This window comes from Mobula hypostoma, chromosome 10 (assembly GCF_963921235.1).
Source record: "Mobula hypostoma chromosome 10, sMobHyp1.1, whole genome shotgun sequence".
In the NCBI taxonomy this organism is placed as follows: domain Eukaryota; kingdom Metazoa; phylum Chordata; class Chondrichthyes; order Myliobatiformes; family Myliobatidae; genus Mobula; species Mobula hypostoma.
The window spans coordinates 64,743,717-64,887,895 of record NC_086106.1 but is presented as its reverse complement, the minus strand read 5'-3'; the positions used below and the strand labels follow the sequence as shown (position 1 = coordinate 64,887,895).

The window sequence follows — 144,179 nt, the reverse complement described above, 5'->3', positions numbered from 1 at the left end:
TCTTCAAACTCCTAATGAAATATAGCCATGGTCTTGCTTTCTTTCTAGCAGCATGGATATGTTGATTTCAAGTTAGAACTTCAGAGATATTAACACCCAGGAACTTGAAAGTGCTCATGCTCTCCATTTCTGATTCCTCTATCAGAATTGGTTCGTGTTTCCTTTTCTTAACCTACCTGAAGACCACAATCAGTTCCTTTGGTCTTACTGACATTGAATGTGAGGTTGTTGCAGTGAGACTACTCAACTAGGTGGTATATCTTGCTCCTGCATACCCTTTCATCTCCATCTGAGTTTCTACCAACAACGGTTGTGTCATCAGCAAATTTATAGATGTCATTGAGCTATACCTAGCCATAAAGTCAAGGGCATAGAGGGAGTAGAGCAGAGGGCTAAGCACACTCCCAGGAGATGCGCCACTGTTGATCGTCAGCGAGAAAGAGGTATTGTTACTAACCTGCATAGATTGTGGTTTTCCAGTTAGGAAGTCAAGGATCCAATTGCAGAGGGAGGTATAGAAGCCCAGGTTCCATAGCTTATTGATCAGGACTGCAGGAATTGTGGCATTAAACGCTGAGCTATATTCAATGAACAGCATCTTGATGTAGGTGTCTGTATTGCAGATGATCTAAGGCCGTGTGAAGAGCCATTGAGATTGCGTCTGTTGTAGGCCTATTGTGGCGATAGGCAAATTGCAGTGGTTTCAGGTCCTTGAGGAGGCAGGAGCTGATTCTAGCCATGACCAACCTCTCAAAGCATTTCATGACCGTAGCTATTAGTGCTACTGGGCAATAGTCATTAAGGCAGCTCACACTACTCGTCTTAGGCACTAGTATAATTGTTGCCTTTTCGAAGCAGGTGGTAACTTCTGACCATAGCAGTGAGAAGTTAAAAATGTCCTTAAATACTCCTGCCAGTTCAGTGCCACAAGTTTTTAGAGCCTTACCAGGTATTCCATTGGGGCCTGCCGCCCTGCGAAGGTTCACGCTCCTGAAAGACGGCCTAACATCAACCTCCGAGACAAAGGTTACAGGGCCACCGTGTGCAGCAGGCATCTTCACAGCTGGAATTATATTCTCCTTTTCAAAGAGGCATAGAAGGCATTGTGCTCATCTGGTAGTGCAGCATCACTGCCATTCATGCTATTGGGCTTCGCTTTGAGAAGGTAAGTCCTGCAAAACACTGGCAGAGTTGGCATACATCTGATGTCGCCTCTAACCTGACTTGGAATTATTTCTTTGCTTTTGAAACAGACCTCTGCAAGTCATACCTGGTTTTCTTGGACAGATCTGGGTCACCAGACTTAAGTGTCACAAATCTAGTGCTCAGCAGACTACAAACCACCTGGTTCAACCATGAGTTTTGATTTTGGAATGTACAGCAAGTTTTCATAGGCACACAGGTTTCAGTGAAGTTAGTGTTAATAATGTACTTTGGTAGAAGGAATAAAAGCATAGACTAATTTCTAATTGGGGAGTGAATACAAAAGCTGGAGGTACAAAGGGACTTGGAAGTCCTAGTACTGTATTCCATAAAAGTTAACTTGCAAACTGAGTTGCTAAATGCAACCTTATCATTCACTTTGAGTGGACTAGAATATAAAAGCAAGGATGTAATGTTAACGATTTATAAAACAGTGTTCAGACCACATTTGGAGTATTGTGAGCAGTTGTGGACTCAACATCTAAGAAAAGATATGTGGACATTGGACAAATTCCAGAGGAAGTTCATGTGAATGATACTGTGTATGATAGGGCTAGTGTACAAAGAGAACTTGATTGCTCTGCGCCCATAATCACTGGAGTTTAAAAGAATATGAGGGATGGGTTCTCACTGAAACATACTGAATATCGAAGGCCTAGAGAGAGTGGATGTGAGATAATGTTTCCAATATTGGGAGAGTCTAGGACTTGAGGACACATCCTCAGAATAGAAGAACGTTCCTTTAGAACAAAGATGAGGTGAAATTTCTTTAGCCAGAGTCTAGTGAATTCATTGTCACAAACTGCTCTTGAGGCCAGGTCATTGGGTATATTTAAAGCAGAGATTGATAGGTTCTTGATTAGTAAACATGTCAAAGGTTGTGGGGAAATCGTAGGAGAATTGGGTTGAGAACAAAAATAAATCGGCCATGATTAGCTGAGCTGAATGGCCTAATTCTGCTCCTAAGTTTTATGGTCTTATGCTGTATTTCGTTAACTGTGTTTGTTCTATTGCTATAGGGATAGTAAAATCGCGTGGCGTATCTGATTCTCAAGTAAGATAGTTGTTTCTGGTAATTGTTTCATGGAGAAATTCGAACAATCATTTTGCACTGAGAGCATAAAGGTCTCAACATGCAAGTAGTTGGTGTGGTATTAGTAAAAATACTTCTGGTTTTTGTGTTTTTTTTGCTTTGCCTTGATGCCTTCATGAAGACGGCGCAAAATAATAATTAGGGTATTCATTCTCATAACCTGCTGAGAAAGATGCTCTCACATAGGTGGGAGTTAGGAACAAGATACGTTTGGTTGTAATGAGTGACAGAATCTAAGCTGCTGGGAATGAGCCAAGTGAGGAATGTGAACCATTTGATCAGGAAGCTGTGTCTGGGTTGGATCCAGTGCAGACTTCAGGAGGTGAAGGACCAAATTAAATTGGGCAGAGAAACAGAATTTTCTAAGAGCAGAGATCCAAAATTTGTTTCAACATGAACAAAGGAAGATTCCAAGAGCCAACTATCAGAATACACTTTTCATTGTTCATTAAATGTGTATTTTGAAGGAATACTTGCATTTTACTGTTGCATTAATATAAAATGGGCAGCAGAGTAATATATCGTAAAGCAAAAGATATGCTGTTTCTTCTTTACCTATATGTATGTTCATTTATTTGATACTGTTGGATAACAGCCATCTCATGCACCTGCTTTTCAAACAATCCACCAATTTCATAGGCAGTCTGGAACTTCAATTTGCACCAAGCTCTAAATAATTTGTCTCCTCTCTTGGAAATAAAACATCACTCTTTGGAGTTATATTATTTACGTACCAATGCATAAGTAATGAGATATGCATATGCATAAGCATATTGGTAAACAATAAAGAGTGAAAAATATGTACTCAGAGGATCTATCCTGGGCACAACATATTGATGCAAGCATGAAGCAGACATGCTAGAAGCTCTACTTTGTTATGATTTTGAGGAAATTCAGTATGTCATCAAATAAAATTATAATTTTTTATGGATGTACAGTGGAGAACATTGATTGGTTGCATCACAGTTTGGTATGGAACCTTCAATGTACAGGACCACAAGAAGCTGCAGAGGCTTGTAGAATCAGCTAGTTCCATCATGGACACAATGACAGAGGACATATTTAAGGCATAGTGCCTCAAGAAGGCAGCATCAACACTTAAAACCCCTACCCCTCTTCTCAGTGGAGGTACAGGAGCCTGAAAACCCACACTGAACATTTTTGGAATGGATTCGCTACTCTGCCATTGGATTTCTGAATGATCCATGGACCCACGAACACTACCTCATTACTCCTTTTTTCTGCACTGGTTATTTTGTAGTTTATAGTAATTTGTTTTAGTTTTGCACTTTACCGTTGCTGCGAAACAGCAGATCACCTTACTTACTGGAAGGCAGTGATAATAAACCTCATTCTAATATAAAAATTATGTTTAGTTGAAAACACCATACAGTCAATCTGATTGCATATTTGTTTTACTGTACTTTGGAGTGGATTACAAGCCATGTATACTAATGTATCACAGTGGTGATGTATATTTCTGCTAGAAGATCACTACCTTTAAAAATAAAGTTGAATCAGCCATTTCTGAACAGAAGATGAGGTTCCAATCATTTCATTGTAACTTCACCATTTGTGAGTTAAACGGAAACAATATGTTTCTGACAGAACTAAGTGATCTCATCATCAACAGATAAGATTGAAGATCTGCAGTGCTGCCTCATTTAGTTGTGAAAGGTGCTGGACACGTAAACAGCTAATGGAAGGACAATGCTCCAAGGTCATCTCCATCCTCAGTGATGGTAATGCCCAGCATGTGAGTGCTAAACCACATGTTGAGAATTCATAGCCATGTTCATCTTGAAGTGCTGACTAGATCATTAACCTCTACTTTATCCTAAAATTATAGCCAACCCTATTCAATCCAAGTGATATTAAGAAATGGCTGAGAGCAGTGCATATAGGAGTGAGACCATTAGGCCATAATACAGAGGAGAAGAATTGGGCCATTCAACCCATCAAGTCTGCTCTGCCATTCCATCATGGCTGATTTAATATCCCTCTCAACCCTATTCTCCTGCCTTCTCCCTTTAACCTTTGATGTCTTCTACAGATTCACCACCCTCCAGTTTAAAAAATTCTTCCTCATCTCTGTTCTAAAGGGACAGCGTTCTATTCTGAGCCTGAGCTCTCTGATCCTGGACTCCTCCACCATAGGAAACATCCTCTCCACATCCACTTTATGTAGTCCTGTCAATATTTGATAGATTTCAATGAGATCCCCACTCATTCTTTTAAACTCCAGTGAGCACAGGCCTAAAGCCATCAGACGCTCCTCATATGTTGACCTTTCATTCCCGGGATCATTTTCATGAGCCTGTTCTGGACCTTCTGCGATGCCAGCACATCTTTTGTTGGATAAGGGGCTCAAAAATGCTCATGGTATTCCAAGTACAGTCTGGCCAATGCCTTATAAAGCCTGGGCATTACATCATTGCCTTTATATTCTAGTCCTCTCAAAATGAATTTGCCTCCCTTACCATTAATTCAACCTGCAATTTAGTCTTTAGGGAATCCTGCACTAGGACTCCCAAGCCCCTTTGTACCTCCAATTTCTGAATTTGCTCCCCATTTATAAAACAGTCTACCAAAGTGCATCTTATACTGCATTCCATCTGCCACTTCATTGCCCAATCTTCTAATCTGTCCAAGTCCTTCTGCAGACTCACTACTTCCTCAGCACTACCTGTGCTTCCAATTATCTGTACACAACCTTGGCCACAAAGCCATCAATTCCGTCATCACAGTCATTAACATATAATGTGTAAAGAAGCGGAGCTAAAACTGATCCCTTTGTAACACCACTAGTCACTGGTAGCTGACCAGGAAAGGTGGCCTTTATTCCCACTCTGCCTCCAGCCACTCAGCCAATCTATCCATGCTAGTATAATTCCTGTAATACCATGGGCTCTTATCTTGTTTAGTAGAATCGTGTGTGGCACCTTGTCAAAGGCCTTCTTCAGATCCACTGACTCTCCTTTGTCTATTGGACTAAACAATTCCCAGTTATAGTACTGAAGACCTGTACTGTAGAATTAGCTGGACGTTGGGCAAGTGTGACGTCGGACCTCCGTTAACTATTTTAATGGAGACAGATTCATTTTCCTGTGCATGAAAACATTTCTCTTACTTCTGCATATAAGCTTTCAGTGACAGTTGTACAAGAAAACCCAGATCCCTTTCTGTGCCAGCATTTAAAAGGATACAAGAACTCTCCATTGTTCAAATATGTTATGCTCTTGAAGCCCATAATATATCGATTTGTTTGCCAATTGGATATGTTCTCTTGTCAGAGTATGTTCAGGGACCATGTTCTTTCCATGACCATTGTGTTTCAAGAGGACTCAGTTTATTACTTGGAGAAGTGGGCAGGAATAAAACACTGAGGACTTAATCTGTGGCTATTTACAGGAAGGGTGTGGGTAGCTGGAAGATGCTTGAAAAAACATCAGCATCATTTTAAAATGTATTCCATATGTTTTCACTTTAGAGATATTATCATGATGATTTACTGTCCTAGGCCAGGGGGTCTTTCTTTTTTGCCAAGCTCAGCTTTCTAAACAGAAAAGTTGTTACTTCTCATGATTGGAGTGTTGTTTTTGAGTAAGTTAAACTTCCAACCAATTTTCTTTGTTTAGCTGCTTGTCTAAATGGGAGCGAGTCTTCCATTCTTAATGTAAATAGCAGGCAATAATCAATTTGAAGTTAAAATGACAGCTTTGCAGACAAACACTGCCTATAGGGCAGACTTTCTGGCCCAAAGCAACTAGGCTTATTGCTCAAGGGGTGCATTGTAAGACAATGAGATATGTTAATTGGAATTGTTTGAAACTAGACAACACTGGCTAAGCTATTTAGTTCAAGGATGCTTGCAGACTAAATTGATATTATCATTTAATATATCAAGTAGCTGATCGGTTAATAGTTGGAAGGTTTATGTACGCGAGTATTCAGCTTCACAGTATTAATTGTGGATACCTGGGATCTCTGTATTCAGAAACTTTAGATCACTTGTCCTAAAAGGTATCTGAAAAAAATATTGCATGTGTGTATAGTCCACCAAACAGCAAAGAAACAGAATAAATCACAAACACGAGAAAAGCTGTAGATACTGGAAATCCAGAGCAACACACACAAAATGCTGGAATAATTCGGCAGGTCAGGCAGAATCTATGGAAAAGATGTAAGCAGTTGATATTTTTGGCCAATATCCTTCTTCAGAACTGAGAAGGCGGGGTGGGGGGGGTGTGTGGAGATACCTGAATTAAACGGTGTGGGGGAGGCAAAAGAGGCTACCTGGAAGGTGATAGGTGAAACCAGGTAGGTGAGGCAGGTCAGGGGTTGGAGAAGAAATAATCTGATAGTAGACAATAGTAAAAAGGAAATGTTGAGGGGAACAAAGGGAAGTAGTAGGCATGTGAGAAGAGGTAAAAAGTAAGAGTGGGATACTGGGTCTGCTGACTGCGAAGTTCTAAACACAAATCCTCTCACTAAAGGGAGATAATACTGTAACTATACAGTATACAGTGTAAGTGTAGAGAGCAATCCAGTCTTTTTAGGAATGATCCAGGAACATCAGGAAGAATGACAGAAACTAGAATCTAGTGTGAACTAGAATCTATTCCTCTACCTTTGATTCCTGCGATGGATGACTGGCTCATCTGCAACTCATGGGTATGTATTTTGGCTCATAGTAATTGTACCTGTGTTTTGGAAATTATTATGTTTTAGAAATGGTCTGTAATTTGGAAATCTTTTATAAGGTAGAAATCCTTTGAAGAGTTTTAATTGTGTTTTAAGAATGTTATTTGGATGTAAATGCGTATCACTGAAAATACTTTGTTAGCTGGAAGCATCTACTTCTTGATAAGCGGGGAGACATAGAGGGCATTGGCAGATAAACTCACTGTGGAGGATAAACAGTGAAGTCTTGGAAGACTGAAGAGTTGAAATATAATCAGAAACAAGAAAAAATCTGCAGATGCTGGGTATCCAAGCAACACACACAAAATGCTGGAGGAACTCAGCAGGCCAGGCAACATCTATGGAAAAAAGTCCTGCCGAAGGGTCTCGGCCTGAATCGTCGACAGTACTTTCTTCCATAGATGATGCCTGGCCTGCTGAGTTCCTCCAGCATTTTGTTTGAGTTATGATATTATATATATAGAACATAGAATAATAGAGCACAGTTACAGGCCCTTTGGCCCACAATGTTGTGCCGACCCTTAAACCCTGCCTTCCATATAACCCCCCACCTTAAATTCCTCCATATACCTGTCTAGTAGTCTCTTAAACTTCACCAGTGTATCTGCCTCCACCACTGACTCAGGCAGTGCATTCCACGCACCAACTACTCTCTGAGTAAAAAACCTTCCTCCAATATCCCCCTTGAACCTCCCACCCCTTACCTTAAAGCCATGTCCTCTTGTATTGAGCACTGGTGCCCTGGGGAAGAGGCACTCACTGTCCACTCTATCTATTCCTCTTAATATCTTGTATACCTCTATCATGTCTCCTCCCATCCTCCTTCTCTCCAAAGGGTAAAGCCCTAGTTCCCTTAATCTCTGATCATAACGCATACTCTCTAAACCAGGGAACATCCTGGTAAATCTCCTCTGTACCCTTTCCAATGCTTTCACATCCTTCCTATAGTGAGAGGACCAGAACTGGACACAGTACTCCAAGTGTGGCCTAACCAGAGTTTTATAGAGCTGCATCATTACATCGCGACTCTTAAACACTATCCCTCGACTTATGAAAGCTAACACTCCATAAGCTTTCTTAACTACCCTATCCACCTGTGAGGCAACTTTCAGGGATCTGTACGTGTACCCCCAGATCCCTCTGCTCCTCCACACTACCAAGTATCCTGCCATTTACTTTGTACTTTGCCTTGGAGTTTGTCCTTCCAAAGTGTACCACCTCACACTTCTCTGGGTTGAACTCCATCTGCCACATCTCAGCCCACTCCTGCATCCTATCAATGTCTCTCTGCAATCTTTGACAATGTTCTACACTATCCACAACACCACCAACCTTTCTGTCATCTGCAAACTTGCCAACCCACCCTTCTACCCCCACATCCAGGTCGTTAATAAAAATCACGAAAAGTAGAGGTCCCAGAACAGATCCTTGTGGGACACCACTAGTCACAACCCTCCAATCCGAATGTACTCCCTCCACCACGACCCTCTGCTTTCTGCAGGGAAGACAATTCTGAATCCACCTGGCCAAACTTCCCTGGATCACATGCCTTCTGACTTTCTGAATAAGCCTATCGTGTAGAAACTTGTCAAATGCCTTACTAAAACCCATGTAGATCACATCCACTACACTACCCTCATCTATATGCCTGGTCACCTCCTCAAAGAACTTTATCAGGCTTGTTAGACACGATCTGCCCTTCACAAAGCCATGCTGGGTGTTCCTGATCAGACCATGATTCTCTAAATGCCCATAGATCCTATCTCTAAGAATCTTTTCCAACAGCTTTCCCACCACAGACATAAGGCTCACTGGTCTATAATTATCCGGACTATCCCTACTACCTCTTTTGAACAAGGGGACAACATTCGCCTCCCTTCAATCCTCCAGTACCATTCTCGTGGACAACAAGGACATAAAGATCCTAGCCAGAGGCTCAGCAATCTCTTCTCTTCCCTCGTAGAGTAGCCTGGGGAATATGCCGTCAGGCCGCGGGGACTTATCCGTCCTAATGTATTTTAACAACTCCAACACCTCCTCTCCCTTAATATCAACATGCTCCAGAACATCAACCTCACTTATATTGTCCTCACTATCATCAAGTTCCTTCTCATTGGTGAATACCGAAGAGAAGTATTCATTGAGAACCTTGCTCATTTCCACAGCCTCCAAGCACATCTTCCCACCTTTATCTCTAATTGGTCCTACCTTCACTCCTGTCATCCTTTTTTTCTTCACATAATTGAAGAATGCCTTGGGGTTTTCCTTTACCCTACTTGCCAAGGCCTTCTCATGCCCCCTTCTTGCTCTCCTCAGCCCTTTCTTAAGCTCCTTTCTTGCTTCCCTATATTCCTCAATAGACCCATCTGATCCTTGCTTCCTAAACCTCATGTATGCTGCCTTCTTCCACCTGACTAGATTTTCCACCTCACTTGTCACCCATGGTTCCTTCACCCTACCATCCTTTATCTTCCTCACCGGGACAAATTTATCCCTAACATCCTGCAAGAGATCCCTAAACATCGACCACATGTTCATAGTACATTTCCCTGCAAAAACATCATCTCAATTCACATCCACAAGTTCTAGCCTTATAATCTCATAACCTGCCCTTCCCCAATTAAAAATTTTCCAGTCCTCTCTGATTCTATCCTTTTCCATGGTAATGCTAAAGGCCAGGGAGTGGTGGTCACTGTCCCCCAGATGCTCACCCACTGAGAGATCTGTGACCTGACCTGGTTCTTTACCTAATACTAGATCTAGTATGGCATTCCCCCTAGTCGACCTGTCAACATACTGTGACAGGAATCTGTCCTGGACACACTTGACAAACTCTGCCCCGTCTAAACCATTGGAACTAATCAGGTGCCAATCAATATGAGGGAAGTTAAAGTCACCCATGATAACAACCCTGTTATTTTGGCACCTTTCGAAATTCTGCCTCCTAATCTCCTCCTCAGTATCTCTGCTGCTACCAGGGGGCCTACAGAATACCCCCAATAAAGTAACTGCTCCCTTCCTGTTCCTGACTTCCACCCATACTGACTCAAAAGAGGATCCTGCAACATTACCCACCCTTTCTGTAGCTGTAGTAGTATCCCTGACCAGTAATGCCACCCCTCCTCCCCTTTTCCCACCTCTCTATCCCCTTTAAAGCACTGAAAAATCTAGGAATATTGAGAATTCATTCCTGCCCTGGTGCCAGCCAAGTCTCTGTAATGACCACTACATCATAATTCCATGTATGTATCCAAGCTCTCAGTTCATCACCTTTGTTCCTGATGCTTCTTGCATTTAAGTACACACACATCAGCCATTCTGCCTTACTACCTTTACACCATTTATTCTGCTTCTCTTTCCTCAAAGCCTCTCTATATGTTAGATCTGGCTTTACTCCATGCACTTCTTCCACTGCTCTACCACTCCAGGTCCCATCCCCCTTGCAAATTAGTTTAATCCCTCCTGAACCTTCCTAGCAAATCTACCTGCAAGGATATTGCTCCTCCTCGAGTTCAGGTGCAACCCTTCCAATCTGTACTGGTCTCACCTTCCCCAGAAGAGATCCCAATGATCCAAAAATCTAAAACCCTGCCCCCTGCACCAACTCCTCAGCCACGCATTCAACTGCCATCTCCTACAATTCTTAACATCACTATCACGTAGCACTGGCAGCAATCCTGAGAACGCCACCCTTGAGGTCCTGTTCTTCAGCCTTCTGCCTAGTTCTTGGAACTCATACTTCAGGACCTCATCCGTCTTCCTGCCTATGTCTTTGGTACCAACATGTATCACGACTTCTGGTTGCATTCTCTCTCGTACCAGGATGTCGTGCAACCGGTCAGAGACATCCCGGACCCTCGCACCCAGGAGGCAACAAAACATGTGGGTGTCCTTCTCACATCCACAAAATCTTCTGTCTGCTCCCCTGACCTTAGAGTCCCCAATGGTGACAGTTCTCCTCTTCTCCGTCCCACCCTTCTGCACCACCGGGTCAGACTCAGTGCCGAAGGCCCTGCCACTGTCGATCACACCTGGTCGGTCATCCCCGCCAACAATATCTAGGACGGTATACTTATTATTCAGGGGAATGGCCACAGGGGTGCTCTGCACTACCCGTCTGCTCACCTTCGCTTTCCCCCCTCTGACTGTCACTCAACATCCTGCTTCAGGCAGTCTAGGTGTGACTACCTCCCTGTAGCTCTCATTCTCCCTTATGAGTCGAAGATCATCCAGCTGCTGCTCCAAATTCCTTACACAGTCTTCGATATCGCCCAGCCGTATGCACTTCTGGCAGATGTGACTCTATGGGAGAGGGGCGTTCCCCCAAGACTGCCACATCTCACATGACAGGCACATCATTGTCTCAGGAGTCATTGTAAAGCCTAACTGGGAGCAAGCTGGTCATCCGCCTCTTCTAGTTGAAGCCTCTCGAGTCAAAGCTACAAAGCACCACTCCTTCACTGGCCCACTCACTCACTCACTGGCCGCTTCGCTTGAGCTATCCCTCTATTTATTTGTTTGAGCTTTTCAAACTGCTTGATCACCTGACCTCGATTGCCCAATCAGCTGCTTTCTGCTGACTCTGAGCTATTCAAATCTTGGTTGTCTAATCAACTGCTTTCTACTGAGCTATTCAATTCTCGATCAATTGCCAAAGCTGCCAGAATCTCTTGAGTCAAAGCCTCAAAGCTTCACTCCTTCGCTGGCCCACACACTCACTGGCCGCTTTCTATTTAAGGGTTTAAGTTCTTCGTTTGAGTTTAGAACTTTGTGGACAACAAACCCTACACCATCACAATTTTCAACTTAAATTATTCAGTTTGCAGATGTTGCAGCAGATAACAATATTTAGTGTTTAAGCTGTTTTCAATTTCACCTTTAACTCAGGAAAGGGTTTAATTATAACTATTATTGCAAATGTTTATCTTTGGAACTCCTTGTCAATAGATAATCATTCAAAAGCCAGACCATCATGTGCTGAACAATATATGTGCTCTGTAATTCTGTTTTTAGTACCAAGGTGGATAACTTCACGTTTATCCACATTATACTGCATCTCCTATATATTTTTCACTTACACAACTTGCCTAAATCATCTTGAAGTTGCATTGTATTCTTCACGGCATCATTCTGTTGGCAATCTTTGAAATATCACATTCAGGAAGCTGAAGCACTGCATCCTGCAGTATTTTTCTAGTTAGTGCCTGCCATCCCCAAAGAAGACCCATTTGTTCTTACTTTCTGTTTCCGATTTGTCAACAAATATGTTACCTTGCACTTTAATTTTGTCCTCTTGACTTTCTCAAAGACTTCAGAAAATCCAAAGATGCCATGTCCAGTAGTTCTCCCTTATCTTTGCTACCAGTTACATCTTCAAAAAAACTCCAGGGGTTTATCAAACACCATTTCTCTTTTGTAGATTTCTTTCTGCATTTGCCTAATCCCACTGATATTTTCCAAGTGTCCCATTATCACATCTTTTATAATGCACTCCAGTATCTTTCTTACTCAAAGTATTTAACTGATCATTATGTATTTCTACATTTTCTCTCCCTTTCTTTTTAAGTATGAGGTTAGTTAATTTAGTGTTCTTCAATTTGCAACCTAAGAAGCAACCAGAAAGATTTGCTGGAAAGCAGTGTCTTAAATTGCAAGAATAGAAATAAACATCGATGCTGGAGCCCCTGGACAATTTTAACCCTGTTCATCACACAAAATGCATCCACTGTCTCTGTCTACACTTCCTGCAGCTATAGGAAAGTAGTGAACATAACTAAGGACCCCTCCTACACCAGTCATTCTCTCTTCTCTCCTCTTCCTTTGGACAGAAGTTACAAAAACTTGAGAACACATCGCAGCAGGCTTAAGAACAGCTTCTATCCTGCTATTATCAGATTTTTGAATAGTCTTCTCATACAGCAAAAGACGAACTCTTGTCCTCCCAATCTACCTCACTGTGAGCCTTGCACTTCATTTGTCTGCCTGCACGGCACTTACTCTGTAATTGTAATAGTATATTCTGCATTTTGCTATGCTTTTTACTACCTCAAAGTACATGTGTGGAACGATCTGTCAGCATAGCATATAAAGAAAAGCTTTCACTGTACCTTGGTTCAAGTGACAAACGGTAAACCAGTACCTAAAGCAAATGCCTAGATTCATTTCTGTCAGACAGGTAAAGATAGAATACTGTCTTCTGTGCTTTTTGGATGTTGAGATAACTGGCTATAAATGTGAACCGATTTACAAAAAACATGAGAAAGTTTGCAGATGCTGGAAGTCCAAAGCAACACACACAAAATACTGGAGGAACTCAGCAGGTCAAGCAGCATCTATGGTAATTAATAGGCAGTCGACGTTTCAAACTGTGACAGTCCTGAAAAGGGTCTTGGCCTGAAACTTCGACTACCTATTCATTTTCATAGATACTGCCTGACCTGCTGAGTTCCTCCAGCATTTTGTATACCCTGATTCAAAGTTCAAAAACTTCTCAAAAAGTACAGTGTTGAGTAGAAAGGAGGTATAGCTATATTTGTTAAAGAAAACCTAAGTATTTAAGAGCAGTAATTTAAAAAGGGCCTGCTGAAAAGCTATTTGTTTATGGGTAGATCAAGCCAGTGACTTAAAATAGATCTTTGACACCTGTCAAGACTTTCAGGTCAAGGCACCGTTATGATAATTTATTCGGAGCAGAAATTACAAAAGAAACTGGGAAACATTCCCAGTACCAAATAGTCCAATGACGATCTAATTAGTATTGAAGCAGGACAGCTAAAGACTTGCCACTATTTAATCATATGTCTTTGCAGAAGCTAGTATAATTCTAGTGCTGGGTTTGTTTTTATTGGATCCTGTGGTGACTTATCAGACTTCCACCGAGTGGACAGATTTCTGGGCAACTATAATTATTTTAGCTAAGTCAAAACTGCTATGAATTTGCTGATGGTACCAGCCATTAAGTGGGCAAAATCTCAAAAGATTGCAGTGCCTTGAACAACACACTTTGGTTGTATACTACTCAAATGTGTCACTGAAACAAATTCTAGTATGTTCAAAACCACCCTTAAATAGAAATAAGAATGAGTTGAAAGAACAGCATATGATAAAGCAAAACCAAATTAGCCAGTAACTTATCTGGCACATGCCAAGTAAATTACTGTGAAACAGAGATAATTTTTCAAAGTACATAAATAAATCATTTTCAGGCCAAACAAAAATTGTCTATGAAGCTGACCCAGAGGCAACAGAAAATGCTACAGGATCACTTCAGGTGAATTCATTCAATGTAGCAGGTGTTTTATAGTCACCTGTAATAGAGCTGGCAATTTTGCTGGCACTAATTATGAGAAAAGCTGGCCAGTGGTGTAGTGGCATCTGCACCAGACTTCGAGGTGAGTGGTCCTGGATTTGAATCCGGCCGGCGCCTTGCTTGCTTTCCATCCGTGCTGGGTTGAGATTTGAGCTCGCAATTGTGCCTCATAAAAAAAAAGACAAATGCCAAAGAAACAGCAAAGGTGCACTATAAGATGCAGTGAAGAACAACAAATATGGGACAGTAACAAACTTTACCACCATCACCAGCTTGGACAACATTGCCTGTATTACATGTTGGTTTGTTAATACAGCTGTGTGAAAAATTGTGATTTGTAAAGAATGACTGTTAGCTCTTCTGGTTCATTATATAGTTTTGGCTAGCCTTAGCTTTCATTTCTATTTTAGAAAATATTAGAAGACATGTATGTTAGAGATACTGTTTTTCACTTTGCAATCATTCCCAAGATCATTAGCATTTATTTTACATTAGAATAAAAACACAATTTTTGTTTCCAGAAAGACTGCTGTGAAAAGATGTGATGTTAAGTGTGTACACCTGCTTCTACCTTTTGACAACAATACATATCCTAGAACAGGGACAGAATGATAAAAAAGAACTGGATATTAAAATATTAAAATAAACGGTTTTCTTTTCAAAAATCATAGCTAAGAGGCATGAAAATACATACATTTACATCTATTTTCAGAATGTAATGAGGGATCATTCAATTTTTCATGCAGTGCTGGCCTACTATATTATTAACTTATTCTGAATGAATTGAGGTGCTTTAAGAACATACACAAAACACAGTTAGATACTCACTACATACATTAACAAAGAATTGAAATCCTGAATCTAGTTATTGAATTTGAATTAGAACTCAGGTCCAGTAAGATTATCAGTCTATAATGGTGTAGGCAATGATTTCTGTAATACCAAAGGTAAAAAAAAAATCACAAAGCATTTTTCTTTTCAAAATTACAGTTGTTAAGCAGTTGCTACATTTAAGTAAAATTAATTCTATCTTCCTTGCCAAGTATCTATCAAGTTTACTGGAAATACACTGTACAATTAAACTAAACTGAGATTGTAACTCCAGATGTTCGACCATTCCCACTTTTCCCCATAGAGCTTATGTTTCCATACGTATAGCTTTCTTTAGCAGGAAAGCAGGCAAGAATCAAAATACTCCTTGAGGCTTTCAGTATCTGAGCTGTTCATGTTCAGCCAACAGGGGATAACATGGTAAATTGGGACACTGCAATGGTTTGATAACTCTACAAGTATACTGGCTTGCACATGCAGCCTTCTACAATTTCAAGGTTTCCTAAGCTACTTAGAAAACAATGCAGTACTCTGGTGCATAATCAGAGTTATGATGCAGGATGTAAAGTGGACAGTTTTCAATCCACAATATCCTACGCAAAACATCATGGGATAAGTGTCCTGAGTCCAGCACATACTGTATCTGCAATCACGAAGATGGTCTATTAGGGTCCTTACTTTCTTAGAACTTTAAAGATGTTCAGCATGTCATCAAACACTCAAGATTCAAAGAACATTTATTATCAAAGAATCTATGCAGTATACAACCCTGAGATCCATCTTTCCACAGACAGCCACAAAATAATGAAATCTAAGGAACCCATTCAAAGAAAAACATCAAACCTCCAATGGGCAAAAAAAAAGGAACAAATCACACAAAAGGCAAAAAACAAAAACAAATGAAAAACATAGAGGATAAAAAATCGAAACGGTCCAGGCATATTCATTTCAGCCATGTTCAGTTCAATCTAGCTCTGTGTCATTCGTCGACTGCAGGCAGCAGAGCCAGCCCATCCCAATCAAAATTGCATAAAATAGCAATGAAAAAGGAGCAACCAAAAACCAGAAACACATCATAATGTCAACTACAGATCCCAATCCACAAACTGGGTAGATTAAACCTTTTCCAACATCTAGGACACTGGGCAGCATCGAGCGAGAGGGAGAGAGAAACCATTCGAATGCAGGCACATTCCTCTGGGAGCATTGGCGAGAGGGAGACTGGTCAGACACAGGTAGGTGGTGTCGAACACCTGCTTGCCTTTCATTGTCAGCCTCATTTCAATCTTCCACGATGCTTTAGTTGGCAAGATTGGCAAGAAATGGAGCCAATCATGGGCTCGCACTCTGTCTTCAGGCTGCAAGTTTAGCTTGAAATTTCACCGAACCCCCTCCGAGGCAACAAAGTGCCATATTGCTCAATCAGCCAGGCAACACACCATCAAAATGTAGACCACAGACTCCAATATTAGCAGAATCATATTTGAAAGAAAAAGAAAGAATAAAATAAGTGAAAGAAGGAGATCCATGAACTGTCTGAAGGATGTTGTCTTTGGTTGCTGGCAACATCTAACAAACTTCTACAGATGTACTGTTGCAAGTATCCTAACTGGTTGCGTCATAGACTGACATGGCAATTTGAATGCACAAGCACGTGAATAGGCCACAGAGAGCATTGGATGTAGCCTAATGCATCACTGGCACATCCCTCCCCACCAGGAAGACACAGATCTAGGAAGATCTACCATCGCAGATCCCCATGATTTGGGCCATGCTACCTTCTTACAGCTACCATTAGGCAGGAGGTACAGAAGCCTGAAGTCCCATGCCACCAGGTACAAGAATAGCTACTATTTTTCAAACATTCAGTTCCTGATTCAACCTGAACAACTCCAATCACTAGCTCAGTATACTAATCTTATGGCCACTTTGACCACTTGGCACTACAATGGGATTTATTTAGTTTTGATCTAATTGTGTCTTCTCCTGAAAATTGTGTATATTTTAAGTTTAGTTAATGTTCTTTCTTATGAATATTTTGTATGTGTTGTTAAATATGTGTGATGTTGCTGCAAGTAAGATTTCAATTACAACTGTGCTTACATGTATGTGTGCATTTGACAATAAACTTGACTTTGACTTTGGAAGATGATATATCATAGGGAAATAAGATCAGGTCAAGCAGCGTTGGTTGAGAGGGAACCAGTTAATGTTTTAGGCCAGTAAGTTTTCATCTGAATCCGTCGCTTGAAAGATGAGTATCAATAAGGATAATCTTCACTGAAAGATTGTGAGGGCTGTCACCAAGCAACACTTAACACTAAGAAGGCAACAAAACTGGAAATCATGGGTCCTGACGTAAAGTTACTGCATACAGGGGAAGAGGAGCGATTAGTAAAAGAATAGCTCTATGGTGTGCATAAATCCTCCAAAGAATATTGCATCCACAGGGACTTCTAATTCTGGCTATCTCAATACAATACTTATTTATTTTCTTTCATCTAATCTCCCTCATGAAATCGTTGGAATTAAATTGCCTGATTTCAGCTAATGAATTTAAAGGGAGCACCTCAAATTGCAAGTACTATAGCTAGGTATTGGCAAGTGCTAACATTGCAAGATGGGGCGCAGTGACATGTGGTCTTATGTTACTTATTTTCCCTCAATGTCCTTCAGTGATTAGGTACATCATAAGGATGTTAAATCCTCAGAGAAATTCAGTCCTTTGAGTATGCATAATCACAGGTTTCAAATAGCCCTTCCATAAGTTCAGACCCTGATATCTCGGTAAGGTTTATCGTTTGTCAATTACCTGGGTGAATCATACCTTATAATTAAGCAAGAACTGATAGAAGTGGCAAGAACAACAGCAGTTGGTATTGCATGGTACTACCCATTCTAAGGTCTGAAGGTCGAGTACCTCAGGGTTTACTTACCTAGAGGAGAATAACCCTCTGATATGGAATATAAAAGTAATAAAGTATTGACTCAATTTTACAGGGTGCTGGTGACACTCCACCAGGATCGCTCTGGATAGTCAGTCTCCATATTTAAGCAAGGATATATATTGGAGACATTGCAGGGAAAATTCGCTCAGTTACTTTCTGGGATTAAGGGTTTGAAATATGAAAGCAAATGAATAGGTTGGGATTATCCACATTGGAATTTAGAAGAGATGTGATATTATTGAATTCAGTGAGATTTTATTTGGAAGTGACAGGATAAATACTGAGAACATTTTCCCAGTGTGTTTGTCTGGAATCAGGAGGGCACCTTGTTGCTCTCGGTGTCGGATGTGGAAGGACCTGGAGTCTCCCAGCCTCCTGGACGTCCACATCTGCGCCAGGTGCGCCGAGCTGCAGCTCCTAAGGGACCGCGTTAAGGAACTGGAGCTGCAGCTCAATGACCTTCGTCTGGTCGGGGAGAGTGAAGAGTTGATAGAGAGGAGTTACAGGCAGGTGGTCACACCGGGGCCACGGGAGGCAGACAAGTGGGTCACGGTTAGGAGGGGGAAGGGGAGGTTTCAGGTACTAGAGAGTACCCCAGTGGCTGTGCCTCTTGAAAATAAGTACTTCTGTTTGAGTACTGTTGGGGGGGGGACTGCTTACCTGGGGGAAGCAACAGTGGCCGTGCCTCTGGCACAGAGTCCGGCCCTGTAGCTCAAAGGGCAGGGAAAGGAAGAGGAGGGCAGTAGTAAAAGGGGACTCAATAGTTAAGGGGTCAGATAGGCGATTCTGTGGACGCAGTCAGGAGACCTGGATGGTAGTTTGCCTCCCTGGTGCCAGGGCCCGGGTTGTTTCTGATCGCATCCAAGATATCCTGAAGTAGGAGGGAGAGGAGCCAGAGGTCGTGGTATATATAGGTACCAATGACATAGGTAGGAAAAGGGAAGAGGTCCTGAATGGAGAATATAGGGAGTTAGGAAAGGAGTTGAGAAGAAGGACCGCAAAGGTAGTAATCTCGGGATTACTGCCTGTGCACGCGACAGTGAGAGTAGGAATGCAATGAGGTGGAGGATAAATGCGTGGCTGAGGGATTAGAGCAGGGGGCAGGGAGTCAAGTTTTTGGATCATTGGGACCTCTTTTGGCGCAGGAGTGACCTGTACAAACAGGACGGTTGCACTTGAATCCTAGGGGGACCAATATCCTGGCGGGGAGATTTGCAAAGGCTACTGAGGAGACTTTAATCTAGAATAGTTAGGGGGTGGGAATCAAACTGAAGAGACTAGGAGAGAGGAGGTTAGTTCACAAATAGAGAAAGCTAGTAGACAGTGTGTGAGGGAGGATAGGCAGGGGACAGAGATCGGGAGCACTCAGACCGAAGATGTAGGGGAGAAGGAAGAAAAAGATAACAAAGTTGTTTGCTCTATTAAGGATAAACAGAGAGTAAGAGGTGGAGACTTTCTTAAATGCATCTATTTTAATGCTAGGAGCATTGTAAGAAAGGTGGATGAGCTTAGAGCATGGATTGATACCTGGAAATATGATGTTGTAGCTATTAGTGAAACATGGTTGCAGGAGGGGTGTGATTGGCAACTAGATATTCCTGGATTTCGTTGCTTCTGGTATGATAGAATCCGAGGGGCAAGAGGGGGAGGTGTTGCATTGCTTGTCAGAGAAAATATAACAGTGGTGCTCTGGCAGGATAGATTAGTAGACTCATCTAGGGAGGCTATTTGGGTGGAATTGAGGAATGGGAAAGGTGTAGTGACGCTTATAGGGGTGTATTACAGACCACCTAATGGAGACCGAGAACTGGAGGAGAAAATTTGTAAGGAAATAGCAGATATTTGTAGTAAGCACAAGGTTGTGATTGTGGGAGATTTTAAATTTCCACACATTGACTCGGAAGCCCATTCTGTAAAAGGGCTGGATGGTTTGGAGTTTGTAAAATGTGTGCAAGATAGTTTTTTGGAGCAATACATAGAGGTACCAACTAGAGAAGGGGCAGTGTTGGATCTCCTGTTAGGGAATGAGATAGGGCAGGTGACGGAGGTATGTGTTGGGGAGCACTTCAGGTCCAGTGATCACAATGCCATTAGTTTCAATATAATTATAGAAAAGGATAGGACTGGACCGAGGGTTGAGATTTTTGATTGGAGAAAGGCTAACTTTGAGGAGATGCAAAAGGATTTAGAAGGAGTGGATTGGGACAATTTGTTTTATGGGAAGGATGTAATAGAGAAATGGAGGTCAGTTAAAGGTGAAATTTTGAGGGTACAGGTTCTTTATGTCCCTGTTAGGTTGAAAGGAAAGGTTAAAAGTTTGAGAGAGCCATGGTTTTCAAGGGATATTAGAAACTTGGTTCGGAAAAAGAAAGGAATCTACAATAAATATAGGCGGCTTGGAGTAAATGCGGTGCTCGAGGAATATAAAGAATGTAAAAAGAATCTTAAGAAGAAAATTAGAAAAGCTAAAAGAAGATATGAGACTGCTTGGCAAGTAAGGTGAAAATAAATCCAAAGGGTTTCTACAGTTATATTAATAGCAAAAGGATAGTGAGGGATAAAATTGCTCCCTTAGAAAATCAGAGTGGACGGCTATGTGTGGAGCCAAAAGAGCTGGGGAAGATTTTGAACAATTTCTTTTCTTCGGTATTCACTAAGGAGAAGGATATTGAATTGTGTAAGGCAAAGGAAACAAGAAGGGTAGTTATGGAAAGTATGATGATTAAAGAAGAGGAAGTACTGGCGCTTTTAAGGAATATAAAAGTGGATAAGTCTCCAGGTCCGGACAGGATATTCCCTAGGACCTTGAGGGAAGTTAGTGTGGAAATAGCAGGGGCTCTGACAGAAATATTTCAAATGTCATTAGAAACAGGGATGGTGCCGGAGGATTGGCGTATTGCTCATGTTGTTCCATTGTTTAAAAAGGGTTCTAAGAGTAAACCTAGCAATTATCGGCCTGTGAGTTTGACGTCAGTGATGGGTAAATTGATGGAAAGTATTCTTAGGGATGGTATATATAATTATCTGGATAGACAGGGTCCGATTAGGAATAGTCAACATGGATTCGTGCGTGGAAGGTCATGTTTGACAAACCTTATTGAGTTTTTTGATGAGGTTACTAGGAAAGTTGACAAGGGTAAAGCGGTGGATGTTGTCTATATGGACTTCAGTAAGGCCTTTGACAAGATTCCATACGGAAGGTTAGTTAGAAAGATTCAATCATTAGGCATTAATATCGAAGTAGTAAAATGGATTCAGCAGTGGCTGGATGGGAGACGCCAGAGAGTAGTGGTGGATAACTGTGTGTCAGATTGGAGGACAGTGTCCAGTGGTGTGCCTCAGGGATCTGTACTGGGTCCAATGTTGTTTGTCATATATATTAATGATCTGGATGATGGGGTTGTAAATTGGATTAGTAAGTATGCAGATGATACTAAGATAAGTGGAGTTGTGGATAATGAAGTAGGTTTTCAAAGCTTGCAGAGAGATTTAGACCAGTTAGAAGAGTGGGCTGAAAGTCAGCAGATGGAGTTTAATGCTGATAAATGTGAGGTGCTACATTTTGGTAGGACTAATCAAAATAGGATATACATGGTAAATGATAGGGCATTGAAGAATGCAGTAGAACAGAGGGAGCTAGGAATAATGGTGCACGGTTCCCTGAAGGTGGAATCTCATGTGGATAGGGTGGTGAAGAAAGCTTTTGGTATGCTGGCCTTTATAAATCAGAGCATTGAGTATAGGAGTTGGGATGTAATGTTGAAATTGTAGAAGGCATTGGTAAGGCCAAATTTGGAGTATTGTGTACAGTTCTGGTCATCGAATTATAGGAAAGATGTCAATAAAATTGAGAGAGTACAGAGGAGATTTACTAAAATGTTGCCTGGGTTTCATCACCTAAGTTACAGAGAAAGGTTGAATAAGTTAGGTCTTTATTCTTTAGAGCGTAGAAGGTTGAGAAGGGACTTGATAGAGGTTTTCAAAATTATGAGGGGGATGGATAGAGTTTTCGTGGATAGGCTTTTTCTATTAAGAGTGGGGGAGATTCAAACAAAAGGACATGAATTGAGAGATAAAGGGCAAAAGTTTAGGGCTAACATGAGGGGTAACTTCCTTACTCAGAGAGTGGTAGCTGTGTGGAACGAACTTCCAGCAGAAGTGGTTGAGGCAAGTTCGATGTTGTTGTTTAAAGTTAAATTGGATAGCTATATGGACAGGAAAGGAATGGAGGGTTATGGGTTGAGTGCAGGTCGGTGGGACTAAATGAGAGTAAGAGTTCGGCATGGACTAGAAGCACCGAGGTGGTCTGTTTCCTTATTATAATTGTTATATGGTTATATATTATATAGTTATAGGATATGGGCAAACCAATTTTAGGCAAACAAACTTCTTTGCTCATAGGGCAGTGACTCTTTTAAAAACACTCTCCTTGTGAACAATGGAAATGGAGTCATTGAATACATTTAAAGTAGACATTGACAGATATTTGAACTTAAATGAAGTTAAAGGGTATAAGGAAAGAGTGGTAAAGTGGTGTTGAAGGCAAGACAGAATCAATTGGGAACCTATTAAGTGGAAGAGCCTGCTCAAAGGGCCAAATACCTACCCTGCTCATGTTCCTTATTTCTTATGTTTCTTACCTAATAGTAGACAAAACACACTGCAGTGACAAGCCTTCAATGTAGAACCATCATGACTGTAATGAGATTGGAGAAGTTTAGCTCAGGGATGAGAAGATTAAATTCACAGGAACTAAGATGATGTCTTCTTCCATGGATGGATGGCTAATGTCATTATCAACTTTTGTAACGCTGTGATGATACAAAATTAGATTGGATTGTGAGTAGGGAAAGAAGCATTAAGGGATATAACCTAGTTTAGTCATAGTCATAGTCATACTTTACTGATCCCGGGGGAAACTGGTTTTCATTACAGTCGCGCCATAAATAATTAACTCTGCCATAGTTGGATGCATCAGCAGGGGAGATGAGGCTGAGTACAGGGCTACGGTAGGAAACTTTGTCACATGGTGTGAGCAGAATTATCTGCAGCTTAATGTGAAAAAGGCTAAGGAGCTGGTGGTAGACCTGAGGAGAGCTAAAGTACTGGTGACCCCTGTTTCCATCCAGGGGGTCAGTGTGGACATGGTGGAGGATTACAAATACCTGGGGATACGAATTGACAATAAACTGGACTGGTCAAAGAACACTGAGGCTGTCTACAAGAAGGGTCAGAGCCGTCTCTATTTCCTGAGGAGACTGAGGTCCTTTAACATCTGCCGGACGATGCTGAGGATGTTCTACGAGTCTGTGGTGGCCAGTGCGATCATGTTTGCTGTTGTGTGCTGGGGTAGCAGGCTGAGGTTGAATTAATGAGTGGCCAAGAAGATGTCAGATGCATTATAATGTGGAAAGATATGAAGTTATCAACTTTGGGACTCAAAGGAGTGAAAAAAATAAAATATGGAGTATTTTTAAATGGTTATCGGTCGGGTAATTTTGATGTTAGAAATAATCAAACTGTCCTTGTATACAAGTCACTGAAAGCCATCATGCAGGTTTACAAGTTATTAAGGTGGCAAATAGTAAATTGGCATTTATTAAGAAAGGATTTGAGTGTAGGAGTAAAGATGTCTTACTGTAGTTATCAAGAGTCTTAGTAGGATTGTAGCAGGAGTACATGTATAATTTTAGTCTTTATAGTTAAAACAATGATAGATTTGCCAGTGGAAAGAGTGCAGCAAAGATTCACTGGGCAGATTCTAATGATGACACTTCTGCCACTTGAGGAGAGATTAGGTTGAATGAGCTTGCATTCCCTAGTGTTTAGAAGACTAGAGGGAAGTGTTTCAATAATAAAAATTTCAGCTTCCTCAGCAATAAATGGGATCATCATAGTGTGTATGGTTGGAGAGAGTGCAGTTTTTAAAGAGTACCCTGGAGACTTTTTCAGCTAGTACATAGACAGACCTATTAATGAAGGGACAATACTGAACCTAATCTTAGGGAATGTAGTTGTGCAAATGAGAGCATTTTTGAGATAGTGACAACAACTGTGTAAGCTTCAAGGTATTAATGGAAATTAAAGGCCAGCCCTTAATCAGGGAAAGGCTTGTTTCAATATTATAAGACAGGATTTGGAAAAATTGAACAGGGAGCTGCCACTTGCAGGTGGGTCTACATTCTGTGAGTGGGATCATTTAAAAGTGGAATAGTGTGAGTTAAGAGCTAAGAGGCTCCCTTAAATTGAAGAGTAACACTGCAGATCCATGCAAGGGAAATACTGCTAGATATAGAATGCGTTAAGGCTATTGAACAAATATTAGAAGTATATGATTGAGGAAAATGCCAAAGCATTTAATGCGTACATTATGGTCAAATGAGTAACAAGAGGAAGAGTAGAGCCTATTAGAAACATAGACCGCAATCTCTGTAATGAACCAGAGAATGTGGCTGAGCTCCTAAATGAATACTTCCTGTCTGTATTCACAGAGAATAACATCTCAGTTGGAGAATCTAGGGAGGGGTAAGTATAATTCCAGAATATGTTGTCATTAATAAGGAGAAGATGTTAGGTATTTTAATGTACTTCAAAATGTACAAACTCCAGGGACTGATGTGACACTTCTTTGGCTACTTATTGAAGGTAAGATTTCTGAGGCCCTGACAGAGACGTTTAAGCCTTCACTGTCCACAGGTGAGATGCCAGATGAATGGAGAACAGCAAACCTCTTGTATGGGAAATTAACAAAATGCATTGATGAGGACAATGTGGTTGACATAGTCTACATGCACCTCATTAAGAATTTTAAAAGGTCTTGCATGGGACTTCGATCACAAAGTTTACACTGCCAAGAATCCAGAGTAAGTTCTCAAATTGGATAAAAGATGGCTTGATGATAGGAAGCAGAAGATGATGATAGGGATTGTTTTAAAATTGGAATGAGATAAGGTAGTTTGAATATTTCATACCAGGTTTTGGCAGATATCTGCAGCTTTTTGAGAAAGCTTGATGCATCCCGGATCCAGTAGCCACATGTTGTCAACTGCTGAGAAAATATCCACCACCTTAAATAAATTTTCCTCCAGATATTTTGGGAATTGTCACATAAAAATTAGCATCACCCAACAGGCTGCCCATAAATGCATAGGAAAGGGAACTGATAGCTACATTGACATGGAAGCTGAATAGTATTATTCCCTGTCTTTATTATTCTCTGCCCTACCTAATGAATGTAAATATCCCACCTCTGTATCTGTGTTGCTGACTTCTAGGATCTTTGAATCTGTACAGCCAGGTCCTTCTGTTCCTCAACACTACAAACACCCTACAATTCATTGTGTCTGTCCTACTCTTATTTGTCCATCCAAAGCGCACATCACCCTGGATTTATCAGGATTAAATTCCATCTGCGATTGCTGTGCCAATTTTACCAACTGATGAAAATCATCCTGCAGCTTTAAGCTACGCCTCTCACTATCAACAAACCTTCCAATTTACATATTATCTACAAGTCTTCTGATCATATCTTCTCCATTCTTATCATTTTCAGTACTTGGCCCTATGGTGCATTGCTATTTACAGGCTTACCAACATAAAAAATCCTCCACTGTCACCCTCTGCCTCCTATCACCAAACCAGTATTGGATCCAGTTTGCCAACTGGCTCTAGATTCCACGGAGTCTAACCTTTTTGAATCAGTCTCCCATGTGGGATCTTTGAAGGCCTCCTAAGGCACTGGTATTCTGAGATTTAATCCTAGTTCCTGGATACCATCACTGGTCGGCTTATTCATTGTCAACTCATCAAAGACTTCTTTCTGATGCAGTTCTCTTTCTTGGTCCCTTCTCTGCAATATGGAACTTTAAACTGCAGATTGACCTGAGTGCCACCATTTTGGTTTGCTTTTCATCTTGGTACTCATCTAAAGCCAAACCAAATCCTGCATAAATAATGCCCATCCTCTTCTGACCAAGGTAATCTCCAGGTCACCCTCTCAGTTCAAGCCAATCTCTCAGTAAAGGGATATGAACAAACCCCTTCTCCTAACAGGTCAGAATATGGTTGTAAGTTAATTCATATTGATTGCCATCTTATTTCTGCTTTGTCCAGAAGTCATTGAGCAAACTTAATGTGAGTAGTTCATCAGTATAGCTCTACTTGATTGATTAGCATGTAGACAATGCCAAACTCAAAGTTATCAGACATGCTATTTATGGGTTGAAGGTGAAGTATGAGAGATTAGGGAGGGAAGCATTCTGTAAACAATACTAGAGTTATTCCATTCAGCAAGTGTTGCAATTTGTATGGAAACCAGGACTGAAATATAAAGAATGGAAAGTTCATTGTTTTGCTGGTCCATTCTGAATGATTAATTTGTGTCTGCCAAGTTGTGCAATCAAGGTGAATAAATAATTTGTAAGCATGACATAGTGAATTGCATAGCTGGCAACACATGATAATTTGCCAGTGAAATGGAAAAGACCAAAGGGTTCTAGATTTTGATCTCTGGGAGGTAAATTTACATAACAGATGGTAAAATTACATTGAACAGGATCTCTGGAGAGTATGGTTGTCAAATAAATTAAGGCTCTTCTTCTTGGTTGGGAAGTGTTTTCATGAGTCTGTTCACAATGGTTAGAGTTATGACTTTTATACCTAATACTTTGCCAACATCCTGCAACAAACACAATGCAGGAGGAAATCAGCAGGTCAGGTAGTATGCATGGAGGGAGACAGGTAGATAACATCACCCATCAATGGTAAAGTTACATTGAACAGGATCTCTAGAGAATATGGTAGTCAAAGAAATAAAGGCCCTTCTTCTCAGTTGGGAAAAGTTTTCATGAGTCTGTTCATAATGGTTAGAGTTACGACTTCTATACTAATATTTTGTTAACATCCTGCAACAAACAAAATGCAGCAGGAAGTCAACAGTTCAGGTGGTATCTGCGGAGGGAGATGGGTAGATAACATCACCAACCTCAACACTCCTACCGCTCCTGAACACTCAGTTTATTTAGAGTTCGGCTGTTTCCATCACTCTGCTCTCATCTTGGTATGACAGACTGCAAAATTTCAATAAGCACATTGCATTCTGCTCTATGATCTATGACTATGACTCATTCAATAGGCTTTGCTCTTCACCAGTACCCAAACATCTCCACCACACCCCACTCCCTTTCCTTATAGTTAACAGGTAATACACTGGCAGTGTAGACCACCACCACAGACTTATCAATCCTTAAACACTACTTATCAACCAAGATTCTACCTGGGTCACTAAAATCTGTAGGACAAACGTCCCCATGGTTTTCACCTATAGTTAAAGAGCAGGGAAAGTGTAACTTCAAGCTGTTCCAATGTTTGACACAGAGAATTAGTAAAGAATCAGAATTCCTTATTATACAGTGAACTACCATTACTCAACTTGAAATATTACAATACTTAACATCATGGCAGACAACTGCTCTCTTTGTAGGTGGTGGAGGTAATATGTTTACCTCCTACTGTCATAGAAGCTTTGATGAGTTGATGCCATGCAATTTGTGGATAGAAAAAGAAGGGGGGGCATTTGTTATAGAGTGAGAGTGTGTTCAGTGTGGTGATGGGGTGCCAATCAAGCATACTCATTTAACGAGAGTGCTGCTCATTTATCCAGTTAAATAGTAAACATACACTCAGTGGCCACTTTATTAGGTACCTCCTGTATCTAATAAATGGGCTACTAAGTGTACGCTCATGGTCTTCTATGGCTGTAACCTATCCAGTTCTAGGTTTGACATGTTGTGCGTTCAGAGTGACCCTTCTGCACACCACTGTTGTAAAGCATGGGTATTTTGAGTTATTGTCCCCTTACTGGCAGCTTGATCCAGACTAGCCAATCTCCTCTGACCTCGGTCTTAGCAGTGTGTTTTAGTTCCAAGAACTGCTGCTCGTTGGATGCTTCTTACTTTGTTTTTCATACCGTTCTGTGTGACCTCCAGAGACTGTCATGTGTGAAAATCCCAGGAGATCAGCAGTCACTTAGATCACATTTCTTCCCCATTCTGATGTTTGCTCTGAACAAAAATTGAACCTTTCGACCATGTGTGCATGCTTTTATGCATTGAGATGCTGCCACATGGTTGGCTGATTAGATATTTACATTAAGAGCAGGTGTAGAGGTGTACCTAATAAAGTGGCCACTGAGTGTACTTCTGATTGGTGGCTTATGGATGATGATAAGCCTTGGTCCAGTTATTCACTATTAACTACCTAGCATCTACTCTGCTCTTGGCATCACAGTAAATACATAGCAACAAAGGTTCAGGTAGTGTGTTGGGAGGTTGTTTATGAAGCATTTTTCTATATATATATATATATATATATATATATATAGGGAGCATAAGACTTTTGCATTGTACTGTACTTATCAACGTGGGGTGGAGAGAGAGTTTGTAAATCTGGTGGGAGTAAAGGATGTTGGGAATGCCGAGAGTGGAGCACCAAGTGAGGGTTGTGGGAGGGATAGCAGGGAAGGACTTTCAGGGATGGGGGTGGCATGGGTGCAGACACACCCAGCCCTGAGACACTAGGCAAAGTCATTTGATTTCAAACAGTTGGTTTATTGATTAGTACAGAGTGTCTCTTGGTTGCTTCCCGCTCCCTCCCTCTCACTTCCCCTTTTCCCAAAAATGATTCCTTTCGCCCTGCTCCTTTGCCAATCTCAGTTCACTCTAAGGGATCAATATCAGAATCAGTTTTATCATTACCCACATATGTCATGAATTTTTTGTGGCAGCAATGTAGTTCAATTCATAAAATTATTACAGTACTGTGCAAAAGTCTTAGGCATTCTACCTATACAGTATATATATATATATATATATATATATATACACACACACACTAACACTTTTGCATAGTACTGCAAATTAACTCAAGGAGAGACCAGGAGCTTCAAAACATGAGTTATCACTTTACTGAAAACCAGTAACTGCCACATGCTTTCAGATCACACACACATTTGATTCTTTTACATATTTACATATAGATATATGTCACACAACTTTTCTCTTTGAAACAAAACTTTAAATGTGCAAAGTAATTACAGATTCAGGCTGGTAGTGGCTTTCTTAACAGTGCTTAGATCACTGGAGTTCTCATTATCTCTTGAACTGTAGAATATGCAACATCCAGACTCAACTCATTGCTGACTTGTGTCTCCTTGTCAATGATTGTTCTACAAATTGTGGAATTAATTTGCCGTCATAAATTCCTCCAGTATGTTCTGCTACAACTCACACTGTGGTGTCAACATAGACACTTCTGATTTTTCCTCCAATTCTAACAAGGTATTATTCAATACTGTGGACATAGCTTTCTCACCATTGACCCACTGTGTGTTGTATTAGTTTGTCAGTCTCAGAACTCTCACTTTCTTGTGTTACTTCAATGTATTCTCATTATATTTGTTAAAATTAAATAAATTTTGGATAAATCTCTGTAAAGGGATGACAATGTTGGTCTTGCTCATCTGATTGGGGATTGGATTTAGATGTCTCATCTTCTGACACACCTTGCTTTCTTAAAGGATAGACCTTTGCTAAATGATCGGAATACAGTTGTATCAGGAATTTGCGTTACTCACATCCAAATTAGACTGGTCTTGTTTTAGGAACAGAACTCCTGTGACTGCTTTCTAAGTACAAGAGAGCATAGCTGACTAATAGAATGAAGTGTCTTGGCATTTTTTGATGCCATTGTCTTTTAGGTTGCAACTTGCAAGTTAGGTCAAAGGTCAGATGGTTCACAGTTACCAATGTGTATTGAATCTGCACATTGTTTGAAACACACACACACACACACACACACACCTGTCTTGCAGTACACTGTTTAAGAATTTGCTAAACCTATAAAGTCCAGATGAATCATTTAAGGCATCAATATATTCACTAACCGTCTCTCCTGCTCTTTGATTTCCCAAGCCAAACATGTTCATCTTTTGCTATTTCAAAAGGCTGAAGATTGAAGGAATCCTTCAATTCTTGCAGTACTTCAGAGAGTGAAATATCTTTGGCTTTCTATGGGTCTACCAGGTTAAAGGAGCCCTGGAAGCTGATAATATCCCTGCCAAAGTTCTAAAACTCAACAATAAAAAGAGCTTAAATCACAAATCCACAATCTCAATGTCTCCATTTGTAAAGAGAAGGATTATCTGAGGACATTAGAGATGCTGTAATTGATATCAATTTCAAGAAAGAAGCTAAAGCCAGTCAGATAACTACAGGGGTTCTCCCTTATTGGCACAGAAAAAGTTATCACCAAACTATTTGACCTCAAAAAGGTTTATAAAATGACAAAAAACATAACTGCAGCTGATAATCTTTTTCCTATGATAGGAATTTCTAGAACTAGAAGGCTTAACTTCAAGGTGAGGGTTTGAAGATTTAAAGGGAACCTGAGATGATTTTTTTTTCATGTAGAAGGGAGTGGATATAAGCTGCCAGAGGAAGTGGTAGAGACAATTACAATTACTGTGTCTAAAAGACTTTGACAGAATATCAATAGGAGAGGTTGAGAGAGAAAGGGGACAAATGCAGGCAATGAGATTAGTGTAGATAGGCATCATGGTTGGCATGGATGAGTTGTGCTTGCTTTCATTCTATTTAATTCTATGGATCTGTTTCTTAATCTCCCCCCAACCCCCAACACTCCCAGTTGCCAAAAAGTTGCTCTCCAAATCATAGTATGGAGCCAATCCATCTAGAGGTACAGAGGATCTGACCTTCCTTACATAGCAACTCAAATGAAAATGCTAGGTCTGTCACTACCTACCATGCATCATCTTTCTTGACCTCATTGAAGCCTTTGAATTTCTCAATCTGGTGAGACTGTGGAGTGCTTTCTTTGCTCCATAATGACATGCAAGCTATGATCTTAACGAATGGTCGTACAGCAGACCAGACCTCTGTGAGGATAGTAGTCAAACAAGGCTGTATCCTAGCCCTAACACTTCTCACAATCACTCCTTTCGTAATATTACATCTCACCTCTAACACACTTCCATGAGAATAGAATTATACTTCATAACTCATGGAAAACTGTTCAGCTTGCACTCCAGAAATATGAAAGGTGTGAACTTCAATATGGGACTGCAGTATGCAAATGATTCATGGTCAGTAGCAGAGCTCCAGGCTACTGATAGCTCACTCATGCAATTACAGTACAAGTATATGGGACGATCACCCTTACTCTCTACACTTGCAAGACAACCAATGCTGCTGCATCACTTTGTCCTCTGAGAATGAAGGAAAACATGAACTACTTCCTATATCTTGGGAGCCAGCTCTCAGTACAGGCAAACAATGATGATGAAGTACTATTGTCTTTAATGTGCCTGCATAGCATTTGGTCATGTAAAATAAATGTATTTGAAGGTTGGAGTCTCAGACCTAGCACAAAACTCACCTACTTTCTTAGATAGCAGATATCCCTACTGTCCTATACACCCAGGAGTTGTGAATTAACTACAGCATATGCCACAAGGCATTGGCGAGATTCCACAAATGTCGACTCCACAAAATCATCTATATTCACCAGAGGGATAAGCAGAGTACCTTGCTGAGGCCAGACAACGACTCTTAGACACCTCCTCTTATTTACTTACTTACCGCTCAAACAGGACCCCACTAAGGAGAACCAGGTCATTGTCATCTGCACCATCACTGACCTTATTAACACTTGGCTCCATCCCTTCCCCTCCTGTCTTCTCCTATCATTTTGGATCTCCTCCTCCCCCTCCCACTTTCAAATCTCTTACTCACTCTTCCTTCAGTTAGTCCTGACGAAGGGTCTCGGCCTGAAACGTCGACTGTACCTCTTCCTAGAGATGCTGCCTGGCCTGCTGCATTCACCAGCAACTTTGATGTGTGGGGCTATGGGTAAAGCCTAGGTAGTTTTAAGGTAGGGACATATTCGGCACAGCTTTGTGGGCCAAAGGGCCTGTATTGTACTGTAGGTTTTCTATGTTTTTTTTCCATCAAGAACATACAGCATGCAGGGTAGAGAAGTGTCCAACCATACTAATTACCTAACATACCCCTAATCAAGCACTTCTTGCTCCATCTTTACAAGCATCATTCACCTCAGCCTTAGGGGCCAGAATGGAACGAGTCAACTTTGATTCCAAAGGAGTGCCGAGGCAGACGAAGAAAAAAAGAAGAAAAGGTATAAGAAGAAACAATTGATTGTCTCAGAACCAAACCCTGTCAATGAAAGTGCCTGCTTACACTCTCATGAAAGTATATGGTATCTGTGCATTTCCAAGGTGATCCTTTATTTCTTGCCTGTAACTAACTATACTTCTATTCACTTTATACACGCTGTGAAATATAATATGTTCATTTGTATACTCATAGACTGCATTAAAGCCACAATTTTGCCTCATTTTCAGCGTAAAGGACATTGCTTCATCCATGGCTTTTACGCACTGTGTTCAATCCTCCTGTGATTTCTCCAGTTATTGAATTCTCTTTGTCTCTCGCAGAACCTCAGACCACTGCTGTCTTTTTAATTGGTGTTGTCTGAGTGCTAGATGCAAGTTTACTGATTTACTGTGCACCAATGGTCATCAAAACTTCAACATCCCAACTGTTTTCTCTTATCCGACTGCAGTTTGCTACTTCTGTGTTCACCACTGTCAATCATCAATCCTCAATCCTCAGCAGGATCTTCGAACGGCTTCTTCAGAGCAATGTTTCTTTTCCTTCTGACTTCAATGCAAGACAGTTGCTTTTCTTGGCTATTCTTGTGGCAACTTTCTATCTATTGACTTTGAGGCACCTTTGTGTGGAACTGGAGCATACTGCATTAAATAAACCCAGAGCAGCACAATCCAAAGCAATTTTGGAAGCTAATTAAAATGAAATCAATTCCACAAACAAAATAAGACAGCAAAAAATCCTACAAATAATATAAGGTATGAAATAAACATTAGTTATATGATATAAAGTACTACACACTCATAAGGTTTCCTCTACCTCTTCTTTTTCATGTGTTATTGGTGTGGGTGTATAGGTGCAGTGTTAAAGATGTGAATGGTGGTAGGTGTGAGCATAGTAGATACAGGGTAAATCTGGGTGAAAAAGGTGCAGCTGTAGATGAGGGTTTTGAGGGTCTAGGTGTAGGGGTTGTGGAATGTGTCAGAATGGTAGGTACAGGTAGAGGTGTGGGTGGAATAGGTCGGGATCTGGGGATGAGTGTGGTGGTGTGGATATGGTGGGTATGGGTGTAAGGCTGAATGTAGTTAGTGAGGATGTAGAAAGTACAAATGTAGGTGTAGATGTAGTTGGTGTGGGTCCAATAGGTACAGAAGTAGGCATGAGGGTAGAAGGTGTGGGTGATGTGGGTACGGGTACAGGTCCAGGTGTTTTTACAGTGGTACTATAGAGATGATAAGCATCCCTCTTGCTGTTTTATTTTGGAGGAAATCCTTGAACCCTGTTTTCAAGCTGCCTCTATTCCACCTGTTGCCATTTGCTTCTATTCTCAAACCAATAATAACCAATGGCAATCGTACTGTCCACACCTATTCTATGTATACTTGGAAGCCTTGCTATAAGCTTTCACCTTTATAAACGCTAAGTACAGTGCTCAGATTTCTTCATGGCTTGCTGACAGTGCCACTTGTGAATTTTTATCTCCTACTGTATTTGCTGATACAGCTGGGCAGTCCGTCTGTTTGGTGGGAGCAGCAGTCTGCTGTTTAAAACATCAATCTATTCTTCAGTGTGCAGCTTAGTCCAGCATAGCTGTGCCTTGTTAGGTTTTAAATAGGTTCAGAAGTATAAGCTTTAATATTCAAAATGTTTCATGTTTCCAAAATTAGAATGCTATTAACATTGTTCAGAACCTTATCATACCTGGGTGCAGTCTTTAACATTTTGCCTTCTGTTTCTTGGGTTCTCATGCTGATTTCATTTTGATTTTGTTTTTAAAGAATCAAAAACTTATTAGACACTGAATTCAGTTTACTACTTTCCTAGCCTGCATTTACAAGCTACTTATTTGATTTGCAAATGACTCAACAACTTTGACGTTAGTGCAAACTCTCATATGCTTGACGAAATGGAAAGTCTGTTCAGAGCTGATTGGTGTGGTCATTCTGTGCTTCTAGTTCAAATACTAGCCCTGCAGCCAAAGTGGTCCATAGGACCATAAAACCCTAAGAAATAGGAGCAGAATTAGCCTATTTGCCCATCGAGTCTGCTCCACCATTTCATCATGGCTGATCCAATTTTCCTCTCAGCCCCAATCTCCTGCCTTCTCTCCATATCCCTTCATGCCCTGAACAGTCAAGAATCTAACAACCTCTGCCTTAAATGTACATAAAGACTTGGCCTCCACAGCTGCCTCTGGCAAGGAATTCCTCAGATTCACCACTCCCTGGCTAAAGAAATTTCTCCTCATCTCCGTTCTAAAAGGATGCCCCTTTATTCTAAACCTATGTCCTCTGGTCTTAGACTCTCCCACCAAAGGGAAATTCCTCTTCACATCCACTCTATCAAGGGGTTTCCATGAAGTCATCCCTCATTCTTCTAAATTCTATACTTTGAGTCCTCCATACGTTCTTCAATAAAGTTTAAAATCATAACAGCTTAACTTGTGACATTTCACTAGTTTTGATCCCTGGGCTTTCCTACTGAAGTTTTTTAAAATTTTGTTCAGAGATACAGCATGGTAAGAGGACCATGCAGCCCAAAGAGACCACACTGTCTGATTTTCCCCATGTAACCAATTATCCCACTAACCGTTTTGTCTCTGGAATGTGGGAAGAAACTGGATCATCCAGAGGAAACCAACATGGTCACAGGGAGAACATTCAAGCTGCTTACAGGCAGTGGTATAATTTAACCCGGGTTGCTGCTCTGCGATATCATGACTTTAATCTCTATGCTACTGTGCAGCCCTAATCTGTTCAGTTGTGCAACCCTTTAAGATCAAGGATGTCCAGTATTCTTTGTGTAGTGTGGGAAGTCACTTGTAGTTCTTCCTGATCACTCCACCCTTCTACTCACCATTCACCATTTCAGATAACTCTTACAAATGAACACAGTTTTAGGTGCAGAGAGCGATGGCTAAAACAGTATTTCACATCAGCTGGCTGCAGTTCCAAATGGCTGGCTTGGGAAGGAAAGCATCTCTTTTTCTTTGGTTCTGACCAACATTTAGAAAAAGCTCTGCATTTGCAGCCACTCATTCTACACAGTTTGTTAAATTACTTGCTGAAAATTGGTGCAATGTACAAGAAATCACAGTGCTAACCTGTGAGTGGATTCAGCTTATTCTCTATCATGAGTTACTTGAGTCATGCCAGGTGCAAAGAAAAAGAAAAAAAAAGTCACCATTAACCATATGCTTAGCTCAAAATAAAAGCAAAATAGTTACATTAACAGAAGGGAGGTGAGATGCGGTTAGGAACGCAGCTCGAGCTGGGGACCAGTGTGTTAAAACTAAATCAGTAATTACAATCACAAGGGATTCAGAGCAAGACACACACAAAATCCTGGAGGAACTCAGCAGGTCAAGCAGCATCTACGGGAGGAATCAACAGTCACTATTTCGGGATAAGACCCTTCATGAGGACTGGAAATGAAGGGAAGGAAGCCCGAATAAGAAGGCAGGTGGAGAGGGAGTACAGTCTGGCAGATGATAAGTGAAACCAGGTGAGGGGGAAAGTGGGCGGGTGGAAGAGAGGGAGCAGATGAAGTGGGATGTGGAGAGATGATAGACGGGAGAGGTAAAGGGCTGAGGAAGAAGGAATTTGGTAAGAGAGGACATGGGAGAAAGGGAAGGCGCAGGTGCCCCAGAGGTAGGTTATGGACAGGTTACGAAAAAGAAGGGATCAGAGGTGAGCCAGAATGGGGAATGGTAAAGGAGAGAAGCCAGAAGGGGGGAGAAATTACTGGAAGATAAGTACTTGATGTTCATGCCATCAGCTTAGAGGCTACCCAGACTGAATATGAGGGTTGCTCCTCTTACTTGAGAGCGGCCTCATTGTGAAAGCTATGGGCCAACATGCTTCCAGTTATTTTGTCCCCTTGTCCTTCAATGAGATCTTTGCTCTGTGAATCCTGTGAGATCGTTATTATGTTTTGTAACTCTGAAACTAATCAAAATAAAAACACGGGAGCCGGGAGAACCTGCCTACTTAGTTTTTCTTTCGCTCAGATATGACGTGGTGGAGTAATGATGTATGCTATTCATGTACTTCTTACATGTAACCCATAATGAGTTATGCAAACAAGCAGTCAATGCTTAATCAAATAATGTATTTACAATATTACTCAAATATTCCAAAATATTAAATATACTGCACTCTTCCCTGCTTTGCTATAGACTCCAATTCAGTATAGAATCCATCTCAACTCAAATATGTATGCAATATAATACAACTACTATACAGACATCCACAACCTAGTCAATTTAAGTTGTCTCATTCAGGCCTAAAGATTTACCTGCTGTGGAGGATTTCTTACTCTTGTGAGGTATTGTCTTTCCTGACAGGGGGTGGGGGCACTCTGCTTGCCAGGTGAGACTTGTGGCTGCAAAACAATCTCACGTTCTGGAGTCTCCTTCATGCTGGTTGTAGAAGTTGACTCTGGGACTGCAGGAAGAGGTACTTATAGCTCTGTACACATTTCTTCTCCAATAATTGACTCTGCTCTTCTCAACTGATCATTGTGTAATCTCCAGATGACAGTGTACTCAATCTCTGCTGTGTAGGACAGTAGTCCTGTTCTGTCCTTAATCTTTCCAAGATCCCACTTTTGATCACCTCAGTAGTCCCTCACTAGGACTGCTTGTCCACAAATGGAACATCCAACCTCCTTATCGAGGAACCCTCAATGTGTCTCAGCCGTTTGTCTTGCATATTCCTTCTGAGATGAGGTATGAGGAGATCCAAGCCTGAGTCCAAGGATGAACCAGGAACAGCATGAATTATGAGTGGTTGGTTGTGGTATTACGATATGCAAAGAGGAAATTGGTAAATTGCATCCTGTGCTACCTAGAAGTTGGTTCTGATTCAGTGTTAGTATAATGCTTTCTGCTGACATTGCTTATAGTGCGTTCTTTAGACTCTGGAAAAAACTTTCCACCAAGCTTTTCGTAGCTGGCTGGTATGGCGCAGATGGAATATGTCTTAATCTATTGTAGTATGTCTCATTCTAATGACTGAACCTGTTCTAGAACAAACTGTGGTCCATTGTTACTAACTAAGTGTTAAGGAACATCAATCCTCGAGAAGAGGCTTCTCAACACACCAACAGTGTGCAGGGTTGTAGTGGAGGCTATTGGGAACACTTCTGGCCACTTTGTAGCTCCATCCAGTGCTACCAAGAAAAGTATGCCCATGATGGTCTGTCATAATCCACCTGACTCATCTGTCAGGACAATGCAGGCTATTCCCAGGGATGGAGAGATGCTGTCTTGGCACCTTCAAGGCATGTTGGAATCCTAAAAAGTGAATGCTGAGCTGCTCAATCTGCTGATAGAGAAAGTTCTGAGCCAAAGCTTTCATTTTGACCATACCTAGATGACTGGCATGTAGTTCCTCCGACACATTAGCTCTCAGCTGAGATTGTACAAGAATTCTCAATCCCCAGATAAGGAAACCCCCTGACAAGGACAAGTCCATCCCAGTGCAGGTAAAAATGGAGAAAGCCCATCACTGAACTGACAATGCTTGGACAATTCTTCAATTTAGATATACTTGGAATGACAGGATTATTACAACAATCCAAACAGTGGTAGACCTAAACAGCTCCTAACCATTGTAGTTCAGCAAGTTAAAAGCTCTGATATCAATATCTCTGTTCTACGTGAGACACAGTCATCAAAAAATGCCCAGCTTAAAGGCAGTAGATATGCATCTTTTGCAGAGCTAAACTGTAAGAGGAAAACTAACTTAATGGATTGAAGTTCTCCATCAAGAATAATCTAATCCATTAACTCAGAACCTAAACTGGTTAAATGAATGAATACCTTATGATACTTTGACACTCTCAAAAAGAAAGCCAACATCATTGTATATGTCTCAGATCTTGGAGCTTCTGCCAGGAACAAGTAGGCTGTACACTCTGACAATGAATACTTCTGACAGAGGGTAACATCTTCCTGGGCAACTTCAACAATGATTTCCCTTTTTCAGCACTTGTTCTGCAGTTTTCTATACCATAGTTTTTGTAAATAAATAAATGTTGTGATTGCCTGCCTCCACAAACCCCTCAGGCAAACATAAGTTGCTCCTGGATTCACAGATCCTCAAATGAAAAGAAACAGCATCGCAAGCAGCTAAAGGCAGAGATCCAGCAGAAACCTACAACCTGATGAAGAAATAGTGAACGATGAGAGCGGAGGAGGCTCAGTAAATATCTGATGACCTTGATGTATCGGTTCTTCAGTGCTATAAAAGCCTTTGGAGGTTCCATCAGAAGAGTACTCAATCTAGACTGGTTTCAAAAACTTTCTCAGTTTTATTTACTCTAATTTTATGTTTCACTTCAAAAAACTTTTCACCAGAGTGGAGTACTCTTCAAAATTAACCTGAAGCTGATCCCCTTGGACAATTACACTGCAGAACTAAGTTCATCCAAATATCTGTGGTTGAGTTTCAGTACATAGACTATGTTTGCTTTGCATAAACTGAGGTTAAACCCCAAATCATCAATGAAAGTTTCGTTGGGACTTTTGCATCCAGAAGACAAAGATCACATCCCCCCGCCCCCAATCAACAGCAAGACCATAGAAAACCCATATCTCGGGAGCCAGCTCCTGGTAAAGGTGGGATCTACCACCTTCAATACATAAGCATAGCCTTAAGGAGAAGGGTGTATGAAAATCAAAACCTCAGACCTGGCACCAAAATTGACAGTCTACTGGAGAACAGTAATCACTGCTCCTCAACATACTTCTCAGACCTGGATATGCTAAGCAGCAGCTTCAAGTACTAGAAAAATATCACTGATGCTAACTCTACACAATCTTCCAAATTTATTGAAGGATGAGTAAACCAGTTTCTTTCCCTCATATTCATTCTTAATAGTGAGGTTGTGGGCAAGTGTAACGGGTGCTCGTGCAGTCGGTGCTGTGTTCGTGGAGGTAAAGTCAGTAGGTGCAAGTGTAGTCGATGTAAGTGTAGTAGTTGGAAGTGCACGTAGAGCTGGTTTCTCCCCAAGTTTAGTCAATAGGTTATTGTAAGCTGATTTGTCTGTTAACATTACAAGCTTCTGGTGTGCTCTGCTGTGCAACTTCATGATTGATCTGTATGGATAACACTAAAGATATGTATTCATGATTTGTGCACTGAATTGCAAGTTAATTATCTGTAATACTGAGAAAAAAAACTCACTGCACAGTTCAGCATCATAGTTCTGCATTTCAGTGGCATGGAGTGAGCATTCAACTTTGGAGTTCTTTGGAATAGTAGTAGCTGGCACCAATTGATTGACTTTCCTCAGAAATCTGTGTACTTTGTGCCTCTGCAGATACAACAGTGGATACAGTCCATAAATAGTTCATTCAGTGTAACAAATCAATTTGCATTGTACTATTTTAATATTGCATTTTAAATTGTTACTAGGATGTGTTTATTATTCTAGCAGATATTTATATTTTTCAAAGGGAATAAGCACAAGATTATAACCTGAACAGTACAAAGCAGATAAATTTACAGCTGATCCCAGTCCTATTGGCCTATTGAGTATGTGAAAACAATCAAGTCAACAATGCCTGATTGTTTCCATCTTTAATATCTCAATTTTTCCCTTTCAGGGTTCTTTTGAAGACCCTGACCTGGAGTTACACGTTGACTTCGTTCTTTGCGGAATGGGACCCGCCTTCAGAGTTTCACGACTGGCCGTTATTTGATATACCAAGGATGTGGCCTTTGAGATTAGTTCGCCTTCGGAGTTCTGGGATCACGGGCGGACCGAAGGTCAGTATCTCTGCAGGAATTCGGTGTGTCGTGGGAGACGGAAGATCAAAAGCAGCGAGCTGGCTGCTGGCTGTGTGCCCAGAGACCCGAATTCTTTGGGCACAGAGCTCAGAAAAAGTGACACAATGGGCATTTAACATCATAAATCAGCAAGTTGTTTGAAATGGAGACACCACTTTCTCCCTTATTAAGGAGAGAAAGAGCCTGTGGTATGTTGAATACCGGGTGAATGAGTAGTCTTTGGGGTACTGCAAGTCCGTGTCTTTGCTGATGCTTTGCTGCATGCTTGATAGTTCAGTGATAGGTGCCGATGCTTTTTTTTGCTTGTGTGGGAGGGGGGATTGTTGCTTTGCTGCTGCTTACGTGTGGGAGGGGGTGCTGGGGGGGCTTTGGGGTTCTAACATTTAATTCTCATTCATTCTTTGGGGACTCTCCTCTGTTTTCATGCATGGTTGTGAAGAAAAAGAATTTGAGGATGTATATTGTATACATTACTCTGACATTAAATGTACCTTTGAAAGCTTTGAAACCGTTATTCGCCACACATTCCCAGCAACTCCCACCAGATCTTATCACTTGCTTTATAGTGGCCATTTAACATATCAACTCGTAAGTCCTAGAGATGTGAAACAATCTAAAGTATCTGGAAGAAACTCATTAGGTTGGAGGTGGGAATAAATACACCCCACAAAGGCAGTGCATGAGGTCAGAACTGAACCCAGACCACTGTCATTCGGTACGTATGTATTGATGCCTTGTTGATTCAAGTGCTCGTGTAGAGACTTCTTAAATGTTGCAATGGTGCTTGCACCACCCACTCAGGCAATGCATTCTAAATCCCAGCCATTCTCTGGGTAAAAAAACTTCCTTCTCATATCTCCTTAAAACCTCTTACATTTTACCATATGCCAACACTCTTTAATTTTGGATACATCTGCTATGGGAAAAAGTTTCACGCTATCTGCTGTATGCCCCTCATAATTTTTCCTCTTCCAGCCTCCTTTACTCCAAATCCAGTATATCCAACCTCTTCCCATTACCTCTTCAGCTATCCAATTCTGTATTCTCCTTCAGCACTTCCACGTGTCCTGCCCAAATCCTCTTCCTGCCAAAATACACAGCAAACCGTTCAGTTTGTTTCATCTCCACATTCTGAAATTCCTTTCAAAAATACTTCAGCCTCACTGTCCACTTTTAGAAATAATCTGCAAAAAAACATTTTTTATCAAGCCAGCTGCCAAACATTGCGAAATACGCTGCTTGAGTAATCTAGTGCAATATACTATATCAAAATTTATATGAAGATCCATGTGAATAATGTTCTCTGTAATACCTCATCTACAAACCTAATAATTTCTTCAGAGGAATGAAGCATATTAGTGCAACACATTCATCTCTTTCTACAAGCTGTATGGATTATCTTTGATGACATCATCCCTTCTGTGGTGATCATTTCTTAATAACCCTGAAATGGATTAACCTTTGGTTAGGCAAAAACTAGCGATGCAAGGAGAACCAAAGAATTTGTGTGAATTACCAAAGAAGTGAAAGATATCATTATATCAACCTTCTCAATCATCGACTAAAGATGATGCTGTTATAGACTTTTACTTTACTGCTATCATTATTGAGGATTAATGACTTTAGTCAATTCTTGACACAATTTCATTGGGAAATAGGTTCATTTGCAGCATATACAGTATCTCTTCATAATGTGAGCAGTATGGTAGCGTAACAGTGTAATACTATTACAGCACCAGTGACTCAGATTCAGTTCTGCTGCTGTCTGAGGAGTTTGTACGTTCTCCCGGTGACTGTGTATGTCTCCTCCCACATTCCAAAACACATAGGAGTTAGTAAGTTAATTAGTTGCATGGGTGTAATGGGGAGACATAGGATCTATGGGCCAGTAGGTCCTGCTACTGTGCTGTATGTATCTCTAAATAAGAAGAAAATAAATAAACAAATAATAGATCAATATGATATAATATCTACAGTCATTTTAAGCCTGTGTGTTACCTTCAATGTAGAATGTAGAACAGGAGCAGGTCCTGGAAAATGTTATTTCTGACCAGTGCATGAAACTGTAAAGAACAGTTATCAATGTTTGGATCGTTACACATATCATGAAGAATTCAAGTCACCTTTCCACCATTTGTCTGCAAGTGACCAGATAGAAAATGAATGAATTTCAAGGACGAATTGCATCTTGTTCTGTTGATTTTCCAGATTCTTTTGTACTATTTTAAAGAACATTGAATTAAAATAAAACTAACCCCACCACACAAACATTATCTTTGCCACTGGCAGTGCAACACAGTTAGTTTATGAGGTACTTTGGCTGTCTGATGGTCAATTTCTGAAAATACTTCTTGGAATCTATAAAAAAAGTTTACTTTTTGTTCTGAAATAATTTATGACCAATGATGCAAAACAAAGCTTTTGGTCTTTGCTTAAAAACACATGAAATTCTGCAAATACTGGACATCACGAGCAACACACAGAAAATGCTGGAGGAACTCAATAGATCTGGAAGCATCTATAGTGTGGTCCTAACGAAGGGCCTCAACCCAAAACATTAATTGCTTGTTCCATCCATAATGCTGCCTGACCTGCTAAGTTCCTCCTGCATTTTGTGTTGAGTTATTAGCTGATGATTCTAACCTGTTAAATAATCCAACTCCATAAACATAGGAAGACAATAAAATTATAATCAAAGCAAGTAATCATGATTTCAACATTTAGGAAGAAAACTAAGATTTGCCCAAACCAGACTGAGTAAAGGAATTTCAGATTTTTGGACTTATAGAGTCATAGAAAAGTACAGCACAGAAACAAGCCATTTAGCCCATCTAGTCCATGCAGAACAATTTAAACTGCTTATTCCCATCGACCTGCACCAGGGCCATAGCCCTCCATATCCTTACCATCCATGTATCTATCCAAACTTCTCTTAAGAATTGAAATCAAGCTTGCATGCATCACTTATTCCACACTCTCACAAAACTCTGAGTGAAGAAGTTTCCTCTCGTGTTCCCCTTACACTTTTCACCTTTTATACTTTACCCACGACCTCTGGTTGCAGTCCCACCCAACCTCAGTGGAAAAAGCCTTCTTGCACTTACCCTATCTATATCCCTCATAATTTTGCATACCTCTATCAAATCTCCCCTCAATCTTTCACATTCCAAGGAATAAAGCCCTAACTTAGTCTACCTTTCCATATAACTCAGGTTCTCCAGACCTGGCAGCATCCTTGTAAATTTTCTCTGTACTCTTTCAACCTTACTTACTTCTTTCCTGTAAGTAGGTGGCCAAAACTGCACACAATACTCTATGCCTCACCAATGTCTTATACAACTTTAATGTAACATTCCATCTTCTGTACTCAATACATTGATTTATGAAGGCCAATGTGCCAAAAGCTTTCATACAACCTTGTTTACCTGTGACACCACTTTCAATGAATTATGGACCTGTATTCCCAGATCCCTTTGTTCTCAGTTGCTTACTGCAAAACCTTGCATTTGTCTGCATTAAATTCCATCCGCCATTGTACCTTATATTCCGTCTGGGTCACCTCCAACCTGATGGCATGAACACTGATTTCTTGAACTTCCAGTAATTGGCCCCAACCTTCTCCTTCTCCTTCTCCATTCCCTTGCCCCATTTCCCTCTCTCCCCTTATCTTTTTTACTTGTCCATCATGTCCCTCTGGTGCTCCTCCCCTTTCCTTTCTTCCAGGACATTCTACCCACTCCTATCAGATTCTCCTCTCTCTAGCACTTTATCCCTTTCGCCAATCAACTTCCCAGCTCTTTTCTTCATTCTTCCCCCTCACTCAGTTTCACCTATTACCCTGTACTTCTTCCTCCCCACCCCCACCTACCTACTCTGACTTCTAATCTCTTTTTTCCAGTCCTGATGAAGGATCTCGGCCCAAAACATCAACTGTTTACTTTTTTCCATAGATGCTGCCTGGCCTGCTAGGTTCCTCCAGCATTTCTTTTGTTTGTGATCCATTTCCTGTACCTAATGTTTTGATTTATGAAGGCCAATGTGCCAACAGTTTTTTTTTCAACCCTATCAACCTGTGATGCCACTTTCAATGAATTAAGGACCTGTATTCCCAGACCCCTTGGTTCTACTGCACTCCTCAGTGTCCCACCATTCACTGTATAAGACCTACCCTGGTCAGTCCTACCAAAGTACAACACCTCGTACTTGTCTGCATCAAATTCCATATGCCATTTTTCAGCTCATTTTTCCAGCTAGTCCAAATCGCACTCCAAGCCATGGTAGTCTTCCTCGCTGTCTATTACACCCCATACTTGGTGTCATCTGCATATTTGCTGATCCAGTTAAGCATATTATCATCCAGATATTTGATATAGGTGACAAACAATGACGGACCCAGCAACAATCCTTGCAGCATTCCACTTGTCATGGGCCTCCAGTCAGAGAAGCAACCATCTGCTCCCACTCTCCAGCTTCTCCCACAAAGCCAATGTCTAATCCAGTTTACAACCTCATCTTGAATGCTGAGCGACTGAGCCATCTTGACTATCCTTCTGAGCGGGACCTTGTTTGGATCAAAAAAACAATGATCGTTGTGTAGGTGTGAAAGAAGAGAACTGTGCTTATCTTGAAACATTGACATAGCAATTCAAATACTTATTTAAAGTAGCGTAAATCCAGATAATAAGAATTGGATTTAGGATATAATTCACTCTTTTGCCTCAGTATGTAAATCGATGAAGATTCATTGGAACTGTTTGTTCACAGCTTGCTGATAATTAAGCTTCAGGTATAAACACCTCACTGGCTTTGGCTACATTTTGTTGCAGGGATTCCAAAATTTGCTAAATGAAGCAGGGGAAAATATGACTTCCTTTGCTAATAATGTATATTTGTGAACCATCAGTTTCTGTTCTGGCAGCAATGAAGTTAAAAGTATGGGTTTCTTCCAGCAGTGGAGAATGATTTACAAGTGTCATTGTCAGACAGCACATCACATGGAGTGAAAAAGCATGTATTGATAGTTGAGGGTAAATACATAGTTACTTAAAAACACTGGGTTAGATTGACTTTACCTGTAGCTTGCAGTTTTGATCTCTGCACCTGCACATTGAAGGGTGGATATTTTGGATGTCAGATTAACCACCCATTCACTCATTGGATTCAGTGCACAGGGCAGCAATGAGGCATGTTGTGCTGACCCCCTCAGTTTTACATTAACCACGGTTGGAGTGAAGTACATTACTCAAAGAATTGGAAAGTCATACAGTACAGGGACAGGATCTTAATCCCACCATATCCATGTGCCAGTGTAACTATCTGCTCTAATTATGTTCACCTGCATTAGATCCATAGCCTTCTATGCCTTGGTGATTCAAGTCTTGTCTAGATACTTCTTAGATATTGTGAGAGTATCTGTCTCTATTACCTCTTCAGGGAGCATATTTCAGACGCCAACACCTGTATGTGGCAAAAACTGCCTCTCATCTCTTGCCTAAAACTCCATCTTCCCTTAAATCTTTGCCTTCTTGACTTAGACTCCCCAGCAAGGGAAAACAGTTTTACTCTCTGCCCAATCATTTTTCAATCACGTCAACCCTCAGCCTCCTCTACTCTGGGTAAACAGATTCAATATGTGCAATATCTATTTATAACTTAAATGCCCCAATCCAGGCAAAATTGCAGTGAATCTCCCTGGCATGATTTCCAGTGAAATCACATCTTTCCCACAGTGTGGTAAACATACATAGCTGCACAAAAAAAAAAAAATCCAGGTTTGGCAGAACTAATGTTTTATGAACTTGCAACGTAACGTTCCTGTCCGTATATTTTTTGCAACAGCCAATGAACCCCGTATACCTTTTCCTCCACTTTATTCCCTTTTGCTGCTACTCTATGGATTGTTCCTCAAAGACTCTTTGCTCATCAACTCTTGCTTGGGACCTTTCATTTACTGTGAACGTCTTACCCTTACTTGCCCCCCTGAAATACTCCTCTTCACATTTGTTCGAATTACATTCCCTTTGCCATTACTCTTCCTTGCCTTCCAGCTAATTTACAATATATTGTGCTGTGGCTTTTAAAAATCTTCCTCACTATTGACAACACTACTTCAGTTTGAATGAGATCACAGCACTTGATATAAAAGTATGTGCAAGAAAGTAGCTTATTTACTTTTCCTTAATGCTTTTAATTAATTTCTAACACGTGATGATGATAGATATTTAAAATTATTGAACAATTGCAAAGTGTGACATGCTGTTCTTGTCTCCATTACTGGGATCAAACTTGGGCAAATGGGACCATCTTGGCATAGACTGTTGTGCCAATGACCCTTTCTCTGTGATGTATGACTTTCTGACCTTAGACGTACAGACTGCCGAGTACAAACCCCTCTTCGGTTACTGGCATATGCTTGTAACACCCTGGGAAAGGTTTCACTGCTGACATAATGGTCTTTCTGTAGAAGCAGTGTTTGGATCATGGTTAGAGATAGCAGGTGCTTTGGGATGTGAGCCGTCCAATGAAGGGAGTGTGTTATTCGTGTCGTGTGCTTGACAATGGTCTGAGCTGGGTCTTTGGTTTGGCGAGAGATGAAGGGAGAAGAAACTGGAGAGAAGAGGTCATAGGACTTGACCCAGAGCAGGGCCATGATTCGATGAAACCTGGGGAGATCGAAGGAGGATCAGCGAAGGGGAAACCGTGAGCTCCAACTTGTGCACTTTAGACTGTTTCATTGAAATGGGCCCTTTTCTTTTTTTTGCTTTTTCTTTACTAACCCTTTAGTCAAAGTAAGAATTATAAAGCTAAATTGTTTAATTGTATGTGGTGTACTGACCATCATTTCATGGTAATTATTTGTAAGAGGGTAACGAATCACGCAGCATCCACGCAAACAGGGGGTTTTGGTGGGGGCTTGTCCTTCAATCTCCCATGTTTGGAGGGGCTGGAGATTGTTTTCCCTGGACTTACACAGCCGACGGAACCAGAGTGTTTCAATTGTGGGGGTATTGTCCGGGATCGATTTTGTTGGATGCTGTGTGATTGCCCTGAGCACTGATCCAGTGTGTTTAAGTCTGTGCTAAACTATTGTCCGGTAAAGTGATCACGATATTTGGCAATGGATGCTGTCAGGGTTGAGCAGTGGTGCAAATCCATGGGGGTACTGGTAACGAATGCATGCGTGTTGAATGGGTAGACATTTGTATCCCTGATGAATTGTTAATTTGAATTTTAAGTACTGTTAAGGCTGTGGGAGAAGTTACAATTGTGGGGCAGAGGTTTGATAAAATGGCGGGCAAAGACTTTGTTTTAGTCCAGACTGGTGCTGATGTAATGGTAGTGGAATTGCCTGGCACTACTGGGGCCCCAACAGAGAGGTGCTGTGGGCTGTGCATACTTTTCAGGAGGAGGAGAGTGTTGGGGAGCAGGCCAAATCGCAAGTTGAGTGTTCCATAGCTGAGGGTGGAGATTTCAAAGACAGGGTGCTCTCAGTTCTGCGGAGCATGAAGAACAAGTGGAGTCAACATATTGGTCATCTGGTCTACTGCTATAACGATACATGAAATAAAGCTACTGGGTACTTGCCATATTATCTGTTGTTTGGGCGTGAGGTAAGGTTTTCCATTGACCTTTGTTTTGGGACTGACGAGGAAGACCTACTACCGAAGTCTTATCTGAAGTATGTGCCAGATATGAGAAGGGAGCTGAAAAAGTCTTATGAATTAACTGAAGCTATGGCTGTCAAGCAGAATTGAGGAAATAAGAGTAGGTATGATCAAAAGGTTAGGTTCTCCCAACTCATGCCAGGAGATGGAGTCCTCATAAGGAATTTGGGGCTACCTGGGAAGTATAAGTTGGCTGACTGCTGGGCAGCTACTCCCTATGCAGTGAAGATTCAGATGCCAAACGTACCAGTTTTCCGGGTGAAACCAAAGGATGGGAATGGGCCTGTCAAGATCCTCCATCGGAACCCCCTTCTGCCTCTGGGACAAGAAGTGTGGGTTGATCCAGAGCCAGACCTGGAGTCTACACCCAGGAAGAGAACTCTGCAGCAACACGCTGTGACTGACGGACCAACAGCTGGAGAGATTAGACTGACTCCTGCACCTGAATGGGATACCGACTCGGAGAATGAGGAAATGGAGGTGTGGAATAAGCTGCCTTTTGTTAACTCCCCACTGATTGAGAAAGAGGTTCCCAACCCTTCTCATGCTGAGTCAGGTGAAACTGGGGGGGACTATCTGTGGACAGACTGAAAGGAATGAAGCAGGGTTCAGCCAAGCGGCAGAGGGGTCCAAGTTGCAAGAGAGCACGAGTGATAGACTGAGGGAGGCCTCGCCATGTCGACCAGAACTATCTCAAGGAGTGTCTGAACGTAAAGTAGATGACGGGGTAAGGAGTTCTCAAATAATCAGGAGACCCCCCCAGATAGGCTGGCCTATGTAGCACTGGGGGAACAGAGTGTGACACCTCTAGCTTTGGTGAGCTATGTCACTGCCATTTACACCTGGTTTGGACTTTATGCTTTGTATGAAGGGGTGGCAAATTATCTCAATGGCATGAAGACATGACTAATTTTGGTGGGGTGGGAGTGTAACACCCTGGGAAAGGTTTCACTGCTGATGTAATGGTCTTCCTGTAGAAGCAGTGTTTGGGTTATAGTTAAAGATAACGGGTGCTTTGGGATGTGCGCCATCCAATGAAGGGAGTGTGCTTTTTGTGCTGTGTGCCTGACACTGGTGTGAACTGGGTCTTTGGTTCAGTGGGAGATGAAGGGAGAAGATGCCAGAGAGAAGAAGTCGTTGGATTCGTCCCAGAGCTGGGCCATGATTCGACGAAGCCCGAGGGAGATTGAAGGAGAATTAGCGAAGGGGAAACCATGAGCTCCAACTTGTGCATATTAGACTGTTTCATTAAAATGGACCCTTTTCATTTTTTGCTTTTTCGTTACTAACCCTGTCATCAAACTAAGAACTATAAAGCTAAATCATTTAACTGTATGCACTGTACTGACTGTTACTTTGTGGTACTTATTTGTAACAAGGTAATGAATCACGCAACATCCACACAAACACAGTTTTAATGGGCTTGTGCTTCAATCACCCATCTTTGGCGGGGCTGGAGATTGTCTTCCCTGGACTTATACAGCTGATGGAACCAGAGTGTTTCATGCTGTTCTGAAGGCACCTTCCAAATCCACAGCTGCTACCATAAAGAAGCCCAAGGGTAGTGCATCATAAGAACATCACTACCTGACTTGGAAATAAATTGCTAGTTGTTCATTATTCTGGATCTAAACCCTGGAACCCTCCATCCAACAACACTGTGTGAGTACATTCCTCACAAAGTCTGCAGTAGTTCAAGAAGAGAGCTCATCAACATCTTCTTAATGGTATTCAGGATTCACAATGAATGCCAGCAACACACAAGTATGGACAAATGTACATATAAATGCCACCTGGCGCTCTCCCATGAAAAGTTAAACTAATATCTTTGTCAACATCTTCTAACTTGCCAAGAACAGGACTTGAGTATCTACTCCCAAGGCCTTGTCACTGCTTACAGCCCATTCTGTGACATGGGACCCTCTCAGGTATGGTTAATTCCTTCATAACCAGATTCAATCGGTGTCAATAGTGGGTACCAAGAACTGTTAGTTCAGTCGATGGGCAGGAAAAAAATACAAAATCCATTAATAAAACTCGCTTTATATATAATCTTTATATTATGCGTATTACATATTATTATATTATACTGTAGTAGGGGCAGGTGTGAGTGAATGGTCTTATGGTTATTAACCCAATTTTAAAGAGGTCCCTTTATCATATATGTTGTTTCCACCATTTTACAAAGCCTTGTTGCAACCACACTGAGAACACTAGATGAAAAAAGGTATTCTTGTAAAACGTTTTGACTTAGAGAAATAATTGTTACTTGCCTTGCTGAGGATAACATACTGAACCAAACAGGTAGAGGTAAACATAGAAACATAGAATTCTACAGCACATTACAGGCCTTTCAGCCCACAATGTTGTGCCAACCATGTTACCTGTTCTGGAAGTAACCATCTGTAAGTGTCACAAAAGCCATTCACTTTTTACTTGGAAAAGTTAAACAAATGATTCACTGTTTTTAAAATGTGGGTATTACAGGCAGAACTAGTGCTTATTCCTCCATTTGAATTACCCTGAAAAGGTAATGGAGAATCAGTCTGTGCCCTGTTGATGCTCTCAAAATGCCATTAGGAGAGAGGCTTCTGAATTTTTGACTTGAGCCGCCAAGGATATACATTGATGTGCTTTAACCTTTCAATCAGAAGGTGCTTTGTGTTACTAAATATTGAACAGGTTGGCAGGATACCTACTGTGAATGCAAATCACAAAGCTCCAGCTTCTGACTTACTAACACAATGAAACCATTTCAAAAGGCATAAAATTATTGCCTCAGTGGAGAAATTTTACTCACAGATATACAATGTTAAATCAGCAAACTCATTTTGTTATCATTACGTTTAGAAAATGTGCCATTATCTCATTTTGCTTTGTTTTTACAGTTTTCTAATGTTTAAACAGGTATTTACAAACACTGCAACGCTCTACAATTACCTGCTGGATATGGAGATTAATTGCAATCCTCTGGGACTGACAAGTTCTAACTCAAATGAAAGTCAAAAGTGTTGATAATTATTATCTATTGTTCCTTTTGGTATATTACATTTCCAAACGTCTTCAGCTTACATTCTAGGAGTTGACCATTGCGCACTTTTGCTGAAAACTCAATTGTATGGAACATCCGTTTTATGCAGCTTTGCTAATTAATGAAATTCATAAAATCTGTTCTTTCTTAATAAATAATTCACACTTATGAATTATATATCATTTTAGCTTATTCAAAAACCTTTGCTCAGCAGTCAAGATAAAACCTGAAAAAATCAATCTGTTTTATAAAATTACCTGAAACTTGCTTTATCCACTTAGTGTCTGTAAATTTTAATTATTCTATAAATTTTAATTACTGAAAAATTGACCATGCATCAACCTTAAAAAGAGATAAATAATTATTTAACAGAAATAGAATAGTTCTTTCCTTAACTACATGACAACTTTAATGATTATTCAGTAGACAACTTTTTTATGTTGTCTATGGTAATGAAAAAATCTAGTTCCACGATTAGCATATAATTAAAATATCATATCAAAATAAAGTTGACGGAATTAAGAAACTAAGTCCTGCTTTCTTTTTCTCCTATACTCTTGGTGAACCAAGCTTGTGAGTCATGTTTTCTCCTAGCTTCCCAAAGGATTTAGTGTAGTTGGTAACAGCTTTAGTGCCAGATGTAGTAGTCATTTTAAGTAAGTCATGGCGACATCTTTCTTGTGGTATACAACTGAATATTGGGAAAACTGAAGCCATTCCTTCAGCATCTACCACTAAGACTATTCCCTTATCACTGACTCCACCTCCTGCCCAGGGAACTACCAGAGGCAAATCTTGACTCTTCACAACCTTGATGTTATCTTTGATTCTGTGTGGAGCTTATGAATGCTTGATCACCAAGACTTCCTTTTTCCACATCTGTAACTTTGCTTAACTCTGGCTCTACCTCAAGTTATTTAGCACTGGAACACTTATCCATGCGTATGCTATATTAACTGTTCCACTTCACTCCATGCTAGCCTCCCATATTCTAGTACAAAAAGAAATTAACTGTTGGATGAACTCACTGGGCCAAGCAGCATCTATGAAAACAGAGATACAATTGACATTTTGGGATGTGGACTGAGATGGTGAAGAGGAGATAACCAATATGAAGAGGTGAGGGGGAGGGATGAGAAATGAACTGGCAGGTGATGGAAGGAACCAGGTGAGAAGGGAGATAATAGGCAGATGGAGCCAAGTAAAGGGAAAGAGAGGGTGGAGGTAAGATCAGAAGCTGTAAGGTGATAAGTGGAGAAAACAAAGTATTTCAACTTCTGGAATCTGATAAGTAAGGAAGGTAATAAGGGAAAACCAGATAGAGCGAGGGATATTGAGCAGATAGAACCAGAAGGGGAGGGAAGGACTTCCAGTGAATTAAGTATGGGCAGATGGAAACAGAAACTGGGTAATGCAAAGTTAGAGGGAGGTTGCCAAGAAGGGATAGGGGAAATCAGTGAATTAGGGTGGATTATAAGGAAAAAGAAATGAACATGGAGGGAGCGATGCAGGATGGAGGCTGGCAAATTCAATGAACATGCCATTAGGTTGTAAACTTCCCAGGAGGTGTATAATGTACTGTTCTTCTAGTTTGCATTTGGCTTCATTCTTGCAGCGGTGAAAGATGAGAATACACAGGTCAGTGTGCAGGTGGGAAGGGAGCATGCAACTCATTGTTCAAGGTGGCTATTGCAGAGAGATCCCAGGTGCTTGGCAAAGCAGTCTTCCACTCTTGATCTTGGTGTTAAAAAGGAGGCCCCTGTATTCCAGATTCGAGCATCTGCATTCTCTTGCACATTCCATATTCTAGCGTTCATAGATTTGAGGCCATCCAAAATTCTGCTGCCCGTATCGTAACTTACACCAAGTGAGACTCACTTAGTATTTCCACTCACCAACCTATATTGACTGGTTGAGCTATGTCTAAATATGCTTGCTTTTGAAGGCCTCTGTGGCTTCATTTCCCCCTTTCTAATTTCTACAACTGTTGTAATGCCAATACTCTTCCTTTTCAGTGTTAGGACTCTTTAGCTGAACTTGGAAGTAGTTCCCTAAACCATCTGTCTCTGTCTCTTTCTTCTTTTAAGATCTCATTACAATCTACTTGTTATCAACAAAATAATTATTTCCTAAACAACAGGAATTCTGCAGATGCTGGAAATTCAAGCAACACACATCAAAGTTGCTGGTGAACGCAGCAGGCCAGGCAGCATCTCTAGGAAGAGGTACAGTCGACATTTCAGGCCGAGACCCTTCGTCAGGACTAACTGAAGGAAGAGTTAGTAAGAGATTTGAAAGTGGGAGGGGGAGGTGGAGATCCAAAATGATAGGAGAGGACAGGAGGGGGAGGGATGGAGCCAAGAGCTGGACAGGTGATTGGCAAAGGGGATATGAGAGAATCATGGGTCAAGAAGCCCAGGGAGAAAGACAAGGGGGGCCAGGAACCCAGAGGATGGGCAAGGGGTATAGTTAGAGGGACAGAGGGAGAAAGCCTCCAACCTGATGGCATGAACATTGACAGCCTCCAACCTGATGGCATGAACATTGACTTCTCTAACTTCCGCTAATGCCCCACCTCCCCCTCGTACCCCATCTGTTATTTATTTTTATACACACATTCTTTCTCTCACTCTCGTTTTTCTCCCTCTGTCCCTCTGACTATACCCCTTGCCCATCCTCTGGGTTCCCCCCCTTGTCTTTCTTCCCGGACCTCCTGTCCCATGATCCTCTCCTATCCCCTTTGCCAATCACCTGTCCAGCTCTTGGCTCCATCCCTCCCCCTCCTGTCTTCTCCTATCATTTTAGATCTCCCCCTCCCCCTCCCACTTTCAAATCTCTTACTAACTCTTCCTTCAGTAAATAATTCCTAAGATGCCTTTGTGTAAAAGTTTGTTTAACATAATTTCTTTACATTGTCTTCATAGTACTTTAAAGGCACTATAGCAATGTTGATGTCACAACTGGCTGTCGTTGCTGGGACACCAAAGTTTTTAGTTGTACATCCCATGAGAGCACAGTTCAATTCTACAATCAAGCTTCCTACAACAGCAGACATCCCACCTCTCCCGGAAGTTCCGGGAGTCTCCTACATATTAATAGCAGCTCCCTGATGCCCGGAAATTATATACAATATCCTGGAAATCGATTTTTTTTTAGAGTGAGAGCGAGAGTGGGAGCGAGCATCCTGATTAGTCTCTCTTTGTGCTAAGTAGACCTATCAGTTTTCTCTGTGGGCGGGCTTTACAGTCGGCCTCTATCTCTCCATCAGTTCAGTTTAGTGTCCTGCACTGCCATGGCAGAGTGTTTCAAAAAAAGAAAATATAAAACACACTTCACCCCAGACTACACTGAAGTTTACCCCCGCCTAATAGGTGTCAAAAAATAATGACAGTGTTGCTCGCTGCACTGTTTGCAACGGTGACTTTTCTATTGCCCGTGGTGGCTTAAATGACTGTAAAAGACATGTTGAGGTAATTTTAACAGGTGTCAGTCATTCATTAGCATAGCTACCGTTATTTAAACTAGCTTGCTAGCTGCGAAGGGACAGATTTGGGAACAGCTTCTTTCCAGCTGTGATAAGACTGCTGAACGGATCCTGATCCGGATCAGGGCCGTACCCTTCAAATATCTGGACCTGCGTCTCTGTTTTTTTGCACTACCTTACTTTCCATTTTCCTATTTTCAATTTCTGATTTATAATTTAAATTTTTAATATTTGCTATCGATTTGTAATCCAAGGAGTGGGAAGCACAGAATCAAATATTGCTATGATGATTGTAAGTTCTAGTATCAATTGTTTGGCGACAATAAAGAATAAAGTATTACTCTATTGATGTCCTACGTGATGAGGCCAAACTCCCTGTAGACGTGCTTAATGCTGTAATAGAATGAAAAAAGGGCTCCATGATAATATAATATAATATAAGGACATATTTTAACGTTACATTTTCTGCATATACCCAACTTGGTTTACAGATGAGACAAAATCACTAAACAAAGTATTACATAAGACAATATAATAAGGATACACCTTATTTTTTTTATTTCTTTTAGGGACCACAACATATTAGGGAGGCTAATTGCAGGGAAGGCTGCTCAAGTATTTCACAGTTCTTTGCAGCAGAAAACCAAAGTCTGACAGAGAAGGTCATGAGAGCTGAGGTGTACTTTACATCTTTCATTGTTGAGCATAATCTGCCATTCCAGGTGTGTAAGTACACAGGCAAGCTATTCAGGAAAATGTTTCCTGATTCAGAAATAACGAAAAACTATGCCTGCTCTTCAACCAAGACAGCAGCTATTGTGAACATGGCACTGGAACCTGAATGTTCAGAGGATCTGTACAAGTTCATCCGGACAGGAAAAAGGTCATACAGTTTTTTGGTTGACGAAAGCAACGATATCATGTGTGAGAAGGAATGTGCCATTTTAGCCAGGTACTATAATGAAACACAGGATAAGGTAACAGTTGGATTTGTAGACATGCCAGTGTGCAATGATGTCAAAGCTGAAAATATATTCAACTGCACTGCATCATCCATGCATGACAAATACCTTCAGTGGTCTAATTGTGTAGGATTTAGCAGTGACATCTGCAGTGTGATGATTGGCAAAAACAACACTGTCTTATCAAGAGTGAAAGCACAGGCCCCTCATATTTACAGTGTTGGCTGTCCAAGTCACCTGGTCAACATTTGCGCCAAAACTGCTGCTGAGGAACTCTCAATGTCACCTGAAGAACTGCTCATTGACATCTACTACTACTTTGAGAAAAGTTCCAAACGAAGAGAAGACCTAAAACAGTTTCAAGAGTTCTGCAACGTTGCCTAGCAGACAGTGCAAAAGCATTGTCCTACACATTGGCTCTCTTTAGAAAAAGGTTTAGACCATCTGCTCCACCAGTGGCCAGCCTTTATTTCATATTTTGAGTCAAAGACTGAGAATCAGAAGTCATCTTATATTCAGAAGAGGCTGAAAGACCCCCAAATGAAAATATACACATGCTTTCTCCATAATGTCACACAATGTTTTGACAAATTCAATTTGATTTTTCAAAACAAGGCACCTATCCTCTTCAAGTTGGAACAGAGTGTAGAAGAGTTCCTGCATGACATAGCTAGCAGATTTATTGAGCCAAAGGTATTGAGAGAACAGAACTTTCAGGAGATAGATGTGAGCAACCCTGAAATTCACCTCCCAGATGAAGAACTTTTTAGTGGGTACCTGGCAAGGAGGCAGTTGCTAAGCGAGGAAGCGCAAGAGATCCTCCCTTACAAGACAAAGCAGTTCTTCAAAGATGCCAGAGCATTCTATGTCAGGTGCTTTCAGAAAATCTTGGAGATGTTCCCAATGAGAGCCCAAATCTTGAAAAGTCTGTCAGTGGTCAATACAGAGAGCCAAGATGAGGTGAATCCAGACCAGACTTTGACTTTGGCAGAGAGATTTCCGAATGTGATCAAGACAGACGCAAGAGAACAACTCCACTTGGAAGTGCTGGATTATGTCTCGACTAACCTTGAAGGACTGGTGCCAAACTACAAAAGTTTGCTAGTTGATGAGTTCTGGGGGGGAAGCTGTCCAGATTAAAATCCGTGAGCACAGGGCAGTTGAGATTCAAAGAGCTCTGCCAGTTGATGAAGCTGCTTTTGGTCCTGCCAAATTCTAATTGTGATGTAGAAAGGGCATTCAGCATGGTGCATCACATTAAGACAGAATTCAGAAGTCAACTGTCTCACAAAACACTTGTGAATCTGATGTCCTGCAAAATTAACAAATTCATTGACACAGACTGCTGCGAGGTGGAGACTTCCGGCAAAATGCTCAAATATGCCAAGCAAGCCACATCACAGTACAAGGAAAGTTTGCAAAAGAAATAGAAAAGCTATTTGCATTAGCATTGAGATTGCCAACAAAATCAAGTCCTGTATATATGCACCCTTGGAGGTGGGGGGGAGCGGTATATGGGGTAGCGGGGGGGGGCGGGGTGCTACCTCCTTGAAGTGAGTTTTTGCAGGATGGGATATCTGCAACAGTGCATGTTCTATATATATTTATGCCATATTTTCAATTATTTTTCATTTGAAAAATCATTTCAAAACTTGATTTAACAATTTAAGTCATATTTACATATCCCTTTGAGGACAATTTACTCTACTTCTCTCAGAGCTGATTGGATAGAATGACTTCACTATATTTATATAAGGTTACAAATTTTCAATATTTTATTAGCCCACAATCATTCATTCTTCTTGCTTTTTATTTATACTTTTGAATTTTTCAAATAATATATTTTGACCTCTATGGTCAAAAGTTTAAATTAACTCTCTATCCCTTAGTTCCTGCTTTCATGCTTACTTGTTTATCCCTGTGCATGCTGTAATTAGCTTCAGGTTTCTTTTTAAATTTTCATCCTCAGTTCTGTTTTGCCTTTGTCTTACATTAACTTGGGCATTCATCCTCTGCTGCATTTCTCCAAAGGACGTTTATCATGAAATCCAAGTCTTTGAGCTGCTTTGCTTTTTGATCCCGTTAATGTCATTCTTTCTTTCTGTCTATTGCTGCCTTCATCAGCCAATCAGCTGAACTCTAAATAAGAGATGAGACAGAATACAAGCACATGTGGCACTAGTTACAGCAACACAATCTGTTGGTCTTTCATTGACTTTGATGAAACATTTGTTTCCTTCTTGAATCTTTCAAAAACCTGATATTCTCTAGGGCCCTATATTGTTTATGTATATTCCAGAGTGATGTTATATACTTACTGTGAAATGTATTTTTAAAGTCTGCGCAGTTTACCAGAAAAAGCAAATGCATCTGCAGGCATCATCTTCAATGATTTTTCTTAAAGCAAAACTGAATCATTGGAAAGATATTTTATCTGTGAGATATTCAGTAATTCTGTAATTAACTCTTTCCAAAATCAGTTCATATGTTTCTTTTAAATGCTTTGTCTCCTTCGATTTTGGACCAGAGAACTGGCAATCCACATGGTAGAATAGCCCAGCTGTTTGACAAGGGATTTCTTTTTAATTGAAGTTGGTTTGGGAGTGATTCAGTTTCCAAACAGCATTAATTCTTGGTAGAAGTCATAAAAAGTGTTCGTTAAACTGCAGTTAGTTGAATCAGCCGATTGAGAGTAAGTGGAATTATTTTGAAAAGTACAAATGAGTAATAAATTTAAGGTGAAGACAAGGCATATCAGAAAAAGGCAGGGAATAGTTAGTTAAGACACTCTGCTTTCTTGAAGGTATTGCTGGTTTACTTTTTAAGGTAAACCAGGAAAACAGAGCAAAAGAGTTTCCAAAATGAACAATATTTTCAAGCTACAAATGAGCTAAGATTGGATGTTGTAAATGGACAGCTTGCAGAAATGGAAAAAAATCTGAAAATTATGCTATTCTACATAAGATCAGTTTCGTTTGAAGTTGCTTTAACTCCACTTTGATTGTATGCAATAGAGTTCTGCATTTTTTGAGTGAGTGCGACCTGTATCTGGCAACAGTCTTTACAAATTGGATTGAATTATCCAAACAGGCTGCTTCCTGCAGCAAATGCTTTTAAATGTGCAATAAAATGAATCAATCAATACACAGATATTAAGTATTTTATGATTAAGGGCCTTATATTCTATTGATTTATGAGGCACATTCAATTGTTCCTGATAAGCTAAGCAGTGAAAAATCCATGTTCAAGGTTTTAGTATAAATAGGTAATTGATTATTTCACTCCTAACACAACAGTTTTCCGCTGCAAATCACATGCCCTCAGTCTCCTAAATTTCAGTTCCCTTACAGTTCAATGACTCATTTGCTATTTCATTCACTCTTCAATGAAGTTAATGAAAGTCTTTCTTTTTTGCTCTTCAAAGCCACAGTTCCTGATTCCTTCATCTCTTTATCTACTCAAAAGCTCCCATCTCTTGCCTTCTAATATATTCCCATTTCATCTAACGGCATTGTTGGCCTCACTGTTTCCACTGACCTCAGATGGCATTCTCATATTTCCTCTGTTGCTGAAGCAGAAGAGCTTTTATGCCAAACACTTAATTTCCCGTGAAGCATTTTTAAAGTTTGGAAATAACTGCTATCAGCAGGAGCATAATGCACTCAACATGTTTGTATCATAACCATTTCCTTATTAGTTTAACATGTTTATTTCAATGGGATAATTCATCTGTTAAAACAGCAGAGGAATTTCACAGAAATAGCCAAAAACTAATATAATTGGCAGTAACTTTCATTCTTTTAAAACTCGTCCATCCTACACTTGAATACGGTTTCAATGCCTGGGAGATATTCCAACTTCGCTCTTGCAGATCTGAGCAGAGTATAAGCGCCTCTCCCAGTTCTGGCCTTTACTGGGCTGCCCTTTTTCTTGCTCCGCAATGGCCTCATATTTCAAAAGATGTTGAACCTCCACATATCAGCAGCCACAGACATAACTCGAGGCCCAGTGTTAGAGCCCGGGATCCGAGAACATAGATGACATCCATGTCCAACCAAGATGAGTATTGGAAACCCTGGACAATACAGCTATCTGGGCTAAGATGACCTTCAAATCCAGGAAGTCCAGATGCACGGTGATCGAAAAGGGCAAGGTTACTAGCAAGTTCAGTCTTCAAGTACAGGGAGAAGTCATTCCATCCATAGAGGATAAAGTGTCTTTGAAAGAGGTTTAATGCAGCAATGGCAGACAGTGTCAACATCACCAACACTGTAAAGCAGACTGAAGAGTGGCTGAAGAAGATCGACAAAACCTGACTCCCTGGTAAATTCAAAACATGGTCTTCTACCAAGGCTACTCTGACTTCTCGCGGTGTATGAGTTCTGCATGACCACTGCAGAAGGCACAGAGAGGAAAGATAACAAGCATCCGCCGAGGTGGCTAAGGAACCCCCCCCACTGCCCCCAAAGTCTTTCTTCAGTGGGGCTCTACACAAGATCAGGCCAGCTACGGCTCCCATTGTTATCAGTCGTGAAGCAGTTCAAGGTGGCGAGATGTAGAGTTGTGTTAACACTGAGTGACTCTGATGACAAGCTAATAAACCAAGCAGGAGTCACAACAAGATTGGGCCAAAAGTGGGCTGCTAACTTGGTCATAGACCAAGCAGTGAGCTCCCTGCAATTGAGAGACATCATCAGCAATCCATGCCTGGGACGGTTAGGCCTTGGCTCCGCACACTTCCATTGTTGGGGGAATGCAAGTGCAAGGGATAGGCATGACACGGTCCAGCCAGAGGCACAGAACCGTGAGGATGAAAGGCCGGTATCGAAGGCAGTGGAACTGGAGGTCACAGAGCACCTGGACAAAATAGGATCTTCCCAAGCGCAAGATCACTCGGGCAGAGCTTTGGAGACTGGAGCCCGTTCACACTTCTTTCCTTCTGCAGTCTGCATATAACACTCTCCCTACACCATCACAGCTGCATGCATGGGGACTGAGAGAGGATCCCAACTGCAGGCTTTGTGGTCAGAGCAATTCACAGGCACACATTCTGCCAGGATGCAAAACAGCCATGAGAATGTCTTGCTGTCCCTTGCTGACAGGCTGGAGTAGGAGATGTGTAAAAAGAGATCAGCTGCACAGAGGCAAACAGGGCAGTCATTTTCATCAAGCAGAGGGCCACACCAGTCATATCAAAGAGGCCTAAATCTAATCTGCTGCAGACAGCCAAATCGTGGGATATGAGAGTCAATGTGGGGGGAGGAGGGGGGAAGCTACAGTTCCTGGAGGTGGAGCAAATCACACTTCGAACAGACATTGTACCGTGGCCCACCGAAGACGAGAAAATCTTCCTGGTGAAGCTCACAGTACTATGGGAGGAAGGATGTGAGGAGATTCATAAGAAGAAGGCCCTGAAGTACCAGTCCATATTCCTGGAGTGTAGGAAGAAAGGTTGGCAGACGTGACTATTCCCTGTGGAGATCAGCTGTAGAGGGTTCCTGGCAAGGTCAGCATGGAGGTTGCTGTCTGCTCTGGGCCTTAATGAAGAGAGCAAGAACCAAGCAGCTCGCTGGATCGGGGAGGAAGTAAAAAGAGCCTCTTGCTGGATATGGAATAGGCTGCAAGTCAGGAGCAGGTGGGCAGTGAATTGGCCACCACTGCTGACCCACCAACTGGTTAAGGGTGGAAACACTCTGTGAAGGTTAGGCACCACCTGTTGACAACTGCCCTTGGCTGAAGGCTATGGTTACCTCATCAGCTAAATGAAGTGAGCACCCCAGTGTATGATGCAAGAAAGTATTAATCAATCTTTCTATATTCATATCCTGTAACTTTCAAGTTGTTTATACCCTAAGTCTGACATCATCAGGTCTCTTTGCACTTTTTTACAGTGCAAAAAAGTTTTTTACAGTTTTTTACAGTTTTGCTGGTCCCTGTATTCCAAGTCAAACTTCTTCACCTTAGTAAATCAATAGCAAGAATTGATTCAGGCCAATTAATTACTTTTGTTCAGGACGATACTTGATTATTAAACATTCTGACTGGTGTTTACCTACACTTGACGTTGCTCTTGACAGATACTGTGGAAGTACAACTGGTTTGGAAAGGTATTGGAGGTTTCCTGTGCAGCCAGGGAAAAAGCAGGGGCTCTTCACCAAAAGTTTAACTCCCCAGAGCTTTTACAGGGACCCCTGATTATTTGTTAGCTTTTCTACAGAGCAATGCCTGCACAGTAAAAGACATTTCTTAAGGAGATATGCAACCTACAGTTTTTAGACTGCTCTCACAATCAAATCAAGATCACTGTCACTCTTGACTTCTAAGCTGATGCTCCACCCTCTTAAGTTTAACAACCTTAGTCCTCACTGGATCTCATAAAAGAAGCCTAATGAACAGCACAGTATGGTGTTAAAAACAGAAGGTGGTAGATGAGGAACTGGATTTTGATGTGTTAAATTTGTACTATGCCAAATTTTATGACACTGAAATAATAGTTAGAGAATGACATCAACACTTTTAGACATTTCTTTTGTGGTTTCCAGTGATTTAAAAGTGCTAGGAACCAAATGTGTGTTCTCAAATGAGTTGATCAAAGAGTTAGGGTTAGAATTAGTTTGGCATTTGTGTCAGTGAAGACTGCTCTCCACAACAGAACCAAAGGCCGCCATGGAAACCAGGGAAATAGGAGGGCAGAGGAAGGATGGAAAGTGCAGCACATAAATATTGAAGCAAAAGGAAAATCAGGCTGTGTAAAAAATTGGAGGAGTGAAGTAAAGGGGAGAGGAGGAATTCAGAATTAGGAGATAATTAAGTAATGCAGTATTGAGTAATTAGGTCCCTTACACTAATGGGCAGCCAGGTTTGACCACTGTAATTACAATAAAGAATCAGAATCTGGTTTAGTACCATTGGCAAATGTCATGAAATTTGTTGTTTTGTGGCAGCAGTACATTGCAATAAATAATAATTGAAAAAAACTATAATCGGCAATAAAAATGTATATAAAAATAAATAAGCAGGGCAAAAAGAAAGCAAAAAAAAAAATAGTGAGGTAGTGTTTATGAGTTTAATGTCCATTCAGAAATCTTATGGCGGAAGGGAAGACGCTGTTCCTGAAATGTTGAGTGTGTGCCTTCGGGCTCCTGTACCTCCTGTACCTCCTCTTTTATTGTAGCAATGAGAAGAGGGCATGTCTTGGGTGGTGGGTCTCCTAATGATGGATGCCACCTTTTTGTGGTATCAATCAATCAATTACAGTATACGTATATTGAATAGATTTAAAAGTGCAAAAACAGAAATAATATATATTAAGAAAGTGAGGTAGTGTTCAAGGGTTCAATGTCCATTTAGGAATCGAATGGCAGGGGGGAAGAAGCTGTTCCTGAATCACTGAGTGTGTGCCTTCAGGCTTCTGTACCTCCTGCCTGATGGTAACAGTGAGAAAAGGGCATGCCCTGGGTGCTAGTGGTCCTATTTCAATGTTATATTCCATCCATGTGCAGTCCATTTGTAGCTAAATTCAATCACTGATCTGGTCAGACTAAGGACCTCTAAGGTATATGATATTTTCTTTCATCTGGATTAACAGAAAATGCAGTGGACATCATATGCATGTACAGTCAGTAATGAAACAGGAATGGGACCTGCGTGAAAGTTAATCTAAATGCTGCAGACAAGGGCTATGTAGTTCTGATCAAGGCACTATTTTTCAGACGCTATTTCCGGAAGCACAGAAAACATTTCTTGTTTCTTTGTCAACTTTCCTCTCTCAACCATTGCTCCCAAAACCTGATTAAGTGGCCAGTAATATGAAAATATATTCTACGCATGCTCCATGTAATAAAATCACAAACCCATTTACAGCAAACAGACTTTTGGCTTTCCCCATATGAAACTCACCACCTGATTGTGGGCTTGTGCCGTATATTAAATGGTACTGTTGCCTGCACTAAAAACCAACTATACCGGAAAGTAATTGATTGTACACAAAACACTTGTGAGATGTTTTGTAGGAGTCAGGCAGCAAATGATAAATGAAAGTCTTTTCATTGTTAAGTCTAGTCTATTCAATACTCCACTGTTTAGCCTGGCTTTAATGTATTCTATCCTATTTTATCATCACTTTATCACTTTTTGTTTTATTTGATTCTCAGTATTTTTCACAGGAGATTGTAATTCATTTTCTTTAAAATGTGCTTAAGATCGGTTGTTTATTAGGTTCCTGAGGCATTTATTCCCCTTCCTTTCATTTCATCCTTGTCTCCTTATACGTCACCACATCCCTACCAATGGAAACTTCAACAATTGAACTTAAATAATAACCACCCTCACTTACAACCTAAGTATTTCTTTCAACTTATTTTCAAGTAACTAGCTTGTTTAAGTTCTTATGAAATAAGTTTTTCTCGATTTCTTCTGCCCCATTTCTCTAAATCTCAGTGTAAGGTTACTCTTGGTGAATCATCATTGGTAAATTTTAATAAGTGTTATGGCAGTTCTGCTTATGGTCTTTTAATAATGCTAGAAATATGCAATGCATGAACAAATAATTAACTTACAACAGTGATCCTTACTTTCTATAAAGATTAGATCTCAGTCAGAGGCTGTACTGACTCACTTAGACAGGAAGTCATGATCAGTCATAACGTTAGACAATGGAGATAATTAGGCCATTTGGTCCGTCAAGACTACTCTGTACAAATTGTGGCTGATTTATATTCCATCTCCACCCCATTCTCCTCCCTTCACCCTTTCGTCTTTGACAGCCTGACTAATCAAGAATCTATTTTTGTAATATGATTCCGTTTGTGATTGGCTTTTGATGTTTTTCACTGAAATTGCACATTGAAAAGGAAAAGGCAGGGCATACACATACACTGGCTATGTTGGGGATTCAGTAAAGGAAAACAAATATGGTCTGAACAAAAAACTGATTGAAATATTATCCCTGAGTAGTCTCTATTAGTTAATAGATCATAAATTATTGTACAAGGTATTGACGAGACCACACTTGGGAGTATTGTGTACAGCACTGTTGTAGGAAAGATATCATTATATTGGGCAGGGTACAGAGAAGATTAATAAGGATGCTGACAGAACTCAAGAACCTGAAGTACAGTGAGAGGCTGGACTTTATTCCTTGAAATATAGGTGATTAAAGAGTGATATTACAGACGTGTAAACATCATGACTCGTCCTTTTCCCAGGAGAAGGGAAGTAAATACTAGAGGGTATAGTTTAAAGTGAGAGTCAAATAATACAGGTTTCAAAGCTTCAAAGGTTTCAAATGTACATTTACTGTCAGGGAAATATATACAATATACATCCTGAGATGCTTTTTCTTTGCAACCATCCATGAAAACAGAGGAGTACCCCCAAAGAATGCATGACAGTTAAATGTTAGAACCCCGAAAGTACCCCCAGCTCACCCCTCCTGCACGTAAAAGGCAGCAAGCAATGATCCCCCTCCTCCCACCAGCAAAAGGAAAGCATTGGCACCCACGACCAAGCACTCAAGCGTTCTATGTTTTCTATGTAAAACAACAGCAAAGACACAGACTTGCAATACCCCAAAGATTACTTGTTCACCTGGTGTTGACATACCACAGGCTCTCTCTCTCCCTAGTAAGGGAAAAAGAGATGTCTCCATTTCACAGTGAGATGGGAGACAGAACAAACACAGCCATAGATCTTCCGACTCCCACAACACACCAATCTTCTGCCGGGACACCGACCTTCAATCGGCCCGTCTCCACAGCCACGAGATCTCGAACCCGCGAATGCGAGCTAAGCTCTTAGGCTGCATCCTTGGCACATTGAATAACAGCCAGTCGTGAAACCTTGGGAGGTGGGTTCCATTCCCGTAAAGAACTGAAATCAGCGTGTAACTCCAGGTCAGGGTCTTTAAAAGAACCCTGAAAGGGACAAATAGAGATATTAAAGATGGAAATAGAGTTGGTTCCAAAGATGCAAACAAAGGAGTCGCCATTTAGCTACATCATGACTAAGGTGCTATTTGCATATAAGAAATGAGCTTCTAGAAAATGTGTTTAAGGCATACAATAACAACATTTAGAAGTCATTGTCCTGTGCGGTGGGGGGGGGGGGCTGGCTTATTCTGCTTATCGAAAGATGCTTTTGTCATGATTGGTTAGTTTAGAAACTGCAGCTGCTTTTTCCGTTGGTTAGCTGCCTCATGTCCAGTTTCTAATATCCCAAGTATAAAGAGATGTCGTCCCAGGTTGGACTGTCAATAGTGCAGGCTTTGGAAGTCTTGCTAACTTACTGATGGGTTATGGAATGCCAGTAGATTGATTAAACCAGTTCAATTTTGCCAGGGTTGAAATTAAGTATTGTCTCTTTACTTAAATCTTTAGATTTTTCCAGGAGAAAGGATAGCCAGCGGAATGCTTTGTGGCTGTCTGCAGAGATTATAAGACATCAGTATAAAGCGATAGTGGATCTTAAGAATGCTCTGGTAAAATCACTGTTGATGGCTCAGATTCGGGCAGCAAAGTTGAAGGATAACAAGATAGAGATAGCTTGTCAGCTAATGAAGATGCAACATCTAGATGCTGCATGTCGAGATGGTTCGCAGCCCGACCCTGTTAAGGTTCGAGCTTTCATGAAGCTGAACGATGATCCTACTGTGGGACTGGGGGATGGGGATATCTGCTGGATGACGAAAATGAGGGAGAGAGAGTTATGTGGACCCTTCAGTTTAATGCTTGAAATGATCGCTCTCTCCGTTGCGTATCGAAAACGGTGTGGGTCAGGCCAGTTATCACATGTTCCCACCATGGGTGGCATCGGCCTACAGTTTCAGCAGAGGATCAGGAATACGTGGAGGCAGTACCATGAGCCCCTTCGAGACAACAGTGATCAGCGAATTCTCTGTGAAGGAATTAGCTAGTTTAGGGGATAGGTACAGACAAAAAACTGGGAAGTCTTTGGCCGTGTGGTTACTGAGGGTATGGGATGAGCAGGGTACTGGAGTGATCCTATCTAACAGAGATATGGGTGCTTTAGGGAGCCTATCATCCTAACATGCAATCAATAATGCCCTAAGAATGCTGCTTGCTTCCCCTGAGCATAATACATCACAATGGGATCGAGTAACGGCAATGCTGAAGTTTAGGTATCCCACTCCTACTGAATGGAATTTAAAACTGCAGGCAAAATGGAGCACAGCAGAGAGGGGCACTAAAATTCTACATCAGTGGACTCTTATCACTGAATTATACTGCGATAATGGTAACCTGCCAGTGGATGTTGAATTAACCACTGGAATGATAGGACATGTGGTTAAAGTGGCAGCTTCTTCAATAAAAGGAACAGTGCAGTCTTTAATACACCTGCTGTTGGTCTTCCTAAAGCACGGCAGTTCAATTATTACAAGGTTTAGAGTATGTAGAAGAGCCAGATGAGGAAGTTAGGTGAGCAGATGGGGAGAAGGAGATCCCACATGCCCTGTAAAGAGATGTTTTTAGTATTACTGAAATCTGGGATCCCACGGGGCAGGTAAATGAGGTACCCTCTATGCAATATGGAGGGAGAACTGCACTAAGGGGGTTTGTTGAGGGGGAAGGGTCATTCTTCAAGTCCTCTCCAGATAAGGGCTCCTTTTGTCCTCTGCTAGATCTGTTTCATTCCATTCAGGATTCCTTTCAGCAGCAGTGGGAATTGGGGGATGGGGGTTGGTTAGCACTTTCACACCTCATCCTCATGGGGGGGGGGGTCATTTGATCTGCATCCCACTTCCCTGTAAGTATTTGAATGCAGAGAAATAAGTGAGGTGAAATATGTCAGTTTGCTCGTGTGTGTGTGTGTGTGTGTGTGTGTGTGTAAGGAGTTTGCTTTTAAGATACTGTGTGAATGTGTTAGGCCCCGCTTATTTGCATTTTCCTTCTTAGTTGTTCTCTGATAAGTGTGATATCTCTCTGTGAGAAATTATTTGTTTAAATTTTTTTGCAGTTCCATATGAAATTTTAAAGAAGAGGAGTACAGCCTGGTTTTTTGTCTTGTATTTTGTTTCCTGTGTTTTTCTAAATCCTTTATGTGTTTATTGTATCATAATCTGTTACTTTATGCTTTGATGTTTCCCCATGCAATTGGTTTTATGGATGACTCACATTTCATATTGGCCATGTGAAATTTCAGTTGATGGGCAAAAATTCGGGCAACTTTTTTCAGATATGAGATACCTATATATCAGAGGGACATAAACATTTGAGGAGCAATTCTAGTAGATTTGTTGTATTTGTGTTTTCTAAATATCCAGCGACTAATCAGGAGTGAGTGCATTTGTATCTCCCTGCATTACAGAATGGTGAAGTGGTGGACGTTGACTTGTGGTGGGAGATCCTGTGATATATTCCTGGGAATAGTGTTTGAATTTGCACACCAGATCAATGTGTCAGATTGCTGAATTTGTATGAGGACTCCTTACTACATCATGGAAGGGATGCCCCTTTGATGACAAGGAGAAAGACTGTTGGAGGAAATTATCTGGCTTCTCAGGTTTTGGTTTTCTGGTTTGGGGAGCTGGGAGGGAGTAATCTATTCCAGCCAACCTCAACCCAAAGTATAGTAACAGCCTTAAGGGACTTGAGCTTTATTAGTCTTATGGAGTAAGTGCGTTAAGGCTGGTATTTTACGACTTACCATTTGTTTAATTGGAAGGTCCTGACTTTAAAGTGATTTCCTCCCCTGACAGAGTGTTGGTGCAGGTGGTGTGTTGAGTACAGGTGCAAGGGAGCAAGGTGGATGGCGAGTATGAGCAACAACAGTATCCTGGGATGACTGTGTCTATGCTATATGGTGTCATGGAGGTGAGCACTTATTGGATGCTTAATGGCACTTACTGGATATGCACTTCCTAGGCCTTCCTGTGGTTTCCACAGGGTGGTGCTGTACGTATACCACCGCAGTACCCTGGATGAGCACCATGCCCATGCTGCTCGGCATAGGAAGACCTATTACAAAGGACTGAAGGTTTTGAATGATAGCCTTTCTCAGTAGAGTGGCCAAACTGTCCCAGGAACTGTTTTAGATGGCCTTAGATTACCTGCTCACAAAGGAAGGTGGTTATTGTACTGATATTGGTCAAGAATGCTGCTTTACATTACTGATGGGTCAGGAGACATCACACACCTGATTGATCACACCTGAGAGTAAATGTATAAGATTAAGTGGGGGGACCAGCTCATTGGCTACTACACACTGGTGTGAGGCTGGGGGCCTTTTTGGGGTGCAGGGAGGCTGGTAGACTATTGTAGTAACTTAGGGGTGACAGTATTGGGCATTGTACTCTTGTGTTTTGTATGCACATGCTACTTGGGAAGGTAAGCTCCGCACGTGCTCTTAATTAAATATGTCTGTTGAATATTCAACTCTGTAGTTTCTGTAACTTGGGGAACATGAATGTTTGGTCAAATTTTTACTGTTAGTAAATAACTGATTACAGACTTATTTGCAGTCAGTGTTTTCTGTCTCACTCACCAGACCTGCAAACCTGATTCAACGTTGCAGTCATATGCACAGGTATGGATGAGAAAGCTTTTGAGGGATATCGGCTCAAAATAGGCAAATGTGAATAGCTGGTCTGGGAATAGCTTGCTGAGCGCCATGGTCAACATGTACAAGGTGTGTTATATTAAGTTTCGTAAAACATTGGATAGATGTCTGGAAGGTAAAATGACAGTTTAACCCTTTCTGAACCCTTAGCATGTGGGGTCAGTATATCTGTTAGTGAGTAATATTTGTGAAGTGCTTGCACAGATGAAACACTGTTAATGTTTGTAGAATTACATACCCAACTTCCCCTGCAGTTGAGGGTGAGGTTATTACTGACAGACAAGGAAATACATACTGGGTGATGGTAGGAGGACATTCCTATCCTGTGCATGTTGAGAAGGGTAAATTGACTAAGCAGGGATGAAAACATTACTAATTATCTCTCCACCTTTGTTTTTGAAGATTCCTGCCAAAATTTAATGGTATTCTTGTGTTTTGTGGATGTTGGACTTCTGTTGAGCCCTGACAAGCTACTGATAGCCTTGTGATTTGTGAAAATGTTATTATTATTTTGGGAAAAGATATACATTATGAGATATATTCTAATTGGGACCTATAGGTGTGAGGGAATGTTGTGAACCTAGAGTGACTGATCTCATATGACTTTTTTCTGTGAAACAAGAAAAGTGCCAAATTGATAGTAATTTGACTCTTTCATTTCTGATCACAATGTAGTGTTTGTAAATCTTACTCATTCTGTTTGAATTGTCAACAAGATATCATTAATACCACTCTCACCACCCTGTCCTCCAGCCCCCAGAGGGATGAGGACATATATTTTAAATATGTAATGTTGAAGTTAATACTTGTATCTACAAAATTTTCGTATTTTAATAGAAGTGACAATATTAGTTTTAACCAACCAAAGGATATTAGTATGCATTCTTTGTTTTAAGCAGAAAGAAGAGTTCTATGTGTCTTTCATCTGCCAGACATTCAAGGAGTGGATATTTTGTATTAAATTTTGTAACGTATTCAGTGAATGGCTGGAAGGTAAAATAACAGTTTAACTCCTTCTGAATCCTTAGCATGTGGGGCCTGTATGTCTGTTCGTGAATAACGTTTGTGAAGTATCTATACAGTTTAAACACTGCTACTGTCTGTAGCTAGATTCTTTCTCAGTATCAGGCACCAGTAAAATGCAAATATCTGTCAAATTGGCCCGATGGATTCTTTTTTAGATTCAGGCTTATCACTTATATGCAATATTACTGTTCTTTTTAAGTCCAAAGGAATGTTGTGTGCTATGAGATGACGGGGAATGACCATTATAGTGTCTACTTGACTTATGAGAACTGAGTTAATGGACACAGGATGAGTTTGAGAAAAGACAGGCTTTGTTGAAACAAAAGATCAAAGAGTTTGTCTGTCACATGATTGCTCTGCCTTTGTGAAACTCTGATTTATTGGGGTGCCTTTCTCTGGTTTATTGGACTTCGACCAAGGACTGGAAATTGCAACCAGTGCCTAGGACTTAGCGGTGGTTTCAGGAGTGAGTCAGAGTTCTCCCAACAACAGCAACAATCAAGAAGACTTGCTGCATAGTATTTTGTGTGATTTATTTGTGCGTTCTATTTTATGATAATAAATTGGGCTAAGCTTTTTATTGTATTTGTACGATTATTATCACATTTCCCGAACAGTCAAATAGTTTGAGTCTGCTCAACCTAGCCCATTGCACTTTGGGGCTGTGAACAGAAACCAGAAAAATGTGGAAGTGGACAAGCAAGTCAAATGACACCATACCCAAGACTTACTAGGCCCCCTGATGGACGGATAACTCTGAGGGTTTTGAATTTCTGGCTAATGCTATGGGTAAATGGGGTCCTCCAAAATGTTGGAAGAAGATATTTGAGGAATAGTTTGCTGTTAAACTTACAGGTGTAGTATCACAATCCCTTAAGCAGATGGCTTTTCTCTCTAAGAGGGATTCTCTGCCTCAAGTAGGGTAAATTCTTTTGACTGCATTGCAGCAGTTGAGTGTTGAAATAGCTGAGTTCTTTGAGGAAATCACACAACTGCAGTGCGAGTTGGCCTCTTTGAGTACTCTTAACACTACTTTTAAGTGAAACAGCATGTGCAACATGAGAATGCGCTGGGAACTCTGAAGTTAAACAAGTTGCCGTGGCATGTAGATTGGCTACTGTAACGCAAAAGCAGTGCGTGACGTGCAGCTGCGTGGTGGTAGATCTTGTAAAGGTACCATCAATGGCCCTGCAGGAGAATTGGGACCCGGATACTTGGGATGGGCATACCTGGCGTGATGATGATTCGGATGAGGATGGAAATAATGTAATAGATGCACACACCCTCAGACATGTAAAAGTTAAAGAGGATCACTGGAACACTGATCAACAAAATCAAGCTGTGTCAGCTGTCCCTCCCACCACTGAGATCACTTTCCTTAACTGCACTACCAGCGAGTTACAGGATTTAGTCCGAAGCCTGTGTCAGCAGCAGAGGGATCCTTGTCCTGCTGGCTCATCATTTAGGATGCTCTCAGCTGTTTTTTTTAATATGCATGAAAGGATTCATCTAGAGCCATTAACGACAGACCCAGTCCTGGCTGTATTACGGGCTGGTCTGTTCAATGGAGTTGAATGCTCACTTCATGCAAACTGTCCATGCTCACTACCTGCCCCTTTGAATTAGGATGTGTCTTCCCATCCCTGGAAACTATTTCATGTCTCTGTAATATGGCAATATAATCTGCTATTTATAATAATAATGCCTTTAATGGCCCTGAGGCGGTCCTCTTTTCCCTTGGTATGCACACCTGATTGATGGAATGTGGACCGGTAGAGTGGAACGGCATCTCGTTGCCTCTGTTAGGACTCACTGAGGGTTGGACTGTTGCAGAGACTAGCAGTCTATTGACCCATCTTGAAGGGTCAGATGTAGATCGGGTAAGGGTGCAGGATAAGATATAGATTGGGTCTGGGTGCAGAATAAGGCTGCTTTTAAATCCCAGCAGCAGCAGGGACAATCTGAGCGCATGATGAATGGAACTAGAAATGCCCCAAAGCAACTACTGACTGTGCCCCAGCAGTCTGTATCAAAGAGACCTTCTTCCTGTCTTAGTAGAAAGGAAATGATTCTGTCTGTGCTGAATTAAGGGCTGGATAAGGAAAAAGCTGATGGTGTACCTACTCGAGTTTTTTATGTGTTTAGAACACAAGCATTGTGACCTAGGTGGGCTGCACTTGATAGCCCAGACAAAGGGATCGGTTGCCCTTCCCATCCCTACGCCGAAATGTAATGTTAATACCAAAAAGCAGGACGTTGCCCAGTTATATCTGGACGTGAGTGAATTGGACCCTTGATGGTGGGTTATTCAGTTCATTGCCTAGGGTTATGACTAGGACTCAGGGACTATCGCTGTTGCTAAGGCAACTCATATTCCTGGTGTCCCAGCGTGAGACCTGAGGCCATATGTACCTATTACCCTTTAGTGGTCTCCGGGTAATAAGCATGTTACACTTTAATATGGGATTCCAGGTCTGTATACAGTGTGTATTCAGGGTTATGGGGGATTGGTCATGGATGCTGTGTGAAGCAGGGTCTGTCTCACTTCCTCGGTCTGTCCCTGTGCTCATCTCCCAGGTATCTGAATTGGGAATTGATTTGTTAATGGTAACTTCTATCATGACATTCTTTGGCAAATTTGCTTTTGGTGTTAGGAAGATGCCCATTCAGGTTTGAAAGGCAAAATGGATACCTGTGTTTATACGCTTGCCTTTGCAAATAGTATTTGTCAAGCAATATCCTACATTGGGAGGGCATAAGGAAATCAATGAGATAGTGGATCAGAATCAGAATCAGAATCCGATTCAGGTTTATTATCACCGGCATGTGTCGAAAAACCTGGTAACTAAGCAGCAAAAACAGTAATAATAAAGGAATAAGTAAATCGATTACAGTGCGAGTATATTCAAAAAGAGAAATTGGATCAATGTCCATTTAGGAATTACATGGCAGAAGGGAAGAAGCTGTTCCTGAATCACTGAGTGTGTGCCTTCAGGCTTCTGTACCTCCTACCTGATGGTAACAATGAGAAAAGGAAATGTCCTGGAGGCCAGGGGTCCTTAATAATGGACACTGCCTTTCTGAGACATCGCTCTTTGAAAATGTCCTGGGTACTTTGTAGGCTGGTACACAAGATGGAGTTGACTAAATTTGTGACCCTCTGCAGCTTTGTTCAGTCCTGTACAGTAGCCCCTCATACCAGACAGTGATGCAGCCTGTCAGAATGCTCTCCACAGTACATCTATAGAAGTTTTTGAGCATTTTTTGTTGACATACCAAATCTCTTAATAAATTATAGTCACTGTCTTGCCTTCTTTATAGCTCCACTGATATGTTGGGACCAAGTTAGTTCCTCAGAGATCTTAACACCCAAGAATTTGAAACTGCTCACTCTCTCCACTTCTGATCCCTCTATGAGGATTGGTGTGTTTTCCTTCGTCTTACCCTTCTTGAAGTCCACAATCAGCTCTTTCATCTTACTGACACTGAGTGCAAGTTTGTTGCTGCGGCACCACTCCATTATGGAATATCACACTCCTGTACGACTTCTCATCTCCATCTGAGATACGACCAACAATGGTTGTATCATCAGCAAATTTATAGATGGTATTTGACCTATGCTTGCAGCACAATCATGAGTATATAGAGAGTAGAGCAGTGGGCTAAGCACACACCCCTGAGGTGCAGTAGTGTTGATCATCAGCGAGGAGGAGATGTTATCAACAATCCGCACAGATTGTGGTCTTCCAATTAGGAAGTCAAGGACCCAGTTGCAGAGGGAGGTACAGAGGCCCAGGTTCTGTAACTTATCAATAATGATTGTGGGAATTATGGTGTTCAATGCTGAGCTATGTCATCGTGACAAAGGTGTTTGTGTTGTCCAGGTGGTCTAAGGCCATGTGGAGAGCCATTGAGGCTACATCTGCCATTGGCCTATTGTGGCGATAGGCAAATTGCAATGGATCCAGGTGCTTGCTGAGGCAGGAGTTCAGTCTAGTCATGACCAACCTCTTAAAGCATTTCCTTATCGTAGATGTGAGTGCTACTGGGTGATAGTTATTAAGGCAGCTCACATTATTCTTCTTGGGCACTGGTATAATTGCTGTCTTTTTGAAGCAAGTGGGAACTTCCGCCTGGAGCGGTGAGTAGTTGAAAATATCCTTGAATACTCCTGCCGGCTGGTTGGCACAAGTTTTCAGAGCCTTACCAGGTACTCTGTCGGGGACTTCCACCTTGCGAGGGTTCACCCCCTTTAGAGACAGCCTAAAATTGGTCTCCGAGACGGAGATCACAGGGTCACCCTCCAAACTTAGGGTTCTTCATCCATCCCTCTTCGTCCACTGTTTGGCCAGTTTAGAAGCATGATGGCTCATGGCTGATTATCACCGGTTAAATCAGTTTGCTCCTCTTTTGGCCACAGCTGTTCCTGATGTTGTGACCCTGATTGGGGACCCTTATAGTGAGATTGTTAGCTCTTATGCTGTTATTAATCTGGCTAATGCTTTCTTCTCCATCCCTATTGCTGAGCAGACCCAAGATCAGTCTGCTTTCACATGGAACAACTTCAGTACATCTTTACACAGTTTCCACAGGGATATGTCCACAGTCCTACTGTTGCCATAGTGATGTGTCACGGGATTTGTGTGAAGGTGTCCTATCCTTCAGCATTAAAGTACTGACTATATAGATGATGTGTTATTGCGGGAATCCTGAAGACAAGGTTTCCGAACCCCTTAATACCAGATTGATGACATGTCATCAAGAGGATGAGAAATTAACCCCAATAAAGTACAGACCAGAGCGACAGCTGTTCATTTCCTGGGAATATAATGGACTTAGGACGAAAAGATAATTCCTGATGTGGTCAAAAATAAGATCCTAGATATAGCACCCCTTACGACAAAACTAGAAGCCAAATGCTTTGGTGGCTTTCTGAATTACTGGTGACACCAGAAACCCGATCTGACAATGCACCTCTGACTGCTGTACGCTGTGACCAGAAAGAAATTTAGTTTTGTATGAGGCCTCGAGCTTTTGAGGCTGCAAAGGAGACCATCACCACATCCTTAGCCCAGTTTCCTCGTTGAGGACTACACATTTCTGTTAAAGATGTTGTGGTTGTCTGCAGCCTGTGACGGAAGTGTGGAGGAAAGAGTATCCCTCTAGATTTCTGGTCCTGAAAGCTTCCTGATGTTGCCACCAGATTCACTGCGTTTGAGAAACAACTTCTTGCTTGCTATGGAGCTCTGTTAGAGGCTGAAACACAAAAGGGAGATTCATTCGTCTCTCTCCGCCCTGACCTTCCCATTACACGATGGGTACTCTCTGACACACTCACCCATGAGTTAGGGTGTGCATAGCAGAGTTCAACTGTCAAATCGAAGTGGTGTATTTCTGAAGGAGCATCAAAGGGATTGGACGGAATTAGTAAAGTACATGAACTGGTTGCTGAGTTCTCTCAGGCTATGTCAACCACACCTGAAACTAGTTCAGTCGAATTCTTGCCTGTTGCTTGGGGCATCCCCATTCATCTTCTAACGCCACCTCAGCTGCAGCAAGCCTGGTTCACCAATGGCTCTGAGATATGGAGGAATGGTCATCATTGTTGGAAGGCTCTCACCTAACAAGTGCTGAAGAAGGAAGGCTCTGATGGGTCAAGTCGATATGCAGAGCTCATAGCAGTGCATACAGTCATTATGCATGACACCAAAGAAGCCCATATTTATTGCAATTCTTAGCCTGTTTCTAATGGACTCACTGTCTGGTTGCCCTGATGGAAGCAGCAGTCTCATACTGTTTTGGGTTGTCCCTTATGGGGAACGGAGTTATGGAAGGACATTTGGAGCTGATCATTGCATATTAACCATTACTGTTTACCAGGTCAATACTCATTTGAAAGATGTTTACCAGGTGACAAAATTTAACAACATTGTTGACAGTTTTGCTTGTGTTGACATGGTGACATCTGGCCCTCAGCCTGAGATACCATTATTACCACTGGATTGGTGGGCCATGAATCTTCTGGTCATTTGGGGGTACGAGTTACCGTAGAGTGGTCAAGGCAGAGAGGATTATTCCTTCCCACCTGATATATGTAACTCATACAGTGCGAGGGAATTCTGGGCTATGTTTAGAGATTAAGAATTGACAGCTTTTAAAATGACCCTTGGCTGCCATTCACCATGGGAATATCCCTGCTCAGAATTGGCAAATAGATTACAGCTTTCCCCCACCATCCGAAGGTAGAGCGCTCCTATGAAACGGTTCGTAAGCCAAAATGTCATAAAGCGAAGAAGCAATTACCATTTATTTATATGGGAAAATTTTGTGAGCATTCGCAGACCCAAAAATAACCTACCAAATCATGCCAAATAACACATAAAACCTAAAATAACAGTAAAATATAGTAAAAGCAGGAATGATATGATAAATGCATAGCCTATATAAAGTAGAAATACTTTTCCACAATCATTACTGAACTGTTCTCCATAGCGAAAATCTCACGCAAGCGCTGTTCGCAAGAACACTCTTTCCATTAACCTTTAAGCTATGAAGCTGCCAAATCATACCAAATAACACGTAAAAATACACAGCCAATATAAAGTAGAAATAATGTATGTACAGTGTAGTATCACTTACGGGAATCCGGAAGACAGTGCTGAGCACACTGATGTTGGTGCGTTAGACTGAGTCATCGCAGGTTGGGATGGTGCAGTGGCTCCCACCCTCCAGGCCGCCGACCGATACATTGCCGCGAAGCATGCAGGAATGCAGCGGTAGCCGGGAGGCACACAGCACATTTTTAATAAAAAAGCTGAAATGAACAAGCTAATTAATTAGGTGCCGCCCGACACGTAATTGTCGGCCCAGATCAGTGCAGATTTCTGATTGCGTCACTCTGATCTGGGCCAAAAATTGTGTGTCGGCGGCACCTAATTAATTAGCATGTTTATTTTGACTTTTTTCTTAAAGATGTGCTGTGTGCCTCCCGGCTGCTGTTGCATTCTCCGCGAATCGGTATCTGTCCGCGGCCTAGGGGTTGGGGTGGTGGGACACTGGGGTGTCATCTCGTCATCATCTGTTTCCATTAGAACATGCAGCTCATCTTCTATCTCTGCCCGCCTCGATGTTGAAGGTCGAGGTTTGTCGTCTGCTGTGGCTGATGTGGAAGGCTTGCTTGACTGCTGAGCCTCACGCATTTTTCTATCACACAGTTCTTTGTAAAGACTCAAACCATCCTGCAAGTATCCCCTAAACCAGCGTACCCTTTCAAAATTAAAGTCGTACTTTATCATTACTCACTCGGTTTCGATTGTTATCCTTTCCTCTTCCAATTGCATCAGCTCTTCATTTGTCAGTTCTTGGTCATGGGATGCCAAAACCTCTTCAACATCATGTTTGTCAGCTTCCACAAGCCAAACTCACTTAGTCCTTACTTCGTTCACCACGATCAAAAGACTTAATTATGTCTAGTTTTATGCTAAGTGTAACACCCTCATGAGCTCTTTCAGGCTTTTCCGATACCTTAGAACTCATCTTGCAAACGGCTGCTCATAGGCACGTGTTTAAGCAATACCGTTCTGAATCCAGGGGAGAGCGGTTGCTCAGGGCGCGCGCTGCCTTTTATTGCATGCTGATTTTTTATTGCGCACTGCTTTTTTTTCGTAACAGTGAAAACACCTTCTGAAAGCGAAAACAGGGTACTAATGTAGGTCTTTCATAACAGTGAGGTTTCGTAAAGCGAACGTTCGAAAAGTGGGGGACACCTGCATATCGGATCTCTTCCTTTAGAGAAGTGATTCCAGTACCTCCTCACTCTCATGGACACTTAGTCTGGTCTTTTGGTGACATTCCTTATGGTTAAATCTAATCAGAATAGTACCTTTCAGGGATGAGAACATTTTGTTTCTGTATACAGTGATCCCCTTGAAATTCAATCCGATAATGGATCGCACTTTTTGGGCTCTGGGGTACTGGATATGGCCCAGACCATCACAGGTAAAGCCCTTCCCACCTCTGAGCACATCTCACATAATGCAGGAACCCAGCATCCATTGTCACGGATCCCCACCACCCAGGTCAAGCTCTCTCTTTGCTGCTGCCATCAGGAAGAAGGTACAGGAGACTCAGGGCTCACACCACCAGGTTCAGGAACAGTTATTGTCCCACAAACATCAGGCTCTTGAACCAAAGAGAATAACTTTACTCAACTTCACTTACCCATTAGTGAAATGTTCCCACAAGATATGGACTCACTCCCTTTCTTTTCAAATCTTTTTATTGCATTATAATCAGTTAAATGAACATATCAATAATAACAATACCAAGAGAACAGGATTACAATAATAGCAATAATATAGACAAACATAAGTTCCAAATATCATATCCAGACAAGTCCACCCGATCTCTTAATAATTGAAACAGGAAAAAGTTCAAAAGATTTGTTCAAGAAAATAAACAAAAAAAACAAAAATCCCCTAAACTAAACAGAAAGCTAAACAAAACAAAAAAACTGGGCTGCGATAATTTATCAATTATAATTATTATGTCCTGGACTCCATTCCGCCTTCCATAAACAATTAAATATTAGGAAAAAGGATTTTAAAAAATCAACTTAAAGTCATATGTATGGAAATATTGAATAAAAGACTCTCAAGTTTCCTTGAACTTAATCGAGGAATTAACCGTGCCACTCCTAATGTTTTTCTAGGTTTAAACAAGCTATAGTTTGAGAAAACCATTGAAGCGTAGTAGCGGGATCAAAATCTTTCCATTTAAATAAAATGGATCTTCTGGCCATCAGCGTAACAAATGCTATCAAACGGCTGGCTGAAGATGATAAATAACTAGAATCAATCATTGGTGATCCAAAAATTGCAGTAATAGGATGGAGTTGTAAATCAATATGGTAGAACTACTGAAAGAATATCAAAGATGTCTTTCCAGTATTTTTTCAAAAGAGGACAGGACCAAAACATATGGGTCAAAGAAGCAACCTCAGATTTACATCTGTCACACATAGGGTTTATATGGGAATAAAAATGGACTAGTTTGTCTTTTGACATATATGTTCTATGAACCACTTTAAATTGTATTAAAGTATGTCTAGCATACATTGAAGAGGTATTAACTAATTTAAGAATCTTTTCCCATTCTTCTATGGATATATTTACTTGAAGTTTTTGTTCCAATTCATTTGTTATTTTATCAGACATACCTGAAGGGATTTTCATGATCAAGTCATAGATAGTTGTTATTACATTCTTTTGTAAAGGATTTAAACTTACATTTTTTTTCGTAATTTCAGTTTGATGTGACAACAAAAAAACATTCAAAAATTTCTAATTGGTAGATATCTAAAAAAGTGTGAACTAGGCAAATTGTATTTATTAGATAACTTTTCAAAAGACATAAAACAGTTATACATAAATAAATCGCGAAAACAGTTTATTCCTTTCATTTTCCAAAAAAAAGCTTGATCAATTCTTGATGGTTGAAAAAAAATTAAATAAAATAGGGCTGGAAAGGGTAAATTTATTCAAAACAAAACAATTACGAAATTGGAACCATATTCGTATTGTGTTATTGGGTTAGTAATTTGTTTATTCAATTTATTAAATGCAAAGGGGAGCGAAGCCCCTAAAATAGACACCAATGAAAATCCTTGCACAGACTCATGTTCAAAATTCAACCACCTTGGACTTTGGGTTTCAGCTAACTCTTGGGTCCAAAAGGTTAAATTTTGGATATTAATTGCCCAGTAGTGAAATCTAAAGTTCAGCATCGCCGAACCACCATGCTTTTTGAATTTCTGTAAATATTTCTTACTCAACCTGGGATTTTTACTCTGTCATATATATGAAGAAATTTTGGAATCAATAATATCAAAAAAGGATTTAGGAATAAAAATTAGTACTAATAAAGAAACTTAGGTAGAACTATCACCTTAATAGCATTGATTCAGCCAACTAATGATAAGGACATGGGAGATCATTTAGTTAAAAATTGTTTAATATGATCAATTAAAGGTAAGAAGTTAGCCTTGAATAGGTCCTGATGTTTCTTAGTAATTTTAACCCCTAAATACATAAGATATTCTGTAGTCAATCTACATGGAAAACTTCTGTAAATTAAAGATTGCGTATTTAATGGGAATAACTCACTCTTATCAAAATTTAATTTATAACCAGAAAAGCTACTAAATTAATATAATGATATTACTGAAGGCAGGGAGTTCTCTGAATTAGAAATATATAATAACAAGTCATCTGCATATGGTGATACCTTATGTGTTTAATTTCCCTGAATAATGCCAAATATATTTGGAGAATCTTGAAGAGCAATTGCCAAGGGTTCTAAAGCAATATCAAATAGTAAAGGACTTAAAGGACAGCCCTGCCTACTACCACGAAAAAGCCTAAAAAAGGAAGATCTCTGACTATTTGTAACTACAGAGGCTAAAGTTGTATGATATATCAATTTAATCCAGGATATAAACTTTGGACTAAAATTAAATTTCTCAAGTGTACTAAACAAATATTTCCATTCAAATCTGTCAAATGCCTTCTCAGCATCCAATGAAATAATACATTCTGGAATTTTAGGTGAGGAAGTATATATAATATTCAATAATCTCTTAACATTAAAGTATGAGTAATGATTTTTTATAAATCCTGTCTGATCTTCTGAGATAATTTTGGGCAACACGTTTTCCAATCTAATTGCCATTATTTTAGAAAGAATTTTAAAATCTACATTCAGCAAAGATATTGGTCTGTATGAAGCACACGTAGTAGGGTCTTTATCTTTTTTTAAGAATTAAGGAAATGGATGCTTCATAAAAGGATTGTGGTAGTTTACCTATCAATAAGGCGTCTTTAAAAGTTCTACTTAAACAAGAAGAGAGTAAATTGGAAATTTTCAAAAATAATTCTACTGTAAATCTATCTATACCATGGGCTTTACTGGAGTTCATTAAAGAAATTGTATTCTGTATTTTTTCCTCCGTAATCAGTGTATCTAATAGTAAACATTCATCAGATGATAGTTTGGGGATATTCAATTTCCCTAAGAATTCATGCATTGTAGTAGTATCGTCAGGGAATTCTGACTGATATAAAGAGGTATAGAATTCTTGAAAGGATTTATTAATCTCATCATGGTCAACTGTAAAATTGCCAACCTGTTTACAAACTTCAATAATCTGACGTTTAACTAAAACAGTTTTCAATTGATTAGCCAATAATTTCCCTGATTTATCACCATGTATATAAAATTGAGATTTTGTTTTAAGTAACTGGTTTTCAATGGGAGATGTTTATAACAAACTATGTTGCATCTGAAGTTCGACTCTCTTTTTATAAAGCTCCAAATTGGGAGTAACTGAATATTTTTTATGAATTTCTTTAATCGTATCAACCAATATACACATTTCATTATTGGGTCTCTTTTTTAATCCAGCAGAGTATGAAATAATTTGTCCATGAATATATGCTTTAAAAGTTTCCCATAATGTCCCGCTGGAAATTCCTTCAGTAGAGTTAGTTGAAAAGAAAAAAGAGATCTGTTCTTTAATGAACTGACAAACTTTAAGTCTTGAAGTAGGGTCGAGTTGAACCGCCATTGTCTAGTTCTAAAACGTACATCAGCTAATTTAATTGATAATTTCAAAGGTGCATGATCAGAAATAGCAATTGCATCATAGTCACAAGCAATGACAGATGGTACTAATCAGGAGTCAATAAGAAAAGTAATTAATTCTAGAATAATTATGATATATATGAGAGAAAAAAGAGAACTCTTTATCATTATGGTATAAAAGCTGCCAAATTTCTGATATTCCAGAGACCACTAAAAAAGAAGTAATTAAAAAATGCAGATTTATTTGGTAGGATTTGTTTAACTGAGGACCTATCCATCAAAGGATTCAAACAGCAATTAAAGTCTCCAACCATTATCAACTTATATTCATTTAAGTTAGGGAATAATGCAAATAATTTTTTAAAAATTCAGGATAGTTGACATTTGGAGCATAAATATTAACCATAACAACTTTTTGATTATAAAGTGAACCGGTAATTAACAAGAATCTACCAGGTGGGTCTGAAATTGTCTCACAATGAACAAATGAAATCGAAGAATCAGTAAGTATAGAAACACCTTTCACCTTTGCAGATGAATTAGAATGAAACTGCATATCCCTCCAAAACCTAAAAAAAGTTGATTGTCCTCCTTCCTTACATGAGTCTCCTGTGCAAAAATAATATGAGCTTTCAGTCTATGAATTTTTTTTTAAAATTTTCTGTTTAGTCGGATGGTTCAAACCATTAGTATTCCATGAAACAAAATTAATAGTCTTATCCATTTTCAATGAGTAAATCATATAGTGTGTAAAGGGTTAATCCTACTGCAGGGAAATCATGTTCCCAAACAAAGGAAAACAGGTCAAAAGAGGAACCAGAGTTCACGACAGTCAGACATATTTGTAGTTTCAAGTCAGCCCAGAGAGAACAGAAAGAAAAAAGACACTCCTCCCCCGCACCACAACACCTGAAACTAGCCAATAGACAGCTAGAAGGCAAACTAACCCAAACTCTACCCCCATGTCTCTCGTGACGAATTTCCAAAATTTAAAAAAAAAGATTCATACCACTCTCATTTTCAGCATCCACCATTTTACTAAGCATTTTTAAAGAATCTGAAAAAGCCAATTTAATAAAAAGGAAAAAGTGTTAATAGATTATTTATGTTTCACAAATTCAAAAAAGGACAATCAGTCCATTAGAACTCAAGTCAAACATAGTTATTTTAAATAGTTACAAGGGGGAAAAAAAACAATTAAAAACAGTTTTATCATAAAGATATAACCAATACCCTCAATTCAAAACCAAATATACCTTTTACTAAAGCTGGGAGAAAAAAAAATTTCAAACGATATAAATCCAGATTTATAAATTAAATTTTTTTTTAAACTTAAACCAAATGTATGTTAATACATAAGAATAAACAAAGTTAATCTTTAATCTGTAGGGGACTGCCATGTTTTAAATTTACACCAGCCTCAAGTAGACTAAACAAAGTAAAAACAAGTACATAGAGCACACTAAAACAGACAATCAGCCATTTTAAACTTTAAAAAAAATTCAGAAAGCCATTTTAAAAGACAACAAATAATTATCTTAAAAATATGACAAATACTTATAATTCGAAACAGGATACACATTTTACCAAAACATAAGTAAAAAAAACGTATAAGGTCTACCATTAAACTGCAGACTGTAGCAAATTACTATTTTAGTTTAAACTATCGAAGGTAGTTTTTAATCTTTGAAACCGTTAGAGTGTGACAAACTGTCAACTTTATTCTCTAGGCAAATAAAATCTATATTAAACTATGGAAAACTGTCATTTTGATTTAAGCTGTGGAAGACAATTTTTAATCCATGTAACCGTTAGACTATATTGAAACTGTAGAACTTGCATTTAGATCCTCGAAAAACTTTTGAGCCTGTTTGACTGAAGTGAACCATTTGAGGGATTCATCAGATAAGATTATTCTGAGGCGAGCAGGGAATAATAAAGCAGATCTGAATTTAGCATGATACAGATCACTCATCACTGATTTAAACACCGATCTTTGATGCATTACTTTGGGACTATAACCTTCTACCAATTGAAATTTGCGATTTCCATAAACCATAATTATTTTCTGACGGGCAAGTCGAATTAACTGTTCCTTAATATGTACATAATGAAATTGTAATATTATATGCCTCGGCTTGAGTTCCGACGCCAGTTTCATTCTCGGAAAATGATGCGCACGATTCAAAATCGGTGACTTTGAGAACATTTCCGAGCCAAACACCTTCCTTAAAAATTGAGAGAAAAATTCAGTGGAGTCTTCTCCTTTTTCAATATCTTTAGGCAGGCAACTTAATCTAATATTTTGCCTGCGACTTCGACCTTCCAGATCAATCATTTTAATTTTCTGTTGCTCCAGTGCTTGAATAGCTGAATACAGTTTCCTTTCCAGAGTCTCAACTCTGCCTTCTATCTCCTTGTCGGCTTCCTCAAGTTCAAAAACACGTCTCTGTAACTTCTTGGTCTCCTATTTAAATGTTTTCATCCAGTAATTTCGATATTGCATTCAAGGTAAGCTCCCCCTTTCCACTGCTTTCAGCTAGTGTCTTTTGTCCTCTGGTATTCATTTTCACTAAATAAAGATCAAATTTCAAGCATATGAAAATGTTATATGCTTTAGTATAACTAAGTAATAGAAGAGCGGTAAAAGATTGAAAAGTTTAGGAGCAAGCTTCAACTTAACTCACTCCATCCAGTGCCACCTAGAGAGTCCCTGGACTCACTCTCAAGGGCTCTTTATCTCATGTTCTCGATATTTGTTTATTTATTTATTTTTTATTTTTGTATTTGCACAGTTTGTTGTCTTTTGCACTCTGACTGAACACTCAAGTTGATGCTGTCTTTCATTGGTTGTTATGGTTATTATTCTAGTATGGATTTATTGGGTATGCCTGTAAGAAAATGAATCTCAGGGTTGTATATGGTGACAAATAAACTTACTTTGAAATTTTGAATTTTGAACAAGGTTGGGAAGTCTTTAATGACAAAGAAACACACACAAAATGCTGGAGGAACTCAGCAGGCCAGGCAGTATCTGTAGAAAAGAGTACAGTTGGCGCTTTGGCTCAACGAAATTCCTCATCTCCATTCTAAATGGATATCCCTCTATTTTGAGGCTGTGCCCTCTGGTCCTAGATTCTCCCACTATAGGAAACATCTGCTCCACATCAATTCTATCTCGGCCTTTCAACATTCAGTTGGTTTCAATCAGAAACCCCTCAATCTAGATTCTAGTGAGTACAGGCCCAGAGCTATCTTTCGCTCCTCATCTGATAAGCCTTTCATTTCTGGATTTATTCCCATGAACCTCCTCAGAACCCTATCCAATGTAATAACATCCTTTCTCAATTAAGTGGCCCAAAATTGTTAACAATACTCCAGATGAGGCTTCATCAGTGCCTTATAAAGCCTCAGCATTGCACCCTTGCTTTTATATTCTAGTAATGAATGTTGACTTTGCATTTGCCTTCCTCGCCACCGACTCAACCTGCAAATTAACCTTTACAGAAACCTGCGTGAGGACTCCAAGTCCGTTTGCACCTCAGAGTTTTGTTTTTTTTTCCCTGTTTAGAAAATATTCTATGCTTTTATTTCTTTTTACCAAAGTGCATGACCGTACAATTCCTCACATTGTTGATTTGCCACTTCTTTGCCTTCTCTCCAAATTTGTCCATCCCATTGCATGCTCCCTGCTTCCTCAGCTCTACCTGCCCCTCTACCTATTTTCTTATTGTCTGCAATCTTGGCCAGAAATCCATCAATTCCAAACTCAAAGTCATTGACGTACAATGTAAAAAGAAGCTGTCACAACAGATTCTCCTTTAAGGAAACCATGCTGACTTTGGCCTATTTTATCATGTACTTCCAAGCACCTCGAAACCGCATCCTTAACAATCAACTCCAACACCTTCCCAACCACTGAGGTCAGGCTAACTGGCCTATAATTTCCTTTCTTCTGCCTCTCTCCCTTCTTGAATAGTGGATTAACATTTGCAATTCTTTAGTCCTATGGAACTATTCCAGAATCTAGTGATTCTTGAAAGATCATTTTTAATGCCTCCACAATCTTTTCAGGTATCTCTTTCAGAACCCTGTAGTGTAGTCCACCTAGTCCAGGTGATTTATCCACTTTCAGTTTCCCAAGCACATTCTCCATTGTAATAGCCACTGCATTCACTTCTGTCCCCTGAAACTCTTAAACTTCAGGCATACAGCTAGTGTCTTCCACAGTAAAGAGTGATGCAAAATACTTATTCAGTTTGTCCACCAATTTCCTTGTCCTCAATTACTACGTCTCCTGCATCATTGTCCAGTATCTATTCTCATCTCTCTTTCACTCCTTATATATCTGAAGAAACTTTTGGTATCCTCTTTGATATTATTGGCAAGTTCACATTCTTATTTCACTTTTTTATTCTTTATGGCTTTTTTAGTTGTCTTCTGTTGGTTTTTAAGTTTCCCAATCCTCTAACTTCCCACTAAATTGTGCTCTATTGTATGTCCTCTCTTTGGTTTTTATGTTGGCTTTGACTTTCCTTGTCAGCCCCTTTTGCCTCATCCTTGCTTTAGGATAATTATTCATTTTAGGATTATCTATCCTGTGTTTTCAAATTGCCACTGTGAACTCCAGCTATTGCTGTTCTGCCTTCATCCTGCTAGTATCCCCTTCCAATCAATTTTGGCTAGTCCTCTCTCATGACTCTGTAATTTCCATTACTCTACTGTAACACTGATACATCTGACTCTACCTTCTCCTTCAAAAGCTGCAGGGTGGATTCTATCATATTGTGATCACTACTTCCCAAAGATTCCTCAGTAACACAACATCCAATCCAGAACAGCTAACCCTCAAGTGGACTTAACCATGGAGCTGCTTTAAAAAGCCACTTGTAAGCATTCTACAAATTCTGTCTCTTGGGCTCCAGCACCAACCTAATTTTCCCAAGGTAATTGAAATTACCAAGCATATTGAAATCCCCCATGACTATTGTAACATTGCTCTTTTTCTATCTCCCATTCTAATTTGTAGCCCAGGTCCGAGCTACAGTTTGGAGGCCTGCATATAACTCCTATCAGGGTCTTTTTACCTTTGTGGTTTCTTAACTCTAGTCACAAGTATTCTACATTTTCTGATCCTAAATCACCTCTTTTTAAGGATTTGATTTCATTTTTTACCAACACAGCCATGCCACCCCCTCTGCCTACCTGCCTGTCCTTTCCATACAATATGCATCCTTGGATATTAAGCTCCCAACTACAATCTTCTTTCAGCTTTGACTCAGCAAACCCCAAAATGTCATACCTGCCAATCTCTAACTATGCTACAAGATCATCTACTTTATTGATTTTGATTTTGTCCCACTTTTACACCACAACTCATTCCACTGCCTGCAATTTTGCCCTATCATCTGCCTGACCTTCCTGACAGTTTCACTACATACGGTCTCTGCTTGTAAATCAACAGCTCTATCCTCAGTCCTATCATTCTGGCTCCCATTCACTTGCCAAATTAATTTAAATTCATTTACTTACTCCTCCCCATACCTTATCTGGATGGTTATCTGGATGGTTACCTGTCTTACCCTGTGCTTAGTATAATTGCCCCTTGAAAAGACGTACTCATTTTTTGTTAATGATCGGGCCGTTTATTCCTTTTGTTCCTGATGGCACAACACAATGTGCTGATAAAGAGATGATACAGTTCTGCTGGGGGTGGGGGGGGGGGAGGGGTTAAGTGTACGTGACATACCCAGCTTCCCCTCCATTGAAACGTAAGATTATTGCCGACATACAAAGAAATACATTTTGGGTGATTTTATGAGGACAGACCTATTCTGTGTGTGTGGATAATGATAAACTGACTGAGAGGAACTGAAATTTTTTATATCTCTCCACTTTTGTTTTAAAAGTTCCTGCTGGAATGTTGCTTTGCTCTGTTTAATGCAGACTTCTATAGAGACCGCAGAAGCCACTGATAAACTTGTCATTTGTGAAAATGATGTTATTGTTTTGGGAAAAGATGTATATTATGTGATATGTGCTAATTGGGGCCTATCAGTGTGAGGGAAGCTTAATGATGTTCCTCAAATGACTTTTTCATGTGAAACTTGTCAAGTGCCAGATTGATAGTAATTTGACTCTTCCATCCCTGATCACAATGTAGTGTTTGTAAATCTTACTCATTCTGTTCAAATTGTCAATAAGATGTTGTTATCACCCCCCTGTAGGGATGAGGACATATATTTCAAATTGAATGTCAAAGTTCATACTTGGATTTGTATCTTTTTTTCATATCTTAATAAATCTGATAATATTTTTAGTAATCATTGTTTTAAGCAGAAAAGGAGTTCTAAATGTCTTCCACTTGCCAGACGTTGAAGGGGTGGATTTGTTGTATTAAATTTTGTAAAATACTGGATGAATACCTGGAGAGTAAAATGACAATTTAACTCTTTCTGAACCCTGAACATGTGGGGTTTGCATGTCGGAAAGAGGGTAATGCTTGTGAAGTGTCCATACAGATTAAACACTGTTAATGTCTGTAGAATGACTGTAGCTGTTTTTTCTTAGTCTCAGACACCATTAAAATGTAAATATCTGTCATGGCTTAATTGATACTTTTTTTGGATTCAGGCTTATCACTTATATGTAATATTAATGTTCAGTTGTAAGTCCAAAGGAATGTTGTGTGCTTCGAGATAACAGGGAGTGACTATTAGAGTGTCTAATTGATTTATGAGGGCTGTGTTAATGGACACAGGATGTATTTAAGAAAAGACAGGCTGTGTTAAGACAAAAGATCAGAGTTTCCCTGTCTCTGTGTCTTACTGCACTTGTTGCAACTGATATTTATTGGGGTGCCTTTTGCTGATTTGCTGGCCTTCAACCAAAGGCTGGAAATCACCATTGGTGCCTAGAACCCAGGGGTGGTTACACAAGTGAGTCGAAATTCAGAGTTCTCCCAACAACAGCAACAATCAAGTGGTGACTAAGAATCCTGAGCCCTAAAATCTTTGTGACTTACTATGTAGTATTTTGTTTGGTTTATTTGTGCTTTATATTTTATGATATTAAATTAGGCCTAGGTTACTTTTTTGTGCTTGTAGGCTTATTACCACATCTGGACACTCAAATATTTTTGGTCTGATCAACCCAACCCATTACAGATGGGCAGAAGGGCCTTTTTCCATACTGTATGAGACTCAAAATAACACACCATGTTAGCATAGTGGTTAGCACAATGCTATTACATCTCATTGCATCAGAGTTTGTAGTTCAGTCCCACATCTTCTGTAGTGTGTCTCTGTACATCCTTCCTGTTCAATGCATGGGTCCCTCTGGGTACTGCAGCTTCCTCACACAGTCCAAAGGCATATGGGGTAGGTTAATTGGCTATTATAAATTGCACTGTGATTAGGTTAGGGTTAAATCAGCATTGTCAGGGGTTGCTAGGTAGCTGGCTTGAAGGGCTAGAAGGGGCTATCTATCTAAATAACAGATACATCTATATATATAGCTGTATATCTAAATAAAATTGATTTTTAAAAAATTAAATTAAATTTGCAATCTTTTTGAACAGGCTTAAATTGTACTTATACAACAAGTAATATTTGCAACCAAATTAGCAAGTGGATTTGAGGAGGACCTGGATTATCATTCAGGCATTTAATCTCAAGAGGTTGTGAGTCTAACATGCATTCTTTTAACTAACTGATACACAACAGATGTAACTTAAGTAAAAATAATTGAAACAACATTTTCAAAAACACTTGATGGCCCTTTGTCACACTTGCAAGTCAACAACAGAAACTTGAATATTATATGATTAAATTATTTGCAAATTAAATAGGAAATAAAATCTACTTTCTCCATGTATTCATTAGATATTACTCAGGAACCAAGCCTATCTTGCAGTACACAGCCACGGAGGTGTTCAAATGCTTTTACAGCAATTAAAGTGCATAATGACTTCATCAATGAAGAATCTTCTTTTTTGTTTTACATTTTTAAGATATTTATTTATTTATTGAGCTACACCATGGAATAGGCCCTCCTGGGCCTTCAAATGCAAGATTTAATTTGCATTTATGTTGTACCTTTCTAGACTTCATGAAAGGCCCTAATACACTCAGTACCAATTAATTAGTTTCATTGATGTAATGAAAATGAGATGAATATTTGATTCCTTTTACTTGCTGGTAGAAGGGTTTGTTTAGGCCAGGACATGGGAGAAGTCTACTTCTTCTGTGAATGGGGCTAAGGGATTTTTGCAACGAAGTGAATAAACTGCCTGTCCACAATTTAATGTCTCACCCAAAAGGTAGCATTTTAAACAGTGGAGTAAACCATAGCATCTGGAAGATCAGCCTGGTCTAATTGATCATGACTGGGGAGAGGGATGTGAAACCATAATTAACAGTGAGCCAAGGCTGGCACCAATAGAAACAAATACTTTGGAGACCACATATGATGACATAACTCTGATTCAGCTCTATTTCTAAAACAAATTCAGACAGATCATTCACAAATTTTACCGCCCCATCAACTTCCACGCGACCAATTATCCACTAATACAGTTAAGATGCTATGATCAAAAATCAAATATATTCCAACAGAGTATCTCTTATCTGAAGTTTGACCAATGAACAGGGGAACATAACATCCAGAAGCAGGAGCAGGTTATTTGCCCCCTTGTGCCTGATCCACAATTCAATAAAGTCATGACTGATCCATCATCTCCATCCCAATTTCTTGCACTCTTCCCCGTATTCCTTGAGTTATCAAATATTCCAAGACTATAACTCTCGTTTTTGGACATATTCAATGGCTAACTATTTACATAGGCAGTGAAGTCCAAAGATTTACCATCATTTGGCTTGAGTGAATTTCTTCTCATCTCTCTCTTGAATCACGACTGATTTCACTAGTTCTGACACCTCAGTCAATGGACACGTCAAATTTGTCCCTATTTTGTCAAGCCTCTGAGGAAGTATGCATATATAATGAGTCAGCTTCTTATTCTTCTATGCTCACGTGATTCAAGGCCTCGTCTGCTTATTCTCTCCTCTCTTGACAAATCCTGTATCCCAGGATTCAACCTGGAGTAGCTTGGCTGCAAGCTCTCAATCTTAATCAAATCCTTTGTTAGGGAGTGCAGCTAGTTCCTCTACATAATATTTCAGGTGCTGTCTCTTTATTGTCGTATATGCAGAGTTTCCCTGCTCTGTTATTCAAATCTTCCTGTATAAAGGCCAGTATACTTGCTGAACCTGCACAATAACACAGTGAATCATTTACAAGAACACTTAGACGTTTTTGAACATCAGCAACTTTCAGTCACTCACTATTTAAGAAAGTATCTTTCTATATTTTCTACTCAACTGCATGACCTCACATTCTTTCAATCTATATTCCAACTGCCAGTGAGAAGAAAGAGAATTTCTTATGATTGATACCTCTTGACAGAAGCAGATGGGCACAAGATTACCGACCAACAACAAAAATTAGTTGCACAAGTACCTTTTGTAACAGCAGTGTGAAATTTTGTTTGATAACAGTACTCCATATGTTAGAATACTTTAATTTGTTAAATGCACCACATACTGCTTTACCAGCTATCATTCTATTTGTGCATTGTGTCTATTTACACATTGAAAAAGGAAATGGATTCGTCCCAGTACATCATGGGTAAAGCCCTCCCAACCACTGAGCACATCTACAGGAAATGTTGCCATAGGAAACCATCATCCACCTTCAGAAATCCCCACCACTCTGGTCATGCTCTCTTCTCGCTGCTACCATCAGGTAGAGAGGAGAAGAGCATCAGGGCTCGCAACATCAAGTTGAAGAACAGTTACTACCCCTCATCCATCAGGCTCTTGAATAAAAGGGGAAAACCACACTCACCTGCCTCATCGTTGAAATGTTCCTACAACGAATGATCTCACTTTAAGGAGTCTTTCTCTCATTATCTCATGTTCTCGTTATTTATTGCTATATACATATACTTGCATTTGCACAGTTTGATGTATTTTGCACTCTGTTTGACCTTTCATTGATCCTGTTATTGTTACTATGCTATAGATCTGCTGAGTATGCCCTGAAGAAAATGAATCACAGGTCTGTATATAATGACATATATGTACTTTGACAATAAAATTTTCTTGAACTTTGAATATTGAACAATTTTAACTAATTCAATAAGGTCCAAAATGATGAATCACTTCATATTTTGAACTTGCTTACTTTCTTATTTCCTATTTTATATGCATTCACTTCTTTTACTTTGCATTATGTTCTTGTTCAATATCTCTGGATTGTCCAGTAACAGTAATTGTAAAGGGGATAACGTCATTTAACTTTACTTGCCCCATCACTGAGATGTTCCTGCAATCTATGGACACACTTTGAAGGACTCTTCATCTCAAATTCTCGATATTTATTTCATATTTATGTATTATTATTACTTATTATTTCTCAAACTAGTAAAATGTGAGGTATGGGCATAGCACGCTTATTTCTCAATTGTTAGGAACTTTCGGGCTATTCTAGTGGTGATAAGTATTGTGGCTTTTTGAAGACTTACGTAAATATTGTTGTGTATGCCTAATTATTTAATGTTATTGTGTAGTGACCTGTTGTAGATATTGCTATTGAGACAATGTATATCCTGTTCATGTGCCATAGTCTTTCAATTTCCTCTTTTAATTCAGCATATGGGCTCCTCATTTTAGAAAGGATGTGCTGACATTGGAAAGGGTTCAGAGAAGATTCACGAGAATGATTCCAGGAATGAAGGGGTTACTGTATGAGGAATGTCTGACAGTTCTTGGGCTGTATTCCCTGGAGTTTAGGAGAATGAGGGGGGATCTCATAGAAACATTCCGAATGTTAAAAAGCCTGAACAGATTAGATATGGCAAAGTTATTTCCCATGGTAGGGGAGTCCAGGACAAGAGGGTACAACTTCAGGATTGAAGGTCGTGCATTTAGAACAGAGATGTGGAGAAATTACTTTAGTCAAGGGTGGTAAATCTGTGGAATTTGTTTCCACGAGCGGCTGTGTAGGCCAAGACATTGGGTGTACTTAAGGGAGAGATAGATTGGTTCTTGATTAACCAGGGCATCAAAGGGTATAGGGAGAAGCCAAGGGAGTGGGGATGACTGGAAGAATTGGATCATCCCATGATTGAATAGCAGAGCAGACTCAACAGGCCAAATAGCCTACATCTGCTCCTATATCTTATGGTTTTATGTCATATTTCTGGTGTTTTCTATGTATTGATATCTGCATATGGTGTGTGCTTGGAATGGCGATATCTACTAAGTAAGTTGGTCTTGCTTGTTTATCCTGTAATACTATATCCAGACAGTTGTTACGGATTGTCCTATCTGTAATAATGGATCAGTGGTAATATAATTTTTTTGGACTCTGACTCTAAAACTGGATCAGGCTTGTAATTGTCCTGAGGAAATTTAAAGCAAGATTTTGGTGAATGATATTTGCTACTAGATTTTGCCTGTACAAAGTAATTAACACAAACTGCCACAGAATCCTGAATTATGTTGGATTGTTTCCGGTTTCTCTTGGCATTTTTCTGCATTTGTCATCTTGAATCTGATGGTCTTTTATTATGTATTTTTGTGTTAACCACATGATCCTCTATTACTACAAGGAACCCCTCTGTTTCGGGGAAGAGGTCTCCAACTCTGAGCCAGGCATTTGACGCTTCCTTGCCAACATCTAGTCCGCTCAGGTCGTGGGGCTGTCTTCCATGGAAGGTCGTGCTCTTTGATTGGTTAACTTTTTTTCTATAGTGATAATTTCTTCATTTTTCTGGGATGTGCTTTCATTTAAGTTTTGTGGTGTGTACTTCTATCAGAATTTCATATTCTTGCATGAAGTGCTGAATCCTGTTTTTGATGATGAAAACATTTCCTTGGAAGTTTTATCTGACTGTTGTGTAAATTTTTTTATGTCTGTTAGTCCTCTTCTTCCTTCTGTCCTGGGTAGTGTTAATTTTAATGTGTTCAAATGTACAGTGTATTCCAAAATTTGTCATTTCAGTCCTTATTTTTCTTTGTACATTTTCCAGATTGGTTCTAGACCAAGGTATTATGCCAAAAGAAGATGTTAATATGGGTATAACAAAAGTGTTTATTGCCTTCATTATATTTTTACTATTGAGCTCTGTTTGGTAGATTTTCTTAAACTTTGAAGTAAATTCTGTCAAAAGTTTCCCTTTATTGCACTATGATCTATTTTCGTTGCTTGTTGATATCCCAAATACTCATATGTTTCATATTCAACCATCAGTTGTATTGCATCCTGCTCTGTTTTATATGCTACTAGCTCTGTGGCATGTTGCTTTATGTTTAATGTTCTCCACTTACCTAGTCCAAAGTTGATGTCCATACCTTTAGAAAATAGTTCCACTATTCAAATTAATTGCTTTAGCCTGCTGGTAAAGGAGCATATAATTTCAAATCGTCCATTTATACAATGTGTCAGGGTATAATTCATTTGGCTGTTTCCTATTTGATACCTTATTTTTGTCCAATTCAGTAAGTTAACAGGTTTTAAGCTAGACAAACTGTAGTGGGCTCAGTGAGTTGCCCTTAAAAAATGCCTTGGCTTGTTTTGATTATGGTAGCTGTTCTTGTTTGGTTGTTAATAGATAAGGTGATTATAGTATGCAAATGCTCCATCAGATAGTATTGGCTGTAGTTTATACAGTATGTATTGAGAACTTCTATTAACTATGGCTGTGGGACAGAATCAAATGCCTTTTGGTAGTCAAAATAACAACATGAAAGATGTCTGCTTTTCTTCCGGGCTTGATTTAAAATTACGGAACTATTATCAGTCATTATTAACATTCTTTTATACCCTTACGGCATCCTTTCTGCTGTTCTGTAAGTATATTGTGGTTATCTAAGTGATTGGTGATTAGTTGCAAGATGCATAATGTTACAATTTTATATATAGTTTGTAAACAAGTAATTGAACAATATTCTGATGGATCATTTGCGACTTCTCCTTTAGGTAAGGGATATGTTTTACCTTCTGTCAAAAATTCAGGTACCTTTCCAGGATTTTTAAGAAAATTGTTGATATACAGTATATTAATAGGAACAGATGAAGAAAAATGATTTTCATACCAATAATTATGAATATTATCACTGCCAGTACTTTCCCAGTTGTATTTTATAATTACTTTTAGCATATCCATTGTAAATTACATGCCTTCAATCATGTGAGGGCATTCTTTTTCCTCTGTAATCAGCGTGCTTCTTGATTGTGCCTCACTCTTTTGAACCAGAGATCAGACCAAAAGTTCATTATATCTGTGTTTGTTGGTCATTCTGTGCTAGTGTTAATGACATTTTGGTGTGTTGAATTTATTTTCAATGTCCTGTATAAAACTTTTTATTGCTCCTGAAATTATAATTTTGTTTTCTTCATCTGGTGCATTCAAAGTATCCATTTAGTCTGGCTTTGTATGTATCAAGTTTTTGTTTTAGTGTACCTGTAAATTGTACAATGCTTTTGTTCAGTCCTCCAGTTCGCCTACCAGCCCCGACTAGGAGTTGAGGATACCATCGTCTACCTGCTGAACCGTGTCTACACTCACCTGGACAAGCCAGCGAGCACTGTGAGGGTCATGTTTTTTGACTTCTCCAGTGCGTTCAACACCATCCGCCCTGCTCTGCTGGGGGAGAAGCTGACAGCGATGCAGGTGGATGCTTTCCTGGTGTCATGGATTCTTGATTACCTAATTGGCAGACCACAGTACATGTGCTTGCAACACTGTGTGTCCGACAGAGTGATCAGCAGCACTGGGGCTCCACAGGGGACTGTCTTGTCTCCCTTTCTCTTCACCACTTACACCTCGGACTTCAACTACTACACAGAGTCTTGTCATCTTCAGAAGTTTTTGGATGACTGCCATTTTTGCAAATGTGCTTTGCTTTGGTAAATCTTTTGGTTCAGTGCCCATGTATTCTGTTTGTATGACGTTAAATGTTAGGATAATTTTGTCTGTAAGTTCAGCTTCATCATCAGCATTCTGTGGAGGCTTTACATCTATGTTGTTATCACCATCAGGTGTGGAACAGTTGTTGAATTAATTCTATTTTCATCTGCGCTTCAGGGAGTGGCTTCTTCATTTTTTTTGTTGTTGTGATTGTTAGGTTGGTTTCTTTCTAGCTCTTGTGCAACTTAATGTTTTATTTGGTTTACCATGTCTATAGGGATTATGTTTTTTTTATTATCATTCTACATTGATCTGTTATTCTTTATGCATTTACTTGCATGAAGGGATATTGTGCTATAAACTGTTGTTTGTCCCTGTATGCTGTCATGTCAGTCTCAAGTTCTATTACTGGATAACACACACACATTATGAATGTGTTTGCTTCCATTTCATGCATATCTTTCTTCTCTGAACTGCTTGAGTGGCCTCAGTTATAAGTGGACTGCTCCCCTGAGAAACACATGCAGCAGTTGTAGTCTGTGGTGTTGGTGGCTACTTTGAATTCTGGCTGTATCATTTTCAGGTTTCTTGGAGCCAGCCCGCCTATTCCACAATACACAGCTTGAGGTTCGCTTACTGTCATAACGAGCGCCAGCTCCAGGCAAGCCCTGGAGATCCCCAGGCAGCGGCTCTGTCACTCTATGCCATAGGTATATCTTCATTCCATTTCTAAAGGGTACGGGTATTGCTTTCTATACCTACAGGCATATTTTGGCTTCAGCTGTCCCTCACATGGAGAATGAATGCTGACCAGAGCACTGCCCAGTCTGGGTGCAGATGTGCCTGAATTTTTGCCTGCATTGGTCCATGACTGGCATTTTATTCCAAGATTCAAAAGGTTCAAAGATTCAAAAAAACTTTATTGTCATTCTAACCATACAACAGTTCTGCAGGGCAGAATGAGACAGTGTTTCTCTGGGGCAGTGCAATCATAACATAACAAACGCAACACTAAATAATAAACATAACAATAAATAGTAAAACACAACAGCCACATGTCCGTTAAAATCAGTTATAAGTGTCCAGCGCAAGTTAAAATGTCCAAAGCAGAGTCAGGTGGAGCAGCTATTTAGCAGTCTGACTGCCTGTGGGAGGAAGCTGTTTAGTAGCCTTGTGGTTTTAGTTTTGATGCTTCTGTAACGTTTGCCTGATGGCAGAAGAACGACCAGTTCATGGAGAGGGTGTGAGGGGTCTTTAATGATGTACCGTGTCTTCTGGAGGCATCAACTCTGAAAGAGGTCTTGGACAGAAGGTAGGGAGACCCCAGTAACCTTCTCTGCTACCCTAACAACCCTCTGCAATGCTTTTTTGTCGACAGCACTGCAGCTGGAGTACCAGGTTGTGATGCAACTGGTCAGCACACTCTCAACCACGCCTCTGTAGAATGTAGTTAAGATGTTAGTGGGGAGTGATGCTTGTTTAAGCTTCCTCAGAAAGTGCAATCTCTGCTGGGCCCGTTTCACAATCCCAGTGGTGTTCCTGGACCAGGTGAGATTGTCCGAGATCTGCACCCCAAGGAACTTGATGTTTTCCACTCTCTGTACTGTGGAGCCGCTGATGCTGAGGGGTGTGTGCTCAGGCTGAGACCGTCTGAAATCGACGATCATCTCCTTGGTTTTGGTGACATTAAGCATCAAGTTGTTATCCCTGCACCAGCTCTCTAGGTATTTGAGCTCCTCCCTGTACATGGTTTCATCATTTTTGCTGATGAACCCCACCATTGTGGTATCATCTGCAAATTTAATGATTAAATCTAGCTGCACAGTCATGTGTTAGCAGTGTAAACAGCAATGGGCTAAGCACACAGCCTTGTGGGGATCCAGTGCTCAGTGTGATGGAGTCAGAGATGTTCCTGCCAACACGGACTGACTGTGGTCTCTCTGTCAAGAAATCCAGAATCCAGCGACACATGGCAGTGCTAAGGCCAAGCAGCGACAGTTTCTCCACTAGTCTCTGCGGGATGATGGTATTGAACGCTAAACTGAAATCAATGTACAGGATTCATACCTGCTCTTCATATCTGCAGAGCTTTCCCTAATCCTCAACCTGGGGATGCGCCTGATGGGGGACAGAAAATCCGGGACGGGTTTTTCATTATTATTGTTGTTTTATTTTATTTTCGTATTTCCACAATTTTTTGGCTTTTGTACATTGGCTGTACACCCATTTAACACAGTCTTTCATTGGTTCTCATGGTTATTGGATCAATAGAATATGCACACCAGAAAATGAATCTCAGGTTTGTGCACGGCAACATATATGTACTTTGATAATAAATTTACTTTGAACTTTGAACATTTGACCCAGGAACATTCGAATGGTACCTTGAGCAAGACGGAATAAATGGGCAGCAGGATAGAATGGCTTTAGTTTACTAAATAGCACATTGATAGCTATCTGTTGCAGCCTTAGCAAGACAGCTGATTCATATAAAAGCTTGCTTCTTATCCATAATACTGCTGAGGTGTGCAGTGATATTTGGCAGATCTTGAATGCTATTGTTTCACTGAATGAGAATTGACTCAATAAATCCTTCGGTTCTGCCAAACCTTGTGATAGTAGCAAATGGAATCTTTTCCAGTTTCAGTGAGAATTGCACATGTATTTTTTTCTAAGCCATAAACAACCAATTGTCCATTTTGCAAATCTATGGATCATTGAAATTTTACGTTAGATGATCACACAACACATTTCAGTCCATTAGAGTAATTTTGTTAAATATTTTTCAGAAAGGCTCTTGGAGGATAGTTAACCTTCGAGCTTTGACAAGATGAAACGATGTAATGAGTTCTATGCCAGGTCCACTGATTTCTTCAATCACCTGCAGCCCAGACCCAGTGGTCATTCCACGTTCACTTTTCAACTACTTTCAATCATTCATGGTATCAAGAAAGCAACAGGGAGGCCATTCAGTCAATGTTCTCATGCTGGCTTTCTGTAAGAGCTAAGTGCAGGACAGCTATTAAATAGATTGTTGAAGTCTATGTATTCTGGTATTGGATTGTCTATGACTGTTTCTCACAAGATTCCTGTAGTGTTACGGGGGGGGGGGGGGACAGGGGGTTTAAATGGATTTCATAACCTTATCAACATAGATTATTAAAAAGCAATATTTGATGTTTCAAATGAAACAGAAAATGATGGAAACACTGGATGGACATCCTTTCTGAGTGGGAATGTTTTCTCTCCATCGATTCTACCTGTTCTGATGTGCGATATGACAACAAGCAATAGGTTCAGTAACATTGCATTGCTTTACTTTTGCACTGACAGAACCTGTCAGCCACAGCTCTAAAATCTCAACACACACTAGGGTGAGATAAAAAAAACCTTCAGCTCATTTCATTTCGTCCTTCTAGAATATTGTTTCCTTATAGAGATATTTAGATGTTTCTTAAATTTCATACCAGTGCACGTTGAGTTAACTTCATCCTATGAGAACATAGTAATCGAAGATCTTGAGATTTAATTATTTCATGGCAAGCAGTGATACTGAAATAATAATAAAAATAAATTAAAAATTAGATAGTTTGCAAATGCAGCAAAAGGTCATGACAGCTGCTGGAACTAAAATCCTAATTGATTCCCTTAATGATTTTCAGGGAAAGGATGTTAAATGTTGCTCTGGTTGTCCACCTGGTTGCTCATTCTCGGTGATCTCTAGTTAACATTGAGAGACCACTTTGTAAGACATTCACATTTCTAAAATGAGTATAATTAGAAAATTATGGGCCCAGATCTTCAGGGCAATGCATGCCAGGTAAAGAGGGATAACTTACTAACGCAAATCCAGATACAGGTGGCGCCCGCTTTTCGAACGTTCGCTTTACGAAACATCACTGTTACAAAAGACCTACATTAGTACCCTGTTTTCGCTTTCAGAAGGTGTTTTCACTGTTACGAAGAAAATCAGCGTGTGATAAAAGGCAGCGTGCGCCCCGAGCAGCCGCTCTGCCCCGGATTCTCGCTGGCATTGCTTAAACACGTTGCATTGAGCAGCCGTTAGCAAGATGAGTTCTAAGGTGTCGGAAAAGCCTGAAAGAGGAAGGGTGTTACACTTAGCGTAAAACTAGACATAATTAAGCATTTCAATCGTGGTGAACGAAGCAAGGACAAAGTGAGTTTGGCTTGTGGAGGCTGATGAAGATGATTTTGAAGAGGTTTTGGCATCCCATGATCAAGAACTGATAGATGAAGAGCTGATGCAATTGGAAGAGGAAAGGATAACAATCGAAACCGAATGCAGTAGCGAAATGAATGTGAAGCAGCTGCGTGAGATTTTCGCTGCAATGCTAATGTACGACTTTAATTTTGAAAGGGTATGCAGCTTTAGGGGATATTTGCAGGATGGTTTGAGTCCTTACAAACAACTGTATGATAGAAAAATGTGCGAGGCTCAGCAGTCAAGCAAGCCTTCCACATCAGCCACAGCAGATGACGAACCTCGACCTTCGACATCGAGATGGGCAGTCATAGGAGAAGATGAGCTGCCTGCCCTGATCGACAATGAGATGACACCCCCATGTCCCACCACCCCAACCCCCGGGGTCCGGACAGATACTGCACCAATTCGCGGAGAATGCAACAGTAGCCGGGAGGCACATAGCACATCTTTAAGAAAAAAGCCGAAATAAACATGCTAATTAATTAGGTGCCGCCGACACGTAATTGTCGGCCCAGATCAGTGCCGATTTCCGATTGCCTCGCCTCTGATCTGGGCTGACAATTACGTGTTGGCAGCACCTAATTAATTAGCATGCTTAGTTTGGCTTTTTTCTTAAAGATGTGCTGTGTGCCTCCCGGCTACTGCTGTGTTCTTCGCAGCAATGTATCGGGTCGGCGGCCTGGAGGGTGGGGGCCACTGCACCACCCAACCTGCGACGACTCAGTCTAACACACCATCATCAGTGTGCTCTGCACTGAACCAATTCTGATAAGTGATACTACACTGTACATACATTATTTGTACTTTATATATGCTGTGTATTTTTACGTGTTATTTGGTAGATTTGGCAGCTTTATAGCTTAAAGGTTACTGGAGAGCACGTTTATGCCAACAGTGCTTGCGTGAACAACAGGAATTCTGCAGATGCTGGAAATTCAAGCAACACACATCAAAGTTGCTGGTGAACGCAGCAGGCCAAGCAGCATCTATAGGAAGAGGCGCAGTCGACGTTTCAGGCCGAGACCCTTCGTCAGGACTAACTGAAGGAAGAGTGAGTAAGGGATTTGAAAGCTGGAGGGGGAGGGGGAGATGCAAAATGATAGGAGAAGACAGGAGGGGGAGGGATAGAGCCGAGAGCTGGACAGGTGATAGGCAAAAGGGGATACGAGAGGATCATGGGACAGGAGGTCCGGGGAGAAAGACAAGGGGGTTGACCCAGAGGATGGGCAAGAGGTATATTCAGAGGCCACATCGGGAGCACCGGACGCAGTATATCATCCCAGTCGACTCCCCGGTGCTCCCGATGTGGCCTTTTATATATTGGTGAGACCCGACGCAGACTGGGAGACCGCTTTGCTGAACATCTACGCTCTGTCCGGCAGAGAAAGCAGGATCTCCCAGTGGCCACACATTTTAAGTCCACATCCCATTCCCATTCTGACATGTCTATCCACGGCCTCCTCTACTGTAAAGATGAAGCCACACTCAGGTTGGAGGAACAACACCTTATATTCCGTCTGGGTAGCCTCCAACCTGATGGCATGAACATTGACTTCTCTAACTTCCGCTAGGCCCCACCTCCCCCTCGTACCCCATCTGTTACTCATTTTTATGCACACATTCTTTCTCTCACTCTCCTTTTTCTCCCTCTGTCCCTCTGAATATACCTCTTGCCCATCCTCTGGGTCACCCCCCCCCCCCGTCTTTCTTCCCGGACCTCCTGTCCCATGATCCTCTCGTATCCCCTTTTGCCTATCACCTGTCCAGCTCTCGGCTCTATCCCTCCCCCTCCTGTCTTCTCCTATCATTTTGCATCTCCCCCTCCCCCTCCAGCTTTCAAATCCCTTACTCACTCTTCCTTCAGTTAGTCCTGACGAAGGGTCTCGGCCTGAAACGTCGACTGCGCCTCTTCCTATAGATGCTGCTTGGCCTGCTGCGTTCACCAGCAACTTTGATGTGTAGTGCTTGCGTGAGATTTTCTGCCGAGAGCACTTGCGTGAGATTTTTGCTACGGAGATCTGTGCAGGCAATCGTTGTAGAGAAGTATTTCTACTTTATATAGGCTGTGTATTTATCATATCATTCCTGCTATCTGTTACTATTATTTTACGTTTTATGTGTTATTTGTCATGATTTGGTAGGTTATTTTTGGGTCTGCGATCGCTCACAAAATTTTCCCATATAAATAAATGGTAATTGCTTCTTCGCTTTACGACATTTCGGTTCACGAACCGTTTCATAGGAATGCTCTAACTTCGGATGACGGGGGAAACCTGTATTCGCATTTTCCTGTTAAAATTTTGCCTAGGTTTTCCTCAGAATAGTTAGTCTGAATTGACAAGCTGATTAGTAGGCTCACTGTGAGTGAGGCAAGTGAGCACACAACATGAAGATTCATCAAGAAAGATGAAAGTAGGGAAGAATAGAGAAAATGCTGCAAGATGTGTCACTTTGGTGCAAGGAGAAAAGACTGCAAGGAGACTCATTGCTGTAGTTAAGAAGAAAAACTTGGTTAGGAATAGAGAGAGTTTAGAGAACATAATTCTGTCATAGGATATAATGTGGTTTTGTAGAGGTATTATCTGAGGTTAGAATGTGTTTGTGGGAGGTATAGACATCAGATGAAATGGCCTAGAACCTAATTGTAAATATAATTATAATATGTTTGTGTCAAGTCTGCACAGGCAAACTTCTCCCAGTCTCTACCCAGCTAACAGGAGTCACCTGTTACTCATTTCCAACACATTACCTGCAGCCTATTTAAACCAAGCTGTCATCCACAATAAGTGGAGAAGTTTCTAGGATGCTTCACCACCTCTAACCCTTCCACATGGAAGAATTATCTGCTCTGGGCCGATCTGTCCCATAATCTACACAACTGTTCTGTCACAGGTATGTCACCCATTCAAAGTGCTTCATGCTTCCAGTCCATGTTATTCCCCACAGAGGAACCAATGGTGGTGGTCTCTTCTACCAAGGTCCTGGTTTGCCACTGCCAAATTGCTTGGAAAAGGGCATGCATGGGCATTCTAGCTGAGAAACATACCTATTGCCACCAGGACAACTATCGGTGATAAAGTTTTAAAAGAATTCTCAGATTCCTTTAAATAATAGTTAAGGTTGAGTCTGTGTATTCTGATTTGAGAATAGCTGCAGCATGTCTGAGCAGCTGCCCTTTGAGGTGTGATAAGGACTAAAAGCTCACACAGACCCACAAGAGGATGTCTCCTGACTTTTCACACCATTTTGGTTTCGACAAAAGGTGGAGTTAAGGTAGGGCATTCCTTACATTCCATTCCTAATTTCAGTAGAGTCTCTTTCCTAAATTATTAAATTCTGCTCTATTTGAGTAGCTGAAATATCCGTTGATCTGACTGTTCTTTTGTATTGAGATGTTAAAGGATCAATCTGTCCTGCTAACATGTAAGTACTGAGTATCCAGACAAGGACATGCAGGATGTGAAAATTAATTATACTGTGTTCTCTGTTTACCTCTGCCTGATGTGATTAAGTATTCTTTGTCAAGTACATTTACCTCTGTTTTAGGTGATTAAGTGGCCTTTGTCTTGGACTATCACTGTGGCTAGGCTTTCGTGACAAAGATGATATAAAAAAACTCTGTATCTCTATGCTTAGACAGAGAGACTTCCGTGGCTGACTCTCTGTGAGTGCAGATGGAAGTTTCTGTCTTGCAGCTTGCTACTAATAAAGGTGGAAAAGAATCAACTGAGGTACTTGTTTCATTACATCGGGTTGATCACCGTTGACACCGGGGGTCCCCAGCCAGACTGCTCTAGCCTGTGGACCGTGTCTGTCTGTCTGTGTAGCGAAGATCTTCCACAAACTCTCACCCTGGTTCAGTGGTCCCTTCAAGATTACCCGTTGCTTCAGCCTAGTTATAGTACTTACCATTTCCAGGTGCCAACCATTGAACTAGCCAGCCTCAACCAGTTCCTCCAAGCCCTCACTAACCTTGTGAGTGACGTGCCCTTTTCAAATCCAGCAACAACTTTTCAATTGGATTGAGGTCTGGACTCTGACTTGGCCATTGCAGGACATTAACTTTGTTGTTTTAAAGCCATTCTTGTGTAGCTTTGGCATTATGCTTGGGATCATTGTCTTGCTGGAAAACAAACCTTCTCCCAAATCTCAGTTCTCTTGCAGACTGCATCAGGTTTTCCTCCAGGATTTCCTTGTATTTTGCTGCTTTCATTTTCCTCTACCTTCACAAGTCTTCCAGGGCCTGCTGCAGTGGAGCAGTATGATGCAGCCGCCACCACGCTTCAAAGTAGGGATGCTGTGTTTTTGATGATGTACCGTGTTTGGCTTACACCAAACATAGCGTTTAGTCTGATGACCAAAAACCTCAATTTTAGTTTCATCCAGCTGACTTCAGGGTTTCCCACAGGCATTCTGGCAAACTCTTTCTGAAATTTCAAGTGAGTTTTTTTTCAATAGTGGCTTTCTCTTTGCCACTCTCCCATTAAGCTGTGACTGGTGAAGCACCCGGGCAACAGTTGTTGTATGCACAGTCTCTCCCATCTCAGCCACTGATGCTTATAGCTCCTCCAGAGTTGTCGTAGGTCTCTTAGTGACCTCCTCACTAGTCCACTTTTTGCACGGTCACTCAGTTCTTGAGGATGACCTGCTCTAGGCAGATTTACAGCCGTGCCATACTCTTTCTATTTCTTGATAATTGACTTAACTGTACTCCAAGGAATATCCAGCAACTTGGAAATGTTGCTGTATCCATCTCTTGACTTGTGCATTTTAATAATCTTTTTGCAGAGTTGCTTGGAGTGTTCCTTTGTCTTCATGGTGGGTGTAGTTTTTGCCAGCATACTGACTCACCAGTAGTTGGACCATCTAGATACGGGTGTACTTTTACTACAATCAATTGAAACACCTGGACTGCACACAGGCCCTCCAAAAACAGATCTCCGTTTAACTAATTATGTGATGTCTAAAACCAATTGGTTGCAGCAGTGATGATTTGGTGTATCATTTTAAAGGGGGTGAATACTTATGCAATCAATAATTCTGTGTTTTATGTTTGCAATCAATTTAAATCATTTTGCAGAGATCCATTTTCACTTTGACACAAGGGTCATTTTCTGTCAATCAGTGTAAATAAAACCTCAGTAAATCCATTGTGATCCAATGTTGTAAAGCAATAAAACATGATAATTTTCAAGGAGGGTGAATACCTTTTGGCACTGTATGGGTATATTCAAGTTCATAGAAGTGGAAGGACAGCATTTATCTGGTTAGTTTATATAGTCTGCAGCAAACATTCCCTCTCCTTTTGACCCACTCAGGAATATAAATTCTTAAGGAAACACCCGTACTCATCCCCCTTTATATGCAATGCTTCCAAAGGCCTGGAAAATCCAGCTGACATGGATAAAGAATAATAAAACTTTTAAAAAGAGACAAGATACCGTTTATTGACTGCAGCTCAGCTTTTAACACAACCATTCCTACAGTTCTGATCAAAAAGCTCAAAAACCTGGGCCTCCATACCTCTCTCCACAACTGGATGCACAACTTCCTAATCACAAGAGCACAATCTGTGCTGATTGGAAATAACATCTCCACCTCAATGACAATCAACACTGGTGCACTCAGGGATGTGTGCTTAGCCCACTGCTCTACTCGCTCTATGCACATGGCTGTGTGGCTAGGCACAGCTCAAATGCCATCTATAAATTTGCTGAAGACACAGCTATTGTTGGCAGAATTTCGGGTGGTGATGAGCAGGCACACATGAGTGAGATATATCAGTTAGTTGAGTCTTGTCATGCACTCAGCCTCAGTAAGACTAAAGAAGTGATTCTACGTCAGAAAGGTTAAGATGGGGTAACACACACCAGTCTTCATTGAGGGATTAGATGTGCAAAGGGTGAGTAATTTCAAGTTCCTGGTTGTTAATAACTCTGAGGATCTATCCTGGGCCCAACAAACTGATGCAGCTACAAAGAAGGCCAGATAGTGGCTATATTTCATTTGGAGATTGAGAAGATTTAGTATGTCATCAAAGACACTCGCAAATTTCTACAGATGCACTGTGGAGAGCATTCTAACTGGCTGCATCACCTCCGAGTATGAAGACCGGGGTGGGTGGCTACTACACAAGATCAAAACAAGATGCAGGAAGTTTTAACTTCGTCAGCTCCATCATGGGCACTAGCTTTCATATTATACAGACATCTTCAAGGAGCGATGCCTCAGAAAGGTAACATCCATTATTAAGGACCCTTATCACCCAGGACGTGTCCTCTTCTCATTGCTACCATCAGAAAGAAGGTACAGGAACTTGAAGGCACACAGTTAATGATTCAGGAACATCTTCCTTCCCTCTTCCATCCAATTCCTGAATGGACATTGAACCCATGAACACTACCTCACTACTGTATTTTTACTTTTACTTTTGCACTAGTTATTTAATTTAACTATTTAATATATACAGATATATAATTACTGTAACTCACTTTTTTTCTTTATTATTATGTATTGCACTGTACTGTTGTCACAATATACAACAAATTTCATGACATATGCCGGTGATATTAAACCTGATTCTAATTCACACTCTGCTTAAGAAGTTTTACTTATGAGGAAGCAAAATTTGCTGATCAATCTTTGTATGTTGAGATCTTCGAATAGGTCCATATCCTTTGACAATTTTCCAAACTAAGTACCTATCTTAAATACACTTTAAATGTTGTAAATTGTATCTGCCTTTACCACTTTCTCTAGCAGCTCTTTCCAGATACTTATAATGCATTGCGTGAAAGGACTTACTCTTAAGATCACCTTTAAATTACTCTCCTCTCCTCTTAAACTTGCACCCTTTAGTTCTAAAATCCTCTGCCTTTGTAAAAACATTCTGACCATCTGTCCAATCTATGTCCCTCATTATTTGGTAAAGCTTTATAAGGTCACCTCTGCCTTCTGTTTTGCAGTGAGAATAAACTCGACCCATCCAATGTCCTCCTATAACTCCCTCCCGCCATTCCTGGCAATATCCTGGCCAATCTCTTCTATTGCTAACATATTGTACAGTGTGGTGGCCACAACAGTACACAATAATCTAGTTGTAGTCTAACCCATAGCTTGCACAACAGCAACAACTGCAACATGATGTCTCATGTTGGGTGTGGGCACATGCACTAAGTGCTCATGATATTAGGTACTTTCTGGGCCCAATAAAGTGGCCACCATGTATATATTTGTGCTTTCCTGCTGCTTTATCCCATCCAGTTCTAGGTTTTGACATGTTGTTCATTCAGAGATGCACTTCTGAATATCAAATCTGTAATGTGTAGTTGTTAGAGTGACTATCACCTTCCTGTCAGATCGAAGCAGTTTTGCCATTCGCCCTTGACTTCTCTCATTAACAAGGTATTTTCACCTAATGAGCTGCTACTTCACTGGATTTTTTTTTTTTTGTTTTTTTTTGCTCCATTCTCCGTAAACTCTGGAGAAAATCTGTTTCTGGAGATCGGCTGTTTTTCAGATACTCAAACCACCCCATCTAGCACCAATAATCATTCCACGGTCAAAGTCAATTAGATCACATTTCTTTTCCATGCTAATGTTTCACCTGAACAGCAACTGAACCTTTTGACCATGTCTGGTTGTTTTTATGCATTGAATTGTTGTAACATGATTGACTGATTAGATATTTGTAATAACAAGCAGGTGTACGGGTGTACCTAATAAAGTGGCTACTAAATGTAGGTATGTTCATGACAGGCTGTGAACTAATTTTAGATTTTTTTTTTATTTTTAACAACTTCACTTGTCTCACACTCAAATTTGTTTGGTTTGGAAATTAGTTGTTAATGAAAACAGACTATCTCCTGAAACTCATGGGTGATGCAAGATCTCCTCAGTACCTTGCAAATATATTGTGGTGGTGTTAGAGACAGGAATAGCTTAGGTAAGTGTTCTTACATTTAATATATTATATAACATTGCAGTTTTGGCTGCCTTGTTGAATTTATAAAGTCCTACTGTTCCTAAAGGGAGACACAATACTTCACTGGTGTGACTCTGGCTAGTCAGCTGAAGAAAACAAAGGCCGAAGGCTAATTGACATCCTCTTGCCTCATTCAGGTTGTCCAAGAAGACACTTTTGAATTGCAGCCACCATTTTAGTGAAGGACATAGGGATTCAGCAACTTGAATTCCTATTGAACTCCACTAGCTTAAGAGACCAGGGAGGTAGTGACTAAATCTGGACTTCCCATCAGATGCGTAGTTGGGCCTTAAAACTCCATCGGAATTAGGCTTGACTAAGTAACTGAGATATCCTCCCACAAACATCACAAGTTGTACTCCAGAATTTGCAAATGTAATTGTCAAATCCATTGACTGTACACTTGATCAGAGGAGAAAAAAGAGTTTAACTGCCAACTTTCCATCCGTTGAGAGACAACAGACACAGGAAAACATTTGTTCATGTTTAGCTCCAAAAGGCTACTTGGAACTTTAGGAGACTTAATTCTCTGAAGAACAACTAAGCAGACTTGGATTATGGTGAAATGCAAAGAAAAGACATTCCAAGAAAAATAATTGTGTTAGCCCAGTACCAGATCCAGTTTGGTGTGTTTTATTTCTCATAAAAACATTGCAGAACTACACAAAATCTTGTGCACTTTGCTTACAATATTTCCCTGGAGGAGATACAGCTGGCTCCCATGCTGCTGCTTTTACATATCCCCATACAGAGTTGAATCATTACCAAATAAACTAGCCTGTGGTTTTCCATTTAGCTCCTGCATGGGAATTAACATATGAATTAATCTGCCATTTACAAGATTAGAGAAATATGCAGAAGTACTTATGAAAATTATATTGTTCACACATAAATGGGATCTCTGCTGACCCTACCCCTTCCCATTCCAGCTCAGAACACAGTTGTTAAATAAGTATTGAACAAGATTGCTAAGTTGACGTCTACTTATGAAAAAGGTTGGTTTGTTATGACCCAAATGAAAACATAGAACAGTACTGAAAATTATGCCAGATGTTTTAAAATTTTGCCAATGGCCAGGTAAAGCTATGTAAAGGTAACACAATGTAAAATTATGTGAGTACTGTCATGAACTCTCACTAACGCATCAACACTTGATAATCCAAATGCAGGTATCTGCAGATGTACATTATTGTGACACGCTGATTTTGTTTTTTTTTGTTTTAAGTGCATGACCTGCTGTGAATATTGGAATTGCTGGATTTAGAAAGATGCTACCAACTGAGGTAAGTAGAATAAAGGGTCTAGTATGTTGCATTTCAGTGCTTCTAGTACGAACTTGTACCATGTGCAACAGCTGTGGACAAACTGGCTGGTAATTGATCATGCCATGTAAATGACTACAGTGTGCAACCACACAACAGTTTCTGCCTGAGAGAAAATGATACATTATGAGTAGAGAAATCTGGATGCTCTGTGGAATACTGCCATGCACTTCCTGTGCTGTGTCTAATTCATGGAAGCAAGTACCAATAGATATCAAACAATCTAAAAACATTCATTAAAGAGGCAGGAGCTTTATGCATGTTTTATATCAGAGAACAATGATAGAGAGCATGATAAGCCTTTGCAATCAAACAGTAATATATATTTATGTGGCAGTGAATTAAATATGTAAATATAAGTTTAAAATGTTTACTTATATATTTAGTTCACTGTGCTATGAGAACGCTTTCCATAGATGCTGCTTAACCTGCTAGTTTCCAATATTTTCTCTGTTTATTATTAATTAATTAGTAAGGCATCACCGAGGTGCTTCACAGGAGCAAAATCAAACACCATCAAACACCAATCCATTTTAAAAGATATTAGGACAGATGCCAAAATCTTGGTAAAGATTTGTGGAATCCCTGGGATGTGGAGACAGAGAAGTAAGGGAGTTTCAGATTTTAGGCTATGATAGCTGAAGGAACTACAACCACATCAGAGCCATTAACCAGGGACATGCAAGATACCTATATTTCAGAAAAGAATATTTTTCTTCCTTGCCCGTTGACCACTTTGCTAATTATAAGAAAAGAAGGCATTTTACTTGGCAGGTTTTATTACAAGATGGATGACTCTGGGGTGAAGGCAAGTTTTAAAGCAAATGCTAGCACTGCTATAAAAATAATACTGCAGACTTTCTCTGGCTCATTACTGCCAATAGATTGCATTGGACTCCCACACTGCACTTGCTAAAACTACAAGTAAAAATTAATCATTTTGTTCTTCAAGCAGGGAATAAAGTTAGAGTGATAGTTAGTGTCCTCAGAAATAGATAGTATATTTGTTCTGTGCTGTGAAAGGAAACAATTAAAATCCTGTAATCAACATTCTCAGTGAATATATAAGAGGTTTCAGAACAGTGTGAATACTGACCATGGCACTGTTGCTCATTTCTGTCATCTAATTTTTGTTCTACATTAGTATTTATTATCATTTTAATTATTCTAAGCCTCTTTCTTACCCACTTCACTTGCTGGTTGCTCATCATTTCCCACTGCGTTTAATGAATGTTCAAAGTAATGCATGATGTAATTCTTCAGGATTAATTTAGTTTTACTAGTCCAAGGACACCAGCATATAAGCAGTTTCACAAAGATCACCTCAGCATTTTCACCTTGAGGCTCAGAAAATGGCCAATGAGATATGAGCATTATAGTAATTAATTTTTAACGATTATATATGGTTTTCACTCACTAGCATTGAAATAGTAAGCATATACTGTAAATTATTGCTTGTTTAAACCATTTTGTCTAATTGTTAGAAAACAATTTAAAAAAATAAAAGCTCAACTCAACAGCTAAGAATATCTGTAGAAAGAAGAACAAAATCAACAATTCAGGTTGAAGTTTCTATATTAGAAATAAAATTATCATTACACTGATATAAACAGACTTTCAGCACTTTATCATTAAGATTTTTTTGTATTGCTTATATAACCTTAGAAAGACAGAATGTCAATTTAATTCCTGCTTTGATTCTGTTGAATCTTAAACAAAGTATTTAGATTAAATTTTGATTTTCTGTGTTAAAGTAAAACCTCAATTGAAACAAAACTGGGGAGAGATTAATGTAGGCTACAAATTTGTTTTAACCCCATGTCAAAGTCTACTCTGTTGACTCTCCTTCAGAGAATGAATCAATACACAGATCTTTTCAGGCTCAGACTCATTTCAACAAATGAGCGGCTGAGGATGGGTTTCCATACTCACGCTTTTGCATGTATTCAGTATTCAGAAGATGATGATGTCTGGGTCAGTATGCTCTGAGATGTTAATGCATTTCAGGTGTATTCTGATGGAAGAAAACAAATGGATTACTTTGGATCTGAACTACTGGGTCAAATGGAAAGAGAATGATTAATGTGTTAACTTTAATGTAACTGAAGACATGAAAGCCTTCTACTGCAATACCTGCTACTAATGGCAATGATTGGCACAGTTTTCAATGTTAGACCTTAAAATCAGTTTTAGTTCCTTTTTATAAAAATTTCCTTTTATTAATTTTTTCGATATAGGTATTGCTGGCAAGGCTTTCATAATTGTCCTTGAGAAGATGGTAGTATGGTAGAGTAAAGCATTGCAGAATTTCTTCAACATTGGAGCATAGTTTGCATATTTAGTCACCACACTAACAGAAGGGTGTGAAGGCTTTGGCGAGGGTGCAGAATAGATTCACCAGGATATTGCCTAGACTGGAGAGTATCGGTGTTGAGGAGAGGCCAGAGAAACTTAGACTGTTTTCTCTGGAGGATCAGAGGCTGAAGGGCCTCCTGATAGAAATATATAAAATTATGAGAGTCATAGATAATGTGGATAGAATATTTTTTCCTGGGTAGAAATGTCAAATACTAGAGGGATAGATTTATGGTGAGAGGGGATAGTTTAAAGGAGATTTGTGTGGTAAGTTTTTTTACACAGAGTGTGGTGTATGCTACCAGGGAAGGAGGTGGAAGCTGATATGAGAGCAAGGTATAAGAGCCATTTAGAGGGGCTCAGGAACAAACAAGAATAGAAGGATTTTGACTATTTGCATACAGATGGTTGGTACAGACATGGTGAACTGAAGGACCTTTTGCAGTGTTGTACTTGTTGCACAGCTTGTTGCCTTTTGTACACTGGCTGAGCACCCAAATTGGTGCGGTCTTTCATTGATTCTATTATGGATTTATTGATTATGCCCTCAAAAAATTAATCTCATGACTGTATATGGTGAAATATGTGTACTTTGAGAATAAATTTATTCTGAACTTTCATTGTTTTACAAAGGCACTTCCATAGTGCTGTTGGGGAAGAAGTTCCAGGATTTAGAACCAGCAATGATAAAGGATTGCCAATATACTCTCAGGTCAATGACTTGGTGAGCGGGGTGGCAGGGAAGCAGAACCTGTAGGTCCCTATGTACTGCTGCCCTTGACCTTATTGGAGATAAAGGTCTGAGGTTTGGAAGGTGCTGATGGAGTCACTGAGGTGAGAAAGTAATGAGTATTTTGTCATAACATAGAAGTAGAAACTCAATTACATAGCTAATGATTTTTAAGTAAAATTGTCTGGAAATTGAATTACGTTGTGATTTTTTTTTAAAAGCACTACATGACCTGAGATTGATTTAACTCAGTAAATCATGTTTGTGATTATTTTCAGGTACAGTCGTGCCAATCAAGACATTTGTCTGGGGATAATCCAAGTTAGAACACCTGTCATTTTCTTGGTGTGAGATGCATAGTTAATGACTTCAATCATTATGTAAAACACATTTCAGCCCATACTAATAAATTGCAGCACAAAGCTCTAGACTACAACTGTTGTGGAACTGTCTCATGCATTTTCAGCACATTGCAATCCTACTTTATTCACATTTTAAAGAACACGCTGCTGCCTATTTGGATTTATACATGGCATTTAATAAGGAACAGCATCAAAGGCAAAGCATGAGATTTTAGGTCACAGTGCGCTAGCATGAACTGAAGAGAAGATAGAGTTGAAAAAGATATGTAGATAGGATCATTTACTCTATCCACTGCTTCCAGTTTAATCTTCTTTCCATTGGTGAGATCCGACATAGATTGCGGAGCTGTTTCTTCGAGTACCTTTGCTCAAGCTGCCACAACAGGCAAAATTACCCAGAGGACACCCATTTTAATTTACTACCCATTCCCATTCAAACATGTCAGTCCGTGACCTCCTTTACTGCCATGATGAGGCCACTTTCAGTTTGGAAGAGCAACGGCTCATATCTTTCTGGGTAGCCTCCGAACCTGATGGCAGCAATATTGAAATCTTTAACTTGTGGTACTTTCTCCCCCTTGTCATCTTTTTTTCCATTCCCCATTCTGGCTCTCATTTGACTCATTCTCCTCTCCTCACCTGCCTATCACCTGCTTCAGGTGCCCGTCCTCCTTCCCTTTCTCTCATGGTCCACTCTCCTCTCCTAGTAGACTCCTCCTTCAGCCCTTTTCTATCACCTTCCGGCTCTTCACATACCCACCTTCCTCCTCACCTTGCTTCAACCTTCAGCTGCCAGCTTGTACTCCTTCCAGTCCTTCCACATTTTTATTCTGGCTTTCCCCCCCCCCCCCGCTTCCTTTGCAGTCCTGATGAACGGTCTTGGCCTGAAATGTCGACTGTTTATTCCTCTCCATAGTTGCTGCCTGACTTGCTAAGTTCAGCATTTTGTGGGTCTTGCTTGAGATTTCTAGCATCTGCAGAATCTCTTGTATTTAGGATATAGATAGGCTGTGAACTGACAAAAACTGAGCAAAAAGTTTAATATAAGTGCAAGGTAATGCAATTTTGTAAGGGGAATCATAAAGGAAACTATAATCTAAATGGAGAGAGACTGCAAATATATGGAGAATAGAATGTACTTTAATGCCGAACAGGATCAGAAAAAGCTGCAAACTTTTGTAAACTCAGTCAGCTCCATCATGGAGCTAAACTTAGTCTGCTCCACATTTCGGACACCTTCAAAAGGTGATGCCTCAAAAAGGCAACATCCTTCATTAAGGACCTCTATCATTCAGGACATACCCTCTTCTCATTGCTACCATCAAGGAGGAGGTACAGACACTCCAAGTTTCAGGAACAGCTTCTTCCCCTCTACCATCAGATTTCTAAATGAGCCCATAAACATTTCTCTTCTCTTTTTCCACTAGCTATTTAATTTTTTTTGTATCTATACTTATTGTGATTTATAGTTTTTAATATTATGAATTGCAGTATACTGATGCTGCAAAACAACACATTTCATGACATACGATAGGCCAGTAATATTGAATCTGATTCTGATTCTAAGTAAGCACAAAGTTAGCATACTGGTGCATTAAATGATTAAGAACGCAATTCACTTATTAGCCATCATTGCTAGAGAGTTGGTACTTTAAAATGGAGTTTTAATATAATTGTTAAGCTGTTGGTGAGGCTCCATCTTGACTGCAGTTCACAGTTTAATTCCTTTTGTAATGTTCCTCCTGTCATGACCTACCATCTACACAAAATGCTGGATGAACTCAGCAGGCCAGGTAGCATCTATGGGAAAGAGTACAGTCAACATTTCAACGTTTCAGAACTGGAGATAAAAAGCTGAGTAGTCGGTTTGAAAAGTGGGGGAGGGGAGAGAGAGAAACACAAGGTGGTAGGTGAAACCCGAAGGGGAGGGGATGAAGTAAAGAGCTGGGAAATTGATTGGTAAAAGAGACAGAAGGCTGTAGAAGAAAGAAAAGGGGGAGGAGCACCAGAGGGAGGTAATGGGTGGGCAAGGAGATAAGGTGAGAGAGGGAAAGGGGGATAGGAAATGGTGAAGGAGAGGGGGTTGAGAAGTTCAAGAAATCGATGTTCATGCCATCAGGTTGGAGGCTACCCAAACAGAATATAAGGTGTTGTTCCTCTAACCTAAGTGTGGCCTCATCACAGCACTGGAGGAGGCCAAGGATAGACATATCGGAATGGGAATGGGAAGTGGAATTAAAATGGGTGCCACTGGGAGATTTTACTCTTTTCCATGGATGCTGCCTGGCCTGCTGAGTTTCTCTGGCATTTTGTGTGTGGTGTTTGAATTACCAGCATCTGCATATTTTCTCGTTTGTGATGACCTACCCCCCTATGAGACTCCACATCCAACACATGATTCTCCATCTCCAAAGGGGTCCTACCACCAAACACATCTTTACCTCCACCCGCCCCCACTCTCCGCTTTCCACAGGGATTACTCACTCCATGATTTCCTTGTCCATTTGTCCCTCCCCACTAATCTCCCAACAAACTCCTATCCCTGAAAGAGACTAGAGTGCTCACCTGCCAAATCACCTCCATTCAGGGCCCCAAACAGTCCTTTCAAATGAGGCAACAGTTCATCTACAAATCTGCTGGGGTCGTCTATTATCTCCAATCCTCCCGATGCAGTCACCCCTACATGGATAAGACCCATCATAAATTGGAGCCACTTTGTCAACCATCTTCGCTCCATCTGCCAAAAGCGGAAGTTCCCAGTTACCAGAAATTTCAATTCTGATTCCCATTCCAGCAGTCAATTTTTGATTTCTTCTTGTGCAATGATGAGGCCTCCTTCAGGGTGGAGGAGCAACACCTTATATTCCGTCTGGGGAACTTCCAACCTGAAGGCATGAATATCGATATTCCTTCCCCCTCTCCTCCTCTTCTAGTTCTCAATCTGGCCTCTTATATCTTCTCACCTATTGTCACCTCCTCCTGGATCCTCTCCTCCTTCCCTTTCTCCAGTAGTCCACTCTCCTCTCCTATCAGATTCCTTCTTTTTCTCCATCTCTTTACCTTTCCCACTCAGCTGGCTTCACATATCACTTTCTAGCTAGCTTTCTTTTCCTCCCCCTACCTTTTTATTCTGGCATCTTCCCCTTTCCTTTCCAGTCCTGAAGAAGGGTCTCAGCCAGAAGCATTGACAGTTTGTTCATTTCCACAGATGTTACCTGACCTGCTGGGTTCCTCTGGCACTTTGTATGTGTTGCTTTAATTCTTTTATTTAAGGAAGAATATACAGACACTGGAGACAGTTCAGAAGAGACGCATTAGGCAGATACCTGGGATGAGAGGGTTGTTCTATCAAAAACAGCAAAAAAAAAATCTTCTTCCCCCATCTGGAGAGCCTTAAAGCTCTCCATTTCTTTATGGACCTCAGACCCAATCAGTTTCTCTGCACCATCCCACTCCTCTGTCTGACGGAGCTGGTCCTCACCCTCAACAATTTCTCCTTCGGCTCCTCCCACTTCCTTCAAACCAAAAGTGTGGCCATGGGCACTCGGATGGGTCCCAGCTATGCCTACCTTTTTGTCAGATAGGTGGAACATCCATGTTCCAGGCCAACAATGGCATCGATCCCCAACTTTTCCTGTGCTACATTGACAACTGCATTGGGGCTGCTTCCTGTACATATGCTGAGCTCATCGAATTCATCACCTTTGCCTCCAACTTCCACCAGTTTCTCAAATTCACATAGTTCATTTCTGACACCTCTTTCCCCTTTCTTAATCTCTCTGTCTCCTTCTCTGGAGACAATTTTCTACTTACTGACATATAACCCACTGACAGTCTCAGCTATCTGTACTATCTTGGATTGGAGGGTGTACCTTATGAGAATAGGTTGAGTGAACTTGGCCTTTTCTCCTTGGAGCGATGGAGGATAAGAGGTGACCAGACAGTGGTGTGCAAGATAATGAGAGGCATTAAATGAGTGGATGGCCAGAGGCTTTTTCCCAGGGCTGAAATGGCTAACACAAAGGGGCAGAGTTCTAAGGTGCTTGTAAGTATGTACAGAGGGGATGTCAAGGGTAAGTTTTTCACACGGAGAGTGGTAGGTGTGTGGAATGCACTGCTGGCGACGGTGGTGGAGGTGGATACAATAGGCTCTTTTAAGGGACTCTTAGATAGGTACTTGGAGCTTAGAAAAATAGAGGGCTATGCAGTAGGGAAATTCTGGGTGTTTACTAGAGTAGGTTACATGGTCAGCACAACATTGTGGGCCAGAGGGCCTGTAGCATGCTGTAGATTTCTATGTTCTGTGTTCTATTTGCTTTACCTATTCCCACACTGCCTCTTGTAAAAATGCCATTCCCTTCTCTCATTTCTGCCGTCTCCACAATATCTGCTCCCAGGATAGGGCTTTTCTTTCCAGAACAACTGAGATGTCCTCCTTTTTCAAAGAAAGGGGCTTCCTTTCCTCCACCTATCAACGCTGACCTCACTTGCATTTCTTCCATTTCACACACATCTGCCCTCACCCCATCCTCCTGCTGCCACGACAGAGATAGGGTTCCTCTTGTCCTCACTAACCACCACAAGTCTTCACATCCAGCACGTAATACTCCGTAACTTCTGCCTGCTCCAAAGGGATCCCACCACCAAGCACATCTTTCCCACCCTCCTGCTTTCTGCAGGGGTTGCTCCCTGTGCAATTCCCTTGTCCACTCATCCCTCCTCACCAATCTCCCTCCTGACACTTATCCTTGCAAGCAGAACAAGTTCCATACCTGCCCCTACACCTCCTCCCTCACTACTATTCAGAATCCCAAACAGTCCTTCCAAGTGAGGCGACAATTCACCTGCAAGTCTGTTAGGGTCACCTACTGTATTTGCTGCTCCTGTTGTGTCCACCTGTATATTGGTAAGACCCAAATGGGATTGGGAGACCGCATCTTCAAACACCTTCTCTCCATCCACCATAAAAAGCAGGATTTCTCGGTGGCCACTCATTTCAGTTCCTCTTCTCATTCCCATTCCAATGTGTCAGTCCATGGCCTCCTCTACTGCCACGATGAGGCCACACTCAGGTTGGAGGAGCAACATCTTGTATTCTGTCTGGGTGGCCTCCAACCTAATGGCATGAACATTGATTTCTTGAACTTCTGGTTAATGTCTCCCCTCCTGTCCTTCACCATTCCCCACCCTTGTTTCCCTCTTACACCTTCTCTTCATACATGCCTGTCACCTCCCTCTGGTGCTCCTCCTTCTTACTTTTCTTACATAGCTTCCGCCCTGTCCTATCAGATTCCCCCTTCTCCAGCATTTTATCTCATTAATGAATCAACTTTCCTGCTCTTTACTTCACCCTTTTCCCCTCTCCCGGATTTACCTATCACATTCCACCTTGTACTTCGTCCTCCCCCGCCCCCACCTTCTTAATCTGACTCCTTCCCCTTTTCTTTCCTGTCCTGATGAAGGGTCTCAGACAGAAGCGTTGGCAGTTTACTCTTCAGTTGGTACTGCCGGACCTGCTGAGTTCTCCTAGCCTTTTTTCTGTGCCACTTTGGATTTCCAGCATCTGCAGATTTTCTCGTACTTGGGGAAAAAAATACTTTCTTTGGAGCTTAGTAGAAAAAATGGTGATCTTAAATATTAATCATTACCTTTTGAGTCACATGTACATTGAAACATCGAAATGTACAGTGAAATACATTGTTTACATCATAGTTTACAATGTGATGGGTGCAGTCTGTACGTGTTGCCACACTTCTAGCATCAAAATAGTATCCCTGCCATTCGCTAACCCTAACCATATATTTGGACTTGCAAGGAAACTGGAGCACCTGGAGAAAAATCCATATGGTCATGGAGAGAATGATAAAATCCTTTTAGATTGTGCCATGAATCAAAGCCAGATCAGTTATCGCTGTCAATGTAAAGTGATTGCACTAACATCAACACTATCGTGCCACCTCCTTATTTAAACATATCCTACTCAGGTCGACAAAGTAGATGCTCAGATGTAGCTACTGGTGGGAAAATGCAAAATGGTCTTGTCACAAAGGGTGATGAATCGCAGGAATTCTCTGTCGTAGAAGTTGTTGAAGAATACCAGAGGCAGAATACAGTGAAGTAGAAACATTTTGGAAAGATTTAGGGAATTGAGGACTATTTTGAATTGGCACAGAAAAAGAATAGCAGTCTGGTGCAGATCAGTCAAGATCATGATGAATTGTGGGGTAGACCTGCGGGACCAGTTGTCTGCTCCTGCTCCTTTCCTTATGTTCTTTGTAACTTTAGAATACATGACGATAACTCCAGGTTTGTCTGTAAACTGCTCAAACATCTTAGAGTGTACAAAACCTACAAGGCAGTAAGTTACATACTTTTGGCAGCATTCTGTTACAAGAGATCTTGCAATAGATGCTGCAGGTAACATGGGAAGGGTCAGGGATATGGACAAGGATACACAATGATGTCCATCTGTGCAGAACTTGTGCAGGGACAATCTTCAGAAACTTTACATTGAGCATGGAGTTCTGCATTGTATAATGTTACTCATATATCATTATGACATAAAAGATGGCCATTTGGCCGATTGAGTCAATGTCTTCTCTTGTGCAGTGTGACTCTGTAACTTGAATTTTCCATGAATCTGTGATCTCATCAATGCCCTGAAAACACTGCTCTAAGAGAGGGTGTAGGCAGAGGTGTGCAGATCTATGCATAGCATGCTTCCATCATTTGAAACCAAACAGTCTCAAATTGCAAGAGTCTGGTCTCTGCTATCTCATTCTTCTCCTTTAAGCTAGTGCTTCACCGGATATTCACAGAAATCTATTCACAAAGTGGAGGGGTCACAAAGTGCTGATAAGAGACTGACAGGATCCATACCATCCACACCATGCTCCCTTTTCGCTGATGACACTGGAGAGCAGATACAGGAGCCTTAGGTCCCACACTACTACCAGGTTCAGGAACAGTTATTACCCTTCAACTTTCAGGCTCTTGAGGGCAGTGTGGATAGTTTCACTCGTCTCAATACTGAACTGATTCCACAACCGATAGATTCACTTTCAAGGATTCTACAACATGTTCTCAATATTATTTATTAGTTAATATTATTATTTTTTGTATTTGAACTACATATGGTAGTCCAGACAGCTTCCATCAAATCCGTATTAATGTTGAGAAACAATCAGAATATTAGACCTTATATTGCTTTGTGTTATCTTGTGGCATAGGCCCTAAAGGCAAAATCTGAAGCTTGTGGACTGGCTCTATTTTTATGCTTTTTCATATTCTTTGTGTCATCAGTCATTTGGAGTTTTTCTCTCATAACTATCTACTTAGTCAATATATTTAAAGTGATGTTAAGGCAGAATACTGAAAACTTTGTCAGAAGTGTGATTCATTATTGTCAATAAAAAGCTGAGATATCAACTTAGTGTCAATCTTTATCTGCTTAAACGCCTTTGATAAAGGTAGAATATTTAACTACCCCATACTTACTCCATTTTTGCTAGTTTTTGCTAGTCAAATATTCCATCAGGTTCCGAGCAGAAAGTGTTTCTGAGAGCCAAGTACAAAGAAGGACAGTGAAGGAAGGTCACCTGATTGACACCTGCTCAGCATCAACGTGAGGACAACCCTGAGATCACTTTACACCTCTCTATGAACTATCCCGCTGTGAACCATCTGCAGAATTGAGCAAGCAAATGGAGAAGATTTGGGAACTGATATCTTGTGAAAGGGGCAGCCTGATCATTGCAAAATCACAAACACGTGCTCAGATAACTGAGGAATTAATGATTGAGATAGTTGTGGAATATTGCTAGCAGGAATTTGAAGGAGCTGAAGAAATGTGTACTTGTATGGACAAGGACTGGACTTAGAGCGATATAATTTGCAAACAAAAACTAAGCAACATCTGGAAGGCATGCAAAGAAGTGTATAAGCAGATGCCTTATGAGATGATTAGCAGCAGTGACTCTGGAGACCAAATGCTAAAGAGAACCCGAGTCAGCAATTTGAGAACTCATCAAGTCAAATTTCAGCCAGGTTGATAATATTTGAATAAATGTAGTGGGTTTTGGAAGTAGTAAAAGTAAACTAAAGAGTTAAGTGATTGTTGGAAGTCAGATAGTGAACCTTTAAGTTGTTTGAACTAATCACAATTAATAAGGAGGTATAGTTGTGAAGCAAAGCCTTTGTCTGATGTGGTTTGTTGTGTGTTGCATTTAATGGAGAACAATGGGAAACATTGCTAGTTAGAAAAAAAAGACTGTTAGGAGAGTAAGGACAATCACTGTGGAATTAGTAGTCATGAGTTAATAACCTGAATTTGTGATTTTGTATATCTGCAAATGCCTGGCTTTAGTTCATTTTGTTTTATTCAACATCGTTCTTCTGCACTTCGGGCCAATAGTTTAAATATACCCTGAGCCATACATGCTAAATGGGCAATATAGTAATGGCTACATGGTGTATTATGCTTCCAAAATTTTGATCTGTTCACTTCAATTGAGTCCAATTTCAGAAGCAGAGTACATAGAAAACGGCAGCGTTCAGGCCCTTCAGCCCTGATATGTATCAACCTTTTAACCTAGACCAAGATCAACCTAATACCCCCTCCAAATAACCCTCTATTGTGCTTTCATCCATGTGCTTATCTAAGAGTTTCTTAAATGTCCCTAATGAATCCGTCTCTACAATCACCCTGGTGGGGCTTTCCATGCTTTAAAAAAATCTCTCAGCATAAAAAAGACTTGGCTCGGAAATACCCCCATATTTTTTCCAAGCATCTCAAAAGAATATCCTCTTGTATTAGCCATTTCTGGCCTGGGAAAAACATGCTGGCAGTCCACTCTATCTCTGCCTGTTGTATATCTCTATCAATATCTATCATCCTCCTTCATTACGAGATAAATTCCCTGGCTTCCTCAATCTTTCCTCATAAAACACATTCTCCAATCCAGGTAGCATCCTGGTAAATCTCCTCTGTACCCTCTGTAAAGTCAATCCCCTGACTCATGAAGAACAACACTCCATTTGTTTTCTTAACTACCCTATCAACCTGTCAAGAATTTTTTAGGGATCTGTGAACTTAGACCCCAGGATCCCTCTGCCAAAAACCTGCTGTTAAACTTGTTTTTTGTCTTCAAGTTTGAGCTTGCTAAATATATCACTTCACAGTAACACACATAAAATGTTGAAGGAACTTAATAGGACTGATGAACGGACTTGGCCTGAAATGTTGACTGTTTACTTTTCTCCATAAATGCTCCCTGATCTGCTGAGATCTCCAACATTTTACTTTCTTTTCCCAATATTTTTATTAAATTTCATATACACAAATACAGAATTCATGAGGATACTTATTATAAATCAAAATAAGGTAGCACAAAATGTGCTATATATAAATCACACTGATACAATCACGGTATCCCATATTCATGATCAATCAAATAAAATAAATTGAATTATGAAATACAATAATATGGTCAATTATATTATTTAAAAAAATCTACACCCACGACCAAGACAAAGCTGGTTGGTAAAAAAAACAAAAGAAAAAAAAAGAGTACTTTACCATATAGTGTTCTATAATAATAGCCTAGATCTATATTTTAATAACATTAACAATTCAAAGATTTTCAAAATAGTTCAGAAAGGGTCCCCATAACGTTTAAAAATCTTAATTAGAATCAGAAATCGAACAACAAATCTTCTCCAAATTTAAGCATGACATAACATTGCATAACCATTGAGCATGTGTGTGGGGGGGGGGTGGGGGGGCAACCTCCTTCCATTTAAGCAAGATCACCCTCCAAGCCATAAGAGAAATAAAAGCCAGTACCCACAAATGAGAAGACTCCAAAATTATAGCTCTTTCCTCAACAATACTAAATAAGGCAGTCAAAGGATTTGGCTTAAAATTAACTTTAAAAAGTATAGAAAAGGTTTGGAATACTTCTTCCCAATATTTTTCAAGGCTCAAACATGACCAAAGCATATGAATTAATGAAGCCTCTCCATTATTACATCTGTCACAATAAGGAGATATATCTGCAAAAAAATGAAAGAGTTTGTCTTTAGACATATCAGCCCTATGTACCACTTTAAATTATAGGAGGGAATGACGAGCCATAATGATGAAGAATTAATCATTTTGAAAATAGCCCTCCAGGTCTCATCAGGTAATGAAGTCTGTAAATCCTTTTCCAAACCTTTTTTAATTTTGTCTAAAGGAGCCATTCTCAATCCCAACAACAGACCATAAATATAAGATATTGAGCCATTATCAAAAGGCTTCAAATTAAAAATTTCATCTATTATGTTCTTTTCGGGGCTGGTAGGAAATATATGTAGTTTAAATCTTAAAGAATCTCTAATCTGTAGATATCAAAAAAGTGGGTATTTGATAAGTTATATTTCACTGAGAGCTGCTCAAAAGAAAAAAGAAACCCTCCAACAAACAGATCCTGAAATTGTTTAAAGCCTAATCCATCCCATTCTCTAAAAAAACAGATCAGTCATAGATGGTTTAAAAAAAAGTTAGAAAAAATAGGACTAGAAAGAGAAAATCTCAATTAACCAAAATGTTTTCTAAAATGTAGCCAGATCCTCAAAGTATGTTTAACCACCAAACTGTCAGTTAATTTATTTAAAGATAAAGGAAGAGAGGATCTGAGAAGAGAAATAATAGAAAACTTCCTAACGGAGTTGGCTTCCAAAAAGTCCTTCCAGGTGAGGCGACACTTCACCTGTGAGTCAGCTGGGGTGATATACTGCGTCTGGTGCTCCCGATGCGGCCTTCTATATATTGATGAGACCCGACGCAGGCTGGGAAACCATTTCATTGAACATCCACGCTCTGTCCGCTAAAGAAAGCAGGATCTCCCAGTGGTCACACATTTTAATTCCACGTCCCATTCCCATTCTGATATGTCTATCCACGGCCTCCTCTACTGTCGAGATGAAGCCACACTCAGGTTGGAGGAACAATGCCTTACATTCCGTCTGGGTAGCCTCCAACCTGATGGCATGAACATTGACTTCTCTAACTTCCATTAATGCCCCACCTCCCCTTCGTACCCCATCCATTATTTATTAATTTATTATATATCTATATATATTTTTCTCTCTCTCCTTTTTCTCCCTCTGTCCCTCTCACTATACTCCTTGCCCATCCTCTGGTTTTTCCCCCTCCCCCTTTCTTTCTCACTAAGCCTCCCATCCCATGATCCTCTCATATCCCTTTTGCCAATCAACTTCCCAGCTCTTAGCTCCATCCCTCCCCCTCCTGTCTTCTCCTATCATTTCGGATCTCCCCTCCCCCTCCTACTTTTAAATCTCTTACTATCTCTTCTTTCAGTTAGTCCTGACGAAGGGTCTCGGCCTGAAACATTGACGGTACCTCTTCCTATAGATGCTGCCTGGTCTGCTGCATTCACCAGCAATTTTTATGTGTGTTGCTTGAAATTCCAGCATCTGCAGATTTCTTTGTGTTGGCTTCCAAAAGCACCCATATTGGACAATCCTCACGATTAATATAATATAACCAGAACTTAAGATTTCGTATGTTAATTGCCCAATAATATAACCTAAAATTGGGTAGAGCAAGGCCTCCATTTTTCAATTTTTTGAAGGTGGGCTTTATTTAATTGGGGTTTTCTGTTCTTCCTTATATAGGAAGAAAGAATCGAATTTAAAGAATCAAAAAAAGACAGGAATTAAAACAGGTACAGCTTGAAAAAGGTATATAAATTTAGGTAAAATATTCATTTTAATAGAATGAATTCAACCAATCAATGATAAAGAGAGGCGGCCTATTAGAAAGTGTCTTTTTCACATAATTCATTAAAGTTAGAATATTTTCTTTAAATAGATCTTTATAATTCTTAGTCATTGTTACACCCAAATATGTAAGTTGTTTTCTTACAATTTTAAAAGGAAGGTTAATATCGATTGGTCTGAAGTTATTTAAAGGAAATAATTCACTCTTATGTAAATTCAATTTATCAGAGTAAAAAAATACACGTGGGCTAAGATGATAACTGTCCTGTGCTATCACCAGTGGGATCATCAGTTGATCTGCCACCTGTCTTCAGGAGTTTCGGCCTGCTTATGATCAAGACTCCCTTGGGGTGGTGGGCCAGCAGTCCTAAAGCACCACCTCCCACTGGTGAGCTTAAAAACTTGGCATCTGCCTCTATCAGAATCAGTAAGCGTAGAACATAAATAAGGTATAAGCAATGAAGAAAGAGTCTTACAAAATTCTCCAGAGAATCCGTCAGGTCCTGGATATTCCCCAGAATGCAATGAATGTACAGCCTCAGTGATCTCTTCCTGAGAAATAGGTTGATCCAACTGTTTTTGATTATCAACTAAAAGTCTAGGAATATTTAATTAGTCTAAAAACATTAGTTATAAAAAGCAATAGGTCATCAGCATAAAGCGAGACTTTATGAATAGTACCTTTCCTTAAAATACCGGTGATATCTTTAGACTCTCAAAAGGCAATTGCTGAAGGTTCTAATACCAAATCAAAAAGCAAAGGGCTCAACGGACATCCTTGTCTGGTTCCATGTTGGAGTTTAATTGGTTTAGAATTCTGAAAGTTAGTAAGGACCTGAGTGGAGGGAGATAAGTAAAGTAATTTAATCCAAAGAATAAAATTGGGCTCAAAATTAAATTTTTCTAAGGTTTTAAATAGGTAATTCCATTTAACTCGGTCAAAAACTTTCTCTGCATCCAAAGAAATCACACATTCTGATATTTCCTTGGATGGAAAATGCATAACTTTTAACAATCGCTGTATATTAAAATGGGAATATCGATTTTTAATAAATCTTGTCTGATCATCAGACAAAATAGAAGGTATAATATTCTTCAGTCTACAGGCCAAAACTTTAGATAGGTCTTAGCATCAACACTGAGTAAAGAGATTGGTCTATATGAAGAGCATTCAGTGGGATTCTTATTTTTAAGACTAAGCGAAATGGAAGCTTCATAAAAAGATTGTGGCAACCTACCCACCTTGAAGGAATCAGTAAGGGTAGAACATAAATAAGGTATAAGCAAAGAAGAAAAAGCCTTAGAAAATTCTCCAGAGAATCCGTCAGGTCCTGGAGATTTCCCAGAATGCAAAGAACGTATAGCCTCAGTGATTTCCTCCTGAGAAATAGGTTGATCCAACTGCTTTTGATAATCAACCATTAAATCCAGGAATATTTAATTGGTCTAAAAATTGTTCATTGCAGTATTATCTTTAACAAAATCAGAACTATACACTTTAAAATAAAATTGTCTAAAAGTGTCCTTTATTTCAAAATGGTCAGTTGTCAAATCACCATTGGTTTTGTGAATTTCCTTAATTTGCCGTTTAGCTATAAAAGTCTTTAATTGATTAGCCAATAGTTTACCAGTTTTTTCTCCATGTATATAGAATTGGCTTCTATCTTTTAAAAGTTGTCTTTCAATTGGGTACGTTGTAATAAGATCATATTTAGTTTTAATTTCAATACGTGTTTTGTATAGTTCAAGGGCTGGTGCCAAAGCATATTTCTGGTCTAATTGTTTTAATTGATTAACCAAGTCAGTTCTCTCTTTATTAGATTTTTTCTTAATATATGCAGTATAGGAGATAATTTGTCCTCTAATATATGACTTAAAAGCGACCCAAATGATAATAATAGAAGTCTCTTTCAATGCATTTACTTCGAAAAAAAGAGTAAATTGATTCTCAAGAAATTTTAGGAAGTCCTTATCAGATAACAAAGTTAAATTAAACCACCAGATTTTGTTCATATGAGTGAAAGCAGGAAGATTTAAAGATAGAAAAACAGGAGAATGGTTAGATACAGCTATTTCTTTATATTCAATTTATCAAACTAATGGAATCATTTGTCTATCAAAAAAAGAATAATCAATCCTGGTATAGGAATGATGGACATGAGAGAAGAATGAGTACTCCCTTTCTGCCGGGGGAAGAAAATGCCAGACATCAACAATATCACATTTCGTTAGAAAGGATTGAATAAATAAAGCTGAATTATTAGATGTGGCTGATTTAGGAGAAGAACGATCTAATACTGGGTCTAGACAAAAATTAAAATCTCCTCCTATCACTGAAGAATAAAGACTCAAATCTGACAGGAATGAAAAGAAATGCTCAAAAAATCCTGGGTCATCCACATTGCACATTAGCAAATACAATTAATTTATTCAACACACATAAAAGTTGCTGCTGAACGCAGCAGGCCAGGCAGCATCTCTAGGAAGGGGTGTAGTCGATGTTTCAGGCCGAGACCCTTCAACACACATAAAAGTTGCTGGTGAACGCAGCAGGCCAGGCAGCATCTCTAGGAAGAGGTGTAGTCGATGTTTCAGGCCGAGACCCTTCGTCAGGTCCTGACGAAGGGTCTCGGTCTGAAACGTCGACTGCACCTCTTCCTAGAGATGCTGCCTGTCCTGCTGCGTTCACCAGCAACTTTTATGTGTGTTGCTTGAATTTCCAGTATCTGCAGTATTCCTGTTGTTTGCACAAATAATTTATTATCTAGTTTCCCTGACGCTATGACAAATCGCCCATTAGGGTCAGAGATAACTTTATGTTGAACAAAAGATATTGTATTGTCTATAAAAATCGAGACCCCTCGAGATTTTGCTCTGAATGAAGAATGTAATTGTAAACACCTCCACCAATTAAAAAGGCATGCGTTATCACAACTAAGTACATGCGTTTCTTGTAGAAAAATAATGGAGGCCCTTAACTTTTTAATATAAGCAAAATTCTTATTCTGTTTCACAATATGATTTAACCCTTTCACATTAAAACTAAGTAAATTAATATTTTGATCCATTTTAAATACTAATTAACAGAACAGTTAAAAGATCTGACCATAAATTATTAGAACCAGAGAATGAACCATAAAATAGGATACTCAAACAGAAAATTTGGATTGTAGCCCAACCCAGCTTCCAGAGAAAAAAGTAAAAAGAAACCCCGCCCCCACCCCCTCCCAAAACCAAGAAGCCGGCTAAAGGACAGTCGGCATGCTAAACCCTAAAGACAACCTTGCCAAAGAAATCCTTCTGGCAAAACTCCAATTATTCAAGGTTATTATGTTCCTACCAAGAGAAAACAGACAAAATAAACTTAGATCAGAAATCCAAAACATAATAGAATTCATTTTAACAATTTCAAAAAAATAAAAAAATAAGAAATAAACAAATAAATGTGTGTGTGTGTGTATATATATATATATATATATATATATATATATAAAAACCTCAATAAAAAGAGTAAAGTAATAAAAAAATCAAGGAAAATATCAAAAAGTAAGATACATAAACGGTCAAAACATAAGTTTATTAAAACCTTATTCTATCCAACATTAAAAAGATAATTGCTCTTGTAATAGATATAACACAATTAATCTTCTGCTTTCAAAAACTTCTGTGCATGTTCAACTGATCCCAGCCATTTCTGCACACCATTTTTCTGAATGATTCTAAGACATGTGGGGAAGCAAAGGGAGGGCTGAAACCCTTTGTGATAAAGCAGCAACATAACCTCTTTATACGTGGCACGTTCAGCCATAACCTCCAGTGTGTAATCGTGCACGAATCTGATCATCTTCCTGTTGTAATCGATCATTCCTGCTTAATGGGTGTGACAGATTAAAAGCTCCTGAGTATGAAATTCTTGAAATCATAAAATAACCGACCTAGGTCGCTCCGCCGATTTGGTTTCAGGGCCAGTGACCGGTGGGCGCGGTCCAACTTAGGCTCAGACGGCAATAAATCGGGGACTAGCTGCTTCAGAAAGCTTGCAAAGAACTCCTTGGGGTGGGCACCCTTAATTGATTCTTCAAGACCCAGAATACATAGATTGTTCCTTCTGCTTCTGCTTTCCAGGTTGGTAATCTTCTTTGTTAATTTTTCATTAGATAATGATAATTTTTTGGAGAGCTTACTCATGTCTTCTAATTCTACTTCCAGTATCAACAAAGTTTCTTTATTCTCCTTAATTCGCCTATCATGTTCGATTAGAGTTTGTTGAATAGTGTCCAACTTGACATTAAGATGTTGAAATTTCTCAGAAAGTTCTGTTCTTTGCTTTTTAAGGACATCTCCAATTAATTCCAAAGTGGTTGGAGAATCATCTTTTTCTTTTGCAGAGGCTTTAGTCTTTCTCAAAGACATAATAGAGCAATATTGAGATTTATAATATGGTTTCAAAAGACTGGTAGGAAACATAAAGATAGGTAAGGTAGGAGCAAGTTCAAAAAGATGTTATCCCATCGGCTGCCAGCAGGGCTCTAATCCAGCATTTTAAAGTTCAAGGTTCAAGGTACATTTATTATCAAAGTGTGTATACTACTGTATATATAACCTTGAGATTTGTCTTTTAAAGACAGCCGCAAAACAAAGAAAACCAATAGAGTCCACTTAAAAAAAGACTGTCAAACACCCGATATGTAAAAAAACAAATTATGTAAACAAATAAAAAATAAGCAAATAACATTCAGAAATAAAGCTTGTGAGAGTGAATTCACATCCATGAAGCCAGTCATCACTGCAGCTGGTCCAGGAACTCATTAGTTCACAGTCTCAGTACAGTGCAGAGACAAGTGAGCCTCACTGAGCAGCAAGCTGAACTCCAGTTCGTCCCTCACCTCCAGCCCCGACACCCTGACCTTTTCAATTTGGCCCGGCACTTAAATCGGCCAAACGTTGTCTCGTTCTTTGCTCTCAGACACAGTCCCCGCTGCTTTGATATGTTCGCAGGCCTGGGCCCTGCAGCCTTGATTTGGCCCATACCTTTGCAATCTGGCCCTGTGTTTAAGTCAGCCAAACAATGGCTCATTATTTGCTCTCAGGCCCAGTCCCCGCTGCTGTGGTAAACCATATATATATGTTGTAACTAGGTTAACTGTCTGGACACGGCCCTCTGCTGACTACCCCTGTGGCTCCTCCCACAGAGTCCTGTATAAAGGTGTTTTGCCTTGCCCCTCCCCCTCAGTCCGGGGGCAGACACTCACTGTGGAGGTCGTATTGTACAGCAAATAAAAGCTTTTCAGTATTTTACCAAACCTCAGTCTTTTGGAGTTATTGAAGGTGCTTCAATGTGGAGGTTGTATTGAACAGCGAATAAAATTGAAGCACCTTCAATAACTCCAAAAGACTGAGGTTTGGTAGGATACTGAAAGGCTTTTATTCGCTGTACTATACGACCTCCACAGTGAGTGTCTGCCTCCGGACTGAGGGGGAGGGGCAAGGCAAACACCTTTATACAGGACTCTGTGGGAGGAGCCACAGGGGCAGTCAGCAGAGAAGCGTGTCTGGACAGTTAACCCAGTTACAACATGTATATATGGTTTACCACAGTTGCCCTAACTCTACCTTACCTCAGAACTACCACTTCAAAATGACTTAAATTCTGCTCCAGCAATGTGTGTTACTCTGGATTTTTAACATTTGCAGAATCTCTTGTGTGTATTACTTCACACTTTTCTGGATTAAACTCCATCTGACACTACTCAGCCCTGCTCAAAATCCTGTCAATGTCCTGCTATAACTTATGACAACCCTCTACACAATCCACAGCACTCCAAACTATTTACTAACCCACCCTTCCACTTCCTTAACCAAGTTATTTATAAAAAATCAGAATAAAAAGGGGTCCCAGAACAGAACCCTGCAGTACACCGCTAGTCATGGACCTCCAGGCAGAAGATGTTCTAGATACATATTACCACCTTCTGTGGGCAAGCCAATTCCTAATGCACACAGGCAAGTTTCCATTGATTCAGTGCTTTGCGACTTTCAGAATGATCCTACCATGCGGAGCCTTGATGAACGGCTTGCTAAATTCCATACAACCACATCTACTGCTCTACTTTTATCAATTTGTTTTGTCACTTCCTCAAAGAATTCACTGAGGCTTGTGAGGCATGACCTGCACCTCACAAAGCCATGCTGACTGTCGCTAATCATACTATTCTCCAAATACTCTTAAATCTTGTCTTTGAGGATGTTCTCCAATAATTTGTCCACTACTGATGTAAGACTCACTGGTCCATAATTTCCAGGATTATTCCTATTTCTTTTCTGAATAAAAGGATTAGCATTTCTCTTCCTCCAATCTTCTGACACCACACCCATAGCCAATAAGGATCTAAGATCATTACCAATGGCAGAGCAATCTCTTCCCTCACTTCCTGTAGTAACCTGGGGTACATCCTGTCCGACCCTGGGGACTTATTTATCCTAATCTTTTTCAAATGTTCCATCACATTCTCTTTTTTTACCTCAACATGTTCCAGAAAATTAGCTTCTTCTACAGTGACCCTTAAAGGTCTGTCTTCCTTGTGAATACTATTCTTTAAGGACACCCCTTACCTCCTCTAACTCTAAGCACATGTTTCTTCTTTTATCCCTGATTGGTCTTACCAGTACCCTAATCATCCTTCTGCTCTTCATGTACATGTTGAACACCCTGGACAGTTTCCTTAATCTTGCTTGCCAAGGCCAATTCATGCCATTATCTAGCCCTCTAAATCCCTTCTTAAGCTCTTTCCTGGATATCTTATAGCTTCCAGAATCCTGAGAGTCCTGCCTGATTTTTGCTTTTGAAACCTTAAATATGCTTCCTTCTTCTTCTTGACTAAATGTTCTACCTCTCTTGTCAACAATGACTACTTCAGCATACCATATTTCTCCTGTCCTGAACTCTATGCAGTACTCTCTAAACATTCTCCATATTTCCACTGTATGCTCCGTGCCTACTTTATTAGATACACCTGTACACCTGCTCATTAACGCAAGTATCTAATCAGCAATCATGTGCCAACAACTCAATGCATAAAAGCATGAAGACATTATGAAGCAGTTCAGTTGCTGTCCAGACCAAACATTAGAGCGGGGGAAGAATGTGATCTAAGTGACTTTAATTGGGGAATAATTTTTTGTGCTAGATGGGGTAATTTGAGTATCCCAGAAACTGCAGGTCTCCTGAGATTTTCTTTTAACTGTCTCTAGATTTTAAAGAGAATGATGTAAAAAAAACAAAAAAAAAAACAAAAATCCACTGAGCAGCCGTTCTGTGGTTGAAAGCTCCTTGTTAATGAGAGAGGACAGAGGAAAATGGCCAGACTGGTTCAAGGTGACAGCAAGATGATAGTAACTCAAGTAATCACGTGTTACTCAATTGGAGTGCAGAAGAGCATCTCTGAATGCATAACACATCAAACCTTGAAGTGGATGAGCTACAGCAGCAGAAGACCATGGACATACTCTTAGTGGCCACTTTATTACATACAGGAGATACCTAATAAAGTGACCACTGAGTGTACATTTCCCTGAGAACATCTGTTTGCATTTTACCTTCCCATGATTTTGCCTAATAGCATCATAATTCACGCACCACCTATTACTTTCCCATACAGTCTGCTCCTTGTCCAAGGCTATGCTAATGGTTAGTGAGTTGCGTTCACTGTCTTCGAAATGCTTACCTACCAAGAGATTTCTCATTTGACCAGGTTCATTGCCTGGTACTATATCCAGTATGGTTTCTCCTCTGGACAGCCTGTCCACACATTGCATCAGTAATCCTTTATGGACACACCTAACGAATTGCACCCCATCTAAAGCTCTTGTACTAGGGAAGTGCTAATCAATATTAGGGAAGTTAGTCATCCATGATAACAACATTGTTACTTTCGCACCTTTCCATAATCCGTTTTCCGGTGTGTTTCTCAGTGCTCCTATTGCTTTTGGGGCGTCTATAGAATGTTCCCAATGGAGTGATTGCTCCCTTCCTGTTTCTGACTTCCGCCCATTCTAACTCAGTAGATTACCCCTCCATGACGTCCTCTCTTTCTGCAGCTGTAATTCTATTCATGACCAACAAACCCACTCCCCTACCTCTTTCACCTCTCCTCCTCACCCTTTTGAAGCATCTAAATCCCAGAATATACAGCAGTCTTTCCTATCCTTGTGACAACGAAGTCTATGTGAGGGCCATAGCACCATAGTTCCATGTACTAATGCATGCTCTAAGTTCATCCCCATTGTTGCTGATACTTTTTGCATTAAATTAAATGTAGTTCAACCCATCCAAATGACTACATTTATGCCCTATCCACTGCCTATCCTTCCTCACAGTCTGTTCCACTTTTACACCAACTGCTCCATCATCTGACCTCTGACTCTGGTTCTCATCCAATAGCTCTGTCAAATATTGGTCACCTTCAAGTTAAAGTATAACCTATCCCTTGTTAGGCAGGTCATATCTTCCCCACAAATCTGAGACCTTGATCCCTGCACTAATGCTTCAGCCACACATTCATCAGTCATATCATCATATTCTTGCCCTCGTTGGTGCATAGCGCAGGTAGCAATCCAGAGAATAATTAACCTTGAGGTCCTGTTTTTCATCTTCCTCAATAGCTTCGTATATTCGCTCTTCAGGACCTCATCGCTTTTCCTACCTATGTCATTGACACCAATACGTACCACAACTTCTGGTTGCACACCCTCCCCCTTAAGAATGCTGTGGACTTGATCTGAGTCGTCCCTGACCCTGGCATCTAGGAGGCAACGTATCACTTTTGAGTCCACAGAATCTCATGTCTGTTCCCTGAACTATTGAATCCCTTATCATCACCACTCTCTTCTCCTTCCCTTTCCCTTCTTTGCCACAGAAACAGACTCAGTGCTGGAGACCCAATTGCTGCAGCTTTCCCCGATAAGTCATTCCCCACAACAATATCCAAAATAGTATTCTTGTTATTGAGTAGAAAGGCAACAAGAATACTCCACGCTATTTGCCTATTGCCTTTCCCTCGCTTAATAGTCACACAGCTACCTGCTTCTTGCATTTTAGGGGTGACTGCTTCCCTATAGTTTCTATCTGTCAACTTCTCATTCTCCCAAATGATCCCTAGGCCATCCATTTTCTTGATGTGGTCTTGAATGAACAACATCCAAATGCATTTCTTGCAGACGTAGCAATCAGAGACACTGCAGGTCTCCCAGACTCCCCATGTCACACAAGAGGAGCACACCATTGTCTTGGGATCCATTTTCACTGCTCTACCTCTATAATAATAAAGAAAAAAATAAACCTCACCCGAGACTCTGCCTCTTTTCACCCAAGCCTTCAGAGCCAAAGCCCCTGTTCCCCACTTTAACCCTGTCCAGTCACACAATGACCACTCCCATAATGGCCACTCAGTGTAAACTTATCCTTTTGTGAATGGGTCTTTCCCAATTACCTAATTTTTACAATGAATTTAGAACTGAACATAAAGTCAGATCAGCACTGTTCTTTAAATCTCATGCTTCTTGTGACAAGTAAAAGTTCCTGCTACCCAAAACTGAACAGAAAGTCCTGACAGGAATTGTTTTTTTTAAATATTTGCTTTTCGTGATAGGTAATGGCTCCTCCTACCTGAAACTGAATTATAGCTACCTTTAGACTTTAACTACCTTGCACATATTGTGAAGCAATCAAGGGAAAATGCCTGCAGAATAAAAGCACAAAGTTGCCAGTTTTACCTAAGGGTCAAGGAAGATGAATCATTTCTAAGAAATTAAAATATCACTCTGTTGTAACAGGAATTACTGGTTTGACTTTAAGAATAATGAGCATGACTGTGCAGTGTGGAGACACCTTACCTTTGTCACTAGATATAGTTTAAAGTTGTTATTGAGGACAGAATATTGAAAATATTTAATTTTCCAGAAGCTAAAATATTCTATTAAGTGAGGAGTTGCTGATATTTTAATGCACATGTAGGATTGGAGCTTACTTACTGCCTTTGAAATTCACACAATCAGTGTCTTACCAGCATGTGAGATAGAATGTGCTTGATAGCACTCGTTCTGCTCAGTTGATGACCCCTTTACATCTACAGCACTTGTAGAAAAGGCAGCATGCAATGAGAGGCAAAAGGACGTAAACTGTGAAATCTGTGTTCCTTCATCTTAAGAGAACTCGGAGATGAATCAGGAAATAATAAGGGAAATAAGCAGAGTAATATCAGAGACATTCAAGAAAATTTGCTGTTAGTAACATTTGATTTTTATTCTTTATTTCCTAATATTTTTTATGTCAAAGAGCAGGAAAAGCCAATGTAAATATACAGTACAGCTTCTCAAATCACATTTATACTCAGTGGCCAATTTATTAGCTACAGGAGTGAAACCCAGTGTGGTCTTCTGCAGCTGTAGTCTGTCCACTTCAAGGTTCGACAAGCTGTGCATTTGTGTTACTGTTCCCTTCCTGTCTGGCCATTCTCCTCTGTCCTCTCGCATTAACAACTGTCTCCATAAGACCATAAGACAAAGGAGCAAAAGTAGGCTATTCGGCCCATCGAGTCTGCTCCACCATTTTATCATGAGCTGATCCATTCTCCTATTTAGTTCCACTCCCCCGCCTTCTCACCATAACCTTTGATGCCCTGGCTACCCAGATACCTATCAATCTCTGCCTTAAATACACCCAATGACCTGGCCTCCACTGCTGCCCGTGGCGACAAATTCCATAGATTCACCACCCTCTGACTAAAAAAATTTCTTCGCATTTCCGTTCTGAATGGGCGCCCTTCAATCCTTAAGTCATGCCCTCTCGTACTAGACTCCCCCATCATGGGAAACAACTTTGCCACATCCACTCTGTCCATGCCTTTCAACATTCGAAATGTTTCTATGAGGTCTCCCCTCATTCTTCTAAACTCTAAGGAATACAGCCCAAGAGTGGACAAACGTTCCTCGTATGTTGGAATACTCGTAGGAATTTAGAAGATTGAGGGGGGATCTGATTGAAACGTATAAAATCCTAAAGGGATTGGACAGGCTAGATGCAGGAAGATTGTTCCCGATGTTGGGGAAGTCCAGAACGAGGGGTCACGGTTTGAGGATAGAGGGGAAGCCTTTTAGGACCGAGATTAGGAAAAACTTCTTCACACAGAGAGTGGTGAATCTGTGGAGTTCTCTGCCACAGGAAACTGTTGAGGCCAGTTCATTGGCTATATTTAAGAGGGAGTTAGATATGGCCCTTGTGGCTAGGGGGATCAGAGGGTATGGAGGGAAGGCTGGTGCAGGGCTCTGAGTTGGATGATCAGTCATGATCATAATAAATGGCGGTGCAGGCTCGAAGGGCCGAATGGCCTACTCCTGCACCTATTTTCTATGTTATGTTTTCTATGTTAACCCTCTCATTCCCGGAATCATTCTAGTGAATCTTCTCTGTACCCTCTCCAACGTCAGCACATCCTTTCTTAAATAAGGAGACCAAAACTGCCCACAGTACTCCAAGTGAGGTCTCAGCAGCGCCTTATAGAGCCTCAACATCACATCCCCGCTCCTATACTCTATTCCTCTAGAAATGAATGCCAACATTGTATTTGCCTTCTTCACTACCGACTCAACCTGGAGGTTAACTTTAAGGGTATCCTGTACGAGGACTCCCAAGTCCCATTGCATCTCAGAACTTTGAATTCTTTCCCCATTTAAATAATAGTCTGCCTGTTTATTTTTTCTGCCAAAGTGCATAACCATACACTTTCCAACATTGTACTTCATTTGCCACTTCTCTGCCCATTCTTCCAATCTATCCAAGTCTCTCTGCAGACTCTCCATTTCCTCAGCACTACCAGCCCCTCCACCTATCTTTGTATTGTCAGCAAACTTAGCCACAAAGCCACAAAGTCTCACTGGATATTTTCTTTTTATCACATCATTCCCTGATTGGCTGTTTAGATAATTGCATTAATGAACAGGTGTACAGATATATCTAATGAAGTGATCTCTTAGTGTATATCATTTCACATCAGTAAACACCATTATACATCAAATAGTAGCTTTTAGTGAGTGACTGTATCTAGCAATTTAGATCTTTTAGAATTGACTTGTAAGTATACTGTGTTAGTTAATCATTTAGTTACAAATGCTTATTTTACAATTGCTGGAAATCTGAAATGGAACAAAATGTGCTGGAGTGACTGATGATCTGAATTTGTTAATCTTGTTTTGAGTCTGGAAATTTGAGCCTAATAGGAAAATAAGCATCACTGATAAGCCAGAATATTGCAGAGTTTTGAGATGATTTAAAATAAGTTCACAAACTTCACTTCAACACACTTTGACAGGATCTAGAGCAGGGACAGATGCAAAATGGTCCAGAAGAGGTTTGAGCAGCTGTCAAGTTGGTGTGTACCACCAGGACAGTAGGAATGGGGCAGCATGGAGCTTGGACAAGGTGAGAGGGCCTGCTGAAGCAGAAGATTTCCTGGTCCAACATCAGGCAGGCTGAATTCCAGCACATCACGTTTATGATCCAGGTTGTGTACAACGTTCTGCTTAGCCCAGTGAATCTTTTTGCCTGGGGCAAAAGTGAGGCACCATCAGGTGCTTTCAGCTCTGGGAGAGGGTTGCTGGGACACTTTCAGCAGCTTTCCAAAAGTCCTGGGTGAAGGCCGCTACCACTGGCACCATCACCAGGTGCTGAGAGTGGTGCCGGTAAATATATCCTCAGCCATTAACAACAGAAGGCACCTCTGCAAACCTAGAAAGCCCAGAGCATTTGTCAAAGCTGGTAAGCAACTACAGCCTCAGCCCAGATCACCAGCAGGCTTGCTCAGCACAGCATCTGACTGGCAACTGAATGTCAATCTTGCCAAGCAATTTAATTTTCCTGACCTTATCGCATCATCATCCCTGCAGTCCGACACGGTCATTCTATCAGAAACCGTGAAGCAGGTGGTGATGGAAGAAAGGACAGTTACTTGGGAAGACTGGGTGGAGGTGGTGTTCAAGCATAAGCAAGCCAAGTACCAGGAGCTGGTAGAGCAGTGTCAGAGACAGGGGTAGATTCGTGATGCAAGCCTATAAAGGTGGGGTGTAGAGGTTTTGTTGGCTGCTCTCTCTGCAGAACCTATTGTTTTCTTGGCATTATGAGGGCTGCAAAGAGAAGAACCATCAGGACCATTCCATCACAGAGGCAGCTGATCATGCCTCCAGATGTCTACAGATCAAGAGGTGTGACCTGTGGACCAATGCTGCTGGGACTCATGCCGAGACCTGATTGATCCTGGCTGGGTCACCTGGATGAGGGTATCTGATGCTGAAAAACCCAGAACATCCGATGACCCAGGTGACATCGCTGATGATGTGTCCCAGCACATCCTAGGATGTATCATAGCATCCTATGCTGTTGAATGACTCCCTGAGCTACATGGAGGTATGTCTGCTTCCTTTACACCTGTATCAAGGTGGTAACTTCAATCCTACTTCCCACCATAAATGCTGTATTGCATTTCTTTTTCATAATCAAACAGATAATGTAAGAAACTGTGTAGAGAAGTCATTAACATCTCTTTTCTTATAACAATTGGTGAGAATATATACTCGAGCACATCAGAAGTATGATGGAGTTTCCTATCAACTGAATAACTGATGCCTTGCATGTGCCTGACTATGTGCCTTGCTTACATTTTATACGTTGGCTTAAAATAATGAAAGCACTTCAAGACTCATTTATGCAAGTGCATCAGGCAGGAAGTAACCTTTAGGGTTCTGTATTCAATAATTTGTTGCTTCTTGCCACATTATCAATCTTAGTCAGCAATGTAAGTATAAAAGGAAAGAAAATATTGCCAATATTTGGATAAGAAACTCCTTCCCCCAAAAAGCTCTATGCTTCTGCTCTTTTCAGAGATACCTTAACCCTTGGCCATATTCAGACCTGCAAATCAATGTTGCTCCTTTGTCATCCTGCCAGAAATATCAGGACTAAGGATCTCTTTGAAACCTACTGAATACCGAAAGGCCTGGATAGAATGGACATGGAGAAGACGTTTCCATAGTAGGAGAGTTGAGGATTCAAAGTCACAGCCTCAGATTATAAGAACATCCCTTTAAAACTATTAGTAGTAATTTCTTCAGCCAGATGATAGTGAGTCTGTAGAGTTGGTTGTAATCAAGGTTCTAGAAGCTAAATCCTGAGTATTTAAGACAGAGAGGATAGTTTCTTGATTGGTAAAGGGGTTAACGTTTACAGGGAAAAGGCTGGAAAATGGGGTTGAAAAAATCGTCCATGCAGAGCAGACTTGATGGGCTGAATGGCCTAATTCTGTTTCAAATTTTTATGCTCTGTCAATGGAATAGAAACCAAAAATATTTGTCAATGATCGATGTCGGAAATGTATCTTCTTGCCGTGAAAGATTTGCTTCTTCATTACACATACCAAAGATGTCCCATGGATTTATATTTAACTTCATGCCCAAGGTGTGATACAAAATAGATTACAACATTTCATATCACATCCCTGCAAGGTTTCAAACCCCTTAGGACTGAGAGAACATGGTTTCAGATGATAAGTGACTTTATGCTAAATTGTAAGGTTTCATAACATGGTAAATTTTTATTCAGCATCCTCAACATCAGAATACATGTTCATTCTTTCCCTTGTTTCTTCACTCAATTATGTTAAATCATAGAATCTTACAGCACAGAAGCAAGCCCTTCTGGCCCAGATCGTCCATGATGACTGTGATACCTATCTACATTAATTTGACTTGCCTTCCTTAGTCTCATTTCCCTCTCTATCCAAATGTTTTTCAAACACTGCAATCATGTCTGTTTGTACAACCATCTCAGGAAGCTCATTCCTGAAATCTAGCACACCCTGTGTGGGAACATCTTCCCCTTTAAATCTCTTTTAATCTTCTTCCCTCTTGCCTTAAATCAGAGCCCTCTTGTTCTGGACTCCACTGCCCTAAGCAACAGGCTCTGTCTATCTTTCCTATCTCTGCTGCTCATGATGTTATAAGTCTTTATAAAGTCACTCCTCCACATTTATTTCAGTGAGAATCGATACTGCCTATCCAATCTTGCTTAATAACTACAGCTACCTATTCTGAGAAACATTCTGGTGAATCTCTTCAGTGCTCTCTATTGTTACCACATCCTCCTTATTGTGTGAGAACAAGAAATCCAAATGCTAAATAATGTTTTGTACAGCTGTAAAATAATGTTCCAAATCTCAAATAACGTGCAATGTACCCTCCACATGATCCTAATTTGGGAAGCAGAAATTTAACCTTGTGGAATTCACAAATCGCTACTAAAAATCTTGAGGCTCAGAATAACAAATCATGCTTATGGAATTTGTGTGTGGGGGCAGGGAAATTACTAAACAAATGTGAAGTGCTAAAGTAGCAACACTTTAGTTCCTGAAGAAGGGTCTTGGCCCGGAATGTCGACTGTTTACTCTTTTCCATAGATGCTGCCCGGCCTGCTGAGCTCCTCCAGCATTTTGTGTGTGTTGCTTTGGATTTGACAAATGTGTTTGACATTTTGTCGATTTTTGTCCAGGGTTCTCATTATGAAAAATTGTGTTCAGCAGTTTTCTTGGAATGCAACCATAAGGTGTACTGTATCTTCCAGAGCAAAATTAGAATTAAAAATAAATCTAGAGCATTTTGATAAACATTAGAAAATATTCAATCAGCATTTAAGTCAGGCCAATTGGCCCCACCTCAGTTTTACAGTCCAGAATACTTGCAAGTAATTGATTAATTCAATCTGCAATACTTCCACGTAACACAAACAAATGCCATTTCATCTGTACTTGCTCACAGAGAAGCCCCATTCCTTACCATTTTTCATGTAACCTCTTCTCCCTCCACTCTCTAGATTATACCACTGAGGCAAATTGTCCTACCAGCTAGTTTTTTTTTGTGTGCCATATACTGCCAGAGCCTCGGCGGCTACTTTTTCAAGTGGTTATCTTGGAGGAAAGATTCTGTGAGTGGTCTCCCACGTCCTTCTCACAGCGCAGTTGTTTTTTTTACTAGGCCGAACTGCGAGCTCGACACTCAACCCGGCACGGATGGAAAGTGTGTCCGGGAGCGGCCCGACTGGGTTCGAACTTGGGAACCTTTTCTCCAGAGTCTGGTGCTGACATCACTGTGCCACCAGCCGGCCAAAGTATTTCTTGTAATATGGTCCAAAACCAGAGAACCTGGGGGAAAATTGTATAGTCACAGGGAGAATGAACTAACTCCACTCAAACAACACCCAAGGTTGTTGAAGTTATGAAGTAACATATCTGTGCCATTCAAAATGCTTGTCTTCAAAACAGACAATTCATTTAGTATAGCTTTGAATCATATATCAATTGTAAAGTATTTCTATTCCCCAGAAATAAAAGAGACAATCGAGGGAAATTGTCATTTTTAAGTCATACGTGTGAGGCTTTTAATATATCTGTAATGTATTTTTATTCTGTGATACAGCATAGAGCAAGCCCTTCCGACATTTTGAGCCATGCTGCCCCAGATTAACCCTAACCTAATCAGGGCACAATTTACAATGACCAATGAGCTGTAATAGCGCTATGCTAACAGTAATGCTACTGTGGTGCCCATTTTTTACCACGCTGTAGTTTCACCCATTATTTCAACAAATTACTTCCTTTAAATGGTTTACATATACTTCATCATAATATTACATTTTTGCTCCTAATGATCAAATTGCAATTTATAATTATATAACAGATAAAGCTGAAAACATCTGGCACATTGAGCGAGTCCTGAAGAATACTAATGATGATGGGTATCAATGTGATAAGATTATATTTTTCCTTTCTCCACAGATGCTTCTGACCACTACAGTTTCTCATTTTTTGCAAAGATAGTTTGAGTTGAAGTTTGTGTTTTGCACTGCATATTTTTCAAATTGAAAATCTTTTGTTAAGATGATATTGAGGGAGTACATGAAGTACTGGAATTCGAAAAATGCGCAAAGATGAGTGTGTGTATTTTTTCATCTAAATATATTTCAATGGCTCAATTATGCATTCTTCTGGAATCACATCCGCTACATAAGGAAAATATAAATTGCTTCCTTAATTTAAGATCTAAGAATTAAAGTTTCTGTATTGCCTTCCAAATGTACTGAGAGAATACACATACAACAAAAAGAGATGGACCCTTTATTTGTAAAGTAACAGGTTTAACGATTTACATATTTAAACTTTAAATCTTTGTTTGCAGATCCTTAGGCTGAATCTTCCAATATTTAATTATTACAGTGCCACAGAAAAAGTACAATTTTGTCCAATCAGGATTATAGTATGAGCATATATAAACACATCACCAACATTTTAACAGTGGGCTCTTTTAGAGTCAACAATGATGTAGAAGTAGTTCAGATGAACTGCCTCAATCCAAAATGTCACTTGTCCATTTCCCTCTACAGATGCTGCCTGACCCACTGAGTTCCTCCAGCAGTACTTTTTTTACTCTGCTCAAGGTCCCAGCGTCTGTAGATTTTGTGTCTCTGTGATATATAACTAACTTATCAACGAGTGGCACCCTCTTTGCTAATTGATAATGACTTAGCAATTGGATTGTGGCATGGCTTTGGAAAAGGATAAGGTCTATTTGTAAGGCAGCAAATGAGGCATGTTACTTGTTGAGACTTTAAGCTTGTTTATCAGAAGAAGGAATCAAATTATCCACATGGTTACCTTGCAGGTAATTCCTGCATCACATGAAGCAGCATATGGCATGACAGATTCAGAAAACTCCTTCCATCTGGCATAAGTTCTGTCACAGGTCTATCAGAACTTCTATTTAAAAAAATTAATAACTTTTTGAGTTTATCCAAGTGGAGTCTCAGAAGAGGAATGAATATTCTTAGGGTTGAAATGAAAAGTGTATGTTCTCCATATACTTCAAATTGTTTTCCAGTTTCTTCCTGCAGCACTTTTTTGGGCAGCAGAGTGAGGAAGACACAAAACTGGTGTTCATTGGTTTTGGGGTATTGATCCAGAGCTGTGAGTTAAACTCTGAGTTACACCTTTTTAACTTAAAACTAAATAATTGAGTAATAACAAGTGTGTACCATAATGGGATTATAAATTGTTTTAAATCTTTCAGGTACAGAAATTTCCCATCCTTGTCAAGTCTGGGTCCATTTATACATCCATGCCTGGCATTGCCAACCTGTTCATGGTGCTTATGGATGTACAGTAAAGAATGCCCAGAGATTTAAAAAAAAGATAGGTTGATTATTTTTGTTTATTTTGAGCCTTGAAATACTTGCTTGCCAAGATAGGAGGCACTGTTTATATCATTTTCTTTTAGATTATGAGGACACTCAGTCCTCGTTTATTGTCATTTAGAAATGCATGCTTTACGAAATGATACAATGTTCCTCCAGAGTGATAACACAAAAAAAAGGACAAACCAAAGACTAACACTGACAAGACCACATAATTATAACATATAGTTACAGCAGTGCAAAGCAATACCATAATTTGACAAAGAGCAGACCATGGGCATGGTAAAAAAAAAAGTCTCAAAGTTCCGATCGACTCCCGATAGTCCTGATAGCAGGTGGCAAAAGGGAGAAACTCCCCCTGCCATAAACCTCCAGGGGCCGACAACTTCCGACGCATTGGAAGCACCCAACCACAGCCGACTCTGAGTCTGTCTGAAAACTTCGAGCCTTCGACCAGCCCTTCTGATACAGCCTCCCAAGCACCATCCTCTTCTGAGCGCTTGACCTTGCCCCTGCCACCGAGCAACAAGCAAAGCCGAGGCGAGGTCGGAAGTGTGAGGTGGTACACTTTGGAAGGACAAACTCCAAGGCAGAGTACAAAGTAAATGGCAGGATACTTGGTGGTGTGGAGGAGCAGAGGGATCTGGGGGTACATGTCCACAGATCCCTGAAAGTTGCCTCACAGGTGGATAGGGATGTTAAGAAAGCTTATGGGGTGTTAGCTTTCATAAATCGAGGGACAGAGTTTAAGAGTCGCGATGTAATGATGTCGCTCTATAAAACTCTGGTTAGGCCACACTTGGAGTATTGTGTCCAGTTCTGATCGCCTCACTATAAGAAGGATGTGGAAGCATTGTGGAAGGTACAGAGGAGATTTACCAGGATGCTGCCTGGTTTAGAGAGCATGGATTATGGTCAGAGATTAAGGGAGCTAGGGCTTTACTCTTTGGAGAGAAGGAGGATGAGAGGAGACATGATAGAGGTGTACAAGATAATAAGAGGAATAGATAGGGTGGATAGCCAGCTCCTCTTCCCCAGGGCACCACTGCTCAATACAAGAGGACATCGCTTTAAGGTAAGGGGTGGGAAGTTCAAGGGGCATATTAGAGAAAGGTTTTTTACTCAGAGAGTGGTTGGTGCGTGGAATGCACTGCTTGAGTCAGTGGTGGAGGCAGATACACTAGTGAAGTTTAAGAGACTACTAGACAGGTATATGGAGGAATTTAAGGTGGGGGCTTATGTGGGAGGCAGGGTTTGAGGGTCAGCACAACATTGTGGGCCGAAGGGCCTGTACTGTGCTGTACTATTCTATGTTTATTGTTCTATGTTCTATGACTCGGGGCCTTCTCCCCCGGTGATTCTGGATCACACAGTAGCAGCGGCAGCAAAGAAGGCATTTCAGAAGTTTCTCCAAATGTTCCTCTGTGCTCTCACATCTGTCTCCATCAAATCAGGATTGTGCCCGGCTCCCTGCTTGACAGATTACAGATATCATTCACCAGAGTGGCCGCTGTGCACAGCGTCATGCTGCCATCTTCTCCTCCTCCTCATATATTTTTAAAATATATATATATTTTTATAAGAAAATATATATTAAATTCCTATTACTCCCATAACTACTGCCATCACAGTGATGCTCTCCTGTTCGCAACAGCCAATATCCAATCATCAATATTGTTTAATGAT

General features: G+C 40.3%; 1 long non-coding RNA gene across 1 annotated transcript; it reads left to right on the top strand.

Moving 5' to 3' along the window:
• Positions 1–35,635: 35,635 nt before the first annotated feature.
• Positions 35,636–113,172, top strand: LOC134353325 (uncharacterized). Its single transcript, XR_010019580.1, has 4 exons — positions 35,636–35,796; positions 39,905–40,067; positions 108,880–108,937; positions 112,340–113,172. It is a non-coding gene; the product is annotated as an uncharacterized LOC134353325 (long non-coding RNA).
• Positions 113,173–144,179: the final 31,007 nt, after the last annotated feature.